The sequence below is a fragment of the Antechinus flavipes genome, chromosome 1 (assembly GCF_016432865.1).
Source record: "Antechinus flavipes isolate AdamAnt ecotype Samford, QLD, Australia chromosome 1, AdamAnt_v2, whole genome shotgun sequence".
Classification (NCBI taxonomy): domain Eukaryota; kingdom Metazoa; phylum Chordata; class Mammalia; order Dasyuromorphia; family Dasyuridae; genus Antechinus; species Antechinus flavipes.
The window spans coordinates 661,156,980-661,278,875 of record NC_067398.1 but is presented as its reverse complement, the minus strand read 5'-3'; the positions used below and the strand labels follow the sequence as shown (position 1 = coordinate 661,278,875).

At 37.1% G+C, this 121,896-nt stretch overlaps 2 protein-coding genes and 1 long non-coding RNA gene across 6 annotated transcripts; 2 read left to right on the top strand and 1 right to left on the bottom strand.

Annotated features, from left to right (window-relative positions):
• The first annotated feature begins 14,909 nt into the window (after positions 1 to 14,909).
• CHAF1A (chromatin assembly factor 1 subunit A) lies at positions 14,910 to 64,049 on the top strand. 2 transcript variants are annotated; one of them, XM_051971906.1, is made up of 15 exons: positions 14,910 to 15,147; positions 17,836 to 17,886; positions 19,751 to 20,598; positions 45,325 to 45,381; positions 48,640 to 48,869; positions 49,228 to 49,288; positions 50,362 to 50,430; positions 51,092 to 51,318; positions 52,598 to 52,781; positions 53,123 to 53,203; positions 53,404 to 53,496; positions 54,582 to 54,840; positions 56,309 to 56,799; positions 58,723 to 58,819; positions 63,680 to 64,049. In XM_051971906.1, exons 1-15 carry the CDS (start codon positions 14,910 to 14,912, stop codon positions 63,781 to 63,783), a joined length of 3,090 nt encoding a protein of 1,029 aa, XP_051827866.1. In that variant the 3' UTR covers positions 63,784 to 64,049. The 2 variants fall into 2 exon arrangements, with proteins under 2 accessions (XP_051827866.1, XP_051827867.1); XM_051971907.1 differs by having other exon boundaries at positions 15,004 to 15,147; positions 52,613 to 52,781.
• A 4,707-nt stretch (positions 64,050 to 68,756) lies between these two features.
• On the top strand, positions 68,757 to 76,064 carry LOC127544933 (uncharacterized). Its single transcript, XR_007949563.1, has 2 exons — positions 68,757 to 69,714; positions 72,335 to 76,064. It is a non-coding gene; the product is annotated as an uncharacterized LOC127544933 (long non-coding RNA).
• UBXN6 (UBX domain protein 6) lies at positions 75,336 to 90,961 on the bottom strand. Of its 3 annotated transcripts, XM_051971904.1 has the most exons (12): positions 90,773 to 90,961; positions 90,420 to 90,484; positions 86,189 to 86,352; positions 83,011 to 83,072; positions 81,070 to 81,198; positions 79,865 to 79,962; positions 78,805 to 78,880; positions 78,191 to 78,275; positions 77,834 to 78,053; positions 77,614 to 77,744; positions 77,260 to 77,405; positions 75,336 to 76,135 (listed from the first exon to the last, which is right to left on the bottom strand). In XM_051971904.1, exons 1-12 carry the CDS (start codon positions 90,779 to 90,781, stop codon positions 76,007 to 76,009), a joined length of 1,314 nt encoding a protein of 437 aa, XP_051827864.1. In that variant the 5' UTR covers positions 90,782 to 90,961; the 3' UTR covers positions 75,336 to 76,006. The 3 variants fall into 3 exon arrangements, with proteins under 3 accessions (XP_051827864.1, XP_051827865.1, XP_051827863.1); XM_051971905.1 differs by lacking the exon at positions 90,420 to 90,484; XM_051971903.1 differs by lacking the exon at positions 90,773 to 90,961 and having other exon boundaries at positions 90,420 to 90,616.
• Positions 90,962 to 121,896: the final 30,935 nt, after the last annotated feature.

The window sequence follows — 121,896 nt, the reverse complement described above, 5'->3', positions numbered from 1 at the left end:
ACTCAATAGTTAGAGTTACAAAAAGAAATTCCATTTAAAGTAACTACTGATTGTATAAAATATTTAGGAATCTATCTGCCAAGGGAAAATCAGAAACTTTATGAGCAAAACTACAAAACACTTTCCACACAAATTAAGTCTGATCTAACCAACTGGAAAAATATTAAATGCTATTGGATTGGGCGAGCAAATATAATAAAAATGACAATACTACCTAAATTAATCTACTTATTTAGCGCTATACCAATCAGACTCCCAAAAAACTACTTTGATGAATTAGAAAAAATAACAACAAAGTTCATATGGAAAAACAAAAGGTCAAGAATTTCAAGGGAATTAATGAAAAAAAAAATCAAATGAAGGTGGCCTAGCTGTATCCGATCTAAAATTATATTATAAAGCAGCAGTTACTAAAACCATCTGGTATTGGCTAAGAAGTAGACTAGTTGATCAATGGAATAGGTTAGGTTCAAAGGACAAAACAGCCAATAACTTTAATAATATAGTGTTTGACAAACCCAAAGACACCAGTTTCTGGGATAAGAATGCACTATTTGACAAAAATTGCTGGGAAAATTGGAAACTAGGCATTGACCTACACTTAACACCATACACCAAGATAAGGTCAAAATGGGTTCATGACCTAGGCATAAAGAATGAGATTATAAATAAATTGGAAGAGCATAGGATAGTTTACCTCGCAGACCTGTGGAAGAGGGAGGAATTTATGACCAAAGAAGAACTAGAGATCACTATTGACCACAAAATAGAAAATTTTGATTATATCAAATTGAAAAGCTTTTGTACAAACAAAACAAATGCAGACAAGATTAGAAGGGAAACAATAAACTGGGAAAACATTTTTACAATCAAAGGTTCTGATAAAGGCCTCATTTCCAAAATATATAGAGAATTGACTCTAATTTATAAGAAATCAAACCATTCTCCAATTGATAAATGGTCAAAGGATATGAACAGACAATTCTCAGACGAAGAAATTGAAACTATTTGTAGACATATGAAAATATGCTCCAAATCATTATTAATCAGAGAAATGCAAATTAAGACAACTCTGAGATACCACTACACACCTGTCAGATTGGCTAGAATGACAGGGAAAGATAATGGGGAATGTTGGAGGGGATGTGGGAAAACAGGGACACTGATACATTGTTGGTGGAATTGTGAACACATCCAGCCATTCTGGAGAGCAATTTGGAACTACGCTCAAAAAGTTATCAAACTGTGCATACCCTTTGATCCAGCAGTGTTTCTACTGGGCTTATACCCCAAAGAGATACTAAAGAAAGGAAAGGGACCTGTATGTGCCAAAATGTTTGTGGCAGCCCTGTTTGTAGTGGCTAGAAGCTGGAAAATGAAAGGATGTCCATCAATTGGAGAATGGTTGAGTAAATTGTGGTATATGAATGTTATGGAATATTATTGTTCTGTAAGGAATGACCAGCAGGATGAATACAGAGAGGACTGGCGAGACTTACATGAACTGATGCTGAGTGAAATGAGCAGAACCAGGAGATCATTATATACCTCAACAACGATACTGTTTGAGGATGTATTCTGATGGAAGTGGATCTCTTCGATAAAGAAAGCCTTAATTGATCAAAGATGGACAGAAGCAGCTACACCCAGAGAAAGAACATTGGGAAATGAATATAAACTGCTTGCATTTTTGTTTTTCTTCCCGGGTTATTTATACCTTCTGAATTCAATTCTCCCTGTGCAAAAAGAAAACTGTTCGGTTCTGCACACATATATTGTATCTAGGATATACTGCAACCCATTCAACATGTAAAGGACTGCTTGCCATCTGGGGGAAGGGGTGGAGGGAGGGAAGGGAAAAATCGGAACAGAAGTGAATACAAGGGATAATGCTGTAAAAAATTACACTGGCATGCGTTCTATCAATAAAAAGTTATTAAAAAAAAAAAAAGACCTAGGTGGTGTTTGGAAGGACTCTATTCTCCATCCAACCACTGAGGGCGAATGTTTGTATGTTTGTTCTAGCAAAGTCTTTGCAGTAACTACCCCTTTCAAAATATAGTGTTAAATGCTTAAAAATCAGAAGTCCTTCCAGTGGGCTGGGGTCCCTCATATGAGTCTTTAAGGTCAAACATGAAAAACTGGCCTATGCTACTGGCCTATGAAACTCCCTACACTGAGAAGGCTAAAGAAAGAACATAAAGGACAATGACTCATTGTTCAGAGACTGTTCAGTCCTCAAGGCCCTTTCCTTTATAGTGTCATCCCTTATGAGATTCTATCATATGGCTAAAATGCTGCTAAGGACAAATAAAGCAAATAATGGCAGAAAGGGAGTTGCTGAAGCTGAAGTAACCTTTCTGAATGACATCAAAACCTATCAGAGAGCCTCTTCTACATCACATGGTGGGTGAATGGCTTAGAACCAGTTACAGAATGTCCAAACATGTTTCGGTCCTTTGTACATCTCCATGTGGAGAGTGCCAAATCCCAATTACATGATAGTTGCCTTGCCTTTGTTTACAATATGCTGTTTGTCTTGGAGCTAAGCACTTTGTTGACAAAAAGAATGAGTATCTTGCCTGTAATTGTTAAAATCTATTTCTAATTTTGTTATGATATAGTACTGGTGCATCCTGAACATATTCATATCTTCAGCCCATTTTATGTATCTTCATAGTTTGCTCCACCAAAGATTAGTGCCATCTGTGTGGAAACATTTCTGGTAGGTAGGGACTTAGTAGTTATCATTTGTTTAAACATATCTTGCTTTCATGAGGAACCAAAAAATGAAAGAACTCAGCTCTCTGCTATTCTCCATGCCAAGTTGATGATCATAATTGCTAGCCTCCTGCATCATTGCCTTTTCATGGAAGAGGAACTTGGATAGCTCAATGAAACTACCTAAAATAAACAGGTCATAAGGGAGAGTTGGAAAAACATGATCCACTAGAGAAGGAAATGGAAAACCACTCTAGTATCTTTGCCAAGAAAACCTCATGGACAGTATTAAATGGTCCACTGGGTCATGAAGAGTCAGACACAGCTGAATGAGAACAAGAAGCAGCCTGTGTACTTCATCTATTTCTTTGACTCTTCGGAGCAGAGGCAACATTATGAGTAGAGTACAAACTTAATCAAGTGACTTTGCCAGAGCCTAATTAGCTCTGTTTTGGGATTCCTATCCATCCTCCTCAGCGATCACTGTAATTTCAGGGCAAATATCTATATAAATCACATTCCTTTAGTTTGCATATTTTACCAGTCTTCACCCCTGCATGATGAAGTAGATAGGGGATTATTGCTGTTATCTCAATTTCATCTTTTTGATGGGAGTAAGACAACTATCTTGGGATAAATTGCTATTCTGCCATTTTTCATATTTAATGTTTTATGGATTATTGAATAAATAGCTAAATAATTTGGGATTTTATTTGATTCAAATCATCTTCCGCAGGCTCTTTGAAAACATCCTCTGCAGCACCTCCAGAGCAGTCAGGACAATAGATACTTGATTCATAGTAAGCACCTAATAAGTGATCATTTATTCATTTCAAAGCAAAGATATTCAATAAAATAGTAGAGTAAGAAAACTGGCAATAGAGCATCTTCCTATCCTCCCTCCTCCCCCCAATAGGACATACCTTCCCATTAATAAAACCCACTGCTATTGGAGACAGTAAAAATGAATAGATACTCTACATAAAAGGCCCACATGTAGGGATATTTAAGTGTGGAAGGACAATTCATGTGTCTTGTCAGTCTCTTGACTCTTGAGTTCAATGCCCTTTCTATTACACCAGCCTCTCCCTGCTTGGGACTTTAGTGGAACACTGGAAACATGAACAAGAGCAATGTATGTTATATCTTTGTGTTTCTCACAGGGCTCAGGTCTTTGCTTTGCACCCTATAAGAGCCTAATAAGTACTTGCTGACAAGAGGAAGTGAACACTAGATACCAAAGGCCTTCATTGCTTGCCCATCCCCCTCTTTTCTAGTTTTCTTACACCTTATAAATCATCCTCTTCCTCCCCTTCCCCCATCTCTGTACTCTGTGATTCAATGATATTTGTCTCTTTTCTTATTCCTCAAACTAGTCATTCTCTCAACTCTGAACATTTTTCTGGCTGTCCCCCAAGTTCTTTCTCCTCTATCACCTGGTCTCTCTCTTGCTTCGAGTCCCAACTAAAATTCCACTTTCTTCGGAAAGCCTTTCCCAGTTTCATTTAATTTTGTGCTGCTTAGTTCTTTCTTTCTTTCTTTTTTTTTTTTTTTTTTTTTTTTTTTTTTTTTGATAATTTCAATTTCTCTTGGATATATCTTGTTTGTACATAATTGTCTGTGAGTAGTCTCCTCTCTTAGACGGTGAGGTCCTTGACAGAAGGGATTGTATTTTGCCTGCCTTTGTATCTCCAGTGCTTAGCACTCCAGTGACACAAAGTAGGAACTTCTTCAATATCTATTGATTGACTTGTGGAATTTTTCAAATTGATACAGCCTCAGATTTTGACCTATCTCCCCATTTCCATCCTATTGTCTAGAAATTAGAATTATAATTTTTTAAAGCTCTGAAAGCTATCTCATCTGTAAAGTAGAACAGGGCAAGATGATCTCCAAGGGCCCTTCCTGATCTAATATTCTATAACTTCTTTAATTAGCCATAATTATGTCTGCAAGGTCTTTTTGTCTTCTTCAATCCTACTTGTCCAGTTGTTTAGTACTTACCTCAGTAGACAGAAATGCTGGACCTTTACCTCTCCCTAAGCCTTCTCACATAGTTTCATGAAACTAGCCTTCCTTAATTTAAAAAAAAAAAAAAAAAAAAAAGGTTTTATTGATGACTTGTTTTAAAAGTACGGTCATAATGCCTATCCCTCCATGCCCCCCAGATTGAACCCTTCTTTATAACAAAGAAAATTAAGCAAAAACAAAAAAATAAAATGAACAATTCAATAATGTATACAGCATTATATCCTGGTAATCCTTGTCTCTCCAGTGGGATGACGCCTGTTTCATTATCTGCTTTCCAGAATCATGCATGAATTTTTTTTTCATTTATTCAGAATCTAAGCTTTGTTTTTTTCAGTTTGGAAGAGGAAATATGGTTTGCACCAGCTACCTTGGAAGAGGCCTTAAGTTGTAAAGATTCCTAGAGATGTATTTGTTCCCCTCTCTAGGCAGGAAAAGGGAGGAAGATGTTATGGGACCAGAACTGGAGAGTAGAGCTTTTCTTCTACAATGGTAATTTTGAAACTGTCTGGAGAAAGACATAAAGGAGGAGGGCTAAGAGAGCAGAAATGGGACCACCACTGCCAGTAGCAGCAGATGGAGGATGCTTTCCAGTAGACTGATTCTAAAGCCTTATAAGGGCTGGAGCCTTTCCCTTTCCCTGGTTCACTGCTTGGCTTAAGAGAATCCTGCAGAGGGGTGATTGAATTATAGCTACTCAGAGAAACTGCTGTAACAATGGTCAACATTCAAACCCTTTTGTTTTTTTTTGCCCAGTGGACAGCACAGTTTGTTATTTTTTCTTTGCTAATTTAAATTTTGGGTATTGGTTATTTGCATTTTAAATAATAAATGTATATTAGATAAAGATAATTTTAAATGTATCCTAAATTTAAATTTTGTTATAGAATGACCTGTGGATAATTGATTATGCCAAATTCAACAGGCTGAGGACCACCCTCCTGGCTTGAAAATCAAAAGATGTTGGGGGGAGGGGGAGATGGTGACTGGGTCTTGAAGCTTTTTCTGAATTTTACTAACAATCAATATTTTCACCCCTTTAGTTTTTCAGAGAAAGGAAACCATGGATTTGGGATCTCTGCTCTATACCAGAGGTTCTTAAGCTTAGATGTATTTCAGTGGTATGTGAACTTGGATGGGAAAATAAATGATATCTCCACCCCCCACCTCCCCAGTAAATTTGGTTTCCTTGTAAATCCCTTGTATTTTATACATTTAAAAACATTAATCTGAAGAATTAACTTCATTGTTTCCAAGTAAACAGGGCATTTTACTTCAAGGTTCCTTGGGGTTTTCCTTGGGAGAGGGAAGAGAGGCAGGGGAGGGAGAGGAAAAGGAGAGAGGTGGAAGGCAGAGAGGAAGGGGACGATCAATGGGCGGGGAAAGGAATAGGGATTTCCAGAGCTCACACCCAGAGCCTAACAAAGTGAATGGAGACAGGTGTGGTCAATTCTCCCAAAAGGAAAGAGGTAAACAAATGCTCCTCAGCCAAACTTTTAAGCACTACAAAGGCTCCTCAGCCAAATACTGAGCATCCATTGGATAGGTAAAACTCCATTTCTAGGGCTGAGCAAGGCCAGTCAAATCCTCAGCGATGTAGAAAATTAGTGCTGAATACTGATTCTTTTTTTGTTTGTTTTTAAAAACCTTATTAAATGCAATAATTTCTTTATTCTGGTATCTACTTCAAAGTTAATATGTCCAGAGCCCATTTATTCTTTTCCTTTTCCAAACTAGCTTCTGATTATTTTCTGGCTTTGTTTCACAGGATGAAAACTTTTATCATTTTTGACCCTGCCCTCTTGCTCACCTCACTATAACCAGTTTGTCATCAGGTCTTATTGTTGCTTCTTTTCATTTGTCAGATTTGCACCCCTCCTCTTCGTCTAAAAACCCACATGCAAATTTGATCATTTCATTTAAATTAATATTATGGTGTAGAAGAGACACAGCAACATGAGATTATGAAGTAAGGACCTTGCAAATTCTCTTAGAAGTCTTTTTGGGATGGGGAACCCAAGGCCCAGAAAGGTGACTTCACTTGTCCTAATTCATGTAAGCAGTAGACATGGGATTTCAACTCAGGCCTTCTGACTTCAAATTCTCCTTATTTCCTACTGAAAACAACAACAACAAAAACCCTGAGACTTCAACATGGCCTTCTAGCTGGTTTTTCTCCAGTCTCTTTCCCCCTCTATTCTGAGCTTCACACCAGTTTCAGACTAATGTTCCTAAAATACCCTTTATATCAGTTATTATACTCTCTTACTCAAGCATTCAGGTAAGTTATCTCTAAATATGTGTGTGTTTGTAAATCTATATTTATATCTATGTATATACATATGTATGTGTAAATGTGTACATATATGACACTTGCATAGTATATGTATTATTGTTCAATTGTTTCATGTCTGACTGTGACTCCATTTGGGGTTATTCTGGCAAAGATACTGGAATGGTTTTCCATTTCCTTCTTCAACTCATTTTGCAGATGAGGAATTGAAGCAAACAGGGTTAAGTGACTTGCTTAGGGTCATGCAATTTGCAAGTTTCAGGGACTGGATTTTGAATTTAGGAAGATTTTTCCTGATTTCAGGCCTAGCACTCTACTCACTGGGCCACCTAGTTGCTCTGATATATATGTGTATGGTATGTTATTACTATGGCATTTTGAGGATGGAGGAGATATAGGCATGTTTGTAGGCATCTAGGAAGCATTGGGTAAATAGGAACAGATTAATGATCAAAGAGTGGGGATGATTGATTAGGCAATCTCCTGCAGGAGATAAAAGGGAATGGGATTGCTTGTGAATAGAGATGAACTCATCTTCTGAATGACAACAGCCATTCATTATTCTTCATCCTAGAATCCCAGGGAAAATCTTTTTTAATAAGCTTAATATCTAGGATTTTTGGAGAAGAGTTCTTCTAGAAAAGTACTTAGGGAATTAATTTTGACTTATTACTGGGCTGTCCATAGGATCATAAAGCTAGAAATGATCTTAGGGTTCACCCAATTAAACACTTTCATTTAATACAGGAGGAAAGTGAGAATCAGAGGAAAAACCATTCATTCAAGTTTATTCAACTAAAATATGTCAGATCAAACATTCAAACTCTTATGTCATAGATTTAGACCTAGGAGGGACTTTAGGAGTCATCCATACTTTAAACTCTATGTAGCCTTTATAAACTCTGAGGATTCTTATCCAAACTCATCCTTACACTGATTACTCATGTCCTCAGAGTAAGGTTACTTTTCCCCTAGGGATTCTAGTGTATATCAGAGATGCTGGGATGTCTTTCTTAAATGCTATAAACTTGAACTCCATTCCAGTATGTTGTTCCCCTAAAATCATCACTAGTGATTAGTGCTTTAGTTTCATTCAATTCAACCAGTAAACATTAATTAGATTCTCTGTAGATTACAGAGAAGATAGAGCAAGGGCAGAAGTACAAACATTTTATTCAACACCTCAGAGCACACTCTGCCCTATGCCACCTTGTTCCCTGGGGAGAATGGGCTCAAACTTAAAGTATATAGCATTTTCCCACCAAATTTACTTCTATGTGCAACATATCCGACGATGAATAGGTATGCATCTCTGCTACTATTGAGCTGCATCAAGCAAGCCATTCTTCAGGTACTTGTCTTCCACTTCACTTGTGCTCAACCTCCTGGTAATCTTGACTAGATTCCAGTATGGCACTCATTATTCCGATCTTTTAAAGCTCACAAGGTTGAAATCTCCAGTATTCCTTTACTTAGAAATAGGAAGAATAGATAAAATAGAGATCGAAGCAAACACATCCTGTGCCACCTGTAGTGGTCCCTATGAGGTCACCATAGGCTTACAATCCTCACTTTCTTACTGGAAAAAAAAAAAAAAAACTAGTCCAGAAAGTGGAAGAGATCAATTCTCTTTAGCCCATTAATCGAATTTTGAATACTCTATCAGTCTGGCTAGATACCTATCACTCATCTAGTTCTTCACAAAGTGTCTAGCACTTACAGAAGCAATTACAGGATATTTGTTCATGCTTCAAACTGGGGAACAGAACTCCCTTCCTTTCTATCGTCTATGCAAAAGCCTAGAGGTGGGAGATGGCAGATTCAGATCAAAGGAAAAGCTAGTCATCCTTTCTGGCTGGAATATAGAAAAGAAATAATATGGAATAAATTCAGGCAAATAGATTGGAGGCAGATTATGGAAAGTTTTATGTGCCAGGCTGATGGGTTTATATTTTATCCTAAAAGATTTCTGAGCAAGAGAGTGACATGGTCAGATATGTGATTTAGGTAGATTGCTTTGGTTGAATTGGAGAAAGAAAGACTGTTAATGGTGATCATACAAAAAGTGATTTTAGTAAACCAGATAAGAACTGATGAGGCTTGCCTCAATCTTCTAGGAAAATAATGTGTTCTGGGATTTGTGAAGAGAGAAAGTCATGAAAGATTCCACAAAAAGTTCTTGTGAGACCTGAAAAAAATTTTGAGGAGACACAGGTTGACGGGGAAAGATGAAAATTTTTGTTTTGGACATGCTGAGTATGAGATGCTAAGAGGAGATTTAAATAAAAACATCCAGCTGATGATGCCAGATTGGAGTCTTGCAGAGAAATCTAGAATGTGTAAATACTAATGGGCTCACCAAAGGAGAGGGTAAAGAGAAAGGGGTCTTGGGATCCCTTGGGAGACACCCACACCAGGGAGGTAGGAGATGTATGAAGATTCACCAGACAATCATCAATCAGAGTGATAGGAAGACACACAATGAGAGCAGTGTCATTTACCCTAAAGCAAGAAAGAGAGAATTCAAAAGGGGAAAGTGAAATGCAAATTTCTGACAATTCTGAGTTACCACTATATACTTCTCAGATTGGCTTAAGAAGTTAAGGAAAAGATAATGATGAATATTGAAGGAGATGTAGGAAAACTGGGACACCAATACATTGTTGGTGGAATTGTGAACTGATCCAACCAATTCGGAGAGCAATATGGAGCTATGCTCAAAGGGCTATCAAACTATGTATACCCTTTGATTCAGCAGTGTGTTTAATGGACCTTATCCCAAAGAGATCATAAAAAAGGGGAAAGGACCCACGTGTACAAAAATGTTTGTAGCAGCCCTTTTTTGTAGTGGCAAGAAATTGGAAACTGAGTAGATGCCCATCAGTTGGAGAATGACTAAATAAATTATAGTATATGAATGTTATGGAATGTTATTCTATAAGAAATAATCAGCAGGATGATTTCAGAGAGGCCTGGAGAGGTTTATATGAATTAATGCCAAGGGAAGTGAGTAGAACCAAGAGAACATTGTACATAGCAAACAGCAAAATTATATGATGATCAACTCAGATGGATGTGGCTTTTTTCAACAAGGAGATGATTCAAACCAATTCCAGTGGTCTTGTGATGAAGAGAGCCATTTGCAGCCAGAGAGAGGATGGTGAGGACTGAATGTGGATCACAACATAGTATTTTCACCTTTTTATTGTTGTTTGCTTGCATTTTATTTTCTTTCTCATTTTTTTTCCTTTTTGATCTAATTTTTTTTGTGCAGCATGGAAATATTTATAGAGGAATTGCACATGTTTAACAAATTGGTTTACTTGCCATCTAGGGGAGGGAGTAGGGAGGAAGGGAGGAAAAAATTTGGAACATAAGGTTTTGCAAAGGTGAATGTTGAAAATTATCTATGCATGGTTTTTTAAATTTTATTTTATTTAATAATAACTTTATATTGACAGAATCCATGCCAGGGTAATTTTTTTTACAACATTATCCCTTGCACTCGCTTCTGTTTCGATTTTTCCCCTCCCTCCCTCCACTCCCTCCCCTAGATGGCAAGCAGTCCTATATATGTTAGATATGTTGCAGTATATCCTAGATACAATATATGTTTGCAGAACCGAACAGTTCTCTTGTTGCACAGGGAGAATTGGATTCAGAAGGTAAAAATAACTCAGGAAGAAAATAAAAAATGCAAATAGTTCACATTTGTTTCCCAGTGTTCTTTCTTTGGGTGTAGCTGCTTCTGTCCATCATTTATCCATTGAAACTCAGGTCTCTTTGTCAAAGAAATCCACTTCCATCAGAATACATCCTCATACAATATCGTTGTCGAAGTATATAATGATCTCCTGGTTCTGCTCATTTCACTTAGCATCAGTTCATGTAGGTCTCTCCAAGCCTCTCTGTATTCATCCTGCTGGTCATTCCTTACAGAAATATTCCATAACATTCATATACCACAATTTACCCAGCCATTCTCCAATTGATGGGCATCCATTCATTTTCCAGTTTCTAGCCACTACAAACAGGGCTGCCACAAACATTTTGGCACATACAAGTCCCTTTCCCTTCTTTAGTATCTCTTTGGGGTATAAGCCCAGTAGTAGCACTTATGCATATGTTTTGAAAATAAAAAATTTTAATTAAAAAAAAGTGAATTGCATTTTTGTTTCCATTAAGGAGTTTGTCATTGTTGAGTCAAATGCAATATGGCTTTGAGCTTACATGATTGAATTTTTTATTTTATTTCCTTATGTTTTCCATTTATTTGAGTAGAAGATGCATGTGTTTTCCCAGGTATTATAGGTGTCTTTTTAGCAGTCAAAAATATGGGATAATGGAAACTTCTATATTTAAATACATGCATTTTGTTAATGGAGAGCAGCAAAGTGGTGCATGGGTGGAGAGTCAGACCTGTTGTGTGACCCTGGTCAAGTCATTTACTCCTGTTTGCTTCAGTGTCCTCATCTGTAAAAATGTGCTGGAGAAGGAAATGGCAAACAACTCGAGTATCTTAGCCAAGAAAACCTCAACTGGGGACATGAAAAGAGTTAGGCATGATTAAAATGATTCTAACAAATTTGCAAGTGGAAATAAAAATAAAATTTACATTGTTTTATTGTTACAAAGATCAAATAGAAAGAAGACTTAGAAAAGGCAATTGGATTGAACTATGACAAAATCATTGGCAACCTCTGGTAGCAATTTCAGTCATGTGTTGGGGCCAGAAGCTACAGGTTATGAAATGGAAAGTATACTAATTGTACTATTGGTAGAGCTGTGAATTGGTTAACATTTAATTTGGAATTATATTCCCCCAAATAACTACATTTTATGTACATCTTAATCCAGTGATACTGCTTCAAGACACATATCTTTAAGGAGGCCAAAGACAATGGGAAATGGCCTAAATATACAGAGATATTTATAACAGTTTTTTTTTTTTTTTCAGCAAAGCAGGACACTCATCAACTAGAAAATGGCTGAACAAATTGTAGTGTGATCCATGACCTGGGGTAGGAGGGCCCAACACACACAAAGGGACCCTGAATTTGGGTTCAAATAGGATCTGGTTCTTTCTAGGAGAACCTGACTCAAGAGGAGCTGGAGGAATTCAGGTACTTCTCTGGCTCATCATGCACCACTCCAGAGTCCCAGAGGATAATCTCTTAAATAACATTATTATGATTTAGCCTTAGATTTTACTGGGAGTTTCTCTAGAAAGATACTCAAAGTACAAAGTAAGGACCTATACATTTCATTGCAACTGTAACAGAAATGCTTAAAACATAAGCATTTATTGACAAATACTTAAAACTTGAAGCAGTACCACATAAATTCCTATTGTTCTCTCCTAGGAGGTTGATAATTAAGTGTTTTATGAGACTACTAAGTAGGCATTTCACTTTCACCTTGGGATTTTTCACCATTTGAGCAATCCATTCAAGAACTATACAGAGAAATGCTGCTACTTATTGATGGCTATCAGAAAAGGATGTACTTGCAGAGGGTACTTCCTGCCTAGCAGCCAAGGATTTCAGACTTTTAAAACTCACAAGCCGCTACCATCACAGTTTAAAACTTCTAATACTCAGGATCCATGCCCAGTGACCAAGCTCAAGGGAAGAAAAACCAAAAGAAAAGATGCAGCCAGGGGTTTGTGATCTAATCACAGGTTCACCTAGGGAAGCATATATACTTTTTGCTTTGTGCATTTGGCTGCCATAGATGGGAAATCCAAAGGAAAGCTAGGGCATTCCCAGAGGATATGTTCAGATGGAGATTTTGACATCTCTTCTTAAATCCTGGATTCTTCCTGGCTCAGTGACCTATCTTCTCTGATATCGAGATGGATAAGAGATAACAACATAATTCCAGAACACATATCCTTCGGCAAGAGGCCAGAGTTCAAAAAGGTGCCAAGAACCATATCCATATTGCTCCAACAAGATCTCCATTTTTTATAACAATTTCATGGGATATTATTGTGCTATAAGAAATGAAGATAGGGGAAGGGGCTGGGAGAAGGAGGGGAAAATTTGGTACACGAGACTATGCAAGGATCAATGCTGAAAAATTATTCGTACATAGGTTTTAAAAATAAAAAAATTTTAAAATAAGTGATGATGATGAAAAATTCAGAGCAAGGTGGGCAGTCTTAGATGAACAGATGTAAAATCAAGAAAGGAGAACCAGCACAACAGTTCAAATGATGAATATTATAATGTAAAGAAAAATGACATTGAAAGCCTTCTAAACTCTGATCAAAGAAATGATCCAGTGTAACTTCATAGGATATTTCACCTCTCAGCAGGGAATTGATAGACTGTAAGTGAAGAGTGAGACACACATTTTCAGGTATTACCAGTGTTGTGAATGATTTTTCTTTTTAAGGACAGTGGACAGCGAATTAAGCTTGGAGTCAGGAATATGGGAGTTCAAATTCCGTCTCAAACATTTATTAGTTCCCTGAAAACCCATCCCGAAGAGATTCTATAATAGCTTTGGAGTTCTTTTGAGTCTTGGCCTGGAACATCGACATCCTATGGATTCTATTCATTAAGCATTAATCACCTACTAAGTGTCAAGCATTGTGCTAGGAGAAGGCAAAAACAAGCCAGTCCCTGCCTTTATGGAGCTTTATGTGCTCTGGATGAGTTTGGGGTGAGATGAGAGTGGTTGTATACAAGTACACAGTAAAGTTAGAAATATGTAGATAATTTTAAGGCTAAGGGAGCAGTGATAGACAGTGGAGAGAATATCTATACAGAAGTATGGAGATAGGAAATGGCATTCTGAACATTAGAAAGAAGTAATGTGAAATTAATCTGGGAAGACAGCTTGGCGTTGGATGGTGCAGCGTTTTAAATGCCAAACATCAGAGGTTTTATTTACCTCGGGGTAATGAGCTGCCCAGGAGATAGTGAGGTGGTACAGTAAGCAGAACACAGACATAGCGTCAAGAAGTTAAGACAAGTCCGACTCCCCCCGCTGCGGAGGTTTGCCATTTGCTTCTCTAGGTCATTTTACAGAAGAGGAAACCGAGGCAAACAGGATTAAATGACTTGCCGGGGTGGGGGGGAGGGAGGAAGGGTCACATAGCTTTTAAGTTTTTAAATGAGGCCACATTTGAACTCAGGAAGATGAATCATCTATTCTCTGTGCGCTACCTATTCGGATGCCTAATTGCCCGAGGAGTGTAGATGATTTGCCTTCAAATCCACTCTCGGATCTTGGCTGTTTAAGCTTGGGAATATTGCATAACCGCGGCCTGCCTCAGTTTCCTCATGCACAAAATACGTCCATTTCCCAGGGTGGACGTAAGGACAAAATGAGCCAATGTATGTAAAGCGTTTTCCGAAGCTTAAAGCCATACACAAATGCTAACTAGTACTATTAACCGGGAGTCCTTTGAAGAACTGTGGGGTTAAAAGATCAATACAGCAAAGGAATGCCCGAACGAGCGTCAGAACCCTCCTCTGACTTCTTTGACGCTAGCGACGTGGTGCCGCAGTCGACGCCGCACACCGCGTTTGTGGCATCGTGACGTCTGGGAAGGTTCTGTTTCACTGGAGGAACACCCGCCCCTTCTTTAGGTTACCCAATCCCGAAGCCAACCTCTCACGTTGACGCTTCCGTTAACCAATCACTGGGCACCTCCTCCTAGGCTTCGATCCAGCTGTCGGATGATTTATCTAGCGGTAGAAGAAAGAGCCCTCCGCCCTCCCTTCAGGAATGTCAATAGGCCGGAGGAAGAACTCGATCTCGCGAGGTTGCCTCTTCCACGTCCCGCCTCCTTGTTCCCTCCCCAGGGGCCCCCGAGTGGGTCACGTGGAGGTCTTTCACCCTATCAGCGGGTCGCATGGTGGGGTCGCCGAGGTTCCCGCCAAATACGAGCCGCGGCGGCTGGAGCGGCGGCGCCGGTGGGCGGGCGGGAGGGAGGCCGAGGAGCTGCCGCCGCGCGGGTCCCGCTTCACCGCCGCTGTGGTCGCTGCTGCTGCTGCTGCCGCCGCCGCCTGAGGGGAACCCGCGCCCGCGCGCCGCGGCGATGCTGGAGGAACCTGAGAGCCCGGCGCTCGGCCTGAGGGGGGTAGTGACAGGTACGGGAGCGGCGGCAGCGCCTCTCGGGCCCGGGGCGCGGGCGGTGGGGGAGCGGGGCGCGGGCCCTGAGCGTTGCGCTGGGCCATTGGGGGAGGGGACTGGGCCCTGAGGCAGCTGGAGACCGAAGTCCCCCGCGAGCAGCTCAGGAGGCAGAGCTGGGGGACGGTAGCGATCTCCTGGGTCAATTCCTTCTAGGTTTACAAATGGGGAAACTGAGTCCCAGAAAGTAGAAGCGGGAAAAACAGGATATTAATAATGGGAGCTGACATCTAGAGCCCTAAGATTTACATTTATTCTCACTTGAGCTTCGGAATCACTCTCTTGGTAGTTATAATCTCCATTTTACAGATGAGACTACTGAGGTTTAAGAGAGGCAGAGTGACCCTATAGGGTCGCCCAACTAATGAGGATCCCAGGTGGGATTCCAGCCCAGGTTTATTGACTCCAGGTTCAGCATCTCTCCATTAGGCCACATCACCCTAGGAGGTCTGTCCTGGGAGACCATTTAATCCAAGCTCCTCATTTTACAAAGGCATAAACTGAAGTTCATAGAGGAAGATGAGAAATAAGCTTATTCAATCTCTAGATTTTACAGAGGCAGAAATTGTCCCAGAAGGATGAAGGTAAATATAGAAGAGCAAGGGATCTTAGAGATCATTTAGTTCAATTCTCAGAGTGTGACCTGGGGACACTGGAGGGATCTGGATCCCCAGTACCCTTTCAGAGAGTCTGGGAAGTAAAAAACTTCGTCGTAAAAATTATTTTAATTTCTGGCAAATATCAATCGACATAATCAACCTAAATAAGATATGAACAGTCATGAATGATTTTTGAGAAAGTAAAGTGGGTTACAAAGAGACCCCAAAATTTGAGAACTACCAATCTTGTCCAATAGCTTTGTTTTACTGAGGAGACAAATCCAGTGATATTGTGTGTCATAGTTTCCAGAGCATGTGTCTTAACTCACTACTGGACTATGAACTCTTTGAAGACAAGGTCTTATACTTCCTCTTACCTATGGGGTAAGGATGGAGAGAGGCTCTGATTTCACCAGCAGCTATGGATGTGGCAAGTCCTTTATAACTTAGTCTTAGAGAGTGGCTGAGGGGGCTCTCAGAGGTTGTGACATACCCAGCACCATACAACTAATTTGTATTTAGTGGCATGTCTTGAATTCATCTTCCTGTTTATAAGGCAGGCCCAGTAGTAATTGCCTCTTTAAGCAGTAAATGCCTAATATTTTCAATTGAATACATTTTGATAAGCTGCATTTGTTAGGGTTGTTGGTGGGTCTAGGTGATGCTGAAGAGCTAGTATCAGAACTCTAGTTCACTTACATATTTGATCCTCAGAGAGTTAGCATTTAAATAGCAATTTGGGTAAATTATCTACAACAACCCAGTGGGAGAGGTACTATAGATATCCCCATTTTACAGATGAGGAAATAGGCGGAGAGGTTAAATGAAGCCATATTTGAACCCAGCACTCTTCACCATTATATCTTTGGCCTTCAGTGGAACTATGGAAGACAGATGGCACAATTCTCTTGTTCATGAGTATAGTGACAGAAAACAAGTTGAACAATGAAATGACTGAACATTTCATATCCCGGAACTGAAGAGAATAGAAAAGTGGAAAAACTGTTCTTTTGATGGTTTTAATATCTTGTTAGATTGGGTTTCATTCATTATGCATTGAAACCTCCTTCATTTCCTTTGGATACCCAGAAAGAAATGTTACTTCTGGGTTCCCTTTTATCATGCACCCCTCTTTTTTTTTTTTTTTTAACATAACCTTGGAAAGAGATTTTTGTTTTGATTCCATGGATAGCCAAGTAATACTTGCTGAATATCATAAAAGACTATCTAGTTTTTTCTTTTAGCAAAAGTGCATTTTTTTCCTCCGCTTTTTGTGGTGAAAATGTGATGTCATTTGTCCATTGGCATTTTATTCTAAAATTCTTAGGAAACATAATTATATACCTTTAAACAATAAGAATAGACTTTGAAGATTTTGTCAGAGGAGACTGACAATCCACTTTGGAGTTATTTATTTAGCATTTGAGACTGAATGTTTTCCTAGAGAGTTTTCATATTTAGTTTAGTGTATTCTTTCATCATAATCAGTTTCCCTCCTTAGCAAGGAACTTAGTATGTTACAGATATTTGTTAGTCTCATAACATTCTGTGAAATTGGATGCCTTCCTTTTTTTTTTTTAAATAGATGTGAAGGTTTGGGAATGAGGTTTAGGGAATTTTCTTGTTCTCAGAAAAAATAATGGTTGTATAAAATATATTCTTTTTTCTTTTTCCAGTCCATATATGTCACATTAACATATTTTATTATCAAAGTATTATAAATATCATCTTAAATTTGTATATTCATATCTCCTTGTCTAATTTCTACCAGTTCTTCCAGATGGAGTTCAAATTCCAGTTTCTCCTTGAAGCTTTCCTGAATTCATTCCATAGTAATCTTGCTCCCTTCTGAATTTTTGAAGCATATATTTTCTGTACTGCTAATTTGCTACTTATGTTTTTTGCATTGAGGATGTGAATTTAGTTTTGTACTTTGTATCACTTGGTGGTTGTGCCTGAACCATACCTTGCATACATCAGATGCTTAATAAATATTTGCGGATAGATTTAAATGTTTAGTAACTTATTTTTTGTTGCCTTTGTTTACAGCCATGGAATGCAAAGATAGACCAGCTTTCCCAGCCAAGAAATTAGTACAAGGTAAATTATTGAGATAGAATGAGAAATCAAGTTTGAAACTTTTTTCCTGATCAGTATCTTTTTAATGTAAGTCACTGTAACATTGTTTAACTGTTTAATTATATATATAAGGGCTTCTTGTAGGATGGGGCTTCTTGATGAGATTCTGAATGTTTCAAACACAAAATTCAGTTAAAGAATATCTCCTGTCTTGTACAGAATGTTTTACTTCCAGTCGTCATATTTCAGGCAATTTTTATTACCTGAAAAATGACCCCAAAAAGTTCATACAGCAATATACACTTTATTCTTTAAGAAAAGACCAGAGACACTTTCCCATCATATTCAATGTTGTATGTAAAATTAATGTTTCTGATTACTAAGTTTTATGTTTTTTATTATTATTATTATTCTCCTAATAATTTTAGTTCTTCAGAGATTAGTAGATAATTCTACACTGAAAGGACACTAATATTAGAAGGAAACACACTGACAGCAATAAGATGTTAAATCTTTGTGTTGAGAGAGACAGAAGTGCACCTAATAAAGAAAGTTATCTGGTATTCTGTCCTGTAGAGATAAATGGTACACTTTATTCCCTTCCATGGACTGTATTAACTAGCTACCCTGGCCAACTGATTAGTCCTTGTTCACGATACTTCTAGCCCTCCCTCACTTAAATCTAATTCACTTGCATGTCATGGCATCACCTCCCTGATGAAATGTTCCTCTTTGAGAATAAGGACAAACAACAATCTATTTTCTTAGTCATGCTTGGAATACTTTTCATCCTCACCTCTGTCTCTTAGCCTTCCTAGTTCCCTCAACTACTAAGACATTCCCTGATCAGGTAACTTTCCATCTACTATGTATATTTGCATGTTGATTCCCTCATTAGACTGTGGGCTTCTTGAGGGTAGGGATAGTATATTTGTCTTTATATTCTCAGATTTTTTTTTTTAGAGTGCCAAGATCATATAAGTACTTAATAAATTTCTGTTGGTTTAAGTACAATAATTGATTATCTATTGAAGATTCAGGGTTATCAAAGTTAAATTGTTTTGAATATACCATATTGAGACACTTAAGTCAGTAGTGTATTTGAGAATGATTCCCCAAAGATGGTTAAAATTTTTAAAAAGCCTTAAAAATGTCCGTTGTTTTCTAAACAAAAGTTCACTTCTTGAGAATGCTAGATTTTTTAAAAGTTCATTTGTTTATAATACTTGAAATTTACAAGGCATATTATTATTATGTTACAAGGCATATTTTATTATGAGGTAGATTTTACCAGTGTTGTTCTTACTTTCACCAATGGGGAAACTGAGAATTGAGCAGATTAAGTGACTTGCCCGCAGTCATAGCTAATAAGTGTAAGATTGAGCCTCAGATCCTGGCATTCTGAGCCCAATACAATCTCCCTTGGGCCTCACTCCTCAAGACTAAATTTACTTTTTTTTAGCAGCCAGATTATGTTCAAGGGCTCATTTATAAAGGAATGAGAATTATACTCTTATACATGTTTTGAATTGTTTCCAAAGTTCATTTGCTAGGAATCAAATAGAACTATAATCATGGATTTGATCTTTTGATTCAAGATCTAGGCCTTTACACACAGCAAGATAGCATATAGACAACAGTGTAGAACTTGACGTCAGAGAGACTGAATTTAAATTCTGCTCTAAAAATTAACTGGGATCCTAGGTATCATGTAACCTCTTTCAGCCTCATTTTCCTTATCTGTAAAAAGAAAATAATAGCACCTTTCAAGTAGTTGTGTGGATCAAATGAAATAATATAAAGTATTTTGAAAATTTTAAAATAATATATAGGGATTGGCTATTATTATTCATTAAGTGGTATTTTTTTTTCTTTACTATTTTAGCTCGGTTGCCTTTCAAGAGATTGATTCCTGTACCAAAGGAGAAAACTGATGGACACTCAGATAACAAGAAATCGGGTTCTCAAAATGTTTCTGCTGAAAGTAAAGTCTCTGATTTAGAAACATCTTTGGAGAACTTGGAAACTGACTGTCAGTTGAACTCTGGAGTGGAGCTCACTTCAAAACTTGTGAATGGGAAGGGTCCGTTAGATAATTTTTTAACAAGGAAGGTGAAGAGCCAAATTGGCCAACCTCTGGTCATAATTGATTTGACAGAAGACTCTAATGACAGACTGGGCAGTTCTTTGGACCACAGTAAATTAAATTCTGAAGTTTTTTCATCTAGAGAGACTATAAATGGGATCACAGAAAAAGACAAAGGTCTGGTGGGGCCATCAGATGCCATTCAAAATCACAAGGTAGCAATATCAGAGGAGCTCAGTTCAGAAGATTCCTCTGCAACATTTAAGAATGATGACTTGAGTGTCTTGAAGGATGAAGACTCAAAGAAATCTTTAAAATCTTTCCCTGAGTTGATACATCTTTCAAAAATGTGCTCAGAAAACAAGAAGGACAATTGGAGTGAAGTTGAGGGTATCCTTTGTAAAGGGAAAGTTCCTGTGGTGGTCTTGCAGGATATCCTGACTGTCAAACCACTTCCAGTGGCATCTTTGGATAAGAGCATTACCTCTGAGAGTGAAGTCCTAGAATTATGCCCTGAAGACGATTCTGTACTTAGCCACTCTTCACTGAGTTCTCCCTCTTCCACTAGTTCCCCTGAAGGACCATCTATATCTGAGAAAAAGAGGATCAATATTAGTCCTTTACCTTCAGTCACACCTGTACATAAGGTAAGTATATATGTGGAGTACTGCTGGAGTACTAATCATGACAGTTAGTAGACTTTGTTATAAGTGCCTAATTTGCATGTAATTATCGCCAACTCAATTAGCAGTGGTTAATTACAGTGAGCAGATTCTTCAGAAGTCTCAGATACTGGCTTCAATCTACTTCACCAGAGTAGCAATTATAAATAATTCAGTTCTTGTCCCTTTCCTTCACCTGATTTGTTTGTTTGGGATTTGCTGACGGCAACTGAAATGACTTGAAGCTGGCAGAGGTAGGGAGAAAGAACACAAAACTTAATTCCCTTGTCAGCTTTATGAATTTTGAAGTATCAATTTCAGTTATTTTGGAGATTCTGGCACATTTCTTATTTTTTCTCAACCACTTCAGATTGGTTTTGAAGGCCTCAAGAGTACTACTTCTATAATGTAATTTTATATGTCTAGTACTTATATTGATGATGGGCTTGTCAGTGCATTTAGTTGTCTTTTTGATAGCTTTTTTTAATTGTGTTTTAGGTAAAGTAAAAATTACTAACAACCACTTTTTTATATAACGATTTAGACCACAAATTGGATATTCATATCATGATGTTTGTTTAAACAAACAATTTATGTTTTTGAAACCTAGTTATGTTTAATGGTTTTATTTTCTTAGTTTTTTCTCAAAATTATTACAGTCTCTTGCCTTTTGTGCAACTTGTATAGTTGTGGTTTCTTTCCTTTTACACCTTTCCAAATGATATGAGTAAGGAAGGAATACATTTTTTCCCCTCCTTCCCCCCACCCCCTTCCCCAGATGACAGGATGACCAGTAGATGTTAAATATATTAAAATATAAATTAGATACACAATAAGTATACATGACCAAACCATTATTTTGCTGTACAAAAAGAATCAGACTCTGAAATATTGTACAGTTAGCCTGTGAAGGAACTCAAAAATGCAGGTGTGCAAAAATATAGGGATTGGGAATTCAATGTAATGGTTCTTAGTCCCCAGAGTTCTTTCGCTGGGCGTAGCTGGTTCAGTTCATTACTGCTCCATTGGAACTCATTTGGTTCATCTCATTGCTGAGGATGGCCAGGTCCATCAGAATTGGTCATCATATAGTATTGTTGTTGAAGTATATAATAATCTCCTGGCCCTGCTCGATTCACTCAGCATTAGTTTCGTGTAAGTCTCTCCAGGCCTTTCTGAAATCCTTCTATTGGGTCATTTCTTACCAAACAATAATATTCATATACCACAATTTATTCAGCCATTCTCCAATTGAGGGGCATCCATTCAGTTTCCAGTTTCTGGCCACTACAAAGAGGGCTGCCACAAACATTTTGGCACATACAAATCCCTTTCCCTTCTTTATGATCTCTTTGGGATATAAGCCTAGTAGTAACATTGCTGGATCAAAGGGTATGCACAGTTTGATAACTTTTTGAACATAGTTCCAAATTGCTCTCCAGAATGGTTGGATGTATTCACAATTCCACCAACAATGTATTATGCACCTCTTTCTCTATTAGTGTTGAGTTACATTATTTTTGCTAAATTGCTGAGGGAGATAGCACTTCAAAGCTGTTTCTCAATCATAGATGTAGATGAGATCTTAAATATCATCTAGTCTAATTGAACTTGGATTTCTTTTCCTATTGATCAAGTTGAGTTTTTCTTTTTTTTTTTCAAATGAATATTTCAATTTATGTTTCTAAGAGTGATTTTCCTTAAAAATAAGTAAAAAAGATTCCCCAGACATTAATCAGGAATGTTAGAATATTTCCTCTTGGCCAAATGAACTTAGAGGTTTTAATGTAATTTTAGAAAATCAGTGTCATAACTCAAAGTGTAAACATTATCCAAAGAGCCTCTTCTTTTCAGGGGACAATGAACAGATATCAGTTTATTTCAAAAGAAGGGATAAAGGAACATTGTTTGACATTTAAATGTTTAAAAAAAGGAAAAAAAGCCCTGGAATTTATATTAAATTCCTGCCACAGATGTAATTCATAAATATCTGATGTTTCAAATTAAGTGTGATTTCAGTGATTTTGTTTTGTAAAGCACAGTTAATTCATTTGTGGATTTATCAATTGCTTGGATTTTTTTTTTATTATAATATTTTATTTACAAAACATGGGTAATTTTTCAATATTGACCCTTGCAAAACCTTCTATTCCAAATTTTCTCCTCCTTCCCCCAAACTCTTCCTCTAGATGGCAAGTAGTCCAGTACATGTTAAATATGTTAAAATATATATTAAATCCAATATATGTATATATATATTGATACAGTTATCTTGCTGTACAAGAAAAATCAGATCTAGAAAGAAAGAAAAATAAGAAGGAAAACAAAAAATGCAAGCAAAGAACAGAAAGAGTGAAAATGCTATGATGTGGTCCACACTCATTTCTCATAGTCCTCTCTCTGGGTTTAGATGACTCTTCCTTACTGAACAATTGGAACTGGTTTGAATCATCTCATTGTTAAAGAGAGCCATGTCCATCAGAATTGATCATTGTATAGTCTTGTTGTTGCCTTGTATAATGATCTCCTGGTTCTGCTCATTTCACTTAGCTTCAGTTCATGTAAGTCTCACCAGGCCTCTTTGAAATCATCCTGCTGGCTGTTTTATGGAATAATAATATTCCATAACATTCATATACGTAATTTATTCAGCCATTCTTCAATTGATGGGTAGCCATTCAGTTTCCAGTTTCTTAGCCACTACAAAAAGGGCTGCCACAAACATAGTTGTTTGGATTTTTTTCTAGCCTACTGTACAGAACTAATTTATTACATGATGCATTGCAGCCAGTCAGCATTGAGAAAAAGAAATGTCATACCTTCATCTGAATGATTTATTTTTGATTCCCATTTCCCCTATAGCTAAGATTCTTTTTGATATTAAGAATTCTAAAAATGACTGTTGTAGATTAATGAAAACAAATTTTAGCTTAATGTAGATAATTATAGATTAATGAAATCAATAAATCTTGTCAAACACATATATACTTTTAAAACATTCACAATTTTCTGAATGAATCAGTATGGATTTAGGAATAAGTATGTTATCTCTTACAAGGTTTAAGTACTGGAGATTAATTTCTTTTTCATGGAGCAGAGTTTTGGAGTTTCATTTCACCTTTGAATTGTTAATTTTTTTGTGATGCGCACTACTAAAAAATTCTAGTACTAATAGTGTTTTGATACTTCTACTATACTTTTTATACTATACTTTTATACTTTTATTATTGTGAGTTCTCTTACCACCATTTCAGATTGCAATTAATTCATGTCTTCTCTTCTCTACTATTCTCAACCATATCTTTTTTTGTAAATTTTTCTTAGATCTACTCGGTGTCTAGCGGTCTTCCTTTGCTTCTCTTATTTTGTTGTTATTTAATTAAAACAGTCCTCTTAAAAGTAATGAGTGGATCCTTCCTACAAAATACAGCCCTAGACACAGAAAAAGAAGAATTTTATTTAGAAATAGGAAGTTTGGAAAAACATCTAAATTCTAACCTTGAGGTTGAGTCTGAAAAGGGTAGAGAGATAAAGAGCAAGAAGGCTTCATTGATTAATATGTTCCTGGCTGTGTCGGCCACTTAACTAATGTATCTCCCCTTGTGCCTGGATATCTTGATCATATCTATCTTCCTAGGGACCTAATGGATTTAAATATGCTGATTCCCCTATATTCCACACTTTCTTCTCCAATTTGCTCATTTCCTTAAACAACTAAACAAAGAGAATTAGGTTTCATTTTCCCCTAGTTTGGATCTTTAGGGACAGTTGTGAGAAAAACAGATCCATTCAAGCAACTTAAATCAAGGGAAATTTTTTTTTTTGGGGGGGAGGGGGTCAGGAGCTACCTGATTATTGCTGGGGGAGAGGGGGGATGTTACTAAATATAATATGATTTGGCCTAATGGATAAAACCTTCTCTTGCTTTATATTGATTGTCATGAACATTCCATATAGAGTTAGTATCGATTTATAGATTTAGTATAGATTTATATATACTTATTTGTGTATAACTTGTTTCTCACTAGCAGAATGTAAGCCCCTTGAAGGCAGATTCCTTTTCTGGTGGGTTAGTTTGTTTTGGTCTTTGTGTCCTTAGTACCTAGGTAAGTGGAACATGGCAATAATGGAGTAATATCCAAATGGGTTATTGAATTAAATTGAATTCCACTCTTAAAAGCAATGAGTATTTTGACTTAGCAATTGGTGAGGGAGCCAGTTACCTTCCCAGAAGTAAGACTGTATTTCCCACTAAGTCACACTAAGAATATTTAAGAATTAACTGTGTTCTTCCCTTCAATTTCCCTCTTTGTTTTTCATCCTGACCAGACATTCTGTATCTTAATTTTAGGCTGAAACTTATTGAAAACTATAGCGACCTTTTGCTCACCTATACTAGGGTACCCACCTATCCTGGTACACCATGCACGATAGATATAATGGCACAGCCCTTTCATAATCAGGATCCCACTGAGTCTAGTGTCCCCTTATTAACCAATTATATAAGTTTTCCCATATCCCCAAATATCTGGCACCATTCTCCACCCAGTGATGACTAATCTTGGTTTGCTAGCATTGTTTCTTGTTTCAAAGCAATTTCAAAACCTGAATATTTGTTGAATAAACCTACTTATTTTATCTGCTTTTGACCTCCAATTTATTTTTTTAATGATAGCTTTTTATTTTCCAAATACATGCAAAGATAGTTTTTGATATTCACCTTTGCAAAACCTTGTATTCCAAATTTTTCTTCCTTTCTTCCCCTTCTTCCTCCCCAAGACAGCAAGCAATCCCATATAGGTTAAATATGTACAGTTCTTCTAAACATATTTCCACATTTATCATGTTGAACAATAAAGATCACATCAACAAGGGAAAAAAACAAGCAAGCAAGCAAACAACAACAAAAAAAAAGGTGAAAATACCATGTTGTGATCCACATTCAGTCCCCATAGTTCTCTCTCTGCATGCAGATGGCTCTTTCCATCACAAGTCTATTGGAGTTGCCTTGAATCATCTCATTGTTAAAAAGAGCTAAGTCCATCACAGTTGGTCATCACATAATCTTGTTGCTATGTGCAGTGTTCTCTTGGTTCTGCTCACTTCACTTAGCGTCAGTTCATGTAAGTCTTTGAGGGCTTTTCTGAAATTAGTCTGTTCTTCATTTCTTAAAGAATAATAATATTCCATTAGCCATTCCCTAGCTGATGAGTATTCATTCAATTTCTAGTTCCTTGCTACTACCAAAGGGGCTCCTACAAAGATTTTTCTACAGATGGATCCTTTTCCTTTTTTTTTTTTTTTTTTTTTTTTTTAAATGATCTCTTTAGAATACAAACTCAGCAGAGACTCTGGATCAGTGCCCTTTGGGCATAGTTCCAAATTGCTCTCCAGAATGTTAAAACATTCAGTTCACACCTCCAGCAACCATTAGTGTCCCAGTTTTCCAACATCCTTTCTAACATTTATCTTTGTTTTTTCCTGTCATCTTAGCCAATTTGAGAGGTGTGGAGTGGTACTTCAGAGTTGTCTTAATTTGCATTTCTCTGATCAATAGTGATTACAACTTTTTTTTCATATGACTAGAAATGGTTTTAATTTCTTCATCTAAAAATTATTCATATCCCTTGACTATCAATTGGGGAATGACTTGTATTCTTATAAATTTGTGTCAATTCTCTATATATTTGAGATATGAATGGCCTGTATCAAAATATTGAGTAAAATTTTTTTCCCAGCTTTGTGCTTCCTTTTTAATCTTGTCTGCATTAGTTTTGTTTGTGCAAAACCTTTTTAATTTAATATAATCAGAATTGTCCATTTTGCATATGATAATGTTCTCTGCTTCTTCTTTGGTCACAAATTCCTCTGTTCTCTGTAGATTTTTGAGGTATACTATCCCTTGTTCTCCTAATTTGCTTGTAGTATCATTCTTTGTCAAAATCATGACCATTTTGACCTTATTTTGATATAGGGTGTTAGGTATAGGTCAATACTTAGTTTCTGCCATACTGTTTTTTTTTTTTTTTAACTGAGGCAATTGCCCAAGGTCACACAGCTAGTAAGCCTTAAGTGTCTGAGATCAGATTTGAATTCCTATCCTCCTGACTTCAGGGCTGGTACTCTATTCACTTCACCACTTAGCTGTTCCCCTGCCATATGCTGTTTTACAGTTTTCCTAGCAACCTGAAAAATAGTGAGTTCTTATCCTAGAAGTTGGAGTCTTTGGGTTTATCAAACTGTAGTCATTAACTATTGTCTTGTGAATCTAACCTATTCCACTGATCCACTACCCTAATTTTTACCCAGTTTCAAATGGTTATGATGTCTGCTGCTTTTAATACAGTGTTCAGTCTGGTACAACTAGGCCACTTTCCTTTGCATTTTTTTTCCTACTAATTCTCTTGAAATTCTTGACCTTTTGTTCTTCCAGTTAAGTTTTATTCTTATTTTCTAGACTTATAATTTCTTGGTAGTTTGATTGATATGACACCAAATAAGTAGATTGATTTAGGTAGAATTGTCATTTTTATTATATTAACTTAGCCTATCGGTGAGCACTTGCTACTGTGTTTTCCCGATAATAAGACACTGTCTTATTATTTTTTGGACAGAAAAACGCCAGAAGGCTTATTTTCAGGGGAGGGCTTATTTTAATGAACATTTACAGCAATTTTAATAAACAGGTAAATGTGAACCAAAAAAAGTACCTTTATTCAATAATGATCATGTCATCTTCTTCAACAACATCGTCATAAGTGTCCATACCCTGAATTCCATCCTGGATGTCTTGCGCCTCTATTTCCTTCAGAAGAAGTGGACCCAATCTGTCATGTCCAGCAATATAGCTCTCTTTAAATGAACATGTCTTGTCCAGGTAACCTGCTCGTAGTGCCTTGGCAACACCCTATGACTTCTTCACCCAAGTCATGACTTCTTGCAGACAGGGCTTCACAAAGTTTCCATGCTGATTTCTTTCCATTCTGTTTTCAATGTAGTCATTGACTTCCATGCGCAAATGGTTCTTGAATGGCTTGTTTATTGCAATATCAAGGGTCTGGAGATAGGCAGTCATTCCTGCAGGAATCATTACTTGATCTGTTCTCTCTGCAAGGAAGTTCTTCATTTCTTTAGCGCGGTGACTGCTGGCTGAGTTCTTCTTTTATCCTCCATCATGCCCCCTGAGTTGTTCTTTTATCCTCCATCATGCCCCTTTTATCCTCCGTCATGCCCCCTCACTCCCGCTTACATACCACGTTTTTATGTTGTCCTGCCTCAGCTCTCCTCTGCGGCACTGCTCTCAATGGCGCAGTGTGCGTTTCACTGGGGGGGGGGGGGGGGGGTGAAGTGGGGGGAGGTGCATACAGAAGGTACCATAATGTAGCGTGTAGCAGGGGATCACCTTCAGTAGCAATCTCAATAGGGCTTATTTTCGGGGGAGGGCTTATTTTAGAGAAATCTTACACAGTAAGGGGAGGGCTTATTTTCGGGATAGGTCTTAACGGGAAAACATGGTATTCGTTTAGATCTAACTTTGTGTGAAAAGGGGTCTGTAATTGTGTTCATATAGTTCCTGTCTTTTTGTTAGATCTAACTTTGTGTGAAAAGGGTTCTGTAATTGTGTTTATAGTTCCTGTCTTTTGGTTGGTAGACTCCCAAATATTTTATATTATCTACAGTTATTTTAAATGGGATTTCTCCTTCTACCTCTTGCTGCTGAATTTTGTTGGTAATATAGAAATGTGGAGGATTTATTTGGGTTTATTTTATATCCTGCAACTTTGCTAAAGTTGTTAGTTGTTTCTAATAGTTTTTAGTAGACTGTCTAGGATTATCTAAGTATGCCATCATATCACCTGCAAAGAGTGATAATTTTGTTTCCTATTTATCTCTAATTCCTTCAATTTCTTTTTCTTATTGTTAAAGCTAACATTTCTAGTACAATATTGAATAGTAGTGTTGATAATGGGAAACATTGTAACTGATTTTATTAGGAATGCTTCCAGTTTATTCGCATTATATATAATGTTTGCTGATGATTTTAGATAGATGCTACTTATCATTTTAAGGAAAACTCCATTTATTCCTGTGCTCTCTAGTGTTTTTTTTTTGTTTGTTTTTTTAACAAGAATGGATATTGTAGTTAGTCAAATGCTTTTTCTGCATCTATTGATAGAATCATAGATTTTTTTTAAGTTTGGTTATTGACATGCTCAGTGTACTAATGGTTTTCCTTATATTGGATTAGCCCTGCATTCCTGGTAAAAATAATTCTACTTGGTCATAATGTGTTATCTTGGTAAGATGTTGCTGTAATATCTTTGCTAATTTTAAAGATTTTTACATCAATATATATTAGGGAAATTTGTCTTTAATTTTTTCTCTGTTTTGGTCCTTGTTGGTTTAGGTTATCAGCACCATATTTGTGTCATAAAAGGAATTTGGTAGGCCTCCTTCACTTATTTTTCCAAATAGTTTATATAGTATTGAAAATAATTGTTTTTTAAATATTTGGTAGAATTCACTTTTGTTTACTAGTTCAATAGTTTTCTTACTTTCAATTTTATTATTCTTTACTTTGCTTTTTTAGAATTTCTAATTGGTATTTAATTGGGTGTTTTTAGTTTGTTCTTTTTCTAGCTTTTTGAATTACTTTCATTCATCTCTTACTCTATTTTATTCAAGTAAGCATCTAGAGATATAAAAATTTCCCTAAGAACTGTTTTGGCTGCATCGCATATGTTTTGGTATGTTTAATTATTGTCATTCTCTTGGATGAAATTATCTGTCTTGGATGAAATCATCGATTTCTATGATTTGTTTCACCTGCTTATTCTTTAGGATTAGATTATTTAGTTTCCAATTTTTTTTTTTTTGGTCTTTTTTTCCTTGACTTTATTTATACGTAATTTTTATTGTATTATGATCTGAAAAGAATGCATTTATTATTTCTGCCTTTCTGTATTTGATTGAGGTTTTTATGCCCTAATACATGGTCAATTTTTGTGTAGATGCCATATACTGCTGACAAAAGGGGGTATTCCTTTTTGTCCCTAATTTTCTCCAAAGGACTTTACATACCTTACTTTTCTAAAATTCTGCTTAGTTCCTTAATTTCTTATTTATTTTGTGGTTAGATTTTTCTAGTTCTAATAGAGGGAAGTTGAGATCCCCCACTAGTATAGTTTTGCGAAATATTTCTTCTTGCAAGTTACTTCTGTAAGAATTTGTCCTATACCACTTGGTGTGTGTGTGTGTGTGTGTGTGTGTGTGTGTGTATGTTTACTATTGTATTACTTCATTATCCATGGTACCCTTTAGCAAGATGTAGTTTCCTTATCTCTTTTAATTAGATCTATTTTTGCTTTTGCTTTATCTGAGATCAGGATTGTTACCAGTGCATTTATTTTTATTTTTACTTCAGCTGAAGCATAAAGAGTCTGCTGCACCTTTTACCTTTACTCTGCATATATCTCTCTGCTTCAGATATGTTTTTGGTAAACAATATATTGTAGGATTGTAGCTTTTAATCCACTATGCGATCCATTTCTGTTTTATGGGAGAGTTCATCCCATTCACATTCATAACTAAGATTACTGACTATTTCTTGCCATCCTATTTTTCCCAAGTTATTATACTTCTCTCTCCTTTTACCCTTTCTTTCCTCACCAGTGTTTTGCTTCTGACCACCACTTCCTTCAGTCTGCCTTCCCTTTTTTTCAATCTCTTCTTCTACTTCTGCCTTCCTTTCTATTAACCTCCCAACTTTCCTTTCACCTTTACCCTCTTATTTCCCTATAGGGTGAGATAAATTTCTATACTAAACTAAATATGTATGTTATTTCCTCTTTGAGCTAAATCCAATGAGATTAAGGTTCAAAAAAATGCTCATTCCCCTCCCTTCTTTCCCTCAACTGTAATAGGTCTTTTGTGCCTCTTCATGTAATATAATTTAATAATTCTGGAATTTAGTTACAGTATTCTTTGAAGTTTTCATTTTTGGGGAAAAATTTTTTTCAAGAGGTAATCAGTGTATTCTTTTCCTTGATTTCTTGAGAGATGTTGTCCAGGCTCTTTTTTTTTTTTTTTTTTTTTTTTTTTTTTTATCATGACTTTCAGATAGTCCAATAATTCTTAGATTGTCTCTCCTAGATTTATTTTCTAGGTCTATTATTTTTTCAATGAGGTATTTTAGATTTTCTTCTATTTTTAAATTTTTTGTTTTGCTTGACTGATTCTTGATGTCTCATTGAATCATTCACTTCCATTTGCCCATTTCTAATTCTTAGTAAATTATTTTCTTTAGTTAGCTTTTTTGCCTCCTTTTGCATTTGGCCAATTGTACTTTTAAAGGAGTTGCTTTTCTAATAGATATTTTTTCCATTTCACCAATTCTATTTTTCAAGGAGTTTTCTTTTTCCATTTTGCCAAATTTATTTTTAAGGAGTTGTTTTTTTCACTTTCTATATTTCTTTTTCATACTTCTCCTGCTTAGTTCTCATTTCTTTTTCTCATTTTTCTACCATCTCTCTTTTAAGATTCTTTTTGAACTCTTCCAAGAGAGCCTTTTGAGGTGGAGACAGTTCATATCCCTCTTTGAGGCTTCACTTGAAGGCATTTTGTCTTTGCTGTTCTCCTTTGATTTTGTGTTCTGATCTTCCCTGTCCCTATAGGAGCTTTTTATAATGAGAGCTCTTTTTTCTTTTTTGCTCATTTTAAAAAGTTGAGCTGTGCTTTTAGAGCACAGGGGAAATTGTCTCAAGCTCTTTTGTAGTGGGACAGGGATCTCTCACTGACAGTGCTGGGCTGGGGTTGGAGGTAGTTGTGCTAGAGACTTTTCCGCTTTGCTAGGTGGGTCTAGCCAAATCCTCCCTGTTATGCTGGGGTTCAGAGGTGCACAATTTTCTTTCTATAGTTGTGTTGGAGGACTTAGAGCTGGTCTGCTAATCCACTGACTTTCTGAACCAGGACAGAGTAACTATTGCTATTTTTGTATTTTACCTAAGACCCTCCCACTAGATTCCCTGTGCCAGATCTCCTAGTAACTGTGTTTCCCTGTGCCGGTCCTCTCCATTTTGTGCCCGTGCTGGACCACATCTCTCTTTTCCTTTCCCCTTCTTAACTGCCCAGACCTTTCCTGAAGTCCTTCCAAAATATCTTAAGCTAGAAAATTATTACACTTTGAGTGTTTGTGGATTCTGTCACTCCAAAATCCATTTACAAGCTTGACCTAGCATTGGTTCTGAGAGAATCTGAGGAGAGCTCAAGTAATGTCTTATCTATTCTCTGGCCATTCTCTGATCTTCATGATTTTTGATGATGCTTAAGCATCCATTTCTTAAGCATCTCATGGTAACTCTCCTTGACATGTTCCATCTCTGGCAGTGCATCAGCATGCTATAAACTTATAAACCCTAGACAAGTGTCTAAACTCCCTCCCCTTCCCCCCACCTCCTTCCCTTGGCAATATTCATATTTGGGAACAGAAAGCAAGATCTGGGAGCCTGAACCTTCTGTCCTAAAGATAAGGATTCCACAGTTCGCTAACCAATACCTGGACTGGGTAGATTGTTTGCCCTAACCATTCATTTGGTTCCTCTCTCCCAATCTTATGAGCAGAACCAGTAGGGGTAGGGCAAAAATAATCTGTTAAATTTGCTGTTGTGATGAGAATTTTTTTTTCCAACTGAATAATATATTTTTTCAAATTTCATTTGGAGTTTTCAACATTCATATTTTTGTAAGATTTTGAGTTCCAAATTTTTCTCCTTTTCACCCCTACCCCAAGGCAGCAAGCAATCTTATGTAGATTATACTTGTACAATCATGTTAAACAGATTTTCACATCAGTCATGTTGTGAAAGAAAAATCTAGAACAGAACTCATCTTTTCCCTCAAAATCCTACCCATCAACTCCCAAGTTCATAACCCTGTTATGTTTGATTCCTCACTTGCATTCACTTGACATAATCCATTTTGTTGAATTTTTGCCTTTTTTTCCCTTAATAACATCTGAAACTACCCTCCTTCTAACTATTCATGTAGCCATCACTTTAGTGAAGGCCATCATTTCTCATTTAAACTTATGCAGTGATTTCTTAATTGATCTCCCTTTCTCAAAAATTCTTTACTTCAATCCATTATCCACAAAGCTTGTCATAGTGATTTCCTTAAAGAAACTCGGTAAACTTCAGTGGCTCCCTCTTGTTTATATGATAAATAGATAAACTCTTATTTTTTGGTTTTTAAATTTTTTACAACTTGCCCCAACTTGTCTGTCCCGCCTCATTATACATTATTCCCCTTGCCAAATACTTATGGTCCAGGCAATTAGACTTTTCTCCTGGATTGGGCATATCTTTGCCAAATCCATATCTTTGCTCTCACTGTTCTGGTCCTTGAAATGTACTCTTCACTTCTCTCTCACAAAATCCTTCAGTAAGTTCAATATTCAGTTTATCCACATTTCATGGTTCCTTCTGACTTCTAGAGCTCTCCTTGCCTTATTACCTTGTGTATATTTTGTACATTTATTATCTGTCTTCTTCTATTTGTACATGCTGTTTGTCTCAGCAAAATATAAATTCCTTGAGGGATTATTCCATTTGTTTTGATAGTCCTTTTGCCTGTCATACACAATCCCTGCCACAGAGTACTTGGGCCTTGTGGGAGGAGTTAGAATTAATAATTCTTTTGTAGAATTAAAGGGTTGCTTGAAAGTCATTCAGATGTTGGATGATTTTTCCATGATCCCAAAGCTAGTATGTGAAACAGGACTTGAATCCAAGTCTAACTGATTCTAAGTCCAGCCATTTGTTCAGTACATCTGATTGCCTCTTTAGTCATTCTATTTTGTAGTTTTTTGGTATAAGAAATTCTTTATAGGATGAGAATCCTCCCTTTGACTTTCCTATTTAAATTTATCTTTTATTCATGACTTTCTTTCTACGAGTTGTGATTATAAATGGAGTTGCCTACAAATTCATGCAACTTGGTGTTACTTTTATAAATGAATAAAAAGTCAAGATAGTGATGTTTTTGCAATTTTTCCATGTTTTATTAGTTTTATCTTTACATAGCTACTATTCCTAAATATTTGCTTGCCTATGTGCACTGACATATAGTATTCACTTACTAAATAATTTATTAATTGATTGTACTGTTGCTTCTTCAGAATTGGAGGATTTTTCTTTTTTTATCCAGACCAAGAGTTCTTAACCTGGGGTCCTTGAACTTTAAAAAAATATTTTAACTGTATTTCTGTATAATTGGTTTCTGTTGTCTTTTTTATTATTATTATTATTTTTATTTTTTTGCTGAGACAATTTGGGTTAAGTGACTTGCCCAGGGTCACACAGTTAGGAAGTGTTAAGTGTCTGAGGTCAAATTTGAACTTAGATCCTCCTGACTTCAGGGCTGGTGCTCTAACCATTGCACCACCTAGCTGCCCCTTGTGAAATTTTTTTTACCTAATACTATTTGATTTTTGAGTTCCAAAATTATTTTTCTTCTTTTCTCCCTTACTTTCCTCCTTCCCAAGACAGAGAACAGTCTGATACAGATTATACATGTACAATAATTTTAAACATTTTTTGAATTCAAACACATAATGAGAAGGGGTCCATGGCTTTTATCAGACTGACTTTCATAGAAATCCAAGACACACAAAAAGTTAAGAACTGTTCTGGCCAATTGTTGACCTGCTCACAGGGTGAATGGAAGATGAATGATTACGACTGGGTGACCTTAAGTTAGTAGGATTGAAGAATTACAGATTTAGGGTTGTATAGGAGGTTAGAAGCTATTTAGGCTAATTTCTCATCTTTACATGTAAGGAAACTAAAGACCAGAAAAGTTTAGTTTGTGTTACTTTATTATTAAGTCCAGATTCCAGTGTGGAGCTTCTCATTCCAGATTCAGTGTTTTCCAATTCCAGGTCTGTAAATCCCTTTTATTTGAGATCTCACCCAGTAGTAACCACATTCATTATTGCTATATTATTTTATTTATGTCTGGCTTTCCAGTTGGAGAATTTTTGACAAAAATACTGAAGTGATTTGCCATTTCCTTTTCCAGCTTATTTTATAGATGAGGAAACTGAAGCAAACAGAATTATATGACTTATTCAGGGTCATACAATTAGTTAAGTGTCTGAGGTCAGATTTGAACTCATAAAGAACTCATAAAGAGTCTTCCTGACTGCAAATAATCATACTTATCATGTCATTAATTTGAATGATTGTACTATAGTATAGAAAATTCACTGGATAGGGAATCCATTCCAGTTTCTACTAAATTGTAAAATCTAAGAAGGCTAGAACCATACATTTTTTTTTTTTATCTTTATTGCCAAATACTGTATTGCCCATAGTACAATCTCTTCTTTTCTGAGCTCTAGCTTTCTTTCCCTGTAAAGTAAGAGAACTGGCTAAAATAGAATAGATTTTGTTTTTAAGACTTTTTTTTTTTTTTGCCATTTTGTTAATAAATTTTTTGGCATTATGAACCTCACTGCGTCTGGGTACTGTGACTATCCCTCCTCGTCTCTCTCCCACCAGATACTGGTTTTGCACATTGGATTTTGGACTTTGATAGGTGAGCTTTCAATTTATCTTACCAGGAACCAAGCCTCCATTTCCAAACAGGATTTCTGCTTGCATTAGACATCCTTCTCCCTTCTTTTTCCCCTTTATATATTGTCTTTCCTTATTAGAATATAAACTTGAGATTAGAAAGTCTTACTTGTTTGTAGTCTTAGTGCTTAGCACAGTTCCTGGCAGATAGTAAATACTTAATAAGTGCTTTTCATTCATTCATCAATCAGGGTGTACTTATAGATTGTAACACAAACATGTTTTTTCATGTTGTGGCTTTTTTTTAAACTCAATGATATTTTTGTCAAAATACATATATAGTTTTCAACATTCATTTTTATAAGATTTTGGAATTCCAAATTTTTCTCCTCCTTTCCTCCCTCTTTCAGAAAGTAAATAATCTGATATAGGTTATATATGTACAGTCATGTTAAACATATTTCCACATTAGTCATATTGTGAAGAAGAATCAGAAAAATCAAAAAGTCATGAGAAAAAAACCCACAAATTTTATTTAAAATGTGGAAATAATATGTTTTGCTTTGTATTCAGTATCCATAGTTTTCTCTGGATATAATTGAGATTTTCCATCTTTGTGATTTTTTTTTTTTTTATCTATGTCTTACCATAATTCCTTCATAGAGGATTAATTCAAAGTATTAGAGGCTTTCTTCTAAGTTTTTTTTTTTTTTAATATAAAGTGTGTACTAGTTTTGGTCCCTAATCACTTTCAAGAGGTGGTGGATTGTACGTACTAAATTAATTTTGCTGTTTTTCTTTGTTAGAAGGTTGTGTTCTTTAGTGAGGAGATTGTACTAGGAAAAACTAATATATGGGAAATGAATATAAACTGTTGGCATTTTTGGTTTTCTTCCCGGGTTATTTATACCTTCTGAATCCAATTCTCCCTGGGCAACAAGAAAACTGTTTGGTTCTGCACACACATATTGTATCTAGGATATACTGTAATCTATTCAACATGTAAAAGGACTGCTTGCCATCTGGGGGAGGGGGTGGAGGGAGGGAGGGGAAAAATCGGAACAGAAGTGAGTTCAAGGATAATACTATAAAAAATTACCCTGACATGGGTTGTATCAATAAAAAGTTATTTAAAAAAAAGAAAGAAAGAAAAACTAATATAAAAAAGCAAAATGAGATGTCAGCAAAATTTATTTTAAAAAAATGTCAGTATTGTAGCATCTGTATTGTTCATCTCTTATCCTTTCCTCTTTTTTTTTTTTTTTTTTAAGCATTTAGCATGAAGTCTGGCACATACTAAGAGTTTAATCAATGCTTGTTGATTGATCCTTGGTGCTGGATAAATGATCAATCTATATATTCCCAGAAAAATAGCTTCGTTAGCCCCAGAGATGATAATAGCTCACAATTTCATAGTGCTTTAAACTTAATGTTTTCCACAAAAAGACTGAGGTAGGTGATACAAATATTACCATTGCCATTTTAGGGAATAAAGAAACATAGAGGAAATTTGACATACCTGTGATCAATTGGCTAGAAGACGTCACAACTAGGATTCAAACTTTATTTTTTCTGAGAAAAGTAGAATAATTTCTACAGCCTTTTCTCAAAATTGTGTAGTATTTGGATCATCCTTGGTCTTACTTCAGTTTTCCAGAGTATTCAATCATCTTAAAATAGATTCTAAACATAATTAAAACGTGGTAACTATTTTGATGCCTTTTTTCCTGCTAATTATTGCCCTTTCGTCCTACAAAACACACACACACACACACACACACACACACACACACACACACACACACACATTCCCTACATATAGGATAAAGAAAAAGTCAAGCAAAACCTATACACAGAGACTATATATGACTTATGTTTGTAATATTAAGTTCTTATACTCTTTCACCTCTCCTGAAAATAGGTATTTATTTCATCAACTGCCTCTTGGGATCAAGCTTGGTCATTGCTTTTAATCTGAGATCAGCTGCCTGTATACTGATATGGCCATTATGTATGTTGTTTTCCTAGTTCTTTTTTTCCTTTCTTTCCAAGATTTCTTATGTTTTGATTTCCTTATTATCAGTCCCCATGAATCCAGCCTTCTAAACTAGTCTACTTTGTTGAGGCTACCATTATCCTTCAGTTACTATGTTCAAAATTTTGGTGTCTTTAATTCCTCTTTCTCACCTTACATATTCTAGTCAATGGAAAAGTCTTGTGATTTTTGTCTCAACAATATATCTCACATCATTCCCTCATCTTCACGTGCATAACTAGTACTCTTATTTCAGGGTCTTATCACTCTTTGCTTGGAGTATTGCAAGTAGCCTTCTGCCTTAGTTCTCTACTTACACCATTCTGTCTTCCATACAGCTAACAGTGATTTTTTTAAAAGCTCTGATCTGACCACATCAGAACTCTGTAAATTTGGACAATCCCGTGTTTACTATTAGAATTAAATATAAACTTCTAACTCCCAATAGTCTGGCCTCATTCTGCATTATTAGTTATTTTATGCATTATTGCTTATCTTTACTGTGATCTGGCTCAAATGCCTATCTTCCTCATGGTATAATAATGTCTGCCATTGTGTATGTGTATTGACTGTCACCTATATCTAGAATACACATTTCTTCCTCACTCTCCATCTCTTAGAATTTACAGTTTCCTTCAAGGCTTAGCTTAGGTACTAACTTCTTCTTGAAGTTCTTCCTGATTCTTCTTGTTGCTAGCCCCTTTCCCTAAACATATCTTATTTCTATTTTGTGTATACCTAGACACACACACACACACACACACACAAGTTCTTCACATGGCAAGGGCTATTTAACCCCTTTCCATTTTACCATACTATCATTCCTGATTTTATAATGTTAAATAAATTGAGGGGACTTTAGGCTCAAGATTTTAATAAAATTTACTATATTTTCTCAGATATATAGTTTCTCCTAAGATCATCTGAGCTAATTTTAAGAGCTGAATCCTGTAAGTTTCCCATTCTAATTCTGAATCACAAAACATGAAAGACCATTTGGTATACAGCTCTTCTGGTGGTCAAATGGACAATAGCTTATATTTATAAAACATTTAAATTTACAAAATGCCTTTTTTTTAATAGTATTTTATTTTTCCAAATAAATACAGTTTTCAACATTCACCTTTGCACAACTTTGTGTTCCAAATTTTTCTTCTTCCCTCCCCACAAGACAGCAAGCAATTCAAAATAGATTAATCATGTACAGTTCTTCTAAACATATATCTGTATTTGTCATGCTGCAGACAAAAAAAGCAGATCAAAAGGGAAAAAACAGAAGAATGAAAATTAGAGCAAACACTAACCCCCCCAAAAGGTGAAAATACTATGCTTTTATCTACATTCACTCTCCATCATTGTCTCTCAGGATTTAGATGGCTTTTTCCATCACAAGATTATTGGAATTATCTTGGATCATCTTATTATTGAAAAGCGTCAAGTCCATCATAGTTGATCAACACATAATCTTGTTATTTCTATGTACAGTGTTCTCTTGAACTCATTTTACTCATATCAGTGTGTTGTAAGTCTTTCCGGGCTTTTCTGAAATCAGCCTGCTCATCATTTCTTTTTCTTTTATTTTCTTTTTAAATTTGTTTATTTATTTATGAATCATACTGGGAGGGAAAAATCAGAACAAAAGGGAAAAACCATGGGAGAGAAAAACAAAAAAACAAAAAAGAAGTAAACATAGCATATGTTGATTTACACTCAGTATCCATAGTTCTTTTTCTGGATGCAGATGGCATTTTCTGTCCAAAAGATATTGGAATTGTTTTGGATCACTGAACCCCTAAGAAGAACTAAGCCTTTTGTCATTGACAGTTGCACATTCTTGCTGTTTCACTCAGCATCAGTTTGTGTAAATCTTTACAGGCCTTTCTAAAATCGGCTTCTTCATCATTTTTTATAGAACAGTAATATTCCATTACCGTCATATACCACAACGTATTCAGCCATTCCCCAATTGATGGGCATCTACTCATTTTCCAATTCTTTGTTATCACAAAAAAAGTTGCTACAAACATTTTTGCAAATGTGGGGTCCTTTTTCCTCCTTTTGATCTCTTTGGTATACAGACCCAGTAGAGACACTGCAGGATCAAAGAGCACGCATAGTTGGTTAGCTCTTTGGACATAATTCCAAGTTGCTTTTTAGAATGGTTGGATCATTCACAAACTCACTAATAATGTTTTAGTGTCTTGGTTTTCCCACATCCCCTCCAATATTTATCATTAACTTTTCTTGTCATCTTAGCCAATCTTAGAGATGTGACATGCTACCTTAGAGTTGTCTTAATTTGCATTTCTCATCAGTGATTTAGAACATTTTTTAAAATAGCTTTTTATTTACAAGATATATGCATAGGCAATTTTTCAGCATTGACAATTGCAAAACCTTTTGTTCCAACTTTTCCCCTCCTTCCTCCCACTCTCTCCCCGAGATGGCAAGTTGACCAATACATGTAGAACATTTCTTCATATGACTAGAAATGGCTTTAGTTTCTTAGTCTGAAAATTGTTCATATCCTCTGGCCATTTTTCTATTGGGGAATGGTTTATATTCTTATAAATTTAAGTCAATTCTCTCTATATTTTAGAAATATGAAGCCTTTATCAGAAACATTGGCTATAACAATTTTTCCTCGGCTTTCTGCTTCTCTTCTAATCTTGTCTGCATTTGTTTGTGCAAAACTTTTTTAGTTGAATATGATCAAAATTATCCATTTTGTATTTCATAATAATCTCTATAATAATAAATTCCTCTCTTCTCCATAGATCTAAGAGGTAGATTAATTTCTTTGTTCTCTTAATTTACTTATAGTATCACTCTTTGTGTCTAAATCATGAATCCAATTGTATACAATAATAGTAAGAATGTGCAATGATCAACTATGAAAGATTTGGTTCTTTTCAGTGGTTCAGAGATCCAAAGTAATCTCAGTAGACTTTGGACAGAAAATGCCATGTGCATCCAGAAAAAGAACTATGGAGATTGAATGTAAATCAAGACATGATATGTTCACTTCTTTTTTGTGTTTTTTTTCTCTTCTATAGTTTTTCCCTTTTGTTCTGATTTTTTTTCTCCCAACATGATCAATAAAGCAATGAGCATTAAAATAAATAAAATTTAAAAAACAAAACAAGAACTCATTTTGACCTCATCTTGCTATAGAGTGTTAAATACTGGTCAGTGCTTAATTTTTGCCATATTATTTTCCAGTTTGGCCAGCAATTTTTGTCAAATAGTGAATTCTTATCCCAAAAGCTGGAATTAATTCCCTTGAAATTCTTGACCTTTTGAATATTTCAAATGAATTTTGTTATTATTTTTCCTAGCTCTATAAAGTTATTTCTTGGTAGTTTGATTGGCATTACACTGAATAAGTATATTACTTTAGATAGAATTGTCATTTTTATTATATTAGCTCATCCTATCCATGAGCAAGTGATACTCTTTCATTTGTTTAGATCTAACTTTAACAAAATGCTTTCTTTATAGTAACCCTGTGAGGAGGATGGTACAAGTTTTGAAAAATATATTTTACAAGGGAAGCTTCTCCTATAGCTTCATATTATATCTCATATGCTCTTGGATAGTAGAGTACTTCAATTTCTATATTTTATTCAGTATACATGAACTATCTCCATAAAAATCTAATTCTGATGTGTTATCATCCTGCTATAAATGGAACTTATACCTAAATCTCTCACCACTCTTTTCCTTTACAATGTTATAAACATTTTGTAGATTCTTCTCTTGTTTACAATCACTTTATTTTCATTAGTTGATACACAATTCTGCCAGTTTCTCTGAATTTGTTCTTTTTGTCATTTTTATATCATGTGGTAACAATATTGCATGACATTCATGTACCATGATTTGTTCAGTCATTTCCCAGTTGATGGACACCTACTTTGTTTCCAGTTCTTTACTACAATAAAAAAATGCTGCTATAAATATTTTTGTAGATATGGATTTTTTTCATCTGATCTTGATTTTTTTGGATATATGCTCTGTAATAGTGTCATTGAGTCAAAGAGTATATGTTCAGTGAATTTTTAAAATATAATTCCAAATTGCTTTCCAGAGTAGTTAGATTAGTTCCCAGTTTCATCAACATTGAGTTTCGTGGTCCTTTTCAAACAACTTTGAAAGATATAAGAATTGATTAGCCTTCCAGAGGACCCATGAAGAAATATCTTCCCTACCTACTGACTGAGGTGATGGGGTAGTGCAGATTGAGAACTTATTTTTGGACAATTGGCCAGTAAGATTGAGATAAAAGCAATTATGTCCAACATTATAACTATTATTTGACACAATTCTAGATAATTCTGGAATGCTAGCTATGGAAATAACACAAAGGAAGAAACTGGGAACATAAGGATGGTCAGAGAAGAAACAAAAATTAACACCAATCGTAATCCTTTTTCATTTCATTTTTTCCTTCTGCCTTATAACTCCCTGACCTTGTTCTTCATCCTCACAATGACATCTGATCTATCTGTCCTTCAGTTTTCCAAGGCATCAACCTTGCATTGACTACACTCTCCTTCCCTCTCTTCACCCATTGATTAACTGGGTGAAGTAGAGGGAATCAGCATTTATATAGTATGTATTCTGTCCCAGACACACTGCTAATTGTTTTACAAAAATCATCTCATTATTATAATTATTTTAATCCTGTAAAATTTTCTACATGAACTTCTTGCTCAGTTAAAATTGTACCTTGTGAAATCCAACCTTGAATCATTCCCACCATCCTCTGTCTTTATTCCCACTCATATGCTGATGAACAGAACTGGAGAAAAATCACAAAATCACAATCTCCAGGTCAACTGCAAAATTATATTGTATACTGTGGACTGGGCCCCTACTAAAAGTAATCATTTCATATTTCCCTGATCAGTTTCTTTTTCTACACATCATGGCAGCTATTCCAAACCATTTTATTCCTTCTCAAGTTTCCCATAACCACATCTCTCAGTCCTCTCAGTTGAGAGCTCATCTTTTACTTTGCTAAAAAAAAATTGTTATTTTCAGAATTTTCTCTTTTCCCTTCCTCTTCATCTCGTTTCATTGAGACATATTCCCCTACTATCTTCATCCTTTTCTCATATGAAGAGATAGCTTTTCTCCTTGTAAATATAAAAACCCTTCTGAATGTAGCTTTGCTCCCATTCCTTCCCAACTTCTTCAGTAGATTGGGAATAGATAGGCCCCTTTATCATCTTCACTCTCTTACAGTAACATAATATTTATTGCTATGTTTTTTCTTAAACATTTTTTCTAATTGCATATAAAAACACTTTTTAAAAATTTTGAATTCTAAAGTGAAATACACTGCATACAAAATAATAGCAATGTTTGGGGATGATCAACTGTAAATAACTTTGCTATTTTCAGTTGTACAATCACCTACAACTTCCCTGAAGGACTTACAATGAAAAATTCTATCCATATGCAGAGAAGGAACTGATTATGTCTAAATACAAATAGAAACATTCTCTCTTTTTAAACTTTTTTTCCCCTTAACTTGACTTTTATGGAAATGTTTTGCACAACTTCATATATGATTTCTTAATCATGGTGGGGATAAGGGAAAGAACCTAGAATTCAAAAGTTTTTTCTAAAGAAGAGGTTAAAAAGTGTTTTGAATGTAACTGAGGAAAAATATTAAATTGTAAGAGTGTAAAAATTTTGAGTTCAAATTCTGTCTCTCCTCCTTTCCCCTTTGTTGAAAAGGCAAGCAATTTTATATAGGTTATACGTAGAGTGGTGTTTGTTTTTGTTTATTTGGTTTGAGGCAATAGGGGTTAAATAACTTTCCCATACAGCTAGGAAATATTAAGTATCTGAAGTCGGCATCGAACTCAGGTCCTCCTGAATTCAGGGCCAGTACTCTTATCTACTGTGCCCCCTAGCTGCCCTTACATGGCATGCTTTTTAAAAATTGATTTTTGTTAATATGCCTATTGGACCATGCCTGCATTTCTGGTCTAATTCTAATCTGTTTTTGTGTTGTTATATTTTTAATATGTTATTATAGCTATTTTATTAATAAAAATTTCAATATTTATAATTCATAAAATTCAATATTTTAAAATTAATTTTCATTAATGAGTTTTGTCTATATCTTTCTTTTTATGATTTGTCTTTCCCTGATTTAGGTGTCAGGATCTTAAATCATAAATAGATTTTGCGATCCCTTTTTTCTCTATTTTTTGTGACTATTCCCTCTTTGACTTTTTCTTCTCCCTTAAATACTCTTCCCTCGGCCTCTACTTATTTCCCTTTTGAATTGTATAGAATCACAGAATTAAAGATTAGAAGGGGTCTTAGTGTCTATCTAGTTCAGCCCATACATGAAAGAAATCCCCACTATAATAATATACTCATCAAGTGATCATCCATAGCCTTTTTTTTTTTTTTTTTTAAGCCCTCTAAGGAAGGAGAACTCACTACTTTTCTAGGCAGCCCATCCCACTTTGAAACATTTCTAATTTTTATGAAGCTTCCTGATATTAAGCTTAAATAGTTCTTCTACTAGTTGCACCTGAGGCTGCTTTTTGTGGCCAAATAGTACAAGTACATGACAGCATCTCAAATATTGAAGTCTCTATTCTCCAGGCTATACCTGCCCAGTTTTTTTCAGAACAGTTCTCATATGACATGGATTTGAGGTACTTCATCCTGGTTGCTCTCCTGGATACTCTATAATTTTCTAATATCTTAATAGTTGCTTATGATACATCTGTCTTCTAAGTTTCTTCTAAGTGTTTTAAGTTTATTCAGCTAGGCCACAATCATTGAACAGAGGGATCCCTCCTTCCTTTTTTCCTTCTTTCCTTCCTTCCTCCCTCCCTCCCTTTTTTCTTCCTCCCTCCCTCCCTTCCTTCCTCCCTCCCTCCCTTCCTTCTGTTCTTCCTTTTTTTTTTTTTTTTTTGCATTAAGAATAAAGCTGCTCTCTTTTTTGTAATAGCAGTGAACTAGAAACATACTAGATATTTATCAGTTGGAAAATTAGTAATTGAATTGGGATACCTAAAGATAATAGGATGGTATTTTGTCATAAGAAACAATATCTTGATAGGTGATGTAAAATATTGGTCTAGACCCAGATACTGCCATACTGCTTTCCAGTTTTCTCAACAATTTTTTTTAACCAAATAATGAATTCTTGTGCCAAAATTTTAAGTCTTTATACTTGTCAAGTACCAGAATATTATGTTTCTTCGCCATTGTAAATTTTATGTCTACTCTGTTCCATTGATCTAGCTTTAAGGTCAAAATACATACATGACCTAGCTATAAAGAGAGTTTTTAGGAGAACATGGAATATGTAACTTATCAGACTTATGGATAGGCAGTTTATGAATAAATGAGAATATTGAAGATATAAAATGGATAATTTGGTTACATTAAATTAAAAAGATCTTGTTTAAATAAAAGTAGTAGTCAAGATCAGAAGGAAAGCAGAAAATTGGGGAGTGGGATTTATAGACAGTTTATTGGATAAAAGTATCATTTACAATATATAAAGAACTTTGTGAAATCTATAAGAATATGAGTCATTTTCCAATTGATTAATGGTCAAATGATATAAATGGGTAGTTTTTCAATGCAGGATCAAAAATATTTTTACTCATGAAAAAATGTTCTAAATCATTATTTGTTTAGAAAAATGCAAATTAAACAATCTTGAGATAACATTTTACACCTGTCAGTTTGACTAAAATGATAGTGACAAATATTGAAGGTGATGTTGAAAAACTGGGATACTAATTCATTGTTGGTGGAATTGTGAACTAATTCAACTGTTCTGAAAAACAATCTAGAATTACACCCCAAGAATGGTTAAAAGTACCTATATCTTTTGATCCTATAATATTGCTACTTGATTTATTTTCAAAGATGATTAGAAAAAAAGGAAAAGAAACTATATATTCTCAAATGTAGTAGCTCTCTTTGTAGTGGCAAAAAATTACGATAAACATAAAAACAAAAGATAAATCCAATTTTAAAAAAATCTTCAAATTAATATTTTTGTGCATATTAGAGTATAAGTCTTTTATTTTAAAGATATCTCTTTTATTTTAGGTACCTCGGAAGCTGATCAAAAGTTCAACAGAGAAGGGAAAGATGAGATTACAAAGAGTAAGACATTTTCACTGAAATAGAAAATTAGCCTGCTGTGCTTTTGCATTAAATAGTAAGCAAAGCTCTTCCTTGCATTCCCATTGGCCCAGTTTTTACTTGCTTATTTTCTGGTTTTCTAATTTGTTAGTGCTTCTCAAATCCTATATCTGTATAAATAACTGGGCTTTTGTGATTTGTGAGTTGTCATTTTTGCTTTGCGAAATCCTGCATTTTTGCCAAGTTTTTCTTCTCAAAGACATATACAAAGCTTTATGTTCCTCCTAATAGTGACAGCTCCTTTTTACTCCCACAGAGCATGTCATTTTACTGTTGTGCCTACTAGTTAATAAAAATAAATTTGGCAAATAACTTATATGAAAATATTTTTTACTGATTATTATAGCGAAACTTCATTTTAAAGAGCCCTAATTCATTTATCCTACAGGTTCTATTGCCTGATTATGTGGTGGTAGATTGTCCTACATTCTCATTTGCATGGAGGATTGTAGCTAAGGCAGATGTTATCCATGATTCTTTCTACCATTGTTATGTTGGGATTCTGTAACATTTGCTATGGGTGAAAAGTGTCCATGTGTTTTCTATGCCTATCTGAACTGATTTTGATTTTTGTGTATCAGGCTTCAGTTAGTTTGGATTTTAAAATTTAGCACACGTGAAAAAATTAAACATAAGACTGCTGGTCTGTACACTGTCTGTAATCTACAATCTCCTGAATAGAAGATATTTTAAAGCTAGGAGAGATCTTAGAAATAATCTGGTCCGATCCTTTGTTTTGCTGCTAATAAAACTGAGGCCTAAAAAAGTTATGACTTGCCTTATGGGCACACAAGTAACAGCAGAGCCAATTGAACTTTCTGACTCTAGTCCTTTTTTTTTTTTTTTTTTTTTTTAAACCTCCAGCACACTTTTTTTGTTTCCTTAGATAACTAAAAGGCTTTTTTCCTCACCAATCTGCTGCTAAATCTAGATTTTTAATATTTGCCAAGTACTTGTATGTCTGTATCAGAGACAAAAAGCCTGGATATTTGGCTCATCTGTCTGTAACTTTACATATACACTTGGGAGGTGTTTGTTTTGCAGATGGTAGTGGAACCTATGTCAGAGTAGAGAGAGGTATAATTAGATACAGTTAGAAATAAAATATTTATTTCTAAAAGTATAATATTGCCAAATATCCAACTAAACATTAATGTATCGAGCCTCTAAAGTACAATATTTTAACGGTTTTAAAACCTTTTATTTGGAATGGGCTAGTTCAATGAGAATTAGGCACAGTGTTGTGCCCCAAAATAATTTTCAATCTCTTTGAATCAGAATGCCTGATAGCCACTAGATCATGTCTTATGCCAGTTATATAAAAGAGACCTCATGTGCTAAAAAGGTTCCTAATTTTAGTTATATGATAAGACAGAAAAACATTTCAGTACTCTTAGGATACCCAGGTAGTAACTGTTACAGGCTGGATGCTTGATGCAGAAGCTAGATATGGCATGACTTTTTAGATTATCCACACATATCATAACCAAGGAAAATAGTCTTGAGTTCCATTGTTTGGAATTTCTGTCAGGGAAGGGAGGCTTTGGATAGAAGCTGTGCTGTGTAGGAGATAGTTTAGGTACTTTTTTCAGAAGTAGAGTATTCTTTGGGGTTAATTGGGGTTATGTGACTTGCCCAGGCTCATACAGCTAGGAAGTGTTAAGTGTCTGAAACCAGATTTGAACTCAGGTTCTCCTGACTTCAGGGCTGGTGCTCTCTCCACTGCGCCATCTAGCAGCCCCTATTCAGAGTATTAGCTTGGTTTTAGCTTAGTGATTTCTTCATCTTTAGGGGTTCTTAATTTGGGATCCATGAATTTGTTTTTGATAACTATTCATTATAATTATTTTCCCTTGTAATCATAAGTCTTTTATGTATTTAAAAACATAAGAAGGACATCTTCTAGGCTTCACCAATTTATAGAATGCCAAATTGGGGGGAGTCTATGACACAGTATTAAGAGCTCCCCTGAGATATTTCTAGCTGTTGTTAACATAATTAAAAACAATGTGGTTTAGGAAAAAACATTAGATTTAGAGATAGAAGACCAGTGCTTAAATTCCAACCATGTAACAATAAAATATTGGGCAAATCTGTCTTTAACTTCTCTGGACCTTAGTTTTCTTATTTGTAAAATGGATGAAACGTTCTCTTCTAAGACAATATCTGTCTCTTTAATTTGATTCTGTTAGCTTATGGACCACTCAACTTTAGTTCCCAATTAAATGTGTTTCTGATAACCAAAGTTAAGTAGTTAGGAGAAAAAATTGTTTCTCCAGCTTTTTAGATGGGAAAACTAAATTGCAAAATTATTTATTCACAGTGGCATGACTTGTAAGCGGTATAGCAAATCTTAGTTTTCTGAGTCCTAATCTAGTACACTTTCCATTAATATAGAAATAAAGTAAACATGTTACCTATTTATTATAGAAATTACTGTACTCTCAAAAACTTGATAGTTTTCTCTCTTAACTTTTTTCCTTAAGTTAACATTTTTTACAATCCAAAAAAAGGTTTTTCACATTGTGGTATTAGTCATCAGTTTCTTTTTATATATTTTAAAACTTATTTCTGATGTTTTAAAGCATAAAAAAAAATCCCACTAGGGACTTATCTTCACTGTTCTCTCAAGAAGGTACAGTAAATACTGCTTTCCACACTGTGGAAAGGTACCCAGCAGCAGAGACAAGGTTTCATAAACTTTACTAATGCATTAGCAACTCTTAACTCTCTGCCCTTTAATACTTTTGACACAATAATTCAGATCGTTATGTTCATTTTATAGATGAAGAAGTTGAGGCACATAAAAGACTTTATTTGTTTTTGAAGATACTTTTAGTTCTTTAACCCCAAACCTAAGGACATGGAGTACTTCCTGGTACTTCCTTAATAGGATGCCCTGAGACAAGAAAAAGGGTTGATGACCTAATTTTCTAAAGAACCTACCATTATTAATGTGTGCTACTTGAAAATTGGAGTGAGAAGCAGAACCATAATATTATTTTAAATCTGTTTTCAAAATAGAAAATTGGTGGTGGTAGTATGGAAATCTCTGAGGCTCCGTGTTGTTAGAATATCAGTAGAAGAGGAATCTTTTTCTCCAGACACTTAGTAACTTTAACTTACTTCTATTAAAACATGTTATTCCTTTGGCTTTTCACTTCAGATCTTTTTATCTGATGTCTGAAGCTCATCTGTCAAATTGTCATTTGGCTGCAGGATAAGGAACGTTTGGACAAACAGCTAAAGTTACAGGCAGAAAAGGAAGAAAAGGAGAAGCTGAAAGAGGAGGCTAAACGTGCCAAGGAGGAAGCCAAGAAAAAGAAAGAGGAAGAGAAAGAACTGAAGGAGAAAGAAAGGCGAGAGAAGAAGGAAAAAGATGAAAAAGAGAAAGCAGAAAAGCTGAGACTCAAAGAAGAAAAACGGAAGGAAAGACAGGAAGCACTGGAGTATGTGGTAGTCTTCCCTCTGATACTAGACTGACAGGAGCTAATTTCCATATTCTTTGTATTTAAATTCTGTGATGTCTACTATTTGAGTATATCCATTATTTTAGGATTAGAAAGGCAGAACTAGATTAGTTTTGCTTATAGGTTTTCCTCTTCTTTGAGTTATAAATTGAGTTTCCTTTTTTGAAAGGGCTGAAAAGAAAGTGGCTTTGGACTCTTCTCCCCTCCATCAAGCTAAGGCTGATATCTTTGGCTTTCTGGGAAATGTCTTTGACTACTTTGCTTATAAAGTACTCTGTACCAGGATTACAGTGGCAAATTGTGTGTCTTAAAAAAAAAAATCATCTTTTTCTCATAGGGCTAAACTTGAAGAAAAAAGAAAGAAGGAAGAGGAGAAACGGTTAAAAGAGGAGGAAAAGGTAAGTAAGTGTTATTATTACTACTTACACAGTCCTAACTTTTTTATTGATTTCTGATCTTATAACTCAGCTGCTTATTGGATATCTTGAATAGGACATAGGCATCGTAAGCCCAACATGTGTAAAACAACTCATCTTTTCCCTGAAATATTCCCCTTTAATTAATTTCCCTGAAATAATCCTCTTTAACTTCTCTATTACAGTCTTCCCTTTCATAATCTAGCTATCACCTTTGGTTCCACTCTTCCTCTTATACTTCACACCTAAACTGTTGCTAAGGGGTCTCCCTGCCACAAGTTTTTCCCTCTGCAGTCCATCCTCCCAAGCTACTAGCAGGATCTTTTTAAAAGATCTTACTGTGTCGCACTTCTTGCTTGCGCACCATGCACCCTTCTTTCTTCCTCCCCCCCAAACTTTATTGGATCTCTGTCACCTCCACCACCAAACATAAAATTCCCTGGCATTTAAAGCTCTTCATAACCTTTGTCTACCACCTCCTCTTGACTCTGTAAGAACGTCTTCCTTACTCCCAGTGGCAATGGCCTCCTTGCTTTTTCTCCCACACAGCACTCTGTCTCTTAACTCCAGGCATTTTCTCTGGTTCTTCCCATATCTGACATTATGTTCTCTCCTCATCTCAAACTCTTGGATTCCCAAGTTTCCTTCAAATTCCAGCTGAAATCCCACTTCTCCAAGAAGTCTTTCCCAGTCTCCTGTTAGACCAGACTCTTTGAAAGCAGGGATTGTTTTTGCTTTTTGTTGTAACCTCAGTGCTTAACTCAGTGCTTGGCACATAGTAGGTTCTTAACAAATATTTGCTGAATAACATATTTTTTAGTCAATAGATGTAAACAGCATAACTATCTTGTTTCTTGTTAGGTCTGTGGTCCCTGTATTCAAAGATTGAGAACTACTTCTGTAAGCAACAGAGAATCACTGAAGTTTTTTGAGCAGGGGAATATAATATGGTCAGGCCTTTTCATTAGGAAAATTATTTTAGCCCCTGTGTGAATGATAGAATGAATACGGAGAGACATACCAACTTATCTTATTTCATCTGTTGTTAACTACAGCGCATTAAAGCAGAGAAGGCAGAAATCACCAGGTTCTTTCAGAAACCAAAGACCCCACAAGCCCCCAAGGTGAGAAACTTGTTCCTTCGGTTTCAGCTTTATTTTGTTTCATTAGCTTTTATTGTTTTTGTTTTTGATGTGAATGATATTTTTTGAACAACCAGGCTTTATTTCATCATTATGTGATCTCTGGCTATAGATATTTTATTTTTCCAAACTTAGAAGATCTTATACATTTGTCTGCTCAAACAGGCAAAAAATGACATGCTTGTCACTTAACAAATATTTAGAATCTTAATTGATTACTAAATTCACAGAATTATAATAGATGCCTTTAAAGACAGAAAAATAATTTCTACATTTAGGGGCAAATCACTGGGGAGACAAAACTAACGTGACAGAAAAATAAACAATATGAAACAATATCTTTAAACTTTCAGATGTTTAAATGTTATTGAAATTCCCAGCAGAAGAGCCTCATCCATGCCTTTATTTAAATTACTACTAAAAATTGCAATCAGATTGATGCTGAAAGAATAGTTCTGAAGAAATGTACACATTAATAATTTATGTGAAGAGTTCGTTCAGGAGCCACTTTGTTAGGCTTTAGCATTCCAAATATCTTGAGCTAAAATCTTTTTTTAACAAGGTGTTTAAAAAAAAAAGATATTTGATATGGTATGATGTCTTGTATCAGTTATTTCAATTTTAGATTCATTCTTAATTTCAGACTCTTGCTGGTTCTTGTGGGAAGTTTGCTCCCTTTGAAATTAAAGAGAACATGGTCCTTGCCCCTCTCTTTCGAGTGGTTTTTGACCAAGAGCTCTCTGATCAGTTTGACCAACTTCTTAAGGACCAAAATTCTGAATTAAACTTTCTGAAAGATCTCAAGTACCGTAAACCTCACAGATCTGGACCCACTTTGCCTTATGTCCGAAGTCCTAACACTATTAACAGGTTAGTATCTAGAAAGTTAGTTATTTATTTTCTTTTATTATTTATGAATTCAGTGTAATATGAATTCAGTGTAGTATGGTACTGAGCTGGAAGTCAACAACTTAAGGTTCTGATCATAGCTCTGCTGCTGATAGGTAAGTACTGTATTGGACTGGGCTTTCTCTTCTTGGTTTCAGTATCTGTCTTTGTAAATGTGTGAGTCAGCCCAGAGACAGTGTAATGTAATAGAATTTGCAGTGGGCTTAGTTTTACTGCTTAGACCCTCATTAAGAGGGTGTTGATGTAGATCGTCTAGAGAAGCAGGGCATCATAGTGTGTAGGTACTGTATTTCAAATCAGGAAACCCTAGGCTTCAAATCCCACCTTAGACACAATTCCTCAACTATAAAATGAGGACAATAATAGCACCTCCTTCGCAGTGTTGTAACAAGAAATTTAATCTTTCTGAACCTTAGTTTCCTCATTTGGAACCTCAGGATTTGAACTTAATTCAGCTCTTCTAGTTCTGATTTTTTGTGATTTTATAAAAATACTCTGTATGGTTCTCAACAATGTGATGATTCAAAGCAATTCTCATAGACTTGGAATGAAAAATGCCATCTGTGTCCAGAGAGAGAACTATGGAGACAGAATGTAGATTGAAGAATAGTATTTTCACTTTTTTTGTTTTTCTTTTGATTTGATTTTTCTTGCACAGCATGACAAATATGGAAATATGTTTAAAAGAATTGTACATATTTAGCCTATATCAGATTGTATGCTATTTTGGGGAGGGGGGAAAATAAGGGAGGAAAGGAAAAAATTTGAAACATTTAGATTTGGGTTTGGAAGATCTAAAGTCTTAGAAAAGTAAATGATGAAAACTATCTTTATATGGATTTTGAAAAATAAAATGCTATTGAAATTTTTTTTAAAAGTTTCCCAGTCTGTCCTAGCAAACAGCTTATTTCACAAATCTCTAGAGAAAAGACATCTGTTTTTTATCAGTTTGCTTGCATGTAACTCAACTTATTGAAAAATCCTGGTCATTCCTTTGCAGAAACTCCTTCTTTCTCCTTTTTGTTTTCCCTGTACTACATACATGTATCTCTGTGTCATTTAGGGGGTTGTGTTATATAGAAGGTTTGTCTGTAATTGTAGGTGTTTGACTTCATAATTGGGGCAAATCTTTTTAGAATTATTATAGTTTATTCATTTGAAAGCAGGTTCTTGCCTCTTAAGTGATGGTCAAAGCCTTTCTATAGCACCAGTTTTATATATGATGAATTTCTCAATTCAGTCTTTCACTCAGCAGTGATGTAGTAATAGTGGAAAGTGGCAAAGTCAGTGATGTTCCTGAAAGGAAGAAATTTGGTAGGATGAAGCTCTTGCAGTTCTCTGAGAACCATCGGCCTGCATACTGGGGTACCTGGAACAAGAAAACCTCAGCCATCCATCCACGTAACCCCTGGTCCAAAGATAGCGTAAGCAAGATGTTATATTTTCTTTTTTTTTTATTCTTATCTGTCTCTACAACAAAACAAATGTTTATCAGCTAGTATTCACAGAGTGCTGTTCTTATGCTGAGTAATTTATAAAATTTAGATAAGCTGTGATTCCTTATAGCTTTAAATCTATTACCTATGATCCCTATTTTTAGATTGTTTAAAGTCTAATAATGAGCATAAGATACCAACATGAATAAATATAATACATAATATTGCATAGAAAGTTTATTAATTACTAAACAAAGTGCTCATTATCTAAGATAACTATTAGGGAGAATCTTAATTATTTCATTAACATTGATTCATTTTTCTTTTAGAAGCTGTTGGACTATGAAATAGATAGTGATGAGGAATGGGAAGAAGAAGAGCCAGGAGAGTCCCTATCTCATAGTGAAGGGGTAAGAACAGCTCTGAAAAGTTAGAAAAGTTGGCTTTCAAGAAACAGGTTCAAAATCAATCTAAACTGTTGTGATGAGATAGATTTCTGCCAGTCTGTCCTGTGTGCATAAAACAGTAAATAGTGTTTCTTCCTGTAGTTTTGGCAAAGGTCTGATAAATAGAAAAAAAAAATGAACTTAATTATTTTTTTCCTCTGTAGGATGATGAAGATGAGGGGGGTGAGGATGAAGATGATGATGATGGCTTTTTTGTACCTCATGGGTACCTATCTGAAGATGAAGGAGTAACTGAAGTAAGTTTGTAATAATAATTAGTAATAATTATGGGATTTGAAATTTTAAAAATTGTTTTTTCTTTAGTTAAAAAATATTTTCTCTTCTATTTCCCCCATTGAAAGAGAAATAAAAATAAACTCTCTAGCAAATATTAATATTTAAGATTGGGCTCTCTGCACTTCTGGGGAATTATGTGGGCTGTCCTTTGTGACCTACTGCTTTTCACAATTCAGGTTGGGGAGCTGTAAGCTTTCAGTGCTCCCAGAGTAATGTGATCTAGAGTAGTCCTTCAAGTCTGAGCTCTGCAAGTTCTTGACCCAGATTTGGATCTGTCAGCTTGTCTTTGATTAGAAGTTTCAATAGACTACTGCTGGACCCAACCATTATTAACTTGGAAGGAGGCTTTGCAGGTTCAGAGTGGCTGATGCCAAACTTGTTCTTTACTCTGTCCACAGGTAGGATCCCCTACCATGATTATTTCTCACTTATATCCCATTCCTACCCAGGGGTAGGTATAGGCCCACTTCTCAGTCTGTTCTGGATCTGTGAATTGGAATTGGTTAATGAGAATTGTCAGGTGTCACTCATTACTGCACCTTGTGCTAGTTTAGTGATCCTTTGGCATTTCTTCCTGCTTGGGAGGTTCTTACATAGTCCCCATTCTCTGCTTTCTTTCAGTTCTCGGGCACAGAAGTACTAGAGTATGTATGTCACATTTCAAGTCAACCCCAGTCCTCTGTATTCATAGATCTCTATCTCTTTCCCTAAGCCAGTCTGGGCTGGAAAAACTTTTCACCATGATTTTGGTTGGGAGGGGAAGAATTTCTTATTCATAATTCAGTCTGGTATATTTTAAAAATCTTTGTGGTATAACGAGAGAACTAGGATGTATTTCTTCCTGCTACTCTACCATCTTGACTCTCCTCTCTTTAATTTTGAAAGAAGTAAATTTCCCAGAAGAACCAACAAGGGCCTGAAATTAAGAATAAATATAAAATAGGTAGTTGCTGCCACAAATAATATAACAAGCAATCCTTTTAATTAAAAGAGCTGTAGTTAAGGCTGGAATATTTTGATTATATCTCTTTCTTTTGGTTTTCAGGAAGGTGCAGATCCAGAGAATAACAAGGTTCGTCAAAAGCTAAAAGCCAAGGAATGGGATGAGTTGTTAGCCAAGGGGAAGAGGTTCCGTGTACTCCAACCAGTGAAGATTGGTTGCATCTGGGAAAGCGACAAGAACAATAATGCCAATTCAGAGCTAAAGGTGTTGCAGCAATTTACAGCTTGTATTCTGGACACAGTTGTTCCAGAGGAGGAACATACACCGAAGGTCAACAAAAGAGAAAAGAGGGACCGACAGAGTAAGCTCTGAGTTTAGGATGGGAACGGCTTGAAAAACCAAAGGGCAAGATCTCCTTTCTGAGAATCCTATGATAGGGATGTTAGGATTGTTAAATGCAATTCAGACCAAAACATTTATTCAGTGCCTACTTTTTGTTAGCCATTTTACCACGGCTGGCATGCAAATCTCTCCCTTCAGGGAACTTATATTCTATTGGGAAAATACAGCATTGACACAATTGTTACGTCAAAAAAACAAAAGTAATTTGAGGGGAGAATGAATATTAACTAAAATCATGAAATTATAGCAGGCTTCACAGAGAGGATAGCACTTGAGCCTTAAGGAAGAGGAAAACTTGAGGTGGAGTTGAGAGAATATGTCAAGCATAGAAGATACTTTGTGCAAATGTATGGAGCTATATCGTATTGATGAGGAAACTGAGGCCCAGAGACAAAAAGTGACTTTTCCAAAATCATATTGGTAGTGAGAGTAGACTTCAACCTAAGTGCTCTGACACCAAATTTAGTTTTCTTTTTACATTGATATGGAATTCATTGGAAGGGGCTGCAGAAGCAACCAAGGGCTGGTGAAAGGGGACAATCACTAAGCAAACAATCACATATTGAACCAAACATTGTCAAGTGATGGACATTGGGAATGAAAATGAAATTGTCAGGGCTCTCAAGGAGCTTAAAATTCTATGGGAGAGACAACATGTCAATTCAACAAGCATTTATTTAGGGCTTGCTTTGGCCAAGCACAGTGCTGAAACCTGAGGATAGAAAGAAAAGCACAATCTCTGCCTTTAAGGAACTCACTGTCTTAATAAGAAGATAATACATTGTAAATGAGAGATAATTCCAAAGGGAAGACTCTGGCAGTGGAGGGGACCAAGAAGGATCTTTTTGCAAAAAGTCAAACTTGTGTATAATCATATATGCTACTAAGTGTCAGAAAAAGGATTTAAACCCCAGACACCTAGGACCCAATGTCTCGCCCCTTTCTTCTACACCAAATCACACTCATTTTCATATGTAGGGTCTCTGATTTATCTTGGACATTTGTATAAAAGATAAGTTTGAATTTTATAAATTTATGATTTTTTAGCAATAGTTTCTTTGCTTTTTTCTACAAAGTTCTTTGATCTACACAATAACAGTAATTATAATTTACATTTATAAAATCTTGAACTATTTACAAAGTATTTGCCTCATAGTAACACTGTAAAGGTAAATAAGGCAAATGATATCCTCACTTTTTGAAGAAAGTGAGACCCAGAGAGATTAAGTTGTTCTTGAATGCACAACTACTCCATGACTCAGATCCAAGTCTTCAGATTCTAAGCATGGTATTCTTTCTACTATGCACAAGATCTCAAGCTAAAATGTAATTATCCATTACAGTCTTACAAATAGGGCCCCAGTTAATGCACATTATATGTTTTACTGACATTCATTATAAATTACGGGTTTTTTTTCTCCTTACAGTTTTGGAACAGTTACTCCCATTATTGCATGGGAATGTGAATGGAAGTAAAGTGATCATTCAAGAATTCCAGGAGTACTGCCGTCAAGGATTGTTTAGTAAGGGCACTGGCAGTCCTGATAGTGACACAGCTAGCCCTACAAGCCCAAGTACTTCACGACCACAGACTCCAACTACTAATGAGGATGCTGCTATACCTTCCAAAGCTAGACTAAAGCGGATTATTTCTGAGAACTCAGTGTATGAAAAGAGACCAGATTTCAGGATGTGTTGGTATGTTCATTTGGAAGTGCTCAAGAGCTTTGACCAAGAGCACTTACCTGTGCCTTGCCAATGGAACTACATCACTCAGGTTCCATCTACTACTAAAGAGGACAATGGCAGTGGGCTAATTCTGGGGCCCACACAGACTACCCCAGTCTCACAAAAGAGAAAAAACACAGGCAGTATGTCCATCACTCATTTCATGAAGAAGCCTAGGCTTGACGAACAGGTAAGTGTCCTTGGAAATATCCTAATCATCTTTTCCCCAAAAGAAGGAGAGAGCAACAACTAGAAATATATACGTCGTATTTGGGTTCTGAATAAATTTTGGGTATTGACATTGGAGGCAGGATTTGAAAAGGCAAGTAAGGCTAGCCTCTTGATGTCTTATGAAGGGAAAATATAAAGGGAAAAAGATCCATAGCTTGAATTTTCAGAAATTAGTCCATATAAGGACATTATTGTCACATTATTAATTGGAAGGTTAAAGATTCTAGATAAGTGTGAAAGCTCTATTTTTTGTGTGTGTTTTTAGACTCATTTTCTGACTGTCCATTCTTAGAGTGTTCTTATTTCACTGAAAACTAATTGAACTGAATATTAATAAATTAATAAACATGAATTAAGTTTTTCAGAATTGAAGCACTTCAATACTGAATTGACCTTAGAGGTCATCTAATTCAATCCATATCTGAATGAGTATCTATTCTTCACCATTCCCTACAAATGGTAATACCCTAGTGATGGAGAACTCATTATTCTCTTACATAACAGTTCATTGTACTTATGAGAAGATCTAGTTTTTTCATATAGTTAACTTGAATTCTTCCTTACTTGTAATTGTCCAAGAAAAAAATCTTCATCTTCCCTACCCAAATCTTCTCAAAGCTAAACCAAACATTTTTCTCAACATAAAACTTAGATCTAAATGATTTTAGGCTGTTTTTAGAAATTAATTCTATCCTCAAAGCTGGAGAGTTAACATCATTAAGAAGACTAAACATGTCTTGCAACTCCAAAGGCAGTTCTAGAAGAAGAGTTCTAAAATGTTTTGGGCAATGGCAATATTGTTAGACTAGGTAGCATAAGAGGTATGAATTCAGTTTGTACTTAAAATTTATCTTTATTAAATCAATCTAAAAATGATTGTATGTATGTGTGTGTCGTACGTGTGTACAACATACATATAAAAATAGAAACATAAAAACAGTTTACATATAAATAATTTTATATGTACACATGTTTTTCTGTGGAAGGGAGCAGAGAAAAGATTCATAAATATATTAAGATGATTTTGGTTTTTATTCTTTGTCATTTTTCTCTGATTTTGTCAATTTTAATATTCCTTTGTAGAAACTGATCAAAGTATGGTATCAGGAAAGGACAGTCCTGTAATTAAAAAACACAAAAACAAAGAAACAAAAAACATGTAGTAAAAATGGGAAGGAGAAAAACATAATCAGTTTGTTTAAAAACTGAATTATCAACAACATAGCTTCGTAATAAACCTATGGTCCTGTGACCCCCTCTATCCAGCTAAGCACCGAATTCTTAGTAGTTATAAAGGCTAGAGCTGATGAAAAAGCCATAATCACTGTCAAAACTTGGTTAAGATTAAAAAAATAAAAAAAGGTAGAGCAGAATTATTGTGCTTTGGACAATTAAAATTAGTATCTTGTGACCACTATTCATAATACTATTTCCTTGAAGAAGGCAGTTATAATTGTAATTCAGTGACATGGTAGAATGGAAAGAATCTTGAGTGTCTCAAGATAATAGTGGGTAAATGAGGTCAAAGGAGTGTAGAGAGAGCTGGGTCTTTAAAGGTCATCTAATCCATCCTTCTTATTTTATAGATGAAGAAACAGACATATTAAAAGAAATCTGTCCATAGTTATACAGCTAACATGTAGATAAAACTAAGATTCAAACCCTAGTTTTTTGGTGAGAAACCTAGTGCTTATTCTGCCACACTTTACTAAAATTGTAATTTTTATAAATAACGTAATATTTTCCTGTTATGTTTAGCAATTCCTTTTTTCTAGCTACTGTCTCTATTGGCAAGGAAATGTGCCCACTTAGCATTTAAATAAAATGATCACCATATCAGTTTTGCTATTTGTTAAAAGATAAATCTCATTGGATGCTTTAGGTTGAAACTGTGGAAATGGATGGATTCCAGGCAGACACTGAAGAAGAGGAGGAAGATGACACTGATTGCATGATTATAGATATACCAGTCAGCAGAGGTGAGAAGAATTAGAACTTTAAGCTATTGTTTGTCTTTTTTAGTTGTTGTTGTAAATACCATTTTATTTTTTCCAATTATATGTAAAGATAGGTTTCTTTTCTTTTCTTTTCTTTTTTTTTGGGGGGGCTGATGCAGTTGGGGTTAAGTGACTTGACCAGGGTCACACAGCTAGGAAGTGTTAAGTGTCTGAGGTCTTCCTGACTTCAGGGCTGGTGCTCTACCCACCTAGCTACTCTAGTTTTCCTCTTTTAAATAAAATTTTGATTTCCAAATTTTTTCTCCCTTCCATTTCCCCTTCTTAAGATAGCAAGCATTTTGATATAGGTTATGCATGTGTAATCATTAAAACATTTTTCCACATTAGTCAAAGGCCACACACAAAAAACAAAACAAAACCAAAAAAAAGTGAAAATTGTATACTTTGATCTGCATTCAGTTCTTTCTCTGGATATGAATAGTATTTCTGTCATGTGTCTTTTGGAATTAACTTGGATCATATTGCTGAGACGAGTTAAGTCAGTCATAGTTGATCATTGTGTGTTGCTATTATTGTTTATAATGTTCTGATTCTGCTCATTTCACTCCGCACCAGTTCACATAAGTCTTTCCAGGTTTTTCTGAAATTATCCTTATCATTTCTTATAGCATAATAAAATTCAATTACTTTCATATATCACAAATTGTTCAGCCATTTCTCAATTGATGTGTTTACCAACACAGAAAAAGCTGCTATATTTTTGTACAAGTAGGTCCTTTTACCATTTTTTTTTTTAACTTTTTATTGACAGAACCCATGCCAGGGTAATTTTTTACAGCATTATCCCTTGCACTCACTTCTGTTCGATTTTTTCCCCTTCCTCCCTCCACCCCCTCCCCCAGATGGCAAGCAGTCCTTTACATGTTAAATAGGTTACAGTATATCCTAGATACAATATATGTGTGCAGAACCAAACAGTTCTCTTGTTGCACAGGGAGAATTGGATTCATAAGGTATAAATAACCCGAGAAGAAAAACAGAAATGCAAGTAGTTTATAGTCATTTCCCAGTGTTCTTTCTTTGAGTGTAGCTGCTTCTGTCCATCCTTGATCAATTGAAACTGAATTAGTTCTCTTTATCGAAGAGATCCATTTCCATCAGAATACATCCTCAAACAGTATTGTTGTTCTGATATATAATGATCTCCTGGTTCTGCTCATTTCACTTAACACCTTTTACCTTTTTTATAATCTATTTGGAATACAGACCTGGTAGTGCTATTATTAGATCAAAGGCCATGCATGGTTTGATTATCCTTGGGGCACATTTCCTAATTGCTTTCATATACCATAATTTATTCATCCATTTTCCAGTTGATAGGCATCCACTCAGTTTCCAGTTTCTTGCCACTATGAAAAGTGCTGCCACAAACTTTTTGCACATGTGGGTCCCTTTTCCTCTTTTGCTAATTGCTTTCCAGAATGGTTGTATCAGTTCACAACTCCACCAGCAATGCTAATATTTTCCCACATCTCCAACATTTATCATTTTCCTTTTTCCGTCTTATTAGCCAATCTAATAGGTGTGGAGTAATACTTCAGAGTTGCTTTAATTTGCATTTCTTTTAAGTGATTAAAAGGGCACACTCTCTGTAACATTCTTCTAGGGACGTCATCAGGGTTGACACAAATACATTAATCAGTTATTAATTGCTACTCTTTGGATGTAGTTATTCAACCACTTTCATATGACTAGATAACTTTAATTTCTTCAACTGAAAACTGCCTGTTCATATTTTTTGATCATTTATCAATTGGGGAATGACTTGTTTTATGTCAATTTGACTCAGTTCTGTATATGTCTTAGAAATGATGCCTTTATCAAAAACACTTGATGTAAAAATTTTTTCCTATCTTTCTGCTTTCCTACTGATCTAGGTTGTATTTGGACAAAACCTTTTTAATTTAATCTAATGAAAATTATCCATTTTGCATTTCATATTTTATTCTGTGTCTCTATTTCAACTTTGTTTTTTGTAAACAATATATTGTAGGATTCTGGTTTTTAATCTACTTTGCTATCCACTTTTGTTTTGTGGAAGAGTTCATTCCATTTACACTTACAGTTATGATTATTAACTTATTTTCCTCTTCTCAACCTGTTCCTTTTCACCAGTATGTTTTGCTTCTGACACTGCTTATCTTAGTCTGCTCTCCTTTTTATTGATGTATTGCCCCCTTTATTCTTTTACCTTTTCCTTCCAACTTCCTTAATGATTTCTTTATCCAAGTGTATATATTCTCTGTTTGAGCCAAATCCAATGAGTAAGTTTAAACAGTGCTTATCTTCTCCCTTTTTTCCCTTCTCCTTAATAAGGCTTTCATGCCCTTTCATGTGATAAGATCCCTTTCCCTTTCTTCTTTTCCCAGAACAATCCTTTTTTTTTTTTTTTCCATCATCACATCAAAGTCAATTTATTACCCCCCGTCCCCCAATACCCTCTAAGGATACTTCCCTTCTAACAGCCCTAAAAAAATCACAATTCTCAAGAGTTACAAGTATCATCTTTCTTTGTGGGGATGTAGATAATTTAACTTTATTGAATACCATGTGTTGTTTTTTTCTTTCCTGTTTACCTTTTTATGTTTTTCTTGAGTCTTTTATTTGTAGATCAGATTTTCTTTTTAGTTCTGGTCTTTTCATCAGAAAAGCTTGAAAGTTCCCTTTTTCATTGAATGTCCATTTTTTCCCCTGAAAGATTATGCTCAAATTGAGTTGAGGCCCATTATTTGGCGAGTGACTGAATAAATTATGGTATATGAATGTAATGGAATATTATTGTTCTATAAGAAATGATGAACAGGCAGATTTCAGAGAAGTCTGGAAAGACTTACATGAAATGATGCTGAGTGAAGTGAGCAGAACCAAAGAACATTGTACACAGTAACAGCAAGATTAATGATTGTAGATCACTGGCTCTTCTCAGCAAAATATTAATCCAAGAAAATTCCAATAGACTTGGGATAGAAAATGCCATCTGCATCCAGAGAGAGAACTATGGAGACTGAATACAGATAAAAGTAAATGATTTATACTTTTGTCTGGCTGTTGTGTTTTTTCTCATAGTTTTTCCGTTTTGTTCTGAAATTTCCTCCCCACAACATGATTAATATGAAAATAATAGTTTTATGAAAACCAATATATGAAACATGAAAATATGTTTAAAATGATTGTACATCATTTTGCAATCCTGGAAAGTGGGGAGAGATAGAGAAAAAAATTTTAGTACTCAAAATCTTATAAAATAGCTCTAGTTCACTTCTTCCAGTAATTGTAATATAAATTCATTGGTCATCAGACAAAAATCTTACACTGCAAAGATGTATTGTGAGACTAGTTCAAAGGAGAGAACTGCATTTGTAGTTAGGAAGACAGGTTTAAATCCTGCCTGTGAGATATCTTGACAGTGTGACAAGATGGAATCAGCATCCAGTCAACTTTAACCCTACATGTTGCAGAACAGTTGCTGATTTGCATTGATTGTATTTTCTTATGGGTAACTGACCAAAAAAGGACCAGGAGTTAAAATTTAATGTCTTAGGTGTCTAAAAACTGATTCTATGTCTCCTTTTCTATCACTCTGTCATTGTCACTACAGAGATGGAAAGGGGCAGAATAGAAAGGAAGACTCCTGGTTTTTTTTTGTTTATTTGTTTTATAGGTGAGCTTGACAAGGGAATTCATCACCTAATGCCTACCTCTAGATTGGACCTAGAGCAGCAGACCTGCTCCAGTTTGGTAGAAACAACTTGAGTTCATGATCTACATCAGAGCCTTTGAAAATTTTCATGTCAGATGAGAAGTTATCCTTCTAAGGAAGGAGTGATAAGAGGAGTAATTATTTAGTTGTAGAATATAACAGTAATCTTTTTAATAATGCTGATAGCATTAGATGTTTAAAAGAACAGTTAGAGGCTTTCTTTCCATATTCACTTATTTAGACTTGATTTTTTTTTTTCATGTTAAACTCTAACATAATCAGTAGTCTCTGAAAAATAATTGGCTCCATATAATGCCTGCATAAAGGAAGGGAAAGGGAAAGAAATATTTATATAGCACCTGCTAGGTGCCAAGCACTGTGCTAAGTACTTTACAAGTTTGATCTCATTTGAATTGCATGAGACCCATATGTGCAGCTCCCCTTGACACTGTGCAAAAGTCTTGCCTGGCTGTCCTGAGTTGTTTGTGGTATTGTGCTATAGAGATTAGAGCTTGATCAATACTAAGCCAATAGTGCTCTGATCTGGCGTGAGACGCATTTATCTAGTTTTACCATTTAATAGCCAGAAAGTTATATCTTTGTAGTGTGTCAAGATGCTTATTTTTTTTCCCTACAATTTGTGAAGAATGAACTCACAATACCATACAAAGTTATTAAATAAATCTGTGATATTGTTGTGAGGAGCTCAAACATTTCCATGTTGTGGTATGATTTTCAGTGTAGACATGACCTAAAACCCCCAGCAACTCAGCTGATCTTTAAAAAATTTTCTTCATGACCAGGAGGACAAAATAGAAACTAGTATGAAGCAGAAATAGGAGACAGAAGAATACAGTTACCATTCTTAAAAAAGGAATCAATATTACAAGAGGTATAGACAGCCCCTTACCTGGGTATCAGTAATTATCAGATTTTAATAGGGGGATAATTAAAGCTAGAGTATACTAATATTTTTCAAAGGATTTATTCACTATTATAAGAATAGTGGGTTGTCTTTTTGCTGTCCATCCAGATAACAGAAGGGAAGAGAACGTTGACAACTGCTTTGCCATCTCAAAGTGACAGAAACGCAGCTTAAAGATCTTATTTTTCTTTTCCAGAGGATAAATCCCCATGTGGACTTGATTCTAAGTTTGATGATGGTGCAATGGAAACAGAACCCAATGAAGACCCCGAGCCAGGCAGCCCATCTAACAGAACTTAAGACCATAAACTTACTAATCCCATAATGTATGTATGTAGAATTCTTTAGACTATTTTTAAATGTGTATCAGATACTTGAAAATCTTTCCATTTCTTTTGTAAAGAGAAGACAGCACTTTGTCCTGCTTCATAACCCCTTTGGAGGTTTGAAAGTTTATATAGAATGACTGATTAGTTCTTTGATAATTGTAAAAACAAAAACAAAAAAACACATGCAAACCAAACTGCATATTAATCTGTCTTTAATAAAGCATTATTGAAATTTGATATTTTGTATGAGAAATAACTTGTTTTCTTCTCCAGCCACAGAAGACAACCTGTGTTACTGGATTGTAAATGTTCTGAAAACCCTAGTAGCTTAAAGCCCTTTGTCAAGGATTTTTTATAATTGTGTATAATATGGGCTTTTGGATATAATGGTGGAAATGTATAAATGTTTATTCTATTCTATGGTCTATTTTTCCTTTTTTTTAAATTTAATTTTTTAAAATTAGAAGCTAAATAGGCATTAACAAAAATTACGCTACTCCTTATTTTGTCTTTGATTTAGCATGTCAATTTAATTCTTTCCAATCAATTAATTAAAAATTCTTGAATATTTATCGTCATCCCAGCTTTGTTCAAGATGTTCTGGGACCTCTGAAGACTAATTTGACAACTTTGGGGAAAATTTATGTGTTACACAGGTGTCAGGTATTCACTCATGAATCCCTCATTGTTCTTTGGAACAGGCTGGGAGTCTGGCCAGGAAGGGATCTCAGGTGAGTTAGTAGCTGGTTAGTAGGAAACTGGGATGCAACACCTGGTTCTTTTTTCTATCCAACACAGGTGAAGACATGATGCTAACATAATCAAGAAATGTGCAGTGTTGTTGTAAAGGCATGATTAAACTTTGTGAGAAGTGTGAGACAGAACTGGAAGCCACAGCTGTGGGGTAGACAATAAAAATAACCGTGGATTTAGCCAGGGTCCTAGGGGGTAGTCCCTGGCTAGGTGACCCCCTCTGTGACCCTCTGAACATTAGGGACTGGCCCTGTAATTGCACTTCTTTCTGTACCTTGTAGTCTTGGAACATTTGTCTCCATCACTGGGAGATTAAGCAGTGTGCCCAGGTTGATGCACCTAGTAATATGGCATAGACTTGAGCTCAGGCCTTCCTGGCTCCAGGATCTGCTAGAATCCAGCTTCTTAAACTGGATTGTGAATCCTATATGGAGGGTTTGAAGACAGTTATGGGTAGAGAGTGTTGTATTATGGTTGAAGAGCTAGGTAAGAAATTCTCAGTTCAATCCTACTTCTGACACATACTGGCTATGTGAATCTGGCCAAGTCACTCAAAATTTTAGTGTTCTAGATCCTCATTTCTTTTTTTAAAGAAACGTAATTTATTTATTTTAGGCTATGTATGTACATTCTTTTTTTTTTAAAAAAAACATATTCCCATATGAGTCATGTTCAGAGAGAAAAATCAGAAACATCTGACATCTTTTGAATATATCAGAGTAATATTTTTAAATGAACAAAATAAAATTCATAAGATTATAAAGAAAATCAGCTGTATAGATGTTTATATATCACTTAAGTCAGAACTCAGCCCTTGAGGTCATGTCTTTTCCAAGGTCCTTTCAAATTAACTTACGAGAACAACTACTTTAGGCTTTTAATTTTGCCAGTAAGTTTAACGTTCTGTTTGTGAAGGAAATAAGGAAACCTATATTTTCATCTTCCCAGAATCATGTTTTCATATCAAATATAATTTGCAGAAAGACTGCAATCACATGTGATCTAACAGCAAATATAAATACAGTAGTATTGAAAATAAATTATATTTCACGGTATCAGAGGGTTGTGGAATTATAGTTGATTTGTATGCCTATTTTATATACCTATATACCTAGGGTTATGTAAAATTTCTTGGGCAAAAAGGAGTTGTGAGTGGAAAAAGTTTAAGAATCCCTGCATTAGACCATACTGTTTCTTATTTGTTATATGTCAGTCATAGTCATACATAGTCGTAGGGAAAGTAATCTGCCCTGATTTTAAAAGATGGGTGGAGATTACCAAGAGGACCCTTCCTCTTCTTAACCCTCCAGTTTCCTGAATAGAACTCATCCTTATCAGTTGTGTGATCCAAGACAATCATTTCATCTCTCTGAAATTCAATTTTCTCATCTATAAAATGGGGCTAATAGTAATTTTATTCCATACCTTAAGAATGGTTGTAAGGAAAGTGTTTAGGAAACATGCAAGTCCTATGGAAATGGGAATTACTGTGATTCCTTTCTACTGAGATAGAAAAGCTGGTTACTAGACTTTTTGAGGGGAAAGAATGTTCCTACTTGCCCTAGTGATGCTTGCAAAAGAAAATACATATGGGGACTGTTCATTGAAGCATTATCTTTGGAAAACTTCCCTCATCTAACATTCAGATAAATTCTCAGTTTGGCTGTGGAACTTATATTTAGTAGTGAGAAGCTTGGAAAGAACATAACAGTTCACCCAAGAATTTAATCATCTCTGTTAGGATTCTCAGTGGGGCTACATATTTCAGTGGCATTGATACAACGAGTAGCACTAAAAATCCAACATGATTTAGCTGCAGTAGTCACATTAGGAGGGAGTGACTTGACTGGAGCTTACACTGAGACTTGAGTGGTAGATGGACCATGGGTTGAGAGTGAAAGGAGTGTGATCTTATGTAAATCACTTTATTCTCTCACTTTCATCATCTGTGAAATGAAGATAGCCATGGGGGGGAGAGGGGGGAATGAAAAAATAATATGCAAAACATTTTACCAACAATAAATCAGCTTGGTGTTTGTTAGCTATTCTTATTACGAGGTTTTTGCTGTATTTCTGGAATGTTTGTTAAACTTCAAGCATTCATAAATAACTCCATGAAGTAAATAGGGCAAACAATAAGAGTATCTGCTTTTTATAGATGAGACAAGAGGCATTGAGAAACATGTACTTCCATACTTTGATTGATTTATGATCCCAATAGTGTAGTTCCTCCAACATATCAAAAACTATCCCAGTTCTCTTACTTCCTGGGTGAGCTTGAGAAGTCACTGACCCTTCCTGTTCTTAGTTGACTCATCTGTAAATGAGGGGAGTTGGACTGGTTGGCTTCTAAGGACCCTTCCAGCTCTAAATCTAAATTTTGTATCTATTTGTGCTTTTTCATTCACTTCTTGTCACTATTTTCCTATAGATCTACATAGAGGTCCCTAATGTACGAGAGGATTTTTTTCCTGAATATCTGGATAGAAGTATGTGAATATTAATGGAGTATGCAAGCTGTCCATCTGTCAACCCTCTTCGTTTTCACTATGTGATTGACCCATCTCTTTTTCCACACATATATCTGACATTCTTTATTTCTGTTTGGTGATGTGATGTAATCTGCTATGTACCTTTGACTCACCCTTAGGTTTACTTCTTCAGAGACTCTGGTACTCCATAACCAGCAACCATCCAATATTACCAAAGGGATATTCTTAAGGATAGACCTTTTTTTCAGGGAAAAGCTTGGGATCTTGCAATCATTGAAAACACTGGTTTCCCATAAGTGTTTCAGCTTGATCTTCAGTTCAACTGGGAGTCCATTATAGTGGTCATTGTGTAAGATAATCTTGGTACAGCTCTATGGGGTTATTCAAGCACCTGCATATCCTGGTCTGGGCAATAGCATTCTTTATCCACATTTTTTTTTTTTTTTTTTTTTTTTTTACTTAGGGATAGTAAAGGGATACCTTTAGTGATATCAACACAGCTCTCAGATGAGAAGCCCTTTAATGTTTTGGGGCTAGGTGCAGTCTTCTCAGTGTAATTCATAAACAATAGCATCTGGAGCTTCTCCGTATAAAGGGAACCCTTTTCTATTCGGTTTTTCTCCAAGATATTTCCAAAACAGTTGCAAACACCTTTGGTTACCTTGCTTAATAATAATTGAATATTTTCAGAGATCTTACATTGTCTACATTTTAAGTCAATATTGTGACTATGAAGATGTGGTTTTGTTATAGACTACTATTTGCAAAAGTCTACTAATGTTTGCTTCTCAAGTCTTCATATGGATATTATTCTTATAAATTAATTGATACATATGAAATATACTAGTTTATTGATATTCTCCTGGTTGCTTCTTTTGGCAATGTAATTATTTTTTACAAGTCAATTTATCCTCCATTTTAGATACCTTGAGAAATATTTAATATTCTCAAAACCCTTTCCTCTCCAGCATGGATCTTCTGTGTACTGTGTTCTAGTCCAGTTCTTGTTTATGCTTTCTTCAGTATCCATTTCTATACTTCCTTGTGCCATGTATCTGGGACTATAACATTCGTTTCAAAATGTGGAATCCCCACTGTCAATGATGTAAAATACATTATAGAAATTACAGACCTTTTCAGTTTTGGGGTTTTTGTGTGTGTGTGTTTGTGTGTCTATTAATCTCCTTTCCATTTTAATCATGAGTACCCTTAAGACAGTTTTTCTTTGGTTCTGTTGCCCGGCCTTCTGCAAATTTAAAATTGTTTTCCTTCACAGCTCCTTGCTTTTTTTTTTGAATGAGGAGATTATGCCTAATTAACATTTTACAAATGACATCATATCCTAAATACATATGTGTTTGACTATCATATATCTGTGTGACAAAAAGATCAAATGTTTGTTGACAAAGCTTATTTTTTGGCTCTTTTAATTTCATTATTATGGAGACTGGTTTATGTTGGTTGAATTTCTTTAGAAAATGATGAAAACATGTTTTGATGTCTATTTTTTAAACCCATGTCTTTTCAAAAGCCCACAGCTTGTTGAAATTGTGTGCAGCATCCTTTTATTTTTATTCTAGTTTGTTTTGATGTCTATTTTTTCCTCTAATCAGTAATCTGAGTATATCCAGACAGTTGATCTGACAATGATTTTCTATATCAGTAATCAGTTCTTTCCTGTCTGCTAAAATAATTGGTTTCATTTTTTGTGATGTTATTTGTTGTTTGTCTCTCTTCAAAGAAAGTATTCATTATAGAAAATATAGAAATCGTTTGATTTCTGAATTGCATTTTTAATGAATTTTCCATGCTTTTTTTTTTTGCATTAAAGACACCAAGTGTAACATATGAGATGATACATGATAAAACCAACTCTTTATTTGCCTTTCTAGAGAGAGCTTCTTAAGTCATCTTTCCATTTAGCTGAAATCCTCCTTTTGTTTTTTAGTTTTACAATGAGAATACCAAGATAAATAATTCTTTCTCTAGTAGTATATGCACTTGATTATAGGGCAAAAATCTTACATTTACAATAAAATACAATATTTAATGTTTTAGAGAGTCTGAAAATTGAGTTTGCAGCATCTTCTGCCCCCTTTTTTAATGTCAGAGCCAGAAGGAACTTTAGAGCTCTTCTAGTGTAGGTATTAAAGTCCAAACCTTCTGACAACTGGTCCAGGATTCTGTCAAACTCTTGTTGCCTGTTGACATAGACTGTTTACATGGAAGGCCAATAATCCTTTTTAAAAATTTTGATAGAATACTAAATTGGTGCTTTAAAAAATAATCCCTCCTCCTTTTGCTTCCAGGTGCACTGACCTATTCCCATAACTTTATAAAATTATAGATATATTCAAAGTTATAACATATATAAGTGACCTTACTATAGAATGTTAGAACTGGCAAGGATTTTAGAAGCTGAATGTTGGGTAAAATTTCATTCCTATTAAGAGTATCACTGTTACCTGGTCATTCTTCCTGGAATTCTGACAGAGTCTTTGGCCTTTCATTAAAAAAAGGAGGACCAGCATCTAGAGAGTCATTGGAACTCGGCATCTTCAGCCATGGCATCATCAAGAAAGCATATATCCAATCATCCATGTATCACATGGGTCCAAAAAGAAGTTATCTTGAAATTCCAAGGAGATGTTTTTAAGGTAATCGATATTACCTTAGATTTTTGTAAAGGGTCCTCCTAAGTAGTAGGACAATGGGAATACCTTTTTATTTTGAAGATGTACCTTTCTCAACTCTACAGCTTAAGTGGTTTGCACTGTGATTCAGATACCCAGAACACCTTCATTGGCGAAGAGTCCCTTGTCCCTAGTCTTTCACTAGATCACCTTATCTGCTATTAGGAACCAGAAAGTCACTGGAAAGGCAAGGTTTCTACAACCAAACACCATTTTTTAATGGTAAAAAGTAGCCCAGGATGAGCAGCCATGGGTTCTCTCTTACAAAACTCATTACATTATCTTTTTCTTTCCCCCAAACCTACCCCCCTTTTCTGAAATTCTCTATCTCTGAGGGAAGCATCAGCCTTACAATCTCAATTAAATTACCAGTCTTTTCAATGTCAAAGTCTGACCAGCCTGTTCTTGATATTTTGCCTTCTTGACCTCTGTAGCATCTGATACTATTGACCACCCTCTCTCCTTCACAGATGTTCACTCTTTTCCTTTCTTTGAATTGCTGAAAATGATATTAGCACATGTCACTTATGAAAACTTTCACACCTGTACACTTAAAAATCTTGGAAATAGAATGTCAAGCTATTTTCAAATTTCTTAAATTGATGGTTTCAGTGAGTTTTTAAGCCATTTGTTAGGAAAATAAAAGTGGAACACTTTCTAATTAGTGTGCCGGAATGACTTATTGATATTAGGAAGTACAGAAATTTGCTAGCTAGATTTCAATAAAAATCTTGTAATTCATGAATAGATTTTAAAATGAGCATAAATACAGCCAACAATGTACTTAATCCATTTGGATTTAATGAGTATGTTTGAAAAGTCTCTTTTTTCAGCAATGGCAAGCTATCAAAAATTATTACACTGAGTTTGGAACCACACTTATGAATTGCTATATCAAAGTGTTAAACTTAAAATTCAAAAATAAAGCATATTCGATCAATCATATTATTCTCTCCAGACTATCATTAATAGAAAAAAGGATTTTTTGGTACGATTTATTTTCAAAATATAATTTCATCTTCATCTCATCCTTTTAATTTTTTTTTTATCTTGTAAGTTATCAAAGTATAACAAATATTGGTATATATAAATGGTGCATGCACAAAACAATGTTACTGACAGGAATACATGATGAAAGTTTGGAGATAACTGGTCTCTACTATAGCTGAAATCTTAAAAAGAAGCAACTAGAGATGCTCCCTCACCCTTGACAGTTATGTGGAAAATAAGGTAATACAAAAGATTACATTAACAACTAAAAAAATGACAGAAGAAATTGAGGGAAGCATAATTAAGAACTTAAAAAAAAACCAATCTTGGGGTTCTTTTAGGATGGCATCAAACTGGCTCTACAAATTTCAGGGCTTTCCTATAGTAAAATATTGGATTTATGATTTTTATTAATGTGAGTTCTTCTGTTCCTCCGGCTGATTCTCACATAGTTCCTTTGTACCCTAGTGTAATGACCGCGTATTTAAAATCAGCCGGAGTCAGGAATTCAGATTAAGGGGAAAATCTTCAATATTTATTGAAGTGAAGAGGTGAATAAAGATTGCAATAGCAAATATAGGCAAGAAAGATTGCGATAGCAAATATAGGCAGTTGCGACAGGACCGTGGCAATGGCAATCCCAAAAATCTCTCCTCCCCTTCCTTTTCCACTCCCCTGCCTCCACCCACCAAAATCGTCATTTCCTATACAACACATCAGGACTTGCACAAAGAGTGGGTGGGGGCCATTCTTTTTCCAAGCTTATATATTAATAGAGTATGGCCCAATTACTATTTTGCCTCATGTGCTTGGGACCTCAGTGCATCAACTCAAGCCTCAGCCCATTATACCCTAGTGGTTTTTTTTTTTTGGTGAGTTGCAGAGGAGTGCCTCCCAAAAATTCATTAGTTGGTAACCTGATAATTAGTTCATTACTTGGTAGCCCCTCAATTGATTAGTTTTTCCAATTAGATCATTGATTTTATAGGGTAGCTAGGTGGTACTGTGTGATAGAGTTCCTGGTCTGGGGCCAGGAAGACTCATATTTCTGACTTATCAATAACAAAAGATATAGAATGAGTCTCCTGAATCAAATATGGCTCTGATGTGTTAGCTATTAATGGATGAGATTAGATAAAAATATTAATAGTATTTATATTATTTTAAAGTTTGAAAAGCACTTTAGTTTCATTTTGTGGACACAGAGTATTAAATGACTCATCCCAAGTGCCCAAGGCCAAATCCAAACAGGTTTCTTCCTGACTCCTAGTGCCACTCAGCTACCCAGACAAAGTAGTATTGAATGTTGAGTATCTTGTGTGAAGAAGTCCAGGAGCTAGAGCTTAGTGTGTTAGCAGCTTTTGGGTAAGGATCAGTGTAGGGAGAGTAGTATTGTCAGTAGTATTCAGCAGACTGTTGTCTAGACCTAAGGAACAAGCAGATGAGATGAGGCATAGGAGAAACTACCAATCATAATATAACAGGGAAACACAGTTTTAGTGATAGGTGGTCTTGACTTTACCAGGCATGTGCTAGAACTCCCTATGCCAAAAACACAACTTATGTGTACTCTACTCTGTCTTGGTAATTTTAGCTTTCAAAAGCCGGAGGAAACTTATCTTGGATCTGGTTCTGAGCAACAAGGAGGCACGTGGTTGCTGAAGTGGAAGTAGAAGGCATCTTGGAGGCAAGTGACCACTCCATCATAGTCTGTGAGAGAGAGCCTATATCTTTCAATCAGTCTTTATTAACCAACTGCTTTTGCTAATACTAGAGATAAAAAATTAAAATTACTTCCACCTCCACCACTACCCACACAAGGAAATCACATATACCACCAGACGCGTACAAAATTAATGCATAGTAATTTCATAGGAGGGCATTAATATTGGTGAGGAAGCATCCGGAAAGGCTTCATGTAGCAAATACCCCTAGAGTTTTGAAAGAAACGAAGGCTTTTGAAAGGGGGAGGGGTAAGGAAGGCATACCTTACAGAGCTGGGGATAGGCAATCCAAAGGGCTAGAGCTGGGAGTGTCCCATGAGAAACATCAAGGTGAGCAGGTAGAGGAGTAATAATGGATATTAAAGACTACCGGAAGCCTTTCTTAATCCTTATTTCCCTCTGTTACTTATTTCCTATTTATTCTGCACATAACTCATTTGTGCATATTTATCTTCCTTGAGGGTAGGGGCTGTTTTTTGCATTTCCAGCATTTTGCACAGTGTCTGGCACACTGGTGCTTAATAAATAATGTTTGACTGACTAGAGAAGTGTGGAAGACAGATGGACTTGCATGGAAGATGAGAGTCCTGTTTTGCATATGCTGAGTTTGAGTTACAGTTTGAAATTTCAGGCATGTGGAATTGGGTGGCACGCACACAGGGCAAGAGACTAGGGCCAGATACAAAAACTGGGGAGTTATTGGAACATAGAGATCATAATTAAATCCGTGGAAGTTGATTAGGCCAGTAAATGAAAGAAGAGAAGACAGCTGAGAATAGAGCCTTGTGGTACAGATTTAGAAGGAAGGCTTAGGGAGCAATGATACCAAGATCCTATAGCATCATGAAGATGCAAAGAGGAGAGAAAATCCATGAGAGGGTGGTTAATAGTCAAGTGTTGCAGAGAGGGGGGAGGTTAGGTGGCACCAGTCCTGCAGTTAGGAGGACCTGAATTTAAATTTGCCCTCAGACATTTGACACTAGCTGAGATCTCCTAGGCAAGTTATTTAATCCCGATTGTCTTGCCCTCCCCCCCAAAAACAAACAAACAAACATGAAATCTGGCAGCTTAGTTCATTGGTGACTTTGGAGGAAAGAATTTCAACTGTGGTATAAAGAAAGGAGGTGGAAGTGAGTAATCAGCTTTTTTTTAAGCTGCCAATCAAACAGCATTTATTAAGTGCTGCTTGTTTAGTCAATGGTGACCTACTCTTTGTGACTCCATTTGGGATTTTCTTGGAAAAGATATTGAAGTAGTTTGTCATTGTCTTCTCTGGATCATTTTACAGATGAGGAACACTTATGTCTGACACTTGTAAGTGTGACACTGGACAAGTCATTTAACCAGTTTACTTCAGTTCCTCATCTATAAAATGAGATGGAATCAAGGGTGCACATAAAGGAACTGGCCTTGCTGAGAAGGGTCATCTCTCTCCATCAGATTGGAGTACAAGAGAATGAAAGATGATTCAGGTTTTGAGATAAAGGGAAGAGGGGGGAACCCAGGACAGGGTCAGAGGCATCTAATTTAGTGAAAAGCCAATGGACAGAGGAATGGCCATCTTCACACAGCTGGATCTTGCCTCATATGTACGTAATTTTTAATTTGACCTGAATGATAATATGTTGATAGCATTTGCATATGACGCAAAATTATTGAACACAATGAATGACAAAATCCAAAGCTACTGACAGGCTAGAATAATGGGATAAATCTCCTCATTTAACTTCGGAAATACAGAATAGGGGAGATATGACTAGGCAATAGTTTTTGTAAAAACAAAAGCAAAAAACTGGCATTTTAGCGGGTTGCAAGTTCAATATATGATACCATGGGTGATGAGTCAACCAAAAAAAAAAAAAAACAAACCTTTAAAAGCCCAAACCCACTGTTATCCCAGTCTGCATTAAAAGCAGCACAGTATGCAAAATGAAGATGATTGCTCCACTGTGCTGTGCTAGTCCTATAAAGAATACTATGTTCAGGTATGAGTAATGCTGTAGAGATAATAATTGTTCAAGGCAAGTTGGACTAGACAGCCTTTGAAGTCCCTTTCAAATCAATTCTTAAAACATTCTGATTATAGCTCATTTTGTTGCTAGACCCATACTTTTTCAATTTGGTAGTTATCTTCCAGAATTTGTACTCGACCCTAAATCCTTGAAAATTCCTGCTAACAAACAGCCAGTATCTATGGAAGAAATCCATTGTACTCTGAAACAATTCTAATTGTTAGGAAAATTTTCCTTAAATCTACCTGATAGGCATTCAATTATTCTTAGTTGAACAAAAAATGTAGCCCCTCTGCCCCAGCACAGCTCATCAAAGGCACATCCAGAAAAGCTTCAATTCTGTTCAACATTCTATTTGGTAAGGCACAGAAGGGCATAATCCAATTAAAGAATGAATTTTGATCCCAAATGATTTACTTTTTTTTTTTTTTTAAGTTCTAGCACTTTAAAGGGATGAAGTTTGCATTTTTCATTTATGTGAAATCCAATCCCTCATTCCCCAAAAGAATAGAAGGGTGCTTGAGACAGGCTGTCATTTTAACACTCCTTGCCACATGAGCAGAGTCAAATCACAAACTGAGCATTACAGTGAAATGAGATTTTAGCCTATGTTCTTCTACTTCACCAGGTTGTTGAGAAAAAGTGATCTGCAAACTTTCAAAAGCTTTATAAATATTCCATGTTACTCTATTTTCATTAAATAGGAAAAGTTACAAGACAAAAAAGTTACAAATATTCTTTTAAGAAATGTTTTTCCTATGAAAACTTCATAACTTGCTATCCCCACCCAAGCAAGCAATTTGTCAAAAAAGTCTCATCTTTAGACTCTATTGCCTTTGAATAAATGAGTTCCAGGAAGTTGTATTCAAATATTGTATTTAATCAAGTTCATAATTTAGTGTTTATAGGTATCATGTAGTGACATACCAGTTGCTTCTTTGCCCATTTTTTTTTATACAACAAGAACATAAGAGAGTAGTCAAATCCAGTTCTGAAGTAGATCCCATCAGCTAAGGGAATCCTTCCCTCACATTCTAGACTTGCTCCCCCCACCAATGAAATGACCAGCATCTCTCTATACTTATACTATCTCTTAACTTAAATAAACTGTACATTAATAGCTACTTAAGAGCAAAATTTTAAAATCATGTATACAAAAAGCAGCACAAATTTAGCTTTTCCAAGATAGGTGGGGGGCCTCCACAAAGTTATATCCATCCAACCATGTTTTCTGGGATCAAGGGAAGCTCTTATGACCCTGGTCCCAAAATCAAAGTGGCAGGGTGCAAGGAAAGGAAATATGCCACCCAAATATCCTGATCTGCCTATATTGAGAAGACAACTCTCCTCATTCTTGAACCAATTCATTCCACCTCCATATTGTAGCCTGTCTCCCCAAGCAAAAGGCCACAAAAATCAGGTGGATTTCTGCTTAGAATCTGGGAGACAGAGGGGACGAGGGAAGGAGTTAGAGGAGGGGAGGGAGCATGAGACAGAACCAATGGGGCCGAGGCCAAGCCTGGTTTTATTTCATGCGAGATTTTCTACAGTTGCAAGAAGTTCAGGTTTCAGAATTCCCGGGGACTGCTTGGCCCCTGATGCCTTGATGTCTTCCAAGACGCCTGTGTCCCAAGTGAAAGTCAGAAGAGCTGAAGGCACCTGAAATCAAATCCATCCATTCACACTCAGTGTCCCCCAGTGAAGGCAGGAATTGTTGGGAAGTCTTTGTCCTGCTCTCCCTCTTCACTAGAGTATATTTGATGGCACTATCACTACATGCTAATGTAGCATTTATAAAACATTCTTCTGCCCAATTTTCTGTCCCATTTTACTTGAGCTAAAGGTTGCAATCAGGACGTGTAAGAGCTAAGATTCACATTCTTTAGATTTCTAATCCAGTTCTTTCACAATGCATACTTATAATTTAGAAACTGGGTAGTGGAGAATCAGATGTTTTTGGGCAGCTGGAAACAAGTATCACTATTCTAGGAACACTCCCAATTTCTATTCACTTCAAGTCTCTAGGTTACCTAAGGAGTCTTAGATATTGGTCTCAAAATACAAGTATTGTCTCCATTTGACAGGAATGTTTTAGAGCAGTCCTGGGCTCAGAGAGGAAGTTGGATTCAAGGCAGCAGCATAGTGCCATGGGAAAGATTCCCTGGTCACAATTCTGTCTTTGCTTCACAGCTTAATAGTTGTGTGACCATGGATAAATCACAATCTTTAAACTTCAATTTCCTTATCTATAAAATGGGAATGACAATACTTCCCCCCCCCCCCTCCTCCCCCCCCAATTTCCCTTACAAACTTGCTGGAAGGAAAGCCTTTTCCCATCCAAAAGTTCTCCACTCCATGTTACAGAGAATAGAGCTCAGCCTCAGACTGAGATTCCCCAAATTTGTATTTCTATGGTTTTATTAATTTGAAAAAATTATATTTGGAATGCACTAAGTTGTTAGCTAGTTAAAAAGAACCCTATGTAGTATATGCAGAACTACAGAATGTTAGGGAGGATTTTTTTTTTAAACATGGTCCAGAGCAAATAGGCAACATGTCCAAGGCCATCCATGGGTCATTACCAGGCCATGACTCAAACCCAAGTCTTCAGATTCCTTATGAGCCCAGGGCACTTTATTAATATCATTTTTTCTTTTAAAGGACAAACCTTCCCTTCTCCCAGCAAATGTGAACTATGAATCCTGATGTATGGCAAATGATAGGGTCTTGGGGGAAGAGTACCCCCCACTGAGGAAGATGGCCAGGGTTCCCTCAACACTTACCAGCCCACATTCATTGAAGGCTAAGTTTTCATCCAACAGTTTATGCCCGCCTGCGGGAAGCAGTTCAAAGGGCAGCCAGTCATCCTGCAGTGCCTCCCTCACAAAGGTGTAGAGTGTGGACAGCCGCTCCCGAGCATAGAAGGTACCTGAGAAAGGTGGGGGATGGGACAACAAAGCACAAATGTTACATTCTGCATCTCCATAGCAACATGAATAGGCCAGCTGCCCTCTGCTTACCCTCCTGTTCCACTCCTAGACCTGGTGTCTCTCCTGTGCTCAGGCCCAGTAGGAGCAGCTTGTCTTCCCCTCCCCCCATAAGTCCCAGGGATGCTGGGTTTGACGAGGCCAGTTTACCCTGAAGGATGTGCCCATCCGGAAAGCGGACCCGTAAGAGGGTGTAGGTGTACTTTCGCATTTCCCGCTGCTCTTCCTTCTCGCGCATGGCTTTGGTCCGAAGCACACTCAGCCGCTCCACTGCATCAGCCCTGGAGAACAAAGAAGGCTTGGCCTGACCCAGTCCAACCCCACATGGCAGGGTCTCGCCCTGGATTCCCTCTGAACTGCCTGGCCCAACCTTTGCTTCTGCTCCCGCTTGAGCTCCTCGGCTGTGAGGTTGAAGAAGTCCCCAGGTAGGTCGAACTGGGCAGCCAGAGGGGAGGGCTTGAAGACTCGTCGCTGCCGGTTCAGTTGAGCCCGCACCGGTTCTGAGGTCTGCAGGGTGACTTTGTGCTGCTCCAGCTTCTCCACTTCGGCCAGGGCCTCCTTACTCAGCACATAGTAATCCTCTGAGGTATCTGCAGAGGAACATCTGGTCTTTATGGGGCCTCCCAAACCCTTGCCCCACCCTCACAAGGAGCAGGGCCTGGCCCGCCACACCGATCTCCTTGGGATGCTCTCCCCACAATGCCCACGGCCCATCCCAGCCCCTTGCCTTGTTCTGGAATAGGGAGAGTCATCTTCTCAAACCCAATGGCCTCGAAAAACTCGTTGGCCCCTTCTAGGCAGTTGATCCGCTCCTATAAAAGAAGTGGGAGCGTACGGCCATGGCCTTGGCCCCCTCCCAAAGAACTCAGGATAGGCACATTTTCAGAGCCTCTTTGCCAGGGTCTGTCCTAGGTTCAGCACTAAGCTTAGACACCCCCTGCAGCACCCCGAGGCATACAATACAACAAACTGCTGCACAAGACCAAGAGGGGAGGTTGCTCCGAAGAACAGCACTTGGCAGGAGCTCAGAGTAGAAACAGCTCAGTTCGGCTGGGGGGCAGAGCACATGGTGGGGATCTGAGGAGTCGGGCAGCCCCAAGCAGGGTGGGCTTCTGACGCCTGCCAGAGCAGCCTGCACATCACCAAACGGGCAGAAGGGAATCTATCAATGGAAGGCTGCAAGTATGGAAAGGGCAGGTGGGAGAAGGGAGAAAAGAAAGGCCCTATGACCTGTAAGGGCTCCTCTGAGTCTAAGTGCTCAGCCCTGAGTGTCTACATCGGGAGTGGGACAGGATGGAGATGGAAGATGGGTGTACAGGGAAAGGATGACATGGACGTTACCTGAAACACTTTGTTTTGCAATTTGATTTTCCTATATTTCTCCTCTTCTGGGTGAAGATGGATGTTATCTAGATACCTGTGCCAAGAGAGGAGAAGATGAGGTTCCTCAGATAAATGACAACTGGGCTTTCGCTTCCCTGGGGAGTGGTGGGCTGAGTGTGGTGAGAGACACGATTCCCCAGGCTCCAATCCCAAGCCACCTGCACACTCTATGGTGCCAGGGCAGGCGGGGTCCTCCTTCCTCCTTTCAGAAGGCAGAGGAGAGACCCAGAGGGTCAAGCTCTGTCTATTGACAGCCAGGTAGGAAGTGCACCGACTTGACATGGAAGCAAGTATGAAACATGCGAGAAAAGCTGGGTGGATTCTGAGGTTTTAGTCCTCCTAGAGTGAGCCTAGGTACTCAAGGAGGCTGGTTCTGTGCTGGGAGCCCCATTCACATTTTTCCTGCTCTGAGACAGGGCTGAGGCTATGAGAGAATGGTCTCCTGTACTCATCACAAGCATCAGCACACAATGCCTCTGCCTGTCTGAATCCATGGGGTCTCTCTTTGCCAACATACCCAGAGAACCCAGATTCCCTGGGGCTGCAGGTACCCCCAACAAATGGCACAGGGGAAAGGACCCTGGGCATATAGTCCTAAGAGCCAAATTCCAGTTCTGACTCAGGGTGACTGTCAGTAAATCATTTTCTCTTTTCGATCCTCAGTGCTCTGCTTTCCACCTCAGACACAGGGGACACCACACACTGGGTCTGGAGTCGGGAAGGACTCAAATGTGGCCTCAGACACTTACTAGCTGTGTGACCCTGGGCAAGGCACCTGGTCTCTGTCTGCCTTCGTTTCCTGAACTGTAAAATGGGGATAATAATAGGATCTCCTTCCCAGGGTTGCTGCAAGGATCAAATAAGAAAATACCTGTGAATCACTTGCACAGTGCCTAGCACATAGTAGGTGCTATATAAGTGCTGTAAATTTTATATTATTGCTGTTGTTGCTATGAGAGATACTGGACATGACAACTTTGAAAATGCCCCAAGGCTTCTTTCCACAAGAGTGTCTTACTTGGCAATGGTGTCCACCCCCAATTTCACTTTCTCTCGGTCCCTGTTGAATGTATGGATCTTCATGATGGAAGCAGCCACTGGGTCTTTTTTCGAGTGCTAAAGAAGAGACAGAGACAACAACTCCTTTCTATGGCAGGTCCAGATTTAGCGATGGCTTTATTTGTAGCAGCCCAAGGGGACAAGAGGCATAAGTCTGATATGTTCCTTTTTCCAAATGAAGAAACAAGGGTTTCATGAAGACATGGCCTGCCCAGATGTGAGAAGCTAGACTTGGGCCTAGGTCCTCTTGGCACTAAGGTCAGCTCTATCCATTAGGCTACACTGCTGTTTAGGCTGGTGAAATATTTATGTTACTAAATTCGTAAGAACTTGGGGCACAATAGATTTGGAAAAGGACAAATAAATGACAAGTCAGCAGGCACAAAGAGCTGATGCACCTTCGTCGAGAAGATCCCCAGATCCCAGAGTTAGGTCAGAAACTCCAGCATCATTTTACATATGAAGGCTGAAGCCCAGAGAGGGGACAGACACCACCTGATGAGGTCCCACAGCCCATACGCCACCCTATGCTCATTTCCTTTGTGGACCAAGTGGCTCAGGCAGCAGGAGTGTTCTGACCACACAGCTTAAGGTGTATTTTAGCAGAGTGTTTCCTGAAGCCCCCACCAGTCTTCTTGGGGTTAAATGGGAACACAGGGATCAGTGGGTTTTTGTGGGATGCCCCCCAGGCCTTGCCTTTGGCCTTATGTTACTTAATATTTTTTTTTACCAGTAACTCGGATACAAGGAAAGATGGTATGTTCATCAATAATGATACAAAGTCAAGAGGTATAACTAAAATTACAGTCAAGAACTGAAAAGATCTTGACAAGTTAGAATATGGGCCCAAATCTAATGATGAAATTTAATAGGCACAAAGGTAAAGTTTTATGCTTAGGTTAAAAGAAAAATCAACTTAGGACAAAGTGACAGACACACTAGGGAGCTGAAAGGAACCCAGAGGAGAGCCAAGATCTGAATCCAGGTCTGTGGACCCACAACCCAGGACTCAATGTTGACTACATTACACATAGAGGACTTCTTATCATTTCTGTACACAGTAGAGTGGATTCTTGTCCAGGGGAGCGAGCACTTTTCTCCCAACAACAGGAAAGACAGGCAAATTGGGCCCCAAGGTACACCTGAGCCTGAGCTTCTTCTCACCTTGTTAATGGCCTCTTTGATATGGGCATCCCGTTGGTCTTTTCTCAAGGTGGCTCCAGTAAATGGGCAAGTAAAATAAACCCCACTCACAGATAGATTTGAAGACCCCTCCTCCTTAGCTGTGAATGCCTGGGGGAAAATAAGAATGAGTTTGTGGGCCAAGCGCTCCTGTCCCCCCCTCCTGAGATTAGACTTCTCGGGAGTCACTGGGATAGGTCTGCTCACTCTTCTTGGACATTGCCAGGCCTCCATCCTTCCTCTGGGAGGACTCCCTTCGGCAGACAGGCAGACCTCTCCTCCCACCAGTTGTTAACTGGCTACACAGCCCAAGAAAGGCATTCAGCTGCTGGTCCTCTGCACTATCCACTCACAAAGTATTTTGTACCTTTATGATAACCACTCACATGTTTTATGCTGTCTGGATCCAGAAAAGCTCTCCACAAACCAGAAGGATGGGCTGGACAAAATTTAATAGGGGCAAATGTAATGTTCTATGCTTACTTTACCAAGTGAGGACAAGTGAAGGGTGGCTAGACAACAATGTGAAAAAGATCTTAAGGTGGCAGTAGACCAGAAAGTTCACTTAAGCAGGTGGGATGTGGCAGCCAAAAAATAAAGCTAAAAGGATCTGGGGTTGCATGAAGGCATGGCCTGAAGCCTGCCCTGGTCAGTGGTATGACATGTTCATGTGCAGCACTGGGCATTCCATTCTGGGAAAGTCGCACATCCACGAAAGAGAATACATGTGGGAAATCCCGTGAGAACTATGTGAAGGCACATCTAGCTTGCTGAGCTCTGGCTTGGAGAAGAGACTTCAGACATGTCAAAAGCTCTCACATGCAAGTGGGAAGAGGCTCATTACAGTTTCGCTCCAGAACACAAGTTGAGGAGCAATGACTAGAAGCTGCAGCAAGGCAGATGTGTGGGAGTGGATGCCCCTTGTCCCCAGGAGGTAGTAGGGGGATCTTCAGGAAGAAGCCAGATGGACAATTGTTGATACAGGAGAACCAAGAATTTTGGTCCAGGTACAAATCAATCCACAGATGGCTTCAGGGGCACTTTTCCTTGCTCTTTTGATTGTGTGAACAGAGAGTCTGCCAAAGTTTACCAAGTACTTTCCTTACAAAAACTCTGTGGAGTCTGGAGTCTAAATATTTTTTTCTTTCTCAACAGTATTTTATTTTTTCAAACATACAAGTAGTTTCCAACATTATTTTTTTTAAGACCTTGTATTCCAAATTTTTCTCCCTCCCCTTTCTCTTCCCCAAGACAGCAATCATTTTGATAGGGGTCAAACATGTACAATCCAAATTTAAATATTTTTATCCTCTCCTTTTTATAGATGAGGAAAACAAGCCCCATAGTGGTTAGTGACTTGCCCAAATTGTGGTTTCTTAATGCCAAGGTCAGCACTAAGTTATGCTATTATCATTGTATAAAGCCCTTCTCCTATAGCTTCTTATGATGTGAAGGGACAGGCATGGGAATGGATTTGCTTGTCATTTGAAGAAGTCTGGATTAGTGGGCCAGAGGTCCAGGCTACTGAGATATGTAGGGGTAAGGGAAGGTAATCTGCCTCCTAGAAGCACCCTACCCTATGTCAACCTAGGTCTTCTGCAGTATTCCCATCTCATACATAACCTGTTGTTTCATGAGAGTATAGATTTGCAGATCTCAGAACTGAGAGGGATCTCTGAAATCAATTTATGCTGAGGGGAAACTGAAACCTGCAAAGGTTAAGTTAACAAAGTTCACAGATCAACTGGCCTAAAAGTTGAGGGTAGGAATCACATCTCATAATCCATGCATAATCCCCTCTCTATAGTGCCTAGTACAGTAAATATCTATGAAAAGACTGATTAAGCCAAAGGAAGCCAGAGAGGGTAGACTCCCTGCTGATGTGGCCCTTGCCCAAACTCGTCACCCCCTTCTCCAACTTACATTTGCTCCAGAAGTCTCAGCATTCCCACTAACAGTGGCTTCTGCTTGTAATTCCTTCTTCACTGAAAAACAGAAACCAAAAAAGAGAAGGTGAGGTGTGACCAGAAATGCACCTGCTTCTGGGTGTGTGTCTGTCCTTGTTCCTCAGACGCATCTACACCCCTGCCATGCCTCCCTGGCACCTGACTAGGCTGTGCTATCCCAGGAAGCACACAGGGTCCTAGCTGTTGAATGCAAACCGTCAATCATTCCTGCCTCTTGGCAATGGTTAGAGTCCTACCAGACCAGCAGGGGGCAATGTCGCAGAGGAACTTCAGGGCTCTAAGTACCCCAGGTGCCCAGAGCTGAAAGATCCGACCAACAGTAATATAAATGTGCCTCTTTATTCCAATTTCTCTCCACCCTACAGAGCCCATGCTAACCACCCCCCCAAGGCTCCTTCTGCTCTCGAAAATGTCTCCCTTTAGGTCCAGGGCACCCCTATTCGAGCCCTCTGGGTTTCCCACCTGGTCATCTTGATTCTCTATGCTCCCTCACTCCGCAGCTCTGACCAGTGGCCATTTCTACTTTCCTGTCACTGTTCCCCTGTCCCCTCCTTCTACACTCCCACAGCTCCGAGCCTGGTTGAGGTCTCCTGTACTAAGCACCTTCTACCCACCGCCCTCCAGGCTCCCCGGGATCTGAGGCCAGGGTACCCTCCACTCCAGTAGCGCCCAGCACCCATCCAACTTGCCAGACTTGGCTTTTAAAGACTTTCACAGCCTGGCCTCATCCTACCTGCCCCCCACCTCTATCCTTCTGAACCCCGAGTTCGTATTCTATCTCTGGGCCGCCACAGGGGCCGTTTCCTATGCCTAGAATCCTTTCCGCTGCTTCAAATCTTATTTCCTTTGACTCGGCTTCTGACTCCTTCTCTGTGAAGCCTGTCCTGGTCCCCCACCCTCTATTCTTGCCTTTGATTGCACTATTTTAAATTGTGTGTGCGCACAGGTGCACAAGCTTGCACCTTGTCTCCCTGGCAGAATGTAAATTCCTTAAAGGTAAGGACTGCTTTGTTTCTGTGTCTCTATCCCTAGATCCTGACAAAGTATTACATGCTTTATAAATGTCTTCCATCAAGACCACCAAGAAGAGATCTTGAGTAGATCACAAATTTGATCACAGTAGGGATCAGAGAGCTCTAAGATGAAGGCAGAAAAAAATTTCACTTTTCCAAATCCAGGTCTTTACCACCCCAGCCTATCCATTCTGCCCCCTTTTCTCTGCCTGGCAAAAGGTCCTTTCTGGCCACTGGGCCCTTGCTGCTGCATTATAAGCCTACTCTACTTTTATCCATCCCCTACTCCGTTTTCTATAAACCTCATAACTAACCTCTGCTCTTCACTTCTCTGTAGGTATAGGCCTCTTATGTAGATATATACCCTGTAGGTATACTGCTAAGGAAACCAGGGTTTCTGACAAGCATTTTTCCTCCATTCTGCAAAACTTCCCTTTCTCTCTGGGAATCTGAGATCTGCCTCCTTATTCCCCTTCTTTTTCTTCTCTAAGACGTTGCTCCAGCGGGCAGTTCTTTCTCATGTACCTTCAAGCTCTTCCTTGCCATTGGTCCCTTCCCAAGCACTGGTCTCCCTAGTTCTAAAAAAGCCCATATATTGATCATTCTCTCTCTTCCCCTTTACTACTAAACTTCTGGGGGAAAAAAATTAAAAACTGTGTGTTGTGTTGCTAGTAAGATTATCTTCTGCTCCCAGTATACCACTGAAATTGATCTTTCAAAGGTCAACAATGACCACTTACCTACCAAACCAATGGTCATCTCTTTCCCCTCCCTCTAACTCACTAACCACTCCCCCTCTATAGACACTCTCTCTGCACTTAGCTTTGATGACACCATGTATGTCCTAGTCATCATTCCAGTCCTCTGACTTCTTCCCATTCTCTTATCTGAGGCCTTCTACAAGGTTCTGTCCTTAGCTTTCTCTTTCCTCACTCTCTCTAAGTCAGTGAATTCAGGTTTTATCTCCTCATGCTGACACAAATGACTTCCAAACCTACATAACCAGTTCTGATCAAGTCTCTGCGAGGCACCAGACCAGCGTATGAACATCATTTATGATTTTTTTCCTAAAAAACTAATACCCAACTATGGTCTATGTCTTCATATCATATCTTGCACCTGTCCTCTTCTTTGTTTCTACCCCCACAGAGGGTGATAAATTTCCTGGTAGGTTTTCTGCCTCCATCTGCCTTTTTCTCCTCTAATCTCATATCTATATTGTACTCAAGTTAATCTTCCTTCTGCAGAGATTTAGTCATCTTATTCCGCTATTCAAAAACCTGGTCACTTTCTTGGTTGCCAAGTTAAATTCCTTTAATGAACCTAGCTACCATTTAAATAGTATTTTAATATCTCCTTTGACACACTACTCACTCCTGGGCAGTATCCCTGTTTTACAAAGGAAGAAACTGAGTGACTTGGCAAGTCCTCTCCCCCACCCCCAACCCCAGGATCACATAGCTCATGTCAGAGGTCATATGAATCACAGGCGCAGAGTTCTGGTCCCATGACACTCTCCCCCCCGCCCCTCCAGGTGCCCCAGCTGATATTCTGTCACAACTGGTACCTGCCCCATGTCTTATCTGGCCTCATCCATCAGTCTCATCCTAGGCAACAGCTAAGAGTCGAACTAGACAGATGTCCTTTCTTCCTAAGGGGCTTTCCCCATACACTGCACCCTAGAGGCTAGGACGTCCTCTCTCAGGGCCAGCATGCTCCTTGGAAAGCTTTCCCTGATCTCTCATATATACTGCAATAACAGAGAGGAGGCGGCCAGCCAGATTTTCCATGTGCTTTGCCCACAATAACAGGACTGGGCCCATTCTCTAGGCCTGCACACTCTCATCTTTCCCCACAGAGCACTTCACAAATGTTCTTTAAGGATTCTCCCTGTAGGGAGGGGGTATGGGGAGAATGTCACCCACACTGGATGGAAGAGACAGTTCTTCTCCATGGAGGGAGGCCATCAGTCACTGACACAACACTAAGGAACTCATTATCATGTGGCAGATAATTCCCTGACCTTCCTTTTGGGGTGATATAATCAAATGATCAAAGAATCCCACCCCCCTCCCCAGGGAGGGTGGAGCTGTAAGTCAGGTGGCAATGCCCAGCCCTCACCTTGGTTCCGGATAGAATCTTGGGATGTGGGTCCCCGGGATCGTGGTTGCTTCTGCTCCAGCCTGGCCAGGGCCGCCGCGGCTGCCATTTGGGCCTCATTGGTTGGTCCTTGGCGGGACTGCTTGGTTACTTGCTGGCTCTGCCGTTCCCTGGGGACTTTTTCCCTGAACAAGAGGCAAGGAGGCAGGTGAGCCTGAGGCCAGTTCCAAGAGAACTGCAGGTTTGTGCCTAGATGGGGGCTTTAAGCTCTTCACCTCATATCAGGGAGAGCTCTGTTCAGGGGGAAAGTGACTTGCCCAAGATCACTGTGACTATAAGGAATAGCAGGGCTGCAACTGCAATGTGAGTCTTTGCATTCTAAACATGATGCTTTTAGGACTATGCTCTTTGTTGTCTAGTCACTTCAGTTGTGTCCAACTCTTTTGGGGTAGTTTACTATTTCCTTCTCTAGCTCATTTTATAGATGAGGAAACTGACACAAACAGGGTTAAGTGACTTGCCCAGGGTCACCCAGCTTTGAGGTCAAATTGAACTTGGGTCTTCCTGACTTAAAGCTCTATTCACAGTGTCACCTAGCCAGCCCCCTTGTCACATTGCCTCTAATGGCCACTCTAATCATCAAGGATTAACACAAAATAGAGGAAATGAAAAATGCCAAGGCTTACCTTGTTAACCCTCCTTCCCATGGCTAAACTCAAAACTAGGTGGGAGGAATTCCAAGACATCATCTTTTGCTTTCAGCTTATTGTATCCAACTTTATAGCTACTATAAATCTCTGCTCCGTAAGAGTAGGGACTGTTTGTCTTAGGGTATTTACTTCAATGCCCAATATTCAACACATAGTAAAATAGTGGCCAAATAATTACAAATGAACGCCTGAAGCAGCCAGAATGGAACTTCCTCACCAGTGTATTCCCACCTTGTTTCCTGCTTTCTCTACCCGTATCTCTCAATTCTTCCTATCCTGCAAGAATTAGCTCAAGTTCTACCTCTTTTAAAATCTTCCTGGCCCTTTCCAGTACAGCTACATGGTTTGAGAAAAGCCAAATTAGCAAATGCTCCTAAGCACCGTGGCTGACATTTCACACCACGAATCTTTCAGAGCCTTGTTTCTATTCTGGACAGGAACCAACTCTCGCTGTTGACTCCCATCTCACTGATTCAATAATCACAGTCATATTCTAGAGTACCTTCATAGTCTGGTTTACAACCACTCTGTAAGGAAAGCAATACAGATGTTATCTCCCCAACTTGACAAAAAATGAGGAAACCAAAGCTCTGGGAGAAGTGATTTGCCCACAGTTACATACAGTGTCAGAGTCGGGGCTGAAAGCCAGGTCCTTCTGACTCTCAAGATTCCAAAAATGAGTACCATACAGCAAGCATGATGCTGAGTGCTTGGAAAAATTAGGATCTCTGTCTTTAAAGGGTTTATCAGGAATTTTTCTTTCCAAATTTCCCTTACAAACCCACCATCCTTAAATGTTCTCAACAGAACCCAGTTTATCTCCCAGCATGTCCTTCCTCACCTCTATAGTTTCCCCATCCTCAAAAGACCTCCCCCTTTTCTCCCATAGACCACCATCATTTCACTCAGCTGTGTGGCCTCTCTGCCAGGGGAGACCCGCTACTCTACCAATCCTTCCTCTCACAGATCCAACTCCCTTTTTTTCAAAAATGCCTTTCTGCCAGGCATCCTCTCTCAAAGACTTGTCTTCCTGACCTCCAAAACCACAACTATCACCATCACAAATTTATTAAATACCTTCTATGTGAAAGGCACAACACTAGATATTGGAAACACAACAAAAAATCAGTCCCTGATCTCAAGAAGGTTATATTCCACTGGCCAAAGCAGTATGTAAACATATTAGTAGATATAACAAAAAGGGGAAAACAACTAAGAAAAATTCTCCATAAAAGGAGGTACCTGAATAAAATCAGAGGTGAGAAAAATACATTTTCAGGTCCAATTACAGGAAAGCGTTGAGACAGGTATTTGAAAACAGGTAATTGAAAATTAGCAAGGAAGCTAATGTGGATAGGTGTGGTAGAATATGTGAAGGGGAACAATGTGATATGAGTCTAGAAAATTAAGCTGGAACTAAACTGGGCAAGGCTTCAAATGCCATCCTGAGGATTTTGTATTTTATTCTAGATATAATAATGGGGAACCCACCAGTTCTGAAGTCAAAAGGACCTGAGTTCAAATCTGGTCTCAGACACTTAATACTTCCTAGCTGTGTGATCCTGGGGCAAGTAACTTAACCTCAATTGCCTCAGCCAAAAAAAAAAAAAAATAACAATAATGGGGAACCACTGAAGATTTCTGAGGAAAGTAACATAGTCAAACTTGTCAGAAAATATTATTTTGATAGTTTGACAGTGACTGATTGAGGAGACGCCAAATAGGAGATTAATATTAACATGAATGGGAAGGTGGTGATGAATCAGAGAAATGTTGTGCAGGTCAAACTGATGAGACTTGGCAACCAAATAGATGTGGGTAAGTTGGAGAACAGAAGACTCAACTTTGAAATTGCAAAGTAAGAGGTCAGCAAGGCAGCAGTGAATACAGTGCCATGCTTGGAGTCAGAAGACTCACCTTCCTGAGTTTAAATCTGATCTCAGATACTTATAAATTGGGTGACCCTGGGCAAGTCACTTAATCCCTGTTTGTCTCAGTTTCCTCATCTGTCAAATGAAGTAGAGGAGAAAATGGCAAACCAGTATCTTTGCCAAGAACAGTCAAATACAACTGAAGAACAAGTAACTAAGGAGACAATGATGCCCTGGAGAGAAACAGGTAAATTTGGAGGTGGGACAATTATGGAGGGAAAGAAAAGGAAAATGAAACATCCAGATATCTAGGAGTTAGCTGGTGATTCTGACAGAGGTCAAGAAAGATCCTAAATTGGATTATATAGACTTAAGAGTCAACTGCACCAAGAGGATAATCAGACCCCAAGAACTGATGAGATTAAGGACACAGAATAGGGCCCAAGATAGAACAATGAAAAATACTGAAGGGGATAGGGGAAAGGAATAATCAGAAGATACTGAAGAGAATAAGTATCACTTAGAAGAAGAGATTAAGAAGGTAAAAAGAAATCAGGATTAAAACAGAAAAATTCATCAAAATTAAAATATCATTCTTAATCAAGGAGAGGGCAATTTAGGTTGAATATTATTAAAAACTAGACTGGATGAGTAGGAAGGTAGAAGAAATACAGGCAAGAAGGGAGATGACTAAGAGTTTGGAAGCAAGAGATTATAAAATAACTAAATGAAAGTGTGTGTTGTATTTTTAAGAATGGAAAATCTTTCACATCTGTAGGCAGCTAATAGTCTGACAAAAAGAGACTCAATGTGAGAGCTAAAAAAAATGAATGTGACACTTATGGAAATGTTTTTCATAACTTCACATGTGCTTTCTTAATAGGTTATGGGGGTAGATAAGGGAGAGATTCTATTACTCAAAAAACAAACAAAAAATTATTTTAAAAATAATTGGGGAAAAATAAATTTGAAAAAAAAATGATGGAGGGAGCAAGCTCCTTCCTGGAGATAGAGGAGGATTAAGAATACAAGTGCGCCTTGAAAAGCGTCATCTCTTTGTCAGAGATCACAGCAAAGGAGAGAAGGGGAACCATGTTCTGCAGAGTCCACTGAGAACAAGGAACAAGGGGGCCTTAATTTTCACATTAAAGTAGAAGGGCTGGAAGATGTGGGAAAGGTTTATTGAGAAATGCAAGGAGTCAAATCAAGGAATAACGGATGCCTCGCTATGTGGGCCTAGCAGAGATGGGACTGGTAACGTCCCAAAGTCCGTGGCCTCCCCGCTCCTAAGGTGAGCAGCGGGAAGGAAGAGAGATGGCATCTACACAAGATGGTATGGAAAGGGGTTCTGGATCCAGGAGGCAGCGGCGACGGAATAGTCTCCCAGCATGGGGAGTGGGGGGCGGCTGGGGCTTAGCCCTCGGGACTGGCCGAGGGCGAGGACCCGCCGGGACTGTCGGGGGCGGGACGCGGAGGGACGCGTGAGGAGCAGGGGAGGGGGCTGGACCAACACGCAGACACTTGCAGCGTGTGGAAGGTCCGACAAGTCCGTGTTTTAAGCGGGGAGGCAGGTCCTTGAGCAAAAGGAGTGTCACAGTCAAGCCCATGCTTAGGGAATAATTGAGGCCGCCCCCTCCCCTCGCCCGCCCCACCTCCTCCAGGCTCGCTCACCCCGCCGTGTCCGTGAGTTTCTGCCCAGGCCCCGCGCTCTTGAACTTGATGTCCGCCTTGATCTCCTGAAAGAACTTTTTCATGGCGGCCGCGGGGAAGGGGAAGGGGCAGCGGCGGCGGGGGCTGGGACAGGCCCGGGCCGGAGCAGCTCCGGTCAACAACCGGAAGGAAAATATACCACCCAGGAAGTCCCGCCTTCCCTCTCACCCACCTATCCCCCTCTCCTACCCCACCCGACCACGTGACAATCGGCCGTCCCGGCCTCTCCTTCCCTTTCGCGGCTCTATGGTTGAGGCGGGCTACCCCGGGGGAACCGGAAGCGCCTGTCGGCGCTCTGGCTCCATAAGTCCCACCTCCTTCATCTCCGCTCGTCGTGCCTCTCTATGGTGCAGGAGCCGCTCTGGAATCGCTTTCCTCCTCTCGTTGATCTTCCGGTCCTGTTGCCATAGGTGATAGAAGCCAAGGGGCGGGGCAAACGCGCAGGCTTCCTATAGCCGGCGCCTGCGCCCCGGCTCTTGGGTGGGGCTCGATGGCAACTGACTACTCTTCTTCCCTCCCTCCCGTCTGTCCTGGGGTTTTATCTCAGACGTATCACCGATGCTTAATGTGACTTATCACATTAAGAGCGGTGACAAGACTATGACTCTAGAGGGATGCTGGACTTAAATGGGAGTCAGGGAGACCCGGGTTCCAATCCCACTTCTGACACTTACTAGCTGTGTGATGTAGAAAGAGTCATTTAGGCTCCCTGAGCCTCAGTTTCCTCATTTGTAAAATGAAGATAGCAGTTGTACCTACCTCACAGGGTTATTGTGAAAAAAATAAGTGGTCAGGGGATGTGAACAATTTTCAAAAGAGAAAATGCACATTATTACCAATTATATGCATCATAGTACAATGGAAAGGATGCCTTGAGGATGGTTGAGTCAGGGGACCTGGACACCACATGGCTGTGCCTCAGTTTCCTCATCTATAAAATGGAGAGAAAATAGCATCTACCTCACAGGGTAGTTGTGAGGACCAAATGAGATAACTTACGGGCGTTGCAAACTTTAAAGGGCTATATACACGCCATAAATCGGAATGTTATTTTTATATTATATATTTACATATAAATATATATGTCTATAAAATTATCATTACAATGAGGGAATTGGACTAGACCTCCAAGTTCCTTTCCATTTCTAAATCTATGTTTCTATATTTTTAAAAAATTATAATGTTAATATTAATATAAATGCAAGTTAAAGCAACTTGTGTTTCACTTCATATCCATCCAATTAGCAAAAATAATTTTCTGGTTTTGGTATGGGCTTGTAATTTCACTACTGTGGGGAATTCCTGCTATGGAAACTTCCTTTCCTGACAGTAGATGAACAACTTCTCTGTAAACCAAAGTCTTAAAAAATTTCTAGGAGACCAGATCTAAAATTATACTGTAAAGCAGCGGTCATCAAAAGTATTTGGTATCAGTTTCACAAGACATAATAGTCAGTGACTATGGGAATGTAGTTTTTGATAAACCCAAGACTCCAGCTTTTAAGAAGTCACTATTCGACAGCAATTGTTGGGAAAACTGGAAAATGGTATGGCAGAAAGTGGGCACTGACCAACATCTAACATCCTATGCCAAGAGAAGATCATGATTTAGACATAGTGATACTATGAAGCAAATCAAGAGGACAAGGGGATAATCTGTCTTTCAGATCTGTGGAAAAGGGAGGAATTTATGGTCAAAGAAGAACTAGAGAACATTATGAAATTCAAAATGAATAATTCTGTTTACATTAAAATAAAAAGAGTTTGCACAAACAAAACCAACACAACCAAGATTAGAAGGGAAGCAGAAAGGTAGGAAAAAAATTTACATCCAGTATTTCTGATAAAGGCCTAATTTCTAAAATGTATAGAGAATTGACTCAAATTTATAAGAATGCAAGCCATTCCCCAATGGATAAATGGTCAAAGGATATGAACAGACAATTTTCAGATGAAGAAATTCAAATCATTTCTAATCATATGAAAAAATGCTCTAAACCACTATTGATTAGAGAAATGCAAATTAAAACAATGGTGAAGGACCACTTCACAACTCTCAGATTGGCCAAGATGACAGAAAAGATGATGAATGTTGGAGAGGATGTGGGAAAGAAAAGTGGGGCACTAATACATTCATTGTTTTTTTTTTTAATAACTTTTTATTGATAGAACTCATGCCAGGGTAATTTTTTACATTATCCCTTGCATTCACTTCTGTTCCAATTTTTCCCCTCCCTCCCTCCACCCCCTCCCCCAGATGGCAAGCAATCTTTTACATGTTGAATAGGTTACAGTATATCCTGGATATAATACATTCATTGTTGATGGAGTTGTGAATTGATCCACCATTCTGGAGAGCAATTTGGACCTATGTCCAGAAAGATATCAAACTGTGCACAGCCTTTGATTCAGCAGTATTTCTATTGGATCTGTATCTCAAAGAGATCATAAAAGAGGGGAAAAGACATTTATAGTAACCTGTTGGTAGTGGCAAGGAACTGGAAACCGAGTGGATGCCCATCAGTTGGGGAATGTCTGAATAAGTTATGGTAAATGAAAGTGATGGAATATTATTGTTCTGTAAGAAACAACCAGCAGGATGATTTCAGAAAAGCCTGTAAAGACTTACATGAACTGATGCTAAGTGAACATTGTACACACTAACAAGAAGATTATGTGATGATTAACTGTGATGGACTTGGCTGTTTTCAACGATAAGTTGATTCAAGCCAATTCCAAAAGACTTGGGATGGAAAGTCCATCCACATCCAGAAAGAGAACTATAAAGATTGAATGGAGATCAAAATATCGTATTTTTACCTTTTTACTGTTGTTGTTTGCTTGTTTTTTTTAATCCCTTTTGATTTTTTTTTTTTGCATAGCATGGTGAATATGGAAATATATTTAGAAGAATTGTACATGTTTAGCCCATATCAGATAGCTTATGCTATCTTGGGGAGGGCAGGAGTGGTAAAGAGAAGAAGAAAAATTTGGAATACAAAGTTTTACAAAAGTGAATGTTAAAAAGTATCTTTGGAAAAATAAAATACTATTAAAAAAAAGAAAAAGAAATGGGAAAATACTAAAAAAAAAAAAAAAATTGCTGGGGCCAGTGAAGATTGAAGTGACTTGCCTATGCATCAGATGCAGCATTTAAACCCTGACTGCTGAACTTTCTGACTCTAAAACGGGCTCTCTATTTACAACCTCAAGCTTACTCACAGGAAAGATTGATCATAAAAGACAGAAATTGTCAGTGTTAAAGAGGTTTTGGGAAGATAGACACAGTAATGATGCACACCGTTGGAGCTGTGAATTAGTCCAACCATTCTGGGAAAAAAAAAATTGGAATTATTCAAGAAAAATTTGTAGAAATTGTCAGTGTTTTGGGAAGAGAGACACACTAATGATGCACAATGTGGGAACTATGAATTAGTCCAACCATTATGGAAAAAAAAAGGAATTATTCAAGAAAAATGTGTTCATTCACTAAATATTTATTAAATACCTAATATGTGCCAAGAATTGTACTAAATTCTGGAGAAACAAAAAGATGCAAAAGATAATTGTCCCTATCTTCAAGGAGCTCACAATCTAATTGGGGAGATAATATATAAACAAAAGATGGGATAAATAAGACCCCAGCAAAAGTCCAAGTTAGCAACCTATCCTCTCTAGATGGATCATAGGGAGTTGACAGGAAAAGGCTTTTGTTGAATTTAAGTGGATCCTACCTAGTAGAATTCCAACTGCTATTCCTTAAGGCAAGTTGGGAGAAATGATAGAAATATCTCCTCTTTAAATGGATATTTTGTTATCCTAAGTAGGCCTCTATTATAGTAGGAGTAGGCTCTGGTTGACCCTCACAGTCACTGCATCCAATCAGAAGGCCAAATTATTATATCAACCCCTCAATGTTTTCGCCTATAAAAGAACCCACCTGTACCTCACTTTCTATTAACTCCTTTTTGGGTTAACCTGCCAGTTAATGGCATTTAGTGTCTTTCTCCTTATTATAGCTAACTCATTTTAGTCCACTTATCAAACATCACAATGACTATGGCATCTTCTTCCTTAATGACATCTTCCCCCTGATTAATTGTGAGTTCCACTAGAGCACTTAGAGCCTGAGTCTTTCCCCTTATTAATCAAAGTCCCCTCTGGAATGGCATAATAAAATCTTTGCCTCTTAATTTGAAGAATGTCTAAGCTTACAAATTCTTTTGAGACAACTCATGGCACTGGTCCAAAATCCCAATATACTTTTGAGGACCAAACCTCTGCTTCCCAACATTTGGTGGACCATATGGGAAAAGTCCTGAAATCCTAATATATTTTGGATCCCATCACAAATATGTACAAATCAAGCTATATGCAAGATAAATATAAAATAATTTACAGAGGGAAAGCACTGGAATTAAGACAGGTTTGGGAAAGCTTTCTGTAGAAGGTATGATTTTAATTGGGAATTAAAAGAAGCCAGGGAGACCAATATTTGGAGTGGGGAAAGAAGTGTGTTTTAAGAATAAGGGACAATTAGGAAAAATCCCCTGAGCAGAGAAATGGAGGCCAGTGTCACTAGTTACAAGAGTAATATGTAAGTAGACTGGAAAAGTAAGAGGGGGTTATATTCTAAAGAACTTTGAATGCCAAACAAAGCATTTTTTATTTGCTCCTGGAGACAATTGAAAGCCACTGGAGTTTGTTGAATAGAGGGGATGACTTAATCACACCTTCATTTTAGCTCAATCATTTTAATGATGAACCTTTGACCCAAAACTCATGCTTTCTTTAGATCATATGCTCCAAGGACTTAACAGAGAAAGTAGCATCCCTCAAATAACAAACTGTTCATAGCACTTTTTCATGATAACAAAAAATAGGAAATAAAGTGAATATATATCAGTTGGGCCAGTTTGGGGGTTGCATCTTAGCTCAATTAATAGAACTTGAAGTCAGGAAAACATGAATTTACATCTTGCCTTAGACATTTAGTGGCTGTATGATACTGAGTAAGTCACCTAATTGCTATATGCATCAGTTTCCATATCTTTAAAATAGGAAGAATAATAGCTCCTACCTTACAGGGCTGTTGTAAGCATCAAATGAAATATTATCTGTAATGTGCTTTATAGAAGGCTACTATAATTGGGAAATGGCTGAACAAATTGTGGCATATGAATGACATGGAAAATTCTAAGAAATGACAATTATGAAGAATTCAGAGAAACTTGGGAAGACTTGCATGAACTGATACTGAGTGAAGTAAGAAGTACCATTAGAACAAAATACATGAGTATGATATTGCAAGTTAAAATAACTTTAAAAGGAAATTGAACAAAGGTCAATCTCAGAGTCCTAGAACAGACTGTGAAATCTCTCAGTGGAGAAGGGAAAATGAGAGTGGAATGTTAAATAAATTGAGATCTTATCAGTTGGTTTAATGATTTTTCTTTGCAGCAAAGGAATATTCAAGAACCACTGAACAGGCGATATTAGAATTGTTAAGGAAATGAAAGATAGCAATGAATGGGAGACATCACAGAAATGAAGGTAAAGGTCCCAATTTTCTAAAGAGAAGAGATTATCATCTGCAAACTATAGGTCAGTGAGGTTAATTTCTGGTCCAGTCAAAATTCTAGAACATATAAGTAAGGTCATGTGAGGGGGTGGGGATGGGAGACTTCATGGGAGTTCTCCTACTCAGTCTGAGCATATTTCACCATGTTTTGGGGACACAGACAATTGATTAGTTTTTAGTTGACTGAAGCTGCTTCCAAGGTGACTGACTAACTAGAACTTGATAGTCAAGTGGGAAGTATTTATTAAGCATTTACTATGTGACAAGCACTGTGCTAAGCCCTGGGGCAAAAACAATCCTTGCTCTCAAGGAGCTCACTTTCTAGTGGGGAAAAAATTTTAGATAGTTTAAATGACTTGATGTCTACAAGATAGATAGAGACAGGAGGAAGCCAATATTGGAGGTGAAGAAATTGTGGAAATTGAGTGAACCACACTGATTCTACTTTGTGATTCAGTTGTTCTAGATCTAGCTCAGTTCCTTTTCTATTCAATTACTGGTCTAGTCCAATTTTTGTCAGATAAGAAATCTTTTTTCAATTATAGGAATTTTGAGAAATAGCTTCTCATAGTGGGGAAATTGGACCACTTGTTGCTTAGAGTGCCTTAACTAAAGACCTAGGTCATGCTGATCAGAAACCCAGTTAGATCCAAAGATTGATGCAAGGAGTTGTCTCACAATCATCCATTTTAAGCAACCTATATGTCTTCTTTGAAAATTAACATCATACTGTACAACCAGTTATTGTTTTCATGTTCCTTTGACTGAATTCAGACATTTATGGAGAGTGGGACACCTCTTTTTCTAATTTCAGAGAATTATACCTGTTTGCTTTCTTCTTACCAATTTGGAAAGCCCTAATCTTGAATTAGAAGTCAGAATACCTGATCTCGTATCCCGATCTATACCCTGTTAATTGTTTTCTTTTAATGCACAAAAATCAGTTTTCCCGGGTCCAAGCCCAAATTGAAGAGTCCTGGTCTCAGTTTGTTAGGCAACTGGTATGCATTGCTTAATAAATAGATATGCCTGGAAACAAACCTTTTTTTCCCAGTTTATTTTGGATTGAATCTGTCACATTTGGGAGGAACTAGGAAAGACCTTCTACAAAAGGACAACTTGAATTGAATCTTGAAGAAAGCTGGAGAATCCAGGAAGCAGAAGTGAAGCTGCAAAGTGTTCCAGGCAAAGGACTGATGGAAAGGCAAGGGAACCAGAGATGGAATGGTGTGTTTGCAAGGAATTTGCAAATAGGCCAATAAGAAAGAGAGGAAGAGGCCAGATTATAAAAGAATTTTACATGTCAAACTAAGGATTATATTTTATTGTGGTGGTTAAAAGAAGCCACTGGAGTTTATTGAAAAGGGAGAGGGCAGATCTATGCTTCAGAAAAATCATTTTGACAGCTGAAAAATGGAATGGAGTTGGAGAGATGAGGCAGAGAAACCAATTTAAAGCATATTGTAATAGAACAAGCTTGAGATGATGAGGTGCTGAACTAGTAGACAGGGTGAGACTGAAAAGAGGAAGTAGGGATGACAGGGCAATCTAAAGGAGAACATTAGAAAGCTTGCTATCAAGGATGCATATAAAAGAGTTGAGTTGGTCATGAAGTAGAATGATAGAAATGGAGATGTTCAGGCACCATGATTTAGGGATTTCCTTGAGCTCCCTTCAGCAGCATGAGAATACTAGTGAAGGAAAAGAATAAAGGGAATAAAGCAGGATGAGATTTGGCAAAGCATGATCAGCAGCAACAGAATAAGAGCAAGTCATATATAAATATTTTTAAAATTATAGCTCTTTATTTTCAAAATATATGCAAAGAATTTCCCTTGTAACACCTTGTGTTCCAAAATTTTCTCTTTCCTTTTCCCCCACCCCTTCCCCTAGACAGCAAGTAATCCAATATATGTTAAACACATGCAATTCTTCTATACTTATTTCCACAATTACCATGCTGCACAAGAAAAATCAGATCAAAAAGGAAAAAAAATGAGAAAAAAGTAATCAAACAACAAAAAGGGTGAAAAATCTATGTTGTGATCCACATTCAGTCTCCATAATCTTCTCTCTGGATGCAAGTGGCTCTTGCCATCATAAATCTATTGGAACTAGCCTGAATCATCTCGTTGTTGAAAAGAGCTATCTCCATCAGAGTTGATCATCACACAATCTTGTTGTTGTGTTCAATGTTCTCCCGGTTCTATTCATTTCACTTACCATCAGTTCATATAAGTCTTTCCAGGCCTTTCTGAAATCCTACTGATCATTTCTTATAGAACAATAATATTCCATTATACCATAACTTATTCAGCCATTCCCCAGCTGGTGGGCATCCACTGCTTCCAGTTCCTTACCACCACAAAAAGGGCTGCTACAACATTTTTGCACATATGGGTTCTTTTCCCTCTTTTAAGATTTCTTTGTGATACAGACTCAGTAGAGACATTACAGCATCAAATGACACGCACAATTTGATAGCACTTTGGGCATAGTTCCAAATGAGCAAGCCATAGATTTGATATTTTTATAATAACACAGGGCAGAAACTATTGTGTGATTGCCCATCAAGCTTGAGTTGTGAATTCATAGACAATGATTCAGAAGACTGGAATTGTACACATCATTCCTAAATAGAATCATCTTTGGGGAGAGAAAAGGATCATTTGCATGGCCTTCAAAGCCAGAAGAGAGTGAAAGAGATACATGATTTGGGAAGAGACCTAAACCTTACTATTCTGTTACACGTAGTGTATGTCTTCTCGGATTGTTGCTGCTTAGCAATTCCTAAAAGTGTTTCTATTCAGGGGAATCCAAGTTCTCAGAAAGTCTCTTTTTGGTTAAAGAGGGATTCATCAAGATATTGAAATGAATGTAAATGTGAGATATATTTCTGATGGGCTCCTATATATCCTTTGTTTTTTGCATTTTCTGTAGAGTGAAATAAAGGCTGCTCTACTATTGCATAAACATTTTTTTTGCCAAGAGTCATTTGTATTGGAGCTAAGGACTTTAAAAAAATTAACATTTAAGGAAATCTAGAAATGTTCTATAGTTAAGCTGTATTTGGAGAATTTCCTGCAGATAAACTCTAGGTCTATTCTAGGGGAAGGTAGGTGGGTGCAATGGGTACCAGATTTGGAATTAGGAAGATAAGAATTTAAATCTGGCCTCAGACACTTAATAGCTGTGTAACTTGGGGCAAATCACTTAAGTCCTATTTGCCTCAGTTCTTCATCTGTTAAATAGAGATATTGGAGATAGAAATCGAAAACCACTCCAGTATGTTTGCCAGAAAAACTTTATGGACAAGTCCATGGGGTCATGAAGAGTTGGACATGATTAAAACAACTGAACAAAAGAAAATAGATCTTTGTGGGCGCAGTGCTCAGGATCAGATATATTATAAAGAGATGACTAATGAACATCTAGAAAAGGAAGTAGAAATATCCAGCATGCTTTCCTCAAGAATAAGCATATCAAGGATGATTTCGGAGAGGCCTGGAAAGACTTACATGAACTGATGCTAAGAGAAATGAGCAAAATCAGGAGATCACCATACATGGCAACAACTAAATTATACAAAGATCAATTCTGATGGATGTGGTTTTTTTCTTTAAAAAAAATTTTTTTTTACATTGAATGAATGGAAATTTAGTTAGCACTTACTCTGAGTGTAGTGTGCTAGGTTACAAAGTCCTGGGAATATTTACAAAAGTAAAACCTTCAAGAAATAGGCATTCTGCTATTGTTAGATGACATAAATAAGTGTGGCCAGTGTGGGGTATTTTTGTATGGGGCATCATAAATCTATACCTGAAAGCTTTGATCTTTTTTTTTTTTTAATGCTCCCATATTCCTATCTGCCTGATGGACACTTTCACATGGACATCTTCCTAACATTTTTATCTCAACATATCCTAAAATAAACTTACCATCTTTCCCCTAAAACCAATTCTTCTTCCCAACTTCTGTGCTTATTTTAATGTGATGATGCTACTGCTTTCCTGATTGTTAGGTTTGGAGTCCTAAGAATCATCTTTTATTCCTTCCTTTCTCTCTGAGATCCAATCAACTGTGGAGTCCTTTTGATCTTACAACTGCAATCTTATACATGGGAAACTTCTTCCTGTTACCACTACTAGTCAGCCTGGTCCCTGTATCTATAAGGGCTTGCCAATATATTACTCTCCAAATTATTTTACTTTTTGGGCTCCCTTCTAATTATTGCCAGAATAATTTTACTTATCTTATGAATAAATATGGCAGAGTAGTGAGATGGGTAGGAGTAGATCATTCAGCTTCAGAGTAAGAGATATTTTACTTATAATAGGACTCAAGACATTGTTCTGAATAAAAAGAAGCTGAATCTTCTCTGTGATTCAGCTTCTTTTTATTCAAACTAGGGATAGTGCTCAGCCACTGAAGATGAGTGTAATGGGGTTTTTTTTATTAAAGCTTTTTTCCCCAAAACATATGCATGGACAATTTTTCAACATTGACCCAAGGGAACAAAATCTTTTGTTCCAAATTTTCTCCCTCTTCTCCCACCTCTTCTCCAGATGGCAAGCAATCCAATATGTGTTAAACATGTGCAGTTCTTCTATACATATTTCCACAATTAGCATGCTGCATAAGAAAAATCAGATCAAAAAGGGAAAAAAATAAGAAAACAAAATACAACAAAACAAACAAAAAGAGTAAAAATACTATGTTGTGATCTACACTCAGTTCCCACAGTCCTCCCTCTGTGTACAGATGGCTTTCTTCATCACAAGATCATTGGAACTGGCCTGAATCATTTCATTATATTAATTATAATCATATCATTGTTGAAAAGACTCACGTTCATCAGAATTGATCTTTGTATAATATTGATGTTGCCTTGTATAATGATCTCCTGGTTCTGCTCATTTCATTTAGCATCAGTTTGTTTAAGTCTCTCCAGGACTCTCTGAAATCATCCTGCAGATTGTTTCTTACAGAAGAATAATATTCCATAACATTCATATACCATAACTTATTAAGCCAGTTTCCAGTTTCTTGCCACTACAAAAAGGGCAGCCACAAACATTTTTGCACATGTGGGTCCCTTTCTCCCCTTTAAGATCTCTTTGGGTTACAAACCCAGAAGAGACACTGCTGGATCAAAGGGTATATACAGTTTGATAGCCCTTTAATCAAACTTCCAAAATGCTCTCCAGAATGAATTGGTTCACAACTCTACCAACAATGTATTAGTGTCCCAGTTTTCCCACATCCCCTCCAAAATTCATCATTATCTTTTCCTGTCATCTTAGCCAATCTGAGAGTTGTCTTAATTTGCATTTCTCTGATCAATAGTGATTTAGAGCACCTTTTCATATGACTAGAAATGATTTCAATTTCTTCATTTGAAAATTTGAAAAAATCCTTTGACCATTTATCAATTAGAGAATGGCTTGAATTCTTATAAATTTGAGTCAGTTCTCTACATATTTTAGAAACGAGTCCTCTATCAGAACCCTTGAATGTAAACATTTTCCCCCAGTTTATTACTTCCCTTTTAAGTTTGTACAAAAACTTTTTAACCTAATATAATCAAAATTATCTATTTTGTATTCAATAATGTACTCTGGTTCTTCTTTGATCACAAATCCCTTCCTTCTTTAGAGATCTGAGAAGTAAACTATCCTTTGCTCTTCTAATTTGCTTATAATATCACTGTATCAAAATCATGAACCCATTTCAACCTTATCTTGGTATACGGTGTTAGGTGTGGGTCAATGCCTAGTTTCTGCCATATTTGTTTCCAACTTTCCCTTCAATTTTTGTCAAATAGTGAATTCTTACCTCAAAAGCTGGGTTCTTTGGGTTTGTCAAACACTAGATTGCTATAGTCATTGACTATTTTATCCTATGAACTTAATCTATTCCACTGATCAGCTACTCTATTTCTTAACTAGTACCAAATGGTTTTGATAACTGCTGCTTCATAATATAGTTTTAGGTCTAGTACAGCTAGGCGACCTTCAGTTGCATTTTTTTTTCTTTAATTCCCTTGAAATTTTTTATCTTCTGTTCTTCCAGATGAACTTTGTTATTATTTTTCTTAGATCTGTAAAATAATTTCTTGGGAGTTTGATTGGTATGGCACTGAATATGTAGATTAATTTAAGTAGTATTGTCATTTTTATTATATTCGCTTGGTGGCTCTTTTCAACAGTGAGATAATTCAGACCAGTTCCAATGATCTTGTGTTGAAGAAAGCCATCTACATCCAGAGAAACACTGTGAGAACTGAGTGTGGATCACAACATAACATTTTCAGTCTTTTTGTTGTTTGTTTGCATTTTGTTTTCTTTCTCATTTTTTTCCTTTTTGATCTGATTTTTCTTGTGCAGCACAATAATTGTAGAAATCTATATAGAAGAATTGCACATGTTTAACATATATTGGAATACTTGCCATCTAGAGGAAGGGATAAAGGGAAAAGGGGGAAAATTTGGAACAAAAACTTTTACAAGGGTCAATGTTGAAAAATTATCCATGCATATGTTTTGAAAATAAAAAGTTTTAATAAAAAATAGGCATACCAGACTAACCTAATTTCTTTTTTAATAAATAATTAGAATGGGATTACTATAATAAGCACTGGGAATGCACAGATTTTAAAAATATCTAGATATATTATTTACTATGTGTCAGTCACTATGCTAAGCACTTTACAATTATTTTATTTGGTCTTCCCATCAATTCTGTGAGCCAGGTGCTATTATTATCCACATTTGACAGATGAAGAAATTGAAGCAAACAGAGATTAAGGGACTTGCCCAAAATCACATATCATAAATGACTGAGGCCAAATTTGAATTTAGTCTCTCTATTGTGCCACCTAGCTGCCAAAATAGTCTCTCTCCTCAAAATCCTTATATTTGATAATAGAGAAAACAAACACATACTCAGATAAATAATTATAAAGTGATTGCAAAAGGGAGATAGGATGAAGATAGGAACCATAAGTATTTATGATGAGGTCCTGGATGGTGAGATGCAGTTGGCAGAGAGAGACTGAATTATTGTCCTGAGGCAAACAGGGAAGGGGACTGATGGCTATCAATTTAATCTTAGTCCCACATGCTGTGTCCAATAAAGAAATCCATGTCGTGTCAAATTCCTGAGGTTCCTCTTCTGTGAAGTTTCCTCCTTCCTCCACCCCCTCCCCACCACATGGGTGGTCCCACCTTGCTCTGTCTAGCCAAGAAATCTTAGTCATGTCCTCGAAGTTAAATTTCCCCCAGAAATCCCCCATGCCTCTTTTGCTGAACTCCCTTGGGTCAATCTGCCAGGACACTCTATTTTGTGCTGTCTTTACCTTTATCCCTGCCCAGTGCCATGAGGTGTTTCTCCTTTCTTCCCTTTATCATGCTTCCTGGTGTCTCTCCTTTCAAATCTCACTATACCTTATAGTGTCTATCTCCTAGCTAACTAACTCTTACAGTGATTTAGCACCTGCTAAAGGTATGTCCCTACTTCTTCTTTTTTTTTTTTTTCTCTTTTTGTGCATGTTTTTGAAAAAAAATTTAATAGCTTTTTTTTTTCAAAAGATAGTTTTCAACATTCATCCTTGCAAAATCTTGTGTTCCAAATTTTTTTCCTTCCACCCTTCTTCCCTAGACAGCAAGTAATTCAAAATAGATTAACCATGTGCAATTCCTCTAAACACATTTTCACATTTATCATGCTGCACAAGAAAAATCAGATCAAAAAGGGAAAAAAACGAGAAAAAAATGCTTTTTGAGGGAAAAAATGCCCTGGGGAACACAAATCACAAAAAGGTAGAAGATAAAATATTCTGAAGGGAAAACAGTTAAAAGGTCAGATTTAACTGGTATACAGAGTAGAGGAGTAACATGAAACAAAACTAAAAAGATAGGTAAGAGGCAGATTGTTGGGAGTTTCAACGCTAGACTGAGGAGTTTATATTTTATTCTAAAGGCAAAAGATTTTTGCATAAAGGATTTTTGAGTAAAGGAGTGACATAATCAGATCTCTATTTTAGGAATATCAATTTGACAGCTGTGTGTAGTATGGAATGAAGAAGAGAGAGCAGAAGCAGGAAATCAATTAAGAGGTCATTGTGGGACAGCAGTGGTGCTGCCTTGGAGTCAGGAGCACCCGAGTTCAAATATGACCTCAGGCACCTGATGTGTGATCCTGGGCAAGTCACTTAACCCTGATTTCCTTAAACAAAAACAAAACAAAACAAAACAAAAACATTAAAAAGGAGAGAGAGAGAGAGAGAGACCATTGCAACAATTTGGAATAATTGCAATAATTGCCATTGTAATAATATGTGAATGCCTAGAAGGGACTGATGTGACCCCATTCCTACCCTGTCAGTACACTGGTAGATCAGCACTTCGTTTAGCTAAATTTGAGCAAATCATTTGACAGCGTCTTTTGTTCTTATGAATAAGATGGAAAGATGTGAACTAGATCTACATATTCAAGTGGATCAGAATTAGTCAAATGACTGGACCCAAAGGGTTGGTTAGTTGTGTGCTTTGTTCTGGAAGAGGACCAAAATGACATCACAATGTTAGAATGGAGTTATAGAGTGTCTGACTATGGCTGATCAACTAAGAATGCTCTGACACAGATCAGATACAAATAGTCCCTATGAACATTTAGAGTGCACGCTCTAACTTTGGGCATCTCATGTTTCTTCTGAGTTAATTCAATTCTGCTTTGCTGAGAACCACAGAGAAGAAACAAGTCTGTCACTGTTGATCATCCCTTAATCTTGCTTTGCTGTGTATAATGTTTTCCTGGTTCTGCTTGTTTCACTCAGCATTAGATCATGTAAATTTTTCTAGGCTTTTCTAAAATCAGCTTATCATTTTTTATTGAATAAACTTCCAAACTTACTTCCAAACACCATAACTTATTCAGCCATTCTCCAGTTGATGGAAGATTTTCCAATTTTATAATTCTTTGCCACCACAAAAAGGGCTGCTACAAATATTTTTGCACATGTGGGTCCTTTTCCCCTTTTTTCCCCCTCAGGCAATTGGGCTTAAGTGACTTGCATAAGGTCACACAGCCAGGAAGTGTTAAGTGTCTGAGACCAGATTTGAACTCAGGTTTTCCTTATTTCAGGTCTGGTGCTCTATCCACTGCACCACCTAGCTCCTCCTTTTTCCCCTCATCTCTTTGGGAATAGATCCAATAGAGATATTGCTGGACCAAAGGGTATGCATAGCCTTATAGCCCTTTGGGCACAGTTCCAAATTGTACTCCAGAATGGTTGGATTGGTTTATAACTCCACCAATAATGCATTAGTGTTCCAGTTTTTCCACATCTCCAACATTTATCATTATTTTTTCCTGTCATCTTAGTCAATCTGAGAGGTGTGAGATGGCACTTCAAAATTATTTTAATTTGCATTTCTCTAATCAATAGTGATTTAGAGCATTTTTTCATATGACTATAGATGACTTTAATTTCTTCATCTGAAAATTGTCTGTTCATATCCTTTGACCATTTATCAATTGGGGAATCAGTTGTATTCTTCTAAATTTGACTCCATTCTTTATATATTTTATAAATGAGGCCTTTATCAGAAAAGGGTGATACTATAAACAGATTAGGAGAGCAAAGGATTGTCTGCCTATTAGATCTCTGAAGAAGAGAGGAATGTATGGCTAAAGAAGAACTAGAGAAAATTATGAAATGCAAAATGGACAACTTTAATTACATTAAATAAAAAAGTTTTTGAACAAACAAAATCAACCCAGCCAAGACTTCTAAAATTCTTGTGAGTCGTTGGATGGCTTTTTCTGACCACCTTGTTTTTAGTTTTTTGTTTGTTTTTGTGTTTTGTAATAGGCATGATGCTAGTACACTGTCCAGGTTTCACAGACACATAACAATAAGGTCAGTATAAAAGTTCTGTGGTCCTTTAGTTTGGGAGTCAGTTTAATTTCTCTTCTCACTTATACTTTCCTTTGGAGTCTCCCAAACATTGAGTTAGCTCTGGCAAAGTGTGTATCAACATCATCATCAAGGTGTGCTATTGCGGTAAATGAACTTATTCATTCAAAACTCCATTTGCTATAACTAATGGTTCCACATATGGATGATGTCGTGCTGGCTGATGGAACACCTGTGGCGTTTTTTGGGTGTTAATTGTTAGGCCAAAATTAGCACAAGCAACAGAAAATTGATCCATACTTTTGTGGCATCTCAGTTTTGGAGGCTTCATTGAGTGTATAATAATCTGCAAACAAAAAATCATGCACCAGCACTCCCTTTTCACATTGAAGAGTTTAACATCAGTGCAGTAGCTGATTTTGATTCCTTGTTTGTCCTCATTGAAGGCATTTTACATCATGGCTGAAAACATCATGCTAAAAAGTATAGGAGCAAGCACACAACCTTATTTCACTCCATTGGTGACTGGGAAAATTTGGGAGCATTGTCAATTGTACAGCACCCAGGCAAGCCTGCCATCATGAAGTTGATGTACTATATTTGAGGTCGATTTAGAAGGTCTGCAGAAGAGTGCTCCAGGGATCTGTACCTAAGTTCTTTGTCATTTAACTTTGTTATCAAAGACTTGGAAGAAGGCATCAATGAATGTTTATCCAATTTGCAGATGGCACAAAGCTGAAAGGGTGAGTTAACATATTCCATGGATAGAATCAGTATACCATAAGATCTTAGGCTAGGGCAGAAGTTCTCAAACTGTTGGTCTCAATGGGAACGGAAAGACCAACAATGACAACAACAAAATGACCTATAATTTTAGTCACCACTCTTTAATGACCATTTCAAAATTGTATCTTCTTCTCCTCCTTATAGAGGTGGAAGTTATGGATATTGAATATTGTCAAATTTAATTGATATATTGCTTAGCTTTACTGAATTGCTTTTTTTCTTCTTTCATTCTTCACAAGGTGTGAAAGTATATATTTGAAAATAAAAAGAATTCAGAACTCAAGATTTTTAAAAAAGATTAAAAAATAAATCTATAGTGGGGGAGAGAAACTGAAGGTGATATAAAAATAAAAGATAGAGGAAAAAAAATAATATTTAAGTGATTTCCCCAAGTTCACACATCTGATAAGAGAATCAGGCCAGAACCTAAATTACCTTGGTCCAACTTTGGGAAATTTCTGCTATAATCTTCTTTCATTCATCAAATATTCAATATTTTTTTTTGCTGATTTTACAATAGGCATTGGAAATACCATACTTGGAAGGGAAGATACCCTGAAGAAGAACTCCACAGCTTACCTGTGATCTTGAACAAATCAACAGGCATTTTTATTGTTGTTTTTGAGTCATTCAAGTAGTGTCTGAATCTATGTGGATTATAGTATGCTAGGTCCTTCTGTCCTCCACTATCTTGAAGTCTGTCCAAACTCATGTAAATTGTTTCTATGATACTATTCTATCTCATCCTCTTCCATTCCCTTTTTCTTTTGTCTTCAATTTTTCCCAACATCAGGGTCGTTTCTATGGAATATTATCTTCTCATTATGTGGCTAAAAAAGTTAAGCTTCAGGTTCTGTATTTGACATTCCAGTGAATAGCCTGAATTAATTTTTCAAAATATTGATTTGATCTCTGTTCTGTACAAGTGCCTCTCAAAAGTCTTCTCTAGTACCACAATTAGAAAGATCAATTCTGTAGCTTTCCACTTTTGTTATGGTCCAACTTTCAGAACCATACATTGTTAGTGGAAAAGTTATAGCTTTTGACTATACAGATGTTTGTGGGAAAGAGTAATATCTGTGCTTTTTAAGTATGCTGTCTAGATCTGCCATTACTTTCCTTCCAAGGAACATCTTTTAATTTCATGGCTGCAGTCATCATCTGCAATGGTCTTTGAACTCTGAAATATAAAATCTGACAATTCTGCCATTTTTTCTCTCTCTTTGCCAGGAAGTGATGGGACCAGTTGCCAAGATCTAATTTTTTTAATATTAAGCTTTAAGACAGCTTTTTACATTTTTCTCTTTTGCTCCCATCAACAGGCTTCTAAAATTCCTTTTCACTTTCTGCCATTAAAGTAGTATTACCTGCATATTTAATATTGATGCAATTTCTCTTAGTAGTCTTCAATTCTGACTTTTGATTAATCTATTCTGGCATTTTGTGTGATGTAATCTGCGTATAAGTTAAATAAATAAGGTGACAGTATACAGCCTTGTTATACTCCTTTTCCAATCTTAAATAATTCAGTTGTTAATGTTTGATTCTATTCCCATCTTTTTGAGGATTTGCTACATTTTATTGTCACCTTCACAGCCAAAGATTTTAGTGTAGCCAATGAGTAGACATAGATTTTTTTAGAACTCCTCTGCTTTTTCCATACTCCAGTGAATGTTGGCAATTTGGACTCTAATTACTCTGCTTCTTTGAAAACCAAATTGCTTTTTTGATAGTTCTTGGGTCACATATTGGGTCACATAACTTGGAACATTCCTTGGCGTTGCCCTTCTTTAGGTCTAGGACATAAATTAATCTTTTCCAATCCAGGGGCCACTGGTATATTTGCTGGTATATTGCATGCAATATTTTAATAGCATTATCTTTTTGGGTTATAAATAGTCACCTAGGGCTATTGCCTCTACTAGCCTTATAATTAGCAATGCTTCCTAAAGCCCATTTGATTTCACTTTCCTAGGATGTCTAGAGACACTACACCATAGTTATAGTTTTTTTGCTATATTCTTGTCACCTCTTCTTAATCCCTTCTGCTTCTCTGAAATCCCTACCATTTTTGTCTTTTATAATATCCATTTTGCATGAAACTTTCCCTTTTATATCTCTAAATTTCTTGTCTTTTCCATCTATTGTTTTCTTCTATTTTTTTTTTTTTTTGCATTGCTTATTTAAGAAAACCTCCTTTTCTCTTTTTGCTATTCTTGGGAATATTGCATTCTGTTGGATAGATCTTTTCCTTTTTCCTTTTCCTTTTGCCATCCTTCCCTTCTCAGCTATTTGTGGAGCTTCATTAGACAGCCATTTTGAGTTTTTTGCCTTTTTTTTTTTTGAAATGTTGTTTCATTTCAGCAGCTGCTGCTACTGTACAATATTGCAAACTTCATAGTTTTTAAGGTACTCTCTATCTACCTGATATAAGTTTTTAAATCTATTCATCACCTCCACTTCATATTTATAAAGGATGTTATTCTGTAAGAGGAACTGAGGCAAATAGAAGTGATTTGCTTAAGGTCCTACAGCCAGTAAGTGTCTGAGGTCCAATTTAAAATTCAGGAAGATGAATTTCCCTAATTTCAGGTCTGTACTCTGTCCTCTAGTCGACCTAGCTGCTTTAAAGCTACTTTAAATATCATCTAATACAGTTCACTCTTCTTTTAAAAAATATTTTATTTTATTTTATTTAATAATAACTTTATATTGACAGAATCCATGCCAGGGTAATTTTTTTACAACATTATCCTTGCACTCATTTCTGTTCCGATTTTTCCCCTCCCTCCCTCCACCCCCTCCCCTAGATGGCAAGCAGTCCTATATATGTTAGTTCACTCTTTTTTCAAAGGAAAAAACTCAAGCCCAAAGAGGGAAAGCAAGTAGTAAGTACTTAAGTACCTCAGATACTAACTGTGTGACCCTGGCCAAGGCACTTGATCCTGTTTGCCCCAAGTTTCCTCATCAGTAAAATGAGTTGGAGAAAGAAATGGCATACTACTCCAATATCTATGGGTGTTGAAGAAATGACTGAACAACAAAGGTCCCTTCCATCTCTAACATTTTAGGTTATGTATGTATGCATTTATATTGCATTTCCCCTTTTGTCCTTAAGCTAAGAACAAACTTCACTCAAAGAACAGGAAGTAGCAATTAGTCCCCTCCCCAAGAAATGACTAATTATTCAACTGTTGATTATGGAAAGCAAAAGCAAAATTCGACTCCTCTACAACCAAAGAGCTACCATTAAGTTTTTGCCTCCTCTGGCCTCCAGCCCCAACTTTTTGTTTTTTTCTTTTAGGAGAACTAAGTACTATCTTTGGTCTCAAATTGTCTAAGAGCAGGCTGAGGTCTCATTATCTTTACTGACATTATAACCCATGGCTGATGAGGTCTGTAGGAGGTTTTTAAGGTTCTTAATAACTGTTCCTACTCTATCTTTTTAAACTCATCACCCCACTTCCTGAACTCTAAAGTCTTGCCAAACTGGTCTAGATGTACTTTACAAAGGGTACCTCATCTGTCGTCATACCTTTACATATACTGCCTTCCTTAACTTCTCCTCTTCAAAGCTTCCTTATTTCCTTCAAAACTGATTAGAAAGAGAACAGAAGGCAGACCAGAAGGAAAACACAGAGAAGCAGGACAGCTTACTTCTTGAATTTGTTAGATAATTAAAAGGAAAAAAGCAAGCTTTGTAATAGAGATCAGCATTTCATGTACACTCCTGTTCTGTTCTACTTTGTATATGAAAATGCTTTTTGGGGATATTTGATAAAACAAAACAAAACTCCTAAACAAACCCAACTCTGTTAAAAGGATACTTTCTCCTCCTTCTAATTCCTTCCTTCCCCCTCCATGACTTAAGAGTTTCTCTCTCTACTCCCCCAACTAACCTTTTACTATTTTGGATATACTTTTTTTCATATACATGTTATCTCCCACTTATAATGCAAATTCCTTGGGTTCAGTCAATCTTTCTTTTTTTTTTTCTTTCAACCCACATTGTCTAGCACAGTGTCAGGCACATAGTGGGTACTTGATGTTTGTGGATTACCTAGTAAAAACTATGAGTCTAATTTTTTTAAGGTTAGACGAATACAATAACTTTATTTTATTTTTTCTCAACAGTATTTTATTTTTCCAGTTACAATTTTTAACATTCATTTTTGTAAGATTTTGAGTTTCATTTTTTTCCTTCTTCTCTCCTTCCTCTCCCAGACAGAAAACAATATGATATAGGTTATATATGCATAATCATTTAAAACATATTTCCACATTAGTCATGTTGTGAAAGAAAAATCAGAACAAAAGAGAGAAACCATGAGAATGAAAAAGTAAACAAACAAAACAAAAAAAGTATGCCTCTATCCACATTCAGTTTCCAGTTCTCTTTCTGGATATGGCTGGCATTTTCTTTTTTCTTTTTTTTTTTTAAATAACTTTTTATTGATAGAACTCATGCCAGGGTAATTTTTTACAACATTATCCTTGCATTCACTTCTGTTCCGATTTTTCCCCTCCCTCCCTGCACCCCCTCCCCCAGATGGCAAGCAGTCCTTTACATGTTGAATAGGTTACAGTATATCCTGGATACAATATACATGTGCAGAACCGAATGGTTTTCTTGTTGCAGAGGGAGAATTGCATTCAGAAGGTATAAATAATCTGGGAAGAAAAACAAAAATGCAAGCAGTTTATATTCATTTCCCAGTGTTCTTTCTTTGGGTGTAGTGCTTCTGCTCATCTTTGATCAATTGAAACTGTTAGCTCTCTTTATCGAAGAGATCCACTTCCATCAGAATACATCCTCAAACAGTATCGTTGTTGAGATATATAATGATCTCCTGGTTCTGCTCATTTCACTTAGCATCAGTTCATGTAAGTCTCGCCAGTTCTCTCTGTATTCATCCTGCTGGTCATTCCTTACAGAACAATAATATTCCATAACGTTCATATACCACAATTTACTCAACCATTCTCCAATTGATGGGCATCCATTCATTTTCCAGCTTCTAGCCACCACAAACAGGGCTGCCACAAACATTTTGGCACATATAGGTCCCTTTCCCTTCTTTAGTATCTCTTTGGAGTATAAGCCCAGTAGAAACACTGCTGGATCAAAGGGTATGCACAGTTTGATAACTTTTTGAGCATAATTCCAAATTACTCTCCAGAATGGCTGGATGTGTTTACAATTCCACCAACAATGTATCAGTGTCCCTGTTTTCCCACATCCCCTCCAACATTCCACATTATCTTTCCCTGTCACTCTAGCCAATCTGACAGGTGTGTAGTGATATCTCAGAGTTGTCTTAATTTGCATTTCTCTGATTAATAATGATTTGGAGCATATTTTCATATGTCTATAAATAGTTTCAATTTCTTCGTCTGAGAATTGTCTGTTCATATCCTTTGACCATTTATCAATTGGAGAATGGTTTGATTTCTTATAAATTAGAGTCAATTCTCTATATATTTTGGAAATGAGCCTTTATCAGAATCTTTGACTGTAAAAATGTTTTCCCAGTTTATTGTTTCCCTTCTAATCTTGTCTGCATTTGTTTTGTTTGTACAAAACCTTTTCAATTTGATATAATCAAAATTTTCTATGTTGTGGTCAATAGTGATCTCTAGTTCTTCTTTGGTCATAAATTCCTCCCTCTTCCACAGGTCTGAGAGGTAAACTATCCTATGCTCTTCCAATTTATTTATAATCTCATTCTTTATGCCTAGGTCATGAACCCATTTTGACCTTATCTTGGTGTACGGTGTTAAGTGTGGGTCAATGCCTAGTTTCTGCCATACTAATTTCCAATTTTCCCAGCAATTTTTGTCAAATAGTGTATTCTTATCCCAGAAACTGGGGTCTTTGGGTTTGTCAAACACTATGTTATTAAAGTTATTGGCTGTTTTTTCCTTTGAACGTAACCTATTCCATTGATCAACTAGTCTATTTCTTAGCCAATACCAGATAGTTTTAGTAACTGCTGCTTTATAATATAATTTTAGATCTGGTACAGCTAGTATGGCTGGCATTTTCTATCCCAAGTTTATTGGAACTGTCATAGATCACTATGTTGCTGAGAAGAGCTGATCATCATATAATCTTGCTGTTGATGTGTACAATGTTCTCCTGGTTCTGCTCACTTTACTCAAGCATCAGTTTATGTGAGTCTCTCCAGATCTCTCCGACATCAGCCTGCTGATTGTTTTTTATAGAACAATAATATTCCATTACATTTATATACCACAACACTAATACATTATTGGTAGAAATGTAAACAGATCCAGCCATTCTGGAGAACAATTTGGAACTATGCCCAAAAGGCTATCAAATTGTGCATACCCTTTGACCCAGCAGTGTTTCTACAGGGCCTGTATCCCCAAGAGATCTTAAAGGAGGGAAAGAGACCCACATGTGCAAAAATGTTTGTGGCAGCTCTTTTTATAGTGGCAAGAAACTGGAAACTGAGAGGATGCCCATCAGATGGAAAATGGCTGAATAAGTTATGGTATATGAATGTTATAGAATATTATTGTTCTGTAACAAATGACCAGCAGGATGAATACAGAGAGGCCTGGAGAGATTTATATGAACTGATGCTGAGTGAAGTGAGCAGAACCAGGAGATCATTATACATGGCAACAACAATATAAGTATTATATAAGTATAAGATACATAAAATGATCATTTCTGATGAACGTGGCTCTCTTCAACAATGAGATGATTCAAACCAGTTCCATTTGTTCAGTGATGAAGAGAGCCATCTATAGATATCATAACATTCTCACTCTTTTTGTTGTTATTGACTTGCATTTTATTTTCTTATTAATTTTCTTTACTTTTTGATCTGATTTTTCTTGTGCAGTAAGATAATTGTGTAGAGGGATAGAACTCTGGAGAAGTATTCTTGAAACAAGGATACTTACAACAAGGTATTAATTCAGTGGAATTGATGAGATGATGGTTCTCTAGTTTACATATACTTAGTACTTAGCATGGTGATGTACGGGTTCTCTAGTTCACACATAATCAGTGTGCTGTAATGATGTAATTGTAATAGGATATTTAAGGGCTGAGAGGACTAGAAGTAGACATTCCATCTTTGACCATACTCCTGGTGGCTCTCCTGCCTCCTGCATTCCTCCACTAAGATCAAGACTGGATCAGACTGTGACAGACACAGAATGTGAAGAAGACAATAAAGACTTTAGACTATTCCTAACTATCCTTGTGAGACTATCCTGCTGAGACCAAGGCCCGTCTGAAGGACCTTCAGAAAGCTAGCCGGGACATTGCATTATTGTACAACTATGTTTACATATATTGGATTTAACATATATTTTAGCATGTATAACATATATTGGATTACTTGCCATCTAAGGGAGGAAGTGGGAGGAAAGAGGAGAAAATTTGGAACACAGGACTATGCAAGGATCAATGTTGAAAAATTATCTGTGCATATATTTTGAAAATATAAAGCTTTAATAATAAAAAAATTCATATGCCTCAACTTATTCAGCCATTTCCCAACTGATGAATATCCATTCAATTTATGAGTCCCTAATTTAAGCTAACCAGAAGATTCCTCTTGACTACACAGCACTCATTAGTTTTTTTTTTTCCAAGACAATATAGCTTGGGAAAGAGTGAGCAGAAATTGACTTACATCTTGATGCTTCCTACTTGGGGCCTGTAGCGTGTAAGTAGTTGGATGAAGACCCAATCCTTTCCAGCTACGCTCAGGCTGCTCTCTTGGACCAGACAGAGAACAAGCACTGAACTTTTCAGATTTGGAACTTCAGCTCTGAGGCCCCCTGCTGTCCTTACTGATGAATGCCTCATAAAGAGCTGAGCCATTAGGTCCAGTCACAGGAAAAATGGTAATAGGAAATGAAAAGCACTTTTAATAGTCGGTAATGAAAGACAATTTTTAGGAAAACACTTTCTTAGAATCAGACTAGACAACATTGATGAGAGGATCAAGATTTCTAACTGCCAAGCAACCCTATTTTTAAAGGAGAGGGGAAAAACGCTTACTATATCTAGGTGGCCCACTTAAGTCATGCTTCTTCACCTTATGCTTCAGACTTACTTGGCTGGCTCCAGACATATCCTGCTGGCACCCTTTACCTGTTTTGTACTCCAGTGCTTAGCCCAGTACTTGATAAATATGTATATATATATATATATATATATATATATATACACACATATTTATATATATGTATATATACATGTGTTCATCAAACACACTTCCGTAATACATATATTCCATATATTCTTTCATCAGTAAATCTTAAACACTAGCCATGTAGAAGTCCTCGTTGATACAGTTGGAGATTCAGTGAAGAGTAAGGACTTCATATTTTAGACTTTAAAACTTTCTACAGTTGCTCAATCTCTCCTTTTCAGCTGAAAGTGTCATCTCTTAACTTGACATATACAATTGGAGGCATCTGTCTCCAGCACTCATTCCCCATTATATGCTTCAAGCTTCTCTTCATTTCCTCCATTCTCTTTTTTGCGCCAATCTCACAGGGAAGAAGTAGATCTTCTTTTTATCAAGACTAAAATATACAAGCGCTTGTGATCACATTCCCTACTCCTGAATTATCTAGCAGCTTGCTCTTTCACTTCTTTCATCTTCAGTCTCTCTCTACCCACTGTTTGGTAACATCCAGAGAACCATAAACAAGATTTCTTTTTCTTTTTTTTTTTTTTCCAGGACAAATAGTTTGAAGCAAGCTTTTATAAGAATGGTAGGGAGAAGGCCACAAGAAAACTGTAGAGACAGAGATGCTCAGGTTTGTGGCTCAGAGAATTGGTAGAGAGGCTGCTGTGTATGATTTGGGATGGGTGATGGTTGAGGAAAAGCTCAGCCAACATTCATTAGCTTTCTATTTTAAGTATTTTTGCTGTTCTGATGGATTGCAAATTCTAGCAATAACCTAACCATGGATCCCTGCAACAAGAATACCTATCCTTAACAAGCAAACAAAAATCAAACTCCTCCAGCCCAAAAAAAAACCCCCTTGCCCTTGACCTTAGTTCCTTAAACTATCATCCTGTGTCCTCCCTTTCAGATTCAAACTCCAAGAAATAAGTGCCCACGCACCTTGCCTCCATTTCCTCACCTCCCACTCACTTCTCAATCCCTAACAATCTGGCTTTCACCCCACCATTCAAGTGAAACTGCTCTCTGCAAGGTTACCAATAATTTCAACTGCTAACTCCAAAGAACTCTCAGTAGCTTGAGATATTGTCAATTACTCCCTCCTTTTGGACATGCCTTTCCCTCTTGATTTCCATGACACTAAGCTTTCCTAGGGTCTCCTTCCCAGCGTTCTATATTTTCTTGCTTAACTTATTTTTTTGGAGAGGCAATTGAGGGGAAGTGACTTATCCAGGATCACACAGCTAGTAAGTGTTCAGTGTCTGAAGCTGGATTTGAACTCGGGTCCTCCTGACTCCAGGGTCATCCATTATGTCAAGTAGTTGCCCCTGTTCTATTTGTTTTCAAAGTCTTTCCTAGAGCTTGTCTCCCAACACCTAATTGTGAGTGTCCATAAAGCTTTCTCTTGGGCCCTATATTGTCATCCATTGAAAGCTAGATTTAGTCAGGAAGCCTTGGGTTTGAATTCTCCTTTGGACATTCATTAGGCTTATGATCCTGGACAGGTCATTTCACTACTGAGGATTCAACTTGTATTTATAAAATGAAAGATGTTAGGCTTTAGAATTCCTGTGATTTTGTCAGCTCTCTCAGTCACCCACAAATTTAAATATCCAGTCCTAATATTTCTCCTGAATTCATTACCAATTGCTTGCTGAAACAACTCTCTATCTGAAGATCCTCGTCATCTCAAATTTAACATATCTAAAACTAAATTCATATTTATCTCTAAACTCATTCCTCCAAAATGAGTAGTTCATTGATGTCTTTCCAGGTTTACAGTTATGGAGTCATCCTTGACTTTTCCCTTTTCTGAAACCCTCATGTTTGTGCAGTATTATTGGATCTCTCCTTTCCATTCACACAGATTCCATCCTCAGTTGTTTATCTCCTATCCTGGATTGTTGAAATGCCTCCTATATGGTGTCCCTTCTGCCACTCTTTCTCCTCATCCAAATCTGCAAATTGATGTTCCCAATTGCCCAGATCCAGGACCACTTTGCCACTTCCTGGATGTTTCTATTTCATGCTGCTGGGTATGTACTTTCCCTTTCCTCCTCTCAGTTCCCCCTACCCATTCAAGGACAGTAATCAACACAGTAATCAACAATCATTCTTGGAAAGAACTTGTCATTGTATTTCTCTGTGCTTCCAATCACTATTCCTTTGACATCCCTAATCAAAAATTCCTCCCTGACCACCCTGACTATCTTTCCCAATTACAATTTAAGTTCTTCCAAGACAGGGACAATCTTGCTAGCTAGTACCTGTTATCTCCGGTATTTAGCACAAGGCCTCATACATAGTAAGCACTTAATACTCTTTGTTTTATTCATTCATATTTGTGTTGCAGAACCTATTTGTACTGTAACTGCAAAAAAATCTAGTATGTGGTTTCTTTTGATATGTATAGGGATCTGGTTGTATTTTAGAGTTTTTTAAAACTCCAAAATGGTATCTTTCTTCATTCTGGGCAACATAAATGAGTTGATATTGTGTGCTGAAGAATATGTGGTAGTTGAATTGGCCTATAAGGGCTATACCAAGAAGTGTATGCCTGGAGTTTCCCAGGAGACTGCTGGAGACTCTGGATAGGATGAGTCAGCCCTGGGGGCTCTAATGGGGATGAATTTGGCCATGAATTGTCTCATACTGAAAAATCTGGGTGTTTTAAAATGATGATTGTGATTGCCTTATTGGCTGCTGATCTGGAAGAGCAGAAAACTCCATAAACTTTTAAAAGGAGAGATGGCTTCCAGACTCTGTTCTTGCTTTGTCTGTCCAGGTGCTAGATTTTGTGATGTCTCTAGTCTCCACAGGAGAGGGATGGGCTGTATTCTTTCTCTCAGCCTAGCCACCACTCTTAGGTGAAAAATGGATTTAATTGGACAAGCTTACTGCTAGGTCTCTGGCTGACTTTTCTCCTTTATATTTCCTTTCCTAAATAAGTGAACATCTTTGTCTAGGTGTCTAGGCTTGGAGATGACCTTGTGAGTTTGAGAGATATGCAGGTCCTGAGTCTCATTCAGTTGAGTTAAACTGGTAAGTGTCTGGCAACTACTTAAGCATTTTTACAGAAGACAGTCAACAAGAGATTGACCCAAACCTGATCTGTTTTACCAGAATACACGAATCATGTCGTGTAGAACCAAGTTGAATTGTAAAATGTTTAATGAGCAGTCTTGTAAACTGCTTTATGTTCTAATAAAGTTTAAGTATCAGCCTTCCAAGAGAGTAAGATAGACAGTATAAATGACTAAATTTTGTTTAAAACTGTTCTGTCAATGTGGGCTATGAGTTTTTTGTGTTCCTTAGAATTTCTTTTGGAAATATCATACCTCCTATATACTTGATTCACATTGTACACTGAGTATCTCTACCATCCCCCTCCTTTAGGGAGACTTAGACATCAGCCATAATTTAGGCTTTAAATATCTTACCCCAGAGCACTGGCTTATTAGACCCATTGAGTGAGAAAAAAAGAGCCTAGCTTGCCTTCTTATTAGAGGCCAGGGTCCCCCCAAACTGAATCTAGTTAGACAATTTTCCTGTGTTCAGATTAGAGGAAGTCCCTTAGGATAATGGAATGGGTCTTCTCCAGCTCCTGTGGACTGTAATGGTTTCTTCAATACATAAGAAATTCATATGTATCCATATACACACATTTATACACAGCTGTATTAATGATTAAGACCTTTTCCCCCCTTAGGATCTTTGTGTACTCTGAAAAGTTATTCTCTCTTCTATTAGCGCTCCTATTATAGAATGCTTAGGGGAGAGGGAGAACCGTAAGTACCTCCATAAGGGTTTTTAACTTTTTACATGTGAAAATAACCCATGGTCTCAACTGGCACTTGGCAGATACTTTAACAGACAAAATTCCCTTGGAAGATATCTATTATCAATAGGTTAGCATCATTTAAAAATTATTTCTTGCTTTCTTTTGCTTTCATCCCCAAAATAAACTGAGGTCTCCCACACTCACCTCAATTATAACTTCATAGATAAGTATCCATCTGAAACTTAAACATCCCAACAGCAACTTGTGTTATAGATAAGAAGTTCTGCATACCTTTTGTTATCTGACCTTGATAAATAGGGAAACACTACAATTTTATGTTTTCATTTTCTTTGAGCTCAATGACTAGACTCAAAGATCTTAAGACATTGATTTGGAAGGAGAAGCAAGCAGGTAAACACCCTACTCCCCACCAATTACAATCTTGGAACTGTTGAAAAAGAAGCATTACTTACCTATGGTAAGTACTTAGTGTACTTACCTACTAGGTACTTAACCTACCATCAAGATGGAACTTTTCCTATACAAGAGGGAAAGGTAGGAAGCCATCTTTGGGAGGAGTTGCTACACTATCATATTACTCCAGACTAAACAAAGATTTGGAAGATGGCAGCACACTCCCCCTTTCTTCTGCCAAGTATAAAGAAGATCCTTTAATAGCACATAATTTTTATGTCACTTTCCCTTTTCCTCCCCAAGTGCAGACTCTGGCTAAAGAATCAATCATTTGGAGAAGCATTTGCTAGAAGATGAAGGAATAAAAATGGGTTGGAGAAGCTGATCAATTTTTAACTTTTAATTCAAGAGTTCTCATTTCAATTGCTATAGTGATTGGCCATAATTTACCATGATATCCCTTACTAAAAAAAAATCCACAAATACAATCTACTGTCACTAGGATAAAATATAAATGCCTCAGTTTGGCATTTAAAATCCTCCACAAGTTGGTTCCCATCAGTCTTTCCAGATTGTTTTTTTTTTTTTTTTAATATCCCCCTTTACATGCTCTCTGTTCTAGTCAAACTGATTTGCTGTTCACTATACACAACATTCCATTTCCTACCTCCATGCTTTTGCATGATTGTCTTCTGTGTCTGGATTGCACATTCCTTACCTCCATCTAGCTTCCTTTAAAGCATGGCTCAAGTGTCACCTCCCAAATTAGATTTTTTTCCTATTCCCCAGTTGTTATCACTGTCTCAGCCTGAAAGTAGTTTGTATTTATATATCTGTGTATATGTTGTATGTTCTCAGTTGAATTTTTGGACACCTGACACATATTAGACACAACAATCTTTTGCTGAATCAATCTGAATTATTCAAAAGTCATTCAAAAACATTTAAATATCTGCTAATAGCTACCATTTCTATTGTTCTTGAAGATTTGTAAACCACTTTCCTCATAAACAAATGAAGTAGATCTACACTATCCTCATTATTTTATAGATTAGGAAACTGAAGGTCATGTTATGAATATAAACTCAGGACAACTAGGTAGTGCAGTGGATTGAGCATTAGCCCTGAAGTCAGGAGGAACTGAATTCAAATTTGCCCTCACTTCCTAGCTGTATGACTCGGGGCAAGTCACTTAACCTCATTTGCCTGAGCAAAAAAAAAAAAAAAAGAAAAGAAAAAGTGCATAATGAATATAATCTTCTCATAGTCACCCAGTTAATAAGTGTTCAAACCAGGATTAAAAGTTAGATCACTTGACTTCATGCCTACCCACTACATAATAATACTTGATCATGTCCAATATATATACTGGGTGAAGTGCCATGATAAAAATTTATGTTAAATTCAATATGAGGCACATATATTTATATAATTATTTTGCTGCACAAGAAAAATCAGATAAAAAATTAATAAAAACGAGAAAGAAGATAAAATTCAAGCAAACCACCACAAAAAGAGTGAGAATACTATGTTTGTGATATGTGTGGATCACCAGTTCCTACAGTCCTCTCTGGGTATAGATGGCTCTCTTCATCACAAGATCATTGGAACTGGTCTGAATCATTTCATTGTTGTAAAGAGCCATGTCCATTAGAATTGATACTCATATAGTCTTCTTGTTGCCATGTACTACTATGATCTCCTGGTTCTGCTCAATTCATTTAGCATCATATAAGTCTGTCCAGGCCTCTCTGAAATCATCCTCCTGATCATTTCTTAGAGAACAATAATATTTCATTACTTTCATATACCATAACTTATTCAGCCATTCTCCAACTGATGGGCATCCACTCAGTTTCCAGTTTCTTGCCACTACAAAAAGGGCTGCCACAAACATTTCTGCACATGTGGGTCCCTTTCCCTCCTTTAAGATCTCTTTGGGATATAAGCCCAGTAAAGATGAATACTTTGATGCACACTTGGTAGACCCATGAAGTGATCCAACCAACCATTCTACCAATCATATTGAAATATGTAAGAAAAGTGACTGAATAGTCCATATCTTTTAACTTAGTGATGTCCCTACTGGGCACATCCTATAAGGAAGTCAAAGACAGAAACAAAGTTCCAATATAATAATTCAAAGATCGAAACAATATATATTAATGTATTCATAACAACCTTCTCTAGGGTAACAGAGAACTGGAAACAAAGTGAGTACTTATCAATTGGAGAATGCCAGAAAATAAATAACCTTCATAGTACATAAAGGCACAGCAAGATCGCTGTGCAGTAAGAAATGAATATGAAAACTCGGGAAACATGGGAAGATTTACATGAAATGATGCAGGGTGAATTAAGCAGAACCAAGAGAACAACACTGCACAATGACCACAACAATATACATGAAAAAAATCACTAAATACAAGTTAAATGCTGAGAAACTGAAAAACCAATGGCTAATATCAAGAACAAATAAAGTGTACTTCTCTCCTCACAGTAGAGAGGCAAAGAACTACTGGCACAAAATGTTATATGTATTGGATAGTGGGTGGGTTGTTTTTTTGTTTTTTTTTTTTTTGGTCATAAGACAGGTTGAAGTGATTGTAACAAGAGGATAAAAGATATCAAAAATATATTTAAAAAGGAAAAGATTAGGAAGTATTGATGATAGTTATTACAGTTTTAGATGAAATTATATGACAGGCTTTATAATGATGGCTGCTCATCCTTTTATAGATAGAGAATCTCAGAAGGGATTTCACAGGCCATCT

Bases quoted from the DNA above. Each gene is read 5' to 3' on its own strand.
- CHAF1A (XM_051971906.1), top strand. From the start codon at position 14,910: ATGGTGGGGTCGCCGAGGTTCCCGCCAAATACGAGCCGCGGCGGCTGG. The intron at 20,599-45,324 runs GTAAGTATATAT...CTTTTATTTTAG, and splicing joins CAGTCACACCTGTACATAAG to GTACCTCGGAAGCTGATCAA. The intron at 45,382-48,639 runs GTAAGACATTTT...ATTTGGCTGCAG, and splicing joins GAAAGATGAGATTACAAAGA to GATAAGGAACGTTTGGACAA.
- UBXN6 (XM_051971903.1), bottom strand. From the start codon at position 90,502: ATGAAAAAGTTCTTTCAGGAGATCAAGGCGGACATCAAGTTCAAGAGC. The intron at 78,881-79,864 runs GTAAGACACTCT...CTCTTGGCACAG, and splicing joins GGGGTGGACACCATTGCCAA to GTATCTAGATAACATCCATC. The intron at 78,276-78,804 runs GTAACGTCCATG...CTTCTTTTATAG, and splicing joins TGCAAAACAAAGTGTTTCAG to GAGCGGATCAACTGCCTAGA.